Source organism: Cupressus sempervirens, chromosome 6, assembly GCF_028749045.1.
Source record: "Cupressus sempervirens isolate cs-2001-9-10 chromosome 6, ASM2874904v1, whole genome shotgun sequence".
NCBI lineage: Eukaryota > Viridiplantae > Streptophyta > Pinopsida > Cupressales > Cupressaceae > Cupressus > Cupressus sempervirens.
Window position 1 is genome coordinate 161,283,483 of NC_143123.1, and position 144,179 is coordinate 161,427,661.

The following is a 144,179-nucleotide window of genomic DNA, read 5'->3' on the forward strand; positions in this document are numbered from 1 at the left end:
ATTGTTTGCCGGCTGGATCTTTTGCAATCCGACTATCACCATGACTGTATGGCCGATAGTTACTAAATTTCCTCTCCAAGAATAACGGGACATCCACCTTTCATAACACCTGCGATGGGAAACTGGATGCTAAAATTGGAGACGCCTTAGGGTATTATACAGCTCGTCCAAGCAGAGAATTTCGAGTCCTGCTCTGTGAAGAGTCATGAACAAATATGCATTTGGTCTTGATCCAAACCTTGTTCGAAAAGCACAATTTCTTCTCCTAAGCTCGGCCAGTATATACTGTAAAAAGTAGATTACCTCCAAACCCTTGCGAGGAACTAAAATCTGCAATCCTATCTCTCAGAAAATGATCCTTCATGAAAATAATACAAGTATCATAAAGTCGCCACCCTTCAAACAATCTGAATATGCAATAAGCCCATATGAAATGGTTGAAGACCACTTCCAATGTGCAACCCTTCGGAGGATATCTCACCACCTCAGTTATGCAGATCCCAGGGAGTTTTCGTTCCCAAAGACCTAATGGAAATTTGCAGACCGAAGACCACAAATTGCTCCAATATGATAAATAGTAAAATCCACAAAATCGCTTGTCTTCCAAAGGGAGCCCTATGTCCTCTATTTATTTCCTTGCCGAGAAGTTTCTGGAAATTATCCAGAATCATCTTGCACTACAAATATTAACTTTATAAAATTAAATAATTAACTTTATAAAGTTAGAATACAACCTTTATTTAATATTGGAATGAGTAGGCCCCGCTTACTTAATTGGAAGACAAAATTGACCCTCTTCCCATAATTATTTGCCTACGAGAGTCAATGATAGGCAAATCCCTTGTTATAATTACGTTGCTAAGAGAGGGACATGACAGTCCGCCCTTCCAGATATTGCTTGCCCTCAAGCAATCTCATAGCTGGATGCTGCAAAATGGTCTCATTTTCCCAAGTAGCATCTTCGATTGGTAGATCCTTCCATTTAACCAAATATTCTTTGATTACTCTTCGGCGGAGCTATTTTTCTCTGCTTCCTAAAATGAATTCCGGTACCATGATCAATTTCCCTTCATCATCCAGAGGCGGCAAGACTGCAGAAGGTATTACATTCTGTCCCAATGCCTTTTTGAGACGTGATACATGAAACACATTGTATACTTTGCTGTCTGCTGGAAGCTCAAGTTCATTAGCCAATTCCCCTATTCGCCTACTGATCCTGAAAGGTCCATAATACCTGGGTTTAAGCTTCTCTGACCCACTCTTTTTGAGAGTAGATTGTCGAAATGGTTGAAGCATTAAGTAAACCATGTCGCCCACCTCAAAGCTTCTCTCCGTCCTCTTTTGATCTGCGTATTGCTTATACTGATTCTATGCTTGAGCGATGTTATCACGTAGAGAGCTAATGATATCTTTACTTTCTTGCAGTAAATCCCCAGCACGTGGAACCCGAACATCACCCATCAATAAGTCAATGAAACTGGGTGTATCATAGCCGTACAATGCTCGGAAAGGTGTCATTTGGATAGACATGTGGAAAGTGGTGTTATAGCAATACTCACACAAATAAATCCATCTTACCCAAGCCTTCTGCTGATCAGCTACGTAATTCCTCAAGTAGCCTTCCACCCATTTGTTTACTATTTCCGTCTGACCATCGGTTTGCGGGTGATAACTAGTACTGGGTGTGAGCTCAGTGCCGCATAATCGAAACACCTCTTGCCAGAAATGACTCAAGAATCTACTATCCCTGTCACTGACAATACTGCGGGGTATCCCATGTAACCTGAAAACCTCCTTGAAGAATACTTCAGCTACCTGTACTGCAGTATAAGTAGTGGTGATGGGAAAGAAATGAGCATATTTTGTTAGCCTATCCACCACCACATAAATGCAATCACGTCCTTGAGCCTTGGGCAACCCAGTAATGAAATCCATGGATATGCATTCCCACTTCTGACACGGAATGGGAAGTGGCTGTAGAAGCCCCGCTGGAAAGGTGTGCTCCTGTTTATTCTGTTGGCAAACGAAACACTCACGAATATACTGCAAAAAATCCTTCTCAAGTCCTTTCCATGTAAACTGTTCTCGCACCTGTCTATATGTTTTAAAGTATCCGGGGTGACCAGCTATAGATGAATCATGAAGAGCTCGCATAATGAACTGCTTCACCTTCGATCCTGGGACTAAAAATATCCTGCTCTTGTAAATAATCAATTCATCCACAAGTGTATACCTGGTATCAACAAGTGTCCCATCAACTATCCTAGATGCCCATGAATCTCTAGCATATTCTGCAATAATCAGATGCTTCCAATCCTCAGAGATCTCAATCATTGAACTAAGATGTGGTCTGCGTGACAAGGCATTTGCTACCACATTCTGTGTGCCCTTAACATAAGATATATCGAAGTCATATGCCTGTAACTTACTGACCCATTTCTGCTGCCTATCATTGAGATCCCTTTGCCCGAGGAAATGTCTTAAACTGTTGTGGTCAGTTTTTATGCAGAATTTGCCACCTACTAAGTACTGCCTGAACTTAGCTAGTGCATGCATGATAGCTAACATTTCCTTATCGTAAATGCTGAATGATCTCTCTGGCCCACGGAGTTTCCTGCTTTCATATGCAATTGGGTGTTTATCCTGCATTAAAACAGCCCCAATACCATCTCCTGAGGCATCACACTGGAGTTCAAATGGTTTCGAGAAATCAGGCAAGGCTAGTACCGGACATGAAGTCATGATCTCCTTGAATCTGTCAAAACAAGCCTGTGCCTTTGCTGTCCAAACGAAAGCTCCCCTTTTAAGAAAATCTGTTATAGGGGCCGCGTGTCGTGAATACCCGCAAACAAATCTGTGGTAGAAGCCACATAACCCAAGGAATCCTCTTAACTGATTTAGGTTCTCAGGAGTAGGCCATTCCACAATAGCACGAATCTTGTCAGGATCCATCCGCACTCCTTCTCGGCTGATAATATGACCTAAGTATAACAACTCAATCATTCCCAAATCGCATTTGGACTCTTTGGCATACAAGGATTCTTCTTGCAAGGTCTTCAATACTGTTTCTAGATGCGCCATGTGCTCCTGCCATGTTCGACTGTATACCAAGATATCATCAAAAAATACCAACACGAATTTTCTCAGCTGATGATGGAAGACCTTATTCATGGTGGACTGGAAAGTAGCTGGTGCATTGGTCAATCCAAATGGCATCACTACAAACTCAAAATGCCCACAATGGCACCTGAATGTCGTCTTCTCAATGTCCTGTTCTCTGACTCTAATCTGGTGGTAACCTGATCTCAAATCAATCTTACTAAAGTAGCATGCCCCATGCAGTTCATCTATTAGCTCATCAATCTGTGGAATAGGATATCTATTCTTAATGGTTTTCTTATTCAGCATCCTGTAATCTATACACATTCGTAATGAACCATCTTTCTTCTTAACCAAAACTACTGAAGAAGCAAAAGGAGACTTACTAGGTCTGATGTGTCCCATCGCGAGAAGCTCCTTGATGGTTTTTTCTATCTCATCTTTAAGCCTTTTGGGATGCCTGTATGGAGTGATCATAACTGGTTTAGCGCCTTCTTCTAATTCGATGATGTGCTCGATCCCTCTATCAGGTGGTGTACCAGGTGGGATATCGCTGAATACCTTACTATACTTTTTCCTCAATATCTGTATGTCGGGATGATATTCTGTCTTTGGTTGTTCCTTCTGTGTAGGCATGAGAGTACACATGGCTGCCCATTCAAGATCCTCATGTCTCACCAATCTTTCCAATCATCTAAGAGAGATCGTTCGGATATCACTATTCCGAATAGCTCTCAATACATGCTGCCTCCCATCTACTTCGAACTTAATCTCCATGTCCCTGAGTCGAAAGGTAACCTCACCCAATAAATGTAACCATGTCATGCCTAAAACGATATCCAAATCACCCATATTGACCACTTGGTAATCCGCTTTGAACTCATAATTATTCAGGCGTAAAGGCATGTCTCTGACTATCTTGTTACACTTAAGAGTGTATCCGTCAGCAACCTGAACTCGAAGACCTTCGAATTCTTCTGTCTCAATACCACGACGCTCAACTAATCTTGCATCAATGAAGTTATGTGTAGCTCCGGTATCAACTAATGTAATCACCTTCTGTCCTACTAGGACGCCACGTAATCTGAAAGATCCTTCCTGTTGAATGCTAGACAAACGCCCTTGCTGTAGATGCAATTCAGGTTCTTCTTTTAGTTCTGACTTTCCCGTCTCTTCCTCAGATTCTGAACCAGTGTGTTCATCCTCTTTTGCCGCACTGTCGGAATCTGATCCTTCGTAATATGCCCACATAACTCTATTGGCTTTTCCTTTTGGTCGCAAGGGACAATCATGATCTCTGTCATATGGACCTTTGCAATAGAAGCATAATTTCTTCCTTCGCAAGTCATTTAATGCCTCTGTATCTAGGGGCGTGGTAGATTTCCCTTTTGTTTCAATGCTCTTCCCTTTATTTTTATCAAACTTCCTATTGTCTTTGAAAGAGGTAGTACTCCTGGGAGTGAACCAGCTAGAAGGGGCTGAAAGTTCCATACTTCGTGCTTTCCTCATGGCTTCCTGCAGTGTTGGTGGGTCAAATGCCTTAATCCATCCCTTGAGGGGTTCAAACAATCCTTCTGTAAATAAGATAACTAACCTCCTTTCCGATACATCTGGTACCATGACTGACAACCTCTGAAATTCACTAATATAAACCTCGACATTGCCAGTCTGTCTTAATTGTGCAAGGTCGCGAAAATAAATTTCTGGATCCTTCTTATCAAAACGTTCAACTAATCTGTCTACAAAGTCTTGATACGTTGTTACCTGGTTGTGTTGCAAAGTAACCATTCCATGTGACCACCAGTCATGAGCTGCGCCTTCTAGATGAAAGGTAGCATATCTGATGGCATCTATTTCAGACATAGGCCTTAATGCTAGAAAGGTGTCCAACTTATGAATCCAAGCTTGTGCCGTCATCTGACCACTTCCATCGAAAAAGGGTAAAGTAAGTTTACTGACAGCTCGCTGTAACTCACTATCATAACCTCCTCTAGGTCTCCTATTTTGGCGGTTGTTCCTCATATGTTCCCTTCTTTGGTTTAGATAGCGATCGAAGTTTAATAATTCACGCACATGCGGGGGTAATGCCTGCCATTCTGCTGTAGCAGCCCTAAGATCATCCTGGAAATCTTCTGGTGCATCGTCTTCTCCTATCTCCTGAGCCTCTTCCCTTAGGAAGGTGGGACGAGTAGGCCTATTTGCTGTCCATGATCTGCGCCTAGGAGCACCTTGTGATCCGGCCACACTCCTATCATCATGATCAGATGTGCCTCTTCCTTGATCCTGAATCCTGGGCTGAATAACTCTTTCCATTATGGTAGTCAAAGCCTGTAGTGTCTGAGTTATTTCTTGTTGTCCGGTAGTCATGGTTCTGTAAAATTCTCTGGTTTCATCCTCGTTGACTCTGGGAAATCTTGGCGGACTCTGTCTTTCACCCATATCCCTGTTCTTGAATATGGTTCTCGAGTACAACTCCGGAAATTAAAGTACTTTTACCCAATCAGGATGGCAGGACTACTGCTCTGATACCACTAAAATGATCCTTATTTTTAAGATCATGCGATCATTAAGTATATGTAATATTCAACAAATGGGTTCAACAATAATCAAATTCAAGAGGTCTGGTTGTTACACTTTTCCAATTGAATCTAGATACTAAGTCCAATTTTAATCATAATCTGAACTGGAAAAAAAAAACAAATCATCTATAATCATTGAACATATATAAAAAACCTGAATTTTGAGCCATCTATGAAATACTGTTGGCAATTCTCAGGCTGAGTTGGAATGGGTTTCAGTTTCACCTCAATCTGAAGGAGAAAATCGCACATTACTGGCAGCGCTTCTGACTGAATCTAGACCCGTGCCCTTCTGCGATTTTAAAATCGTTTTTCCAGATCCACGCGGATGATCCAAAATTGACTGCAGTGCTGTAGGGAAAGTCGCCGAAAATGATTAATAAAATGGTTCTCCCGCTCGAATCCCTTTCTCTGACCCCTTGATTCAAGTGAGCTTTGGCGTGTAACAATTCGTATTTCATGCAAACGATTAACTGAGAAAATTCGGGCGCAGGTTATTGTTTGCCGGCTGGATCTTTTGCAATCCGACTATCACCATGACTGTATGGCCGATAGTTACTAAATTTCCTCTCCAAGAATAACGGGACATCCACCTTTCATAACACCTGCGATGGGAAACTGGATGCTAAAATTGGAGACGCCTTAGGGTATTATACAGCTCGTCCAAGTAGAGAATTCCGAGTCCTGCTCTGTGAAGAGTCATGAACAAATATGCATTTGGTCTTGATCCAAACCTTGTTCGAAAAGCACAATTTCTTCTCCTAAGCTCGGCCAGTATATACTGTAAAAAGTAGATTACCTCCAAACCCTTGCGAGGAACTAAAATTTGCAATCCTCTCTCAGAAAATGATCCTTCATGAAAATAATACAAGTATCATAAAGTCGCCACCCTTCAAACAATCTGAATATGCAATAAGCCCACATGAAATGGTTGAAGACCACTTCCAATGTGCAACCCTTCGGAGGATATCTCACCACCTCAGTTATGCAGATCCCAGGGAGTTTTCGTTCCCAAAGACCTAATGGAAATTTGCAGACCGAAGACCACAAATTGCTCCAATATGATAAATAGTAAAATCCACAAAATCGCTTGCCTTCCAAAGGGAGCCCTATGTCCTCTATTTATTTCCTTGCCGAGAAGTTTTTGGAAATTATCCGGAATCATCTTGCACTACAAATATTAACTTTATAAAATTAAATAATTAACTTTATAAAGTTAGAATACAACCTTTATTTAATATTGGAATGAGTAGGCCCCGCTTACTTAATTGGAAGACAAAATCGACCCTCTTCCCATAATTATTTGCCTACGAGAGTCAATGATAGGCAAATCCCTTGTTATAATTACGTTGCTAAGAGAGGGACATGACATTACTTGCACTAGTTACACAAGGAAGAAAAGATTAATCATAAACATGTTTGCCTTGTCAAAATTAATAGTAATAAGTATGATAAAAAAAAGATTACAAAGATAAATTAAGAAAGTGATTGTTCTTCGTCCCTTAAACTACTTGACCTCATAAACTTTATCAAAATCGTTCACTCATTCTCCTAATTTTTTTAAAACACATTAAGGAAAACAAACCTCTTTCTTTAATTTTAATTTTTTTTTTAATAACATAATCTAAATATTACAATCTACTTATCTATTACATTACCATTTTCAAAAAATTGAAAATACAATAGATTTCTCTAAAAATTTCAACATTTGTTCTTAATGATCTACATATTTTATAATGGGAAACAACAAAAAAATTGAGGAAAAATCACTTTTCAAAGATTGAAATAAAATATATTAGACTTTTAGTACATTCTAAAAGATAGCCAACCCCTTTTCATTCATAAATCATCCTCTTTATTTAGTCATTTTCAACACTTTAACAAAAATAAAATAAAAATTCTATGCATATTACAATCAATATAACTATTGGACATTTGGTAGAGTCGATGCTCCTTAGTCCTTGGCTCTTAGCCGAAGAGACTTCAGCATGTGTGAGCTTGATACCTAAAACTTGTTTGTGGATGATATTAAAAAAAATTATAACTATTAGCCGTCCCTTTGATATCCTTGGCTCTTAGCTGAAGAGATTTCAGCATGCGTGGGCCTGGTACCTAAAACTTGTTTGTGGATGACCTGAAAAAAATTATAACTATTAGCCACCCCTTTGATATGTATAGTATATTCATATTTCAATCAAATATTGCAGAACAAGGACTTCAACTATTTATTCGAAAAATATCAAGTGAAGAGAACAACGAATTTGATTATCAAACTTTAGAGAAAGAGAGACAAGTTAACCGGAACTTTGCAACTGACTAGTTCCACTCCTGACTCGGGAGGGTGACTGCATGAGTCCAATAGACTACTTTAGTGTCATAGAAGTCACTAAAATTTATCATATCATATCATATCATAATCACTTACAAAAACGTAAGGTGCGTAGGCTTCTACTCAATTATTCCTCTTCAATATTAGCCAAATTAGACGTGGCTGGCAGGGGATCCAGCGTTGTATATAATGAGTTGGTACGTACCTCTTTCTACGCGTGTGATTTGATGTGAGTGAGTGCCAACAAGAATCACTTTCCCATTAGCCTTTCGTTTTTCTTCTTCGTGGTTTTTTTGGGTCGCAATATCAGCTAAAACAGCTATAAAACCATTAACCGCCTTACGATTGACCGATCCGGTTTTACGTTCAAAGTCGCCAGTTTCACGACGTCTGCTGGAAGGCCGCTCCGTAGAAAGGAAAACCGGTGTGTTGGGAAGTGCATAAACAAAAAGGCCAAAAAACAAAATTTTCTGTACACCTCCTCCGTTATAGCGAAATTTATCATATCAAAATCTGTACATAATTTGACTAAAGCTATGGAGGTGTATTGATCAAACCTGGCAAGTAAACCTATTATTCTGCCAATGCAAATCAGATTTTCAATGCATCAGAGCCCTGCATCATAATCGAGCAATGTCGGTAACAGAGCTTCGGGAGCGGCATGTAGCTTCGACTGCAAGGGTCAATTCCCTAAGGGAGCGAATTAAAGAGAAGCGCCTTCTGCTTTTGGATACAGACGGTGAGTCTCTGTAATTTTCCAAACTTTTAGGTTCGCGTTGAGATGGATTTAGGTTTAAATTGACTGCAGGGCGAACGGATCGGGATTTTTTTTGTTTGAAATTTGTTGTTGTTGCTTGTATAGTTGCAACGTATGCTAAAAATACTGGGCGCTCGGCGGTGAACTTTAATAACGCGGATGTTGTGTGCTGTAGAACGCTTCAAGGCCACACCGGAAAGGTAGGAAGTCATTGTGTACGTTACGCTGTATACTGTGTAACGTTATGTTGTTTGCTGGTGTTTGTTGGAAACATGTCTGTTTCTCGAAAATACAACGGAAAATTGATTTTTTTTATAAGTAATACCGGGAAAATCTAGCAACCTAAAATATCGTTATTAGAATTTGGAATATTATCTTTGACATGGGTTTTAATGAAAATTTTATGGTTTCTTAACGTTGTGCTTCCCAATTTTGTGCACTAATAGATCATTGGCTTATCTTCTAAGTAAATTGTAAGTTCCGACAGATCTTTTATGCGAATGAAGTTAAACATACGAGTTTATTTACATTAGTAACACAAAGATACTTGCAATTTTACTTTACTAAAATTGTATTGTGGAAGAGTGAATGCTTCAATCTCATTCTGAATTGTGATTTATCTTTCTTTTTCTTGATAAGTAGGAGATGATTTCCACAGCTAGTCAAATTGTGATGTGAATATCAGGATTTAACTGTGTGATTTTAAGTCAAACTCGATGACCCATGTTTCTTTTTCTTACAAAATTTTATATAAAATGTATATTTTTGGCAGTCCCATATATTTAGTTTAGTTACAGGTGGACATTAATATATACATATCTGTGTTTAGTTTAATGACAAATATTAATTTTTTTTAGAAAGAGAAATATTGAAAATTTAAAATCACTGCCGTTCTGAAGCAGGGAACTACATTAGGTGCATGTTTTATCGGGATGGTCATTTTGAAATGGCATGCTGCATTTAGAAGAGCAAAGATTTTTAAATTTGACCTCTTCATATTTATTTGATAGCATGGCTGAAGTTACTTTCATGAAGCTGAGGCGTAATGGACATATATAGGGTGATGTGACGCTCTTCATGGTACTTCCAAGCATTCCCGTTGTCTTCGATCATCAATGGCCTTTCAGACAAACTACTAGAACAAAATATATAGTCTTCCAAACATATGTAATAGAAAAGGGGAATTCTTTTGTGCTTCCTACTGTATGTTTGGGAACAGAGATTACTCTAGCACCTAAAATACTGATGTCTTAAACGTGTCTTTAGGTGGACACTATTTGAGGAATTTTTTTTTCTCAGCAAATACGCTTGTGATAAATTTGTGATTGAATAGTTTGTCATATTAAAATTTCCAGTAAATTAAAACTGACAAGCCTTTTATGCAACTTGATTGAACTGTTAAAATATTCAATCCAATGTTCTAAGCAATGTTAGCCTTTGGAAGCCCAAAATTTTAACATTTAGTCTGATGTTATTTATTAGCGTTAACATTTGGAAGCCCAAAACTGTAACTGTTGGCAATTTGGCTAAGAGAAGAGTATAGAGATACTATGAGGTTGTCATTTATGGCAATATATATGCTATATTCAGTGAGCATATTTTGGAGTTATGTTTTGGAGGAGATAACTCATAAAATTGTCCAAGTGTAACAAAGAATAATAGTCAGTAGAGACACCTTTTTGATTGGCAAGCTTCACAGAGAGTGAATTGGCACGTGCACACTTAAGGGAAGATAGCACAGAGTATGAGGATTCTATATCTTAGAGTGCATGTCATAATGAGCTGTACGGATAGAGATATCAACGATTTACCAGTTACAGTCATGTATAGGGAGAACATAACAGAGGCAAGGAAATGGTAAATTGGGTTGAGGAATTATTTTGGTTCACCAAAATAATTACTTAACTATTATGGGACGACATCCTAGATGTTAACCCTAAGTGGGAAAAGATCAATTTTGTATTTTGAGACACGTGTGAAGACTTGAATGCCAACAAGACAAAAAAAATGGATATAAAGGAGAGAGTGTTGGATGTGAAGTAAGGTGATGACTATGTCATTGTATTGTGATAATTATATGATGTGAACTTTATGTTATAATAGAGAAAAGGCACTATATGTGAAGTTTTGTGTATAGAATATATCATTTTATATGCATGTTTGAGCAGTGAGCTCATCTTGCTACTTTTGTAATTGTAATACCAACTCTTAATAGGGTTGAGGCTTCTAACAAGGCCTAGTCCTCTAACAAGGAAATGTACACTAAATAGATGTAACAGAGTCCTTACAGGTTCAATGTCTTTCACAAGATACTTTTGATTAGTGGATCATTTTGTGGGTACCATCCCCACCGAGGTTTTCCCTTGGCCTTGGTTTCCCTAGTTAACAAATAATTGTGTTATGAGTTGCATTGTGTTATTGTTATGTTTACTTTTCAGTTTGTTTACATATATATGTTTAAAGATTGTTAAAAGATATCCATAGTTGGGCAAAAGTTTGTGAAATATTGATTCACCCCCCACTCTCATGATTTCCAATTTCTAACAGTAACACATGTTTGATGTCAAATACTTAAATTCTGTAATCACTATCTTTAAGACACATAAACTGCAACCAGTGCACAAATTATTATTATATTTTAGGGCAATTTTACAACATGTTCTTTGGGCTTTGTGGATCCATTTGTGGTAATATTTGTTGTACCTTTTTGAGCAGAATACATTCATGTGACTAGAGTTTTGACCTATGATGCATTTTAGTTGGATATCTTTTATTACAACCTTTTGAAAATGGAGACTAGAGGGAGATTGCAAGTTGATGAAGTTTAGAATGATTTTGAATTTTGACAAATCCATTTTAACATGTATGCAAGCATAGGAACCAAAGTGACCTAATATCCAAATCCTATAAAGTCCCATAGACTAAGTTGTATTTTTCATGAAGTCTTTTTTCCCAATATTCCTAAAGCAAATTATTTAGTTAGCACCAAGTTGAGATTTTTTGAAGGGGACAATTTAGGGGATCAAATGTTGACACCTAATCTTTCAAGTGGAAATTGATTCTTGCCATCATCTTAGGCCCGCCTTTAAGGATGAGGTTTTTGGCTTCCATGTTTGCATAGCTAAATAAGAAGGTTTTGAATATTTAAGTAGTGCCCCTCTGTCATCTTAAATTGGAAGCATTTCAATCTAATAATAATTTAGCACCTATTTAATGTGAGATCATCATCTCCTTGCATCTCTCCTCCTTTCTTCCTCTTTCTTCTCCTTTCTCCTAGGTTGAATTAGGGTAAGACCTAGTTGATCCTCTTTAAAGCTCCTATTTTCATGGCGTAAAGCTCAAGGTAGGATCTAACCACCTAGGTCCCCCCCCCTCCTTCATTCAATCACTCATAATCTACTCTTTGCACTAAAATTGACTTTTCTTGAAAACGATACATGATTGCCGACAACTGTGACTTGTTTTGGGACTCCTAAGGAATCCTGAAGGTTTTTGGGCCAGGTTGGTAGGGACATAGTGCACCCCTGCTTGACCAATTAGGGCCACAATGCGCCCCTGTGTGGGACCTATTTTGGGTCCTCTTTTCGATTCTTAAATCCAAGATTTCTCAAGGTGCAAAATCTGAAGTACAGTCGGCTTGGAGGAGAGTCATTTCAAGCCCTTTATAAACTCATCCATTTGCCTCATTTTGCATCATTCACAAGATCAAGCACTTGTGCTCAAGTGCCCAAGTCTTCAAGTGTTCAAGCATTAAATCCATCTTCAAGTGCATTCAAGGAGATTGTTTTGCAAGTTATTGGTAAGGAGATCCTTTGTAGAGGAGATTCTTTGTATTCACACTTCTTGTACATTTATACTAATTCTACATTCATGTCCTCTTGATCCATTCAATTGGTGAAGTGAGCATATTACATCTGATTTGAGAGATCCTACTATTTTAAGGTGAATTCGTACATTTACTTTACATTTCTGCAATTCAATTATTTTAATTCAAGGTTAATTCCTAGATTGGGGTTTGACCAAGGCAAACACCCCATCAACAAAATCATTTTTCTTGCAGGTTGCGGATTTCGGAAGACAAAACAAGTTGCAGATCCGGATGCCCTTTTCAGTGAACTTCAGAGATTTGAAAACTATTTCGCATTCGAACATTGTTTAGTAGGCATGCACTGCGGCCCTGTTTCTCCGTTTTGACCTTCCAGACAATCAAACAATTTATCGGTTTTGTAGATCTCTTAGTTTCCATTTCAGATTGTGGGAATAACTGGTTTACAAGTTTGTATTTTACAAGATAAGTTTCCTTTCCTTCTCTATTTCAATACACATTTCCATTTCCTTACATTTAACTCTTACATTGCACATCTACTTAATTACTCTTCATAACTCTTGCTACATTAGGGTTTTAAGGACTTTTGCTTTCTTTCTCCAACCCTATAACCAAGATCTTTGTTTGCATTAGTGCTCTTTTATCACTTGGTTGGCACTAATCTTCTTAGATCTAGTTACCTTAGAGTTGAAACTGATAGGATCAATCTCCTTAGTTTTCCTTTGAGCTACAAGGTTATCTAACCTCCGAAATGTGAAGTGGTTGAGACCTATTTTAAGTGCTTCACATTCACTTTGTACATTATGGTGAACTTGCTTTCGATAGCTCTTTCTTGCATTTTAGAGTATGATTTTATTGCTCTCTCTCCTTGGTGTATCTAGATCTACTTTATAAGCTATTGTTTGTATTTGTGGTATTTAGATCTCCTTTTGCATTTATATAGTTTGCCTTTCATATATTTGCATACTGAAAATACAAAAAAATTGCTTGCTACATTCTTAGTCATTGCCTTTGCTTTCAGTGGGGAGCTATCGTCATAATTTTCAAGATTATCCATTACATGAATACGATGATAGCCAAAGTGTTCTTTTATTGAGGCTCATCTTATTAACAATGATTATGATCCTACTCTATAACTCATGATAATGCTACTATTTGGGGTGGGACCTTTGATAGGGATGTTTCTTCCTCTTCATATGTGTGGTCTCTTCCACCCTTGAATGATGATGAACCTCTTGATGATAATCTTGATTGTTCTCTTCCTCCTCTTGATGATAGTCTCGATCGTTCTCTTCCTCATGACAACATTAACATGATGATTGCTGCCTTTCCTTTTTCATATGATAAATTTGACATTTCTTTTTCTCCTCCTAGCACATATCCTAGTGATATTTTAGAGCAAGAAGAAGACAACATAAACACTTTTATCAATGTGACCTTGCCTTCATGTGATACTCCTAATAAAGTGGAAACATGGAAATCCACAATCCCTATTCTACGAGTTCCTTAGGAAAAGAGGATACTGGTCATCCCCTTGATGTTCTCCTTTCTAGTGAAGTGTCCATGGAGAAGCAAGAACTTAATCAAGTTAATGTTGCTCAACCTAATCCTAAGTATTAAAGGTTACCCTCTTCTCACTGTTAAAGGTTGTCCTCCTATAGTTGTTAAGGGAAAATCTAGTGATCCTTTAGATTATCATGCGGTGTCTTACACCATCATACAAGGAATAATCCTCAACGTACTACTTCTCTTCCACCTGCTCAACCCGTTCTTCCTCCACCTCGTCTTTCTCAAAATCTCGGGTTGGATTATGATTTGGTGTCACAATTACATAATAGTCTTGCTAAGATTTCTCTTTGGGAACTTCTTCAAACATCTCTTACGTATCATGAAGCCTTGGTAAAAGCTTTATTCAATCTCTCAATTCCACTTCCTAATCAAGATAACGCCAGTGCCTTTTTACAATCAATGCATACTCCCCTTCTTCCACCTCTAATTGTGTTTACTGTTTACTCATGTTGATTTGCCTTCCAAAGAGATTCGAGATTGACATGACCCTCTTATGGTTGCAGTGTCTATTAATAAAGCTACCATACATTGCACTTTGATTGATAATGAATCTGGTTTGAATATTTGTAGTATGGATATGTAAGGCTATGACCGCTGATCGTTCTACTATTCAACAAGATAACATTCCTATTCGTGGATTTGATAACATTGCTAATAGGGTATTATAACATGTAACAACAGGTTTTTCTACTAACTAATTTCATCAGAAAACTAACTGATTTTTACTTCATATTCTCATGACATGGAAATCAAGAAAACTGTTTGAAATCTGAAAATTAAATCTACATTGTTCTTTTATTCTAACAAGCTTAACAATATCGATTAATTGATATATTTAGCTGAAAATAAATCCAAATTAATTAGAGATAACTGAAAATGAAAATTACAAATTATATGCTCATAAACATCTAAATAGATTTTTAGATAATATCTATCCTTTCAGTAAAATAAACTTACAACTTGAAATGAAAATTACTATACTTTCAGGCAAGAAAGAACATACTGCTATTAGATGAGAATCTTTCTAATTGGCTGTCCAAGCTCTGACTTTGGTGAGAGGAGAAGCATTATTATAGGCTTAACCTCCCAATCATAGACCTTTTTACTTATCCCCACAAGTTCTAAGTTAATAGAACGGCCCTTCCTACCTCAAGGTCGGGCACGAGACGTTCATTGATCCAAACATCGGAGTATTCAGGTGGGTTGAGGTCCCAACAGCTATTCAGAAGAATAACTGAAGCATTAGGGACAACAACACAATCAATTGCTGTGGCAAGTATGCCTTTTTATCACCTTGGCCAAGGATTTCAAGATGTGCGTTTATAACCCGATCTCCATCACTCAAGCTTGACAACTAATTTCGAAAGTGGATTTTGCATGAGCTAAATGTATTAGATTTATTTGAAATTGTATGGTTACTGATTTATTTATTCTTGTTTTCTTTTAACAGGTTCATCTACACCTGCTCACCATTAACAGGCCATTAGGCCGGTGTATCTTTGGTGCCTGAACCATTAATTACAACATGTACATACAAGATTTTGGCTCTATAGCCTATGGGTTTCCTTTGTATTTGGATTTGTACTTATCTTAGAATTGAACATAATTCCATATTGTTAAACATGTAAATCAAAAGAAAACTTTTCAGGAAAATCCACGGAGTTTTTAACATGTATGGAATGGGGTTGGAATAATCTTATATCCAAGAGATTCTAAGTTATGACAATCAATTATCTTTGAGAAATTTATATTAAACCAATACATCATTCACAGTCGGCTGTTTCTTTTGACTCTTACAGTTTATGAATTGATCATAAATACAGATACAAATATATATATATATATCAACTAGTTTTGTTACTGACTGGAGAACATGTTGATTAACTTCCGACTCAGCTTAAATATTTGAGAATAGAATAAGGAAAATGTTATAAATGTCTCCTTATGTGACTCAATGCTTACATAATTATGTGGATGTAGACAAGATTACTTGCGTTCCATTTCATAAAGAAGACAACTAGAAAATCATGGATAAAACTTAAGGAAATTCGACTTAGTCTTAACAAGTTTATGAGATAGCAAGGAAATAAATAAATTAAAAAAAAAAAACAACATTTCCTTACGTGACTTTCTGCCCTGCGGATGAGTTACTACTACTGGGCTCAACGCTTGTTCTTGATTCCATGGAAACAATGGTTTATGAGATAGGGAAGTATTGCTCTGGTTGCAAGGCGAGTAAACTCTCTGATTACATAGACATTTGAATTCGGGTTGCAGAGTCGATGAGTTTTGAGACTATGGCAGAGTAAAGAATAGACGGATATCTCTTTGTGTGTCCTGAATACGACAAAGCAATCATATTTAAAGATATTGAAATGGCTTTACGGCTTCCTGCCGTTACAAGACTCATATACGTTTTGCATTCCATCGGTTGGAAAAAAAAATGTGAAAGAAAGAAACATTGGAACAAAGGTGAAGATGAAAAGTTTTATTAATATTATTTAATGTTATATTATTGTCTTGGTTAAATTATAATTAATAATTTGCAAGGTGGCACTATTGGATTATTAATCCTAATGTAATAGCGCCACTTTGCATATATTTATTTATGATTTTAATCAAGAGAGTAATATAATATTAAATGATATTATTATTTAATAAAATCAATAAAGGTAAGAATTTTGTTCTATTTTAATAATTATATTGTATTTAATTTTTAATTTTTAGCTCATGCTATTTTCCACTTAGAAATTTATTGTCAAGCCCTAACAATCTTGCCATGGCGACTTTTTAGATCAAACCTGTCATTCTTGATAACTGGATCATATGATTATCCCATTCCAGATGACCTCGTTTCGTAATGCTTCCCCTCTTTCTCCGGTCTTCATCCTGTAAACATTTTCAAACAACATTCTTGCCAAAATATCAATTTAAGATTCATAATTTGTTAAGCAAAATCATCAAGTGATCGTTAGGAAATCTCATTAAACAATGGCTAAAATTAACTAATTCCATTTCACATGAACACAACGTATAGATTTAACTGACTAGTTTCATTTGATAATCAAATTTATGCAATGGCTATAATTAACTATTTCAATTTCACATAAACATGATCAAATTGATGCAATGGCTAAAACTAACTGATTCAATTTCACATGAACATGAAAAACTAAATAACGACTGAAACTAACATGATATAACAATGGCTATAAACAGCTTAAAATTTTAGGGCAAAAATTTGGGATGTAACATAACGCTACCTGTTAAAGTTGGCATCATTATATTAGATACTCATATAACTATTATGCTTGGACCTCTCACTTATAACCTTCTTTTAGGAAGACCATGGTTGCATTCTATGCATGCTGTTCCCTCTACTCTTCATTGCAAGGTTAGATTTGTTCATAACAATCTTATGTATACTCTTTCATGCTGGTGATGCACCTAATCCTTGCCTAAATGTGGAATATGCTCGGGTTTCCCCTCCTATGCAGGAAGTGAAGGAATTTGAAACTAATAGTGACCCTTCCTCTTTCGCTCTATCCGAAGACGATTGGGGTACATTAGAATTTAATCCAACTTTTATTAGAGAGTATCGAGTTAATGACCTTTCATTCATGAAAAATTGATCTACTCCTCTCTTTACTAACATTGTTTCTACTTCCAGTCATGATGAATTTATCAAACCTAATGATGAAAATTGTATGCCCTTAGGCGATGGGGGGCATAAGCATTCCTCCAACACCATTGCCGATCATACATTAGAATGTATGGAACAAATTGCTTCTTTGTCCACATCCTCTCCTTTTTTCATCTTCTACTAATCAAGAACTTGTTTTGCCTAAACTTCTTCGTGCTAAGGTGATTACTAGACCTAAATGCAGAAAGAAACATAGTAAAAAACTTATGAATTTTCCATTTTGCATGTATCATCATTACCATGATCACCCTACTAATGATTGTCAACCTTTACATTCCAAGATTCAACAATTTATTGACAATAAGGTTATTTGCTTATCTCCTTATGATGAGATCCATGTTAATCCTCATTTCTTTAAATAACATATAGGTCTCTATTATGTCGCTCCACACCATGTAACATTGTTAGCCTCTCTCTTGGGGGCTCATATTCCTACATGATCCGCTTTGTGAGTAGCATAATAGGTCCTCTCTTCCCTTTGTTCCTACACTTGGGAGGCAAGGGAACCCTATTCGTCTTCCTCCTCTCATGGATCCACTATTTCCTTTGGTTGTGTGTTATTTGTTTATCGTATCACATCCAATCTTATATTATTAGAAAGTGGGTTGTTATGGTAAATATATCACTTACCTTGGAGCCTCATAAAGTGTGTTATCCTTTTCTGGGATTTACTTTTTCACTTCAATCTTATATTATTAGAAAGTGGGTTTTCATGGTAAATAGATCACTTACCTTGGAGCCTCATAATAGTGTGTTATCCTTTTTTGGGATTTGCTTTTTCACTTCCTGCATGGTATCTTGTCGCATTCTACCCTTCTATGACCTCATAGGAGCTGTGACCTCTTTGGTTTGTACTAGGTGTTGCTTGTGGATACTATCTTGATGTTGGAATTGCTTTATCCTTCTTCATCACTTAAGATGCTACAATAAGCAATTATTTTCCCATCTTAAGGGGGGGCATACATGGTCCCCTTATTTTCATGTCTTGGATTTGGGTTGACTAGCATGATACACACACTTGCTAGACCATTTTCCCTATCCTTGCACATTCCAAAATCTTTCTCATGGAGTAGCAAATATGGATTTTGAGTTTAGCTTAGAGTACTTTAGCCATGTGGGGCTTGGTATGCTTTCTAAGTTATCTTCAAATTTATGCATTGTTGCCTAATTACCTTCTACACACATGTCTGGTGAATCCCTTTATGGATTATACAAAATTCTAAAGAATGGATACCGCATCCACACCTTCAATTTAGGAAGTGAGCATTCTTGACATTGGGTCTCTCTTTCCTTTGCACACACATATGCTAAATCGTAAATAGGTAACATGTACAAGCTCGCTAAGTCCCATATATGAGTAATGCATGCATACATATATGCTAAATCTTAGATATGGGTAACACATAAGAATTTGCTATATCTCATATATAGGCAGTGCATTCAAGCACAAAAAGAGATGTACGGGTAACACATACATGGTAGGCCGTGCTAAGTCTCATACACGGGTAACACATTATTTGTTTTTGTTTTTTCGTGATTCACAATGAGATGTACGCTTCTCATTGGAGAATTAATCACACCCCTTTTCTCTTTGATTCTTTCAATTAGTGATTTCTCTCTTATTATGATCTTGGAGTTAGCAAAGAATCAATCACTTAGGGGCTTGATGGTTTCTTTGTCTCCCTTATTGTTTTAGATTATCTTATGTCTTTTGCTCTACTTATCGAGAGTTTGGATTGAGTCCACCCTCTCACTAAAGTGGGGGCTAAATGTACCGTCCTAAATTGGAAGCACTTCAATTTAATGATGATTTAGCACCTATTTAATGCGAGATCATCATCTTCTTGCATCTCTCCTCCTTTCTTCCCCTTTCTTCTCCTTTCTCCTAGGTGGAATCGTGGCAAGACCTAATTGATCCTCTTTAAAGGTCCTATTTTCATGGCATAAAGCTCGAGGTAGGATCTAACCACCTAGGTCCTCTTGTTCATTCAATCATTTAGAATATACTCTTTGCACTAAAATTGACTTTTCTTGAAAAGTGCACTTGATTTTTGACAATCAGGACTTGTTTTCGGACCCCAAAGATTTCAAGGCTAGGTTGGCAAGGACGCAGTATGCCCCTGCTTGACCAATTAGGGACACAATGTCTTGCTTGGGACCTATTTTGGGTCCTCTTTTCGGGTCCCAAGACTGAGACTATCCAAAGTGCAAAGTTGATGCAGGACCATCCTAGGGTTTTTCGCAATCCTGCATGTTGGAGGTATTTTGGCTAGGAGTTGTGGACTTGGTCACCAAATAGTGGTGCTTAGTCGCTGAAGGGTCTAGTTTTGGCTGAGGAGCTTAGTCATTGGGGGGGCTCGGTCTGTTGGAGCTCGACACCTTCTGTGTGCTCGACATTATTGGGTGTTGGGCAGATACTATGCTCGGCATGCACTGGGAGCTCGACAATGCTTGTGGTTTGGCTGATGCTCGGCTTAGTTTTCCTGACACTTGGTCTGGTGTTGGTTCTTGTTGGTGTTGAGTTGTCAATAAGCCAACTTTTGGTATTTAATTCATGTTGCAGCAGACTTCGGGTATTTAGTTTGTGTTGTAGCTGACTTGTGGCTCAACATATATTTAATGTATGGGTTTTAATTTAATTTGTAATGAATTGGGCCAACTTGTGGCTTAGTTGGGTATAAGTAAGGGGGTCTTGTGGAGTCTTTAGGCATTTATGGATTCGTCTTGAAGAAGAGGATGCGAACTTTGAAGGGCTAGTAGCTATGGCTTGGTGGTGGGCTTGCGAGCACAAGTTAAGATTTCCTTGGGGTTAACTTGTAGAGTGCAGATCTAGACTAGCTGGGATTAGTGTTTGTGAGTTGGATCTTTTGGGATCTTGCAGAACTGTTATTGTAATTGCTGTTGTATTTGGCCCTAACCTGAAAGGCCTTACAACCGGGCATGTTGCATGCAAACAGTTATTTTATGAATAAAGAGTTGCATTTGGTATCAAATTTTGTTCTTGTATTGTGTTTTCGCTGTGTGGTTATTTGCTAGGGGCTAGGACATCTCCTTTAGGGATTCTCTTGCCTTGCACTGCATCAAAAGTCTAAAGTACAGTCGGCCTGTGAGAGAGTTATTCCAAGCCTTTTATAAATCCATCCATTTGTCTAATTTTGCATCATGCACTCACAAGATCAAGCACTCGCACTCAAGCATTCAAGCCATCTTCAATGCATTCAAGGAGAACCTTTTGCAAGCCATTGGAGAGGAGATCCCTTGCATTCATACTTGTTCTACATTCATGTCCTCTAGATCCAATCAATTGGTGAAATGAGCATATTACATTTGATTCAAGAGATCCTATTGTTGTAAGTTGATTTCGTACATTTATTTTACATTTATGCAATTCAATTATTTCAATTCAAGGTTAATTCCTAATTTAGGGTTTAACCAAGGCAAACCCCCCATCAACAAAACAAAACCATTTTTCTTGCAGGTTGCAGATTTCGGAAGACAAAACAGGTTGCAGATCTGGATACCCTTTTTGCTGAACTTTAGAGATCTAAAAATAGTTTTGCATTCGGACATTGTTCAGCAAGGATGCACTCTAGCCTTGCCAGTTCAACCTTGCTTCTCCATTTCAACCTTGACAAATAGTCGAATGCTTTTTGGGTTTTGTAGATCTCTCACTTTTTAGTCTAGATTAGGGGAATCAATAGTTTTAGAGATCGTTCGACAACCCATTGACAGATTTGCATTTTACAAGGTAATTTTCCTTTCCCTCTCTATTTCAATACACAATTTCATTTCCTTACCTTCTAACTCTTATGTTGTACATCTACTTATTTACTCTTCATAGCTCTTGCTACATTATGGTTTTAAGGGCTTTTGAATTCTTTCTCCAACCCTATAACTGTTGGATTTTTTTTGCATTAGTGCTCATTTATCGCTTCGTTGGCACTAATGTTCTTAGATCTAGATCTTAGAGTTGGAATTGAAAGGATCAATCTCCTTAGTTTCCCTTTGAGGTACAAGGTTATCCAACCCTCGAAATGTGAAGTGGTTGAGACCTATTCCAAGTGCTTCACATTTCACCTTGTACACCTCCCGTTCCATCTTATCACTAAGCCTCGACGTAGCCAACCTGGGAACCATGGGACTACTTCGAGGTTGTGGGCACCCTATAATGAATGTAGACCTCCAGATTTTGGTCTGGTTCCCTTTAATGGTCTTCTACACTACTAACTTCTTGATGGAAAGATAAATAGATGCTTGTAGATGTAAACCTACAACTAACAAGAGGTGTTTCACCAATGTTTTGTATGAAAATGACGGATTTCTGATTACAATTGATTCAACAAACAGGCTAGCTGCATTCGTAATTCATTCACATCTAAGTTAATCATAAACATTTCATATGGAGGCCTTACCATTAAGTCTACATGAAAGATGAAATGACTCATACAATAACACTAAGTGAAATGAAATTTTGACACAACATACAACCTGATCTAATAAGAAAGGTTTCTGCCAAAATATTGTATAGATGTGTGGAAAACAAAGGACTTGAAGAAAACCTAAATGAATTCTATATATGAACATACAAACACAATATATGACTAGGGAATGAGTAGTAAGAACAAGATTTTCTATTGATTTTCAGAAGAAAAGCTTCCTACTAACATATTACAACTGTGATTTTCATACATAAAAAATGAGTTACAATATGTAACTCTGTTGAATACATGGAAAAATCAGAGAACCTCCTTAATGCTGTGCATAGCTTCTCCTTTAAAGATAGTTAGACATGCGTGCTTGCTGTCCCCACTGACTCATTGTTCCTGATCCTCAAAGTCAGGTGCTTGAGGATCGACTTTGCTGCCATGACTGTCTTCTAACTGTTGGCCTGGCCCTCAAAAGATGGATCTTTTTTTAGGGATTGATCAAATTTGAAATCTCCTTGAGATAGTGCTCATAATTGATACAACTGAGTTGTTTGTAGGCTTAAAACTCCCCTTTACTGATAGTGCACCCATGTGGGGTTTCAATCTAGGGGTAAAACTACCAATTAGGCCTTTAAAACCTCCCCAAGATGTTTATCGTTTCTTTTGGTCGACCCCTTTTGAATCTGAAATTTGCAATGCTGGAACTTCTAAAATTTTAGTTTCAAAATTTGAAATTTAAATGTCTTCTCCCCCTTTTAATCAGTTATGTCCCATGAAGCATTCCTTCTTCAAGCTCTTATTGCTGTCACCCCTCCCTGTTTCAGATATTGCACATTAAATCAGTCACTTCACTCCTATACACCACCAACTAATTTTTTAGGACTTTGAGGGTTGGCCAGATGCCTGCAAACTTGCCTATTAGCCCAGCATCTTGTAAGGCCAAAATCTTCGCAAGGATGTTAATTTCCATAAGATCAACTTTAATAGGATTTTTTATCATGAGTCCACTTAGGCTGGCCCAAACTATTTCTTGAAAAAATAAATTCCTAGTGCAATGGCATTGGCATTGGCATGATCCCACTTTTAGGCTGGCCCAAGCTATTGCCTCAATGGTCACCAATGAAAATCCATTTGAATTTGAAAAATCTTTTCGGCTAGAATCTAGAATCTTCACTCCAGCTTTTGCATCCAGCACGAGAAGAACTGAAGTAAAACCTGCCTAAATGCAGGATTCATTTTTTTCTATCCTTCTCCAAATTCACCCTTTTTTGTTTGACAAATAATCCTAAACTGTAAATATTATTTTTTCATTCTATTTCAAAATTTTATATGCCAAATTCCTTTTATTTGTGATTGGTACTTTTAAATAGTTTTTGTAGTAAGAACAAGATGAGATTCTTTATGCTATCTTTGTGATATTTATCAATTAGTTATATTGTGTGGCTGACTTTACTGACATTATGAAGAAGTAATTGTAAACCTGTTAATGGGTGCTTTAATCGGCGATGTGGCTTTCTAAATGGACATGATTGTTGACTCATTTATTTCCCCTTCACAAAACATCAGCTATAATAATGTCAATTTTTTTTTGTTCAAAGTGGTCTCGATGAAAAATATATTATCTGTCAAATATATAATTGCTCTCTTAAATTTTTGTTTCATGTATGTTAAGGGACAGATAAAAAATTAGTCAAATGGAATATTTTTTATTGCATGTGCATGTGCATACACCCAGATACTTGTATTGGAGTAGGCGGATTGTTCAAATAATTTTTAATTTTTTTCTCATCAAGCATTTCTATGATAAATTTGTACTGCATTGTGTTCTAACAATAGCAACTTACAGTTCTGCCAAACCTTTTGTGTTGTCATCCCATATCTATATCCATTTATTAGTATTTAGAATGATTTACATTCCCTGGCTTAAAAGGATATCCCACAGCAACATGTAGCAGTTGATGCCCTTCCTCTACAGTGAATATCTCTTGAGTGCCATGATAATAGAGATGAGAGAGAGAACCTGTGATCACTGGATAAAGACAATTTATTGGATGGTGAAGGTTGCACTAGTTAAGCATTGATTTTGAAACTGACCTTAATGTAAAGAATGCCAAGGTATTTTTGGACAGTGTTACTTAATTCTTATCCATAAACAAAGAGTTGTATAGAAAGTATAGTTACAAGACTTGGACTCAACATCCGTTGATCTTTTGTGGGAGCATTCTATGGTTTCTTGATATCGTATTCACTTTAACAGGTTTATTCATTGGATTGGAATGGGGATAGAAATCGAATTGTTAGTGCATCTCAAGATGGGCGGCTGATTGTTTGGAATGCTTTAACCAGCCAAAAAACACATGCCATTAAACTCCCTTGTGCCTGGGTCATGACATGTGCATTTTCTACCAGTGGACAGTATGTTGCATGTGGAGGTCTTGATAGTGTCTGTTCCATTTTTCATCTTAACTCTCAGTTTGACAAAGATGGGCATCTACCTGTTTCAAGAGCTCTCAGTGGTCATAAGGGCTATGTCTCTTGTTGCCAATATGTACCAGACGGAGATACACATCTGATAACCAGTTCTGGTGACCGGACATGTATTTTATGGGACGCTATGACAGGCCAGCGAATTTCAGTCTTTGGTGGTGAATTTCCATCAGGTCACACTGCTGATGTCATGAGGTAGGCCATCATTCAGTTACATGCCGATTCCATTGGCACTTGAATATGATTTTTGGTTTTGCATTGTCTGCAATATTAATGTTTTATTTGATAATAATCACCTGCAATTATCATTTGGGTGCGTTCCTTGCATATATTACTAGTATGTGCATCAAGATTTTTCAAGGATCATATTTTTAAAGATATAATCATACAATTCTTGAAGTCCATTAGATTTGATAAAGAGAATGGTTTCAATTTTAGTTCTAGCCCATGTAAAGTCTTTATATTTTGTCTAAAATGACAATGACTATAGTTGAGTCATCAAGTGGAAGAGATAAATTCTTTGAATGGTTGCATTTTGGACTTCTATTGGTATTCCTGCCATTTAAAGCATGTTATAACTTTTGAATGTGCAGTGTATCTGTCAGTGCGACAAATTCCAAGTTATTTGTTTCAGGTTCTTGTGATATGACAAGCAGATTGTGGGACACTCGAATTGCTAGTAGGGCCACTCGAACATTCCATGGACATGAGGGAGATGTAAATAGTGTAAAATTTTTTCCAGACGGGCTAAGATTTGGCACTGGCTCAGATGATGGCACTTGTCGTCTATTTGATATACGAACAGGACACGAATTACAAGTATATAGACAGCAGCACAATGAAAATGAGATTCCAACTGTAACATCAGTGGCGTTCTCATTTTCTGGTAGGCTCCTCTTTGCCGCATATTCTAATGGAGACTGCTTTGCATGGGATACGATAGTGGCAAAGGTATGTGCAATCTCTCGTCAAAAGCAAAGTATTTGGAGAGGCGATATTATATTAATTTTCGTAATGATAGAATAAATCTTGTTTCAACAAAAAATTTCATCTCAGATATTTAGAGATATTGAATCAGGTGAATATCTATATCCTGAAATTATTACCAACATATGTTTTAGTGTGAATGAAATACATTTCTACCGATAATTGGATCAATTAACATGCAAAAGAATATGCTTGGCTCCCTGATAGTTTGATATTAAATAAAAATTTTCCTGGCCTTCATGGTCAACTTGGTCCCTCCTGCTTTACTTCCTAAATTTTCCTGACCTAGCTTCTGAAATCCCCCTTTGATTAGATTCTGAAATCTTGGTCCATCTCCAAGTGCTCTGCCACTTGAGCAACTGGCGTGCGGATTGCCGATTCAGCAATGCTTGATTGTACTATTTATTTGTTTAAGTACAATTAACAGAACTCTGATTGTAAACTCTTATCCTTTGCAACTTGTCAAGTACTTTGTTCAAGTATATAATAGTTTACTTATTCAGTTATTTGGCAGATCGTATTGTAACACCGTGGTCTCCCTTGTGTCCTGTTTGAAGTCACAAGTCCAAAAGTCAGTTATTGCCAAGAAAAATAAAGAATGTTTGTATCATTAGTTAATACGGAATCACAAAAGAGTCTGAAGCTATTGACAAATTCCCTTGTTAGAACTGTACAAGACATCTACGCAATATCATTACATAAGTTTTCTGTACAATTCTTTTATTTGGTGCAATAAATGCCTTAATAATTTCTACAATTTATCATTCTAACTGGTAAGACACTAAGTCTGTTCTTGAATTGACTGACAGTTATAAGATGTTGTTCATTTTGTGATTTGTGAATATTGGCTTAGTACTTAAAATTGACACTCTTTTTTAATGATAAGATCTGGCACATGTTCTTTAGTATAATTTTAATTTGTAATAAGTAAACTCCAATGATAAAAAAATAAACGTACTAAATGATCTTAAGACTTGTATATTTTTATTCCACTTTTGTTTTGTGAAACATTCTTACATTGGTTGCCTGAGGTTTTCCAGCGTACAGAAGTTGACTGGTTTTTGTTTGTAGTAATTGTATTTTATATGTTGCTTTTCCTGGCTTGCTTTCTTGGAAGTATCCACTCAATTCATTTTTCTTATTCAGGGTTCTATGTTTCCTTTTTAAGCTCACTAATCTTTAGATCCTATTTCAATGTATTTGCATAAGGTCTTCCTTTTTAGCAATTTATTTAGTTGGACAACTTTTTTGATGTGGTGCTTGGAGTTGCCTGGGGGACAAAACACTCAATCTGGTTCAACTGTGCCATGAACAATAATGAAATACGGAAATGACAGTGGAGAGCTAGCACTGCGTTACAACTGTAAATTGCAACTTATTACCATAGAAAAGTTCTGTAATGAGTCTGAAAGGCCTGATATGTCAGAAGAGGCCCATCTGCTGCTACCTTGTCATCTAATTCTCAATATTTTGAAAGAATATAATAATACATTAATACAGAAGTACAGAAGACAGGATTTTCTTAGAAGTATCAAGAAACATATGTACTTGCATTCACTTGATCAGTTTACTTTATTTTGCTGTTTTTTGGTAACACTACAAAACTATGGCATTGAACGAGGTTGGCATTATTGGCATTCTATGGCATGATCAAAGAAAAGTTAGGCATTGCTGTATGGCCATGTTATCTAAGAGAGTAACTGAAGTTGATTGTGAAAATGATACATGATCTGAAGTAACGACATTGCATCTAGTGTTATCAGATTTCCACAATCCATTTGATTTTATTTAGTAATTTTGGCCTTTGATTGTGTGTGAATATTTAGCATCAACTTTTCAAATCACACTCTGTAATTGATTAGTGTGATGTGAGTGTGGATGAGATAAAAAATTGCAAGATCATCTTGCAGTATTTTTCTTTTGCACTCTCTCATATTCCGGTGATAGATCATGGAGTGTGATCCACAACGGTGATGCTAAAAACTTGCATACAATTAAAGCCAGAAACTATTAACTGAATTATTTCCAACTTTCTTAGTGAAAATGAATTTGGTCATTACAAAGAGGTCGCATATTGTTATGAGGTCTTGTGAGCTCTTAGTTTTAGATATAAGGCCACCTTTGGGTCTGATGTTGATTATGGTGTTGCTTATATTCGACATTAGACTCTTGCAAAATGATTTGCACTTGCTTTTAGCTGAATTAGTTGCTTTCATAGTAGGGTATGTCACATTGACGAGTGTCAAGGGTTACCCTCGAGACCATAAAAGGGCTGTGCTAAGTAAGTAGTGTTGTGAATAGCTTTTTTGTAGTTATGTTGAATAAAAGAGAGACTTTTGTCATACATGGAAGGCTTCGTTCAATTATACATTCTAAGAAGATGCACAATCTATTACAATACTTGATAGCTTCTATTATTGTCTATTATTATTTAATGGTTATCTATTTGTAATCTATTGTAAATATTAGAATGTTTCTAAGATTTAGTTAGCTTTTAGTTAGCTGTTAGCTAGAATAGAATGTTTCTATTCTTTACGGTTGTTTCCTAAGGAAACATTGTTCATTCTTTTGTATATAATGATCAGTTGATCACTGTTAATAACAAGCAAGCATTTTTACCAATTATCTTGTAATATGGTATTAGAGCCATAGATCTTTAAAAAAAATTCAAATAAAAATTCGAAATAAATTTTTGTGTGTTGTTTTGAAAATTTTCCAGAATTTTGAAATTTGTTTGAGAAGGGGTTTGCGTTTAAGGAAAAATCGTAGAAAGGAAGGATTGTGTCTTTTGGGTTGTTGTTTTTGTTTTAGTAGAGTTTTTCTCTATAAACAACGTCCATTTTCCCGCAACCTGCATTGCTTGCTCTGCAATAGTTGTTTTTCAGGGTCGCTCTTTTGCTGCCAACATATTTCCTGGTTCATCTTAGCTTAAACAACCTTTCTCATGGTTGTTTTTCTCTATCTTTTGGACGTCTGTTGTCTAAACTCCTACAAATCATGTTATTACCAAAATGATTTGCATTTTTCCTGCTAATTCATGACTAGTTTTTAGGGCATTTCAACCCTTCTCTGTTGGTTTTAGAATCGTCTAGGGTTTTTACAAACCTCTGGTGTTGATCTGTACCCAAATTTTCTTGGTCAAACCTACAAATTTCTGCCATAATTGAAGCCTTCCTGTAGCCTTGTACGGTTTTTTCGAAATCCTAAATTTCTGCATAGGATCCATTTTTTTTAATAGATTCTTGGTGGGTTTTCAAGAGCTCAATTGGGTTGTCATTCGTTTTTTAAGTGCCTCGATTTTTGTGCCTCAATTTTCGAGCCAACAAATCTAGAATCCAACAACATATTCCTTCTAGGTTTTTCTAGCTCTCTTTTGGGCACATCATTTTTTTGGGTCTTCTGATTTTTTGCCTTGAAGTATGTGCCTTAACAGATTTTCACGGTTTTTATTGTAAAACGTGCCATGGCATTTGTGACAATTATTTTGCTCGAGGGAAATCATAAATTCAATGGTTGAAATTATGGCACATGGAAGCAGCGGATGCTAACAATCTTGAATATCAAAATACTGATCAGATTGTTCTGGGTGTTACACAATTTCTGATTGCAGCTGGTACTGATCAGAATACATGGGATCAAAATAAGCGGGAGGCGGTGATGCTTTTCAAATTATTTGTAGATGATGATCAACTCTCTTTGATTCCATCCGGCAAGACAATTGTTGAGATATGGGAGCATCTCAAGCAACTACATGAGACTTTGGACAGAAGCAGGGCCTTCTTTCTGAAGACTTGTTTGTTTTCTATTGTCATGGATGAGCAGAAATCGCTCTAGGAACACTTGAATAAAATTCAGGATATTCCTGATTAGTTGCTTGCCACTGGATGCAAGATGGAGGAAGAGGACGTTGGTAATAACCCTCAAAAGTTTACCCCAAGTCATACGAGCATTTTATCAAGACTCAACTTTACTTCTACTGGTGTTGATATGAAGTTCACAGGCCTCTGCACACTTGTGCTTCATCAAGATCAGTGAAAATAATAGTTCGGTAGTAGTTCCAACTCCACCTCCACAGAGCAAGCCTTTGTTGCTAAATCCTTTCAAAAGGATAAAGGCAAGTCTTATTCACGACAGTCTCTTCTGCAAAAGTCCTCTGCTCTAGCATTAGAAGACTCCAAGATAAAGAACATTCAATGCAACTACTGCCACAAGTATGATCACATGAAGGTTGAATGTTAGAAATGTTTAGTTGCCCAAGCTAAGCAATTTGGTTTGCAACCCAAAGAGAACAATGCAGAGTACACTGAGCAGACAAAATTTGCCTTTTATGCCTTCGTGACTAAAAGATTTGCAGATCATGTGAAGTCGTCTGCCTAGTACATTAATTTAGGTGTCTCTGGTCATTTCACCCATTGTAGAGACTGGTTTATTGACTACCAACCTTTCTCAGATTCAGTTTGGAGGGGAAGAGTACAGTGTTGTCTGCAAAGGCAACATTTAGATTCAGTTTATTGGGAGGAATCTCATTTTCTTCTGTCATGATGTAGTCTTTGATGAACGAGGACCATTCATGCCTGTTTCTCCTCTTCTTGATCTAGTAGCTTAGCCTATAAAGGCTCATGATTTGGGAGTTGAGCTTCCATTAGGCCCACCTAATGGGAGGGCTTTAGCAACACCTGCAGCTCCAGTTATACCAGTAATTCCCTTACAGACACCTCCACCTTCTCTTGTAGGATCACTCAGATTTGTAGATGCTTCACCTCAGTTTGATCTAGATTCTTATGATGAGGAACCTGATCATAGAGCATCTCCTAATGCTAATGTTGGTCCTTCTCTCTGACCTCAATGGTGGTTGAAATCACTTGTTGATCTTCGAGATGGTGAGCTCATTGGTGGGAAAATTGCTTGGAAAAAGAGCAAACCTGTTGAGTTAGTCAGTTTTTCTCTTATGGCCAACATTCACAGTGTGTTTGAACCTCAGACATACTCCGAGGCTAAAGGAATTCTAGAGTGGGAATAGGCCATAAAATGAGAACACCAAAGCCTACTAAAGAATCACATCGAGTCCTTTTTGATCTTCCACCAGGGAAGAAACACATTGGCTGCAAATGGGTTTACAAAATAAAATACAAGTCTAATGGTACTTTGTATAAGTACAAAGTTCACTTAATTGCAAAGGGTTTTTCTCAGTGTTAGGGCATTGCTTATGAGGAAAACGTTTCTCTCACAACAAAGATGAGCACTATCAGATTAGTCCTAGCCATGGCAACATAGTTTGGCTAGAATTGGAAGATCCATCAAATGGATGTCAAGAGTGCTTTCCTGAATGGTGACCTAAAGAAGAGGTCTACATGAAGTAGCCTCCTGGTTTCACGGTTGTTGGTAAAGAACATTAGGTTCTTAGGTTAGTGAAGGTCTCTATTGTTTGAAACAGGTCCCTAGGGCAAGGTACATAAAAATTGATAAGTACCTCAGTGATCAAGGCTTCTAAAGGAGTTGTTCAGACTCAAATTTGTACATCAAGATTACTCACTGTGACATCATCCTTCTAGTCATTTATGTGGATGATTTGATCATCACTGGCAGTTCGACATCTTTGATTCAGGGGATCAAACAAAGTTTATGCCAGTCTTTTGATATGATTGATCTCAAGCTCATTCATTATTGCCTAGCTTTTGAGGTTTAGCAATAGTCTTTTGGTATATTCATTTCTTAGTCCAAATATGTTAGGGCTTTGTTAAACAAATTCCGTATGCAAAATTTAAGCTTGCATCTACACCCATGGAAAAAGGCCTAAAGTTATGAGCCAAGTCTAATTCTCCTCTAGTTGATGATACTACATACAAGCAACTAGTAGGCAACCAAATCTACCTCTCTACTATTCGACCTGATATCAGCTTTGCAGTTAGGTTCATCTTATGCTTTATGACAACTCCTAAGGCTGATCAGTGGATGGCTGCAAAGTGTGTGCTTTGTTATGTGAAGGGCACTATAGATTATGGACTTCTTTACTCACAAGTTCTAATCCTAGACTCATTGGGTTCACAAATTTAGATTGGGTAGGTTGTGTTGATGATTAAAAGTCAACTTCTGGATACGTGTTCAGTTTGGAATCCGGTGTCGTCACAGGGACCAGTAAGAAGTAGCAGGCTGTTTCTCTCTCCTCTATCGAGGGTGAATACAAAGGGACTGTAAAGGCAGGTTGTGAAGTTGTTTGGCTTCGTCGGATGCTTGGGGATATGTAGATGTCACCAGCAAGACCGACCACTTTCTTTGTTGATAAAAAAGGCATTATCAAGTTAGCACAAAATCCAGTCTACCGTGTATGAACCAAGCACGTGGATGTTCACTTTCACTACATCCACTAGCTGGTTGAAGATGGGAGAATAGACTTGCAGTATGTTCCTACAACGGATCAAACTGTAGACATTCTCACCAAGCCTCTTGGTCCTGATAAGTTTGTCAAATTCAAAGGACAACTTGGCATTGTGGATAGAGTAACCATTAAGGGAGCGTATTACGACAATGGATAGTTTTTATTATTGTCAATTATTATTTAATGGTTATCTATTTGTAATCTATTGTAAATATTAGAATGTTTCTAATATTTAGTTAGCTTATAGTTAGTTGTTAGCCAGAATAGAATGTTTCTATTCTTTATGATCGTTTTCTAAGAAAACATCGTTTATTCTTTCGTATATAATGATCTATTGATCACTCTTAATAACAAGCAAGCATTTTTTTCCATTATGTTGTAATATAATCATCCTATCTGTTGATCTGGATCATCAATCTGAGATGGAAAATGGTAGATTGATAGCTTTGATTAATCAATGAGCAAAGTTACTTGCAAAAATCTGAAAGTAACTAAAGAGAGGGTAATCCAAAATGTACCCATACATAATGAAAGAACAATTGAGCTGTTTCTGGTGCTGGGATTGATTTCTTGCTAGGTACATGGATCACCATCTTTGAAAATCTATCAATTAGAGACAACCATCATCATTCTTAGTAGTAGGGATACACGAGAAGAAAACCGTGGAAACTGATTTACAAGGATCAGTTGATACTGGCAAAGGATTTTACAATCCATGTTTCTTGCATGTCAGTTTAGCTGTGGCACTGGTGGTATATTGTTTGATATATTTTGCAACATCAGTTCTGAGACATGACCAGTAGAAATATTTCCTCAATTTGGCAAGTCTTCACAACTCCAAAATGATCTATAACCTTGTTAACCTTGTTGAAGTGAACTTTCCATATAAATTTGTGTTACTCAGGCTCATCTGGTACATGATTATGTCTCAAATGATACAAGAGTTAATATTGCAAACACTAGTCATCAATAGTTTCACTGGCATGCAAAGCGTAATGCATTTCTTCAAACTCTTTGTAAAGTTCTTACCAGATTTTAATTTGTTTGCAGACTGATGCACAATTGTGTTGCAGGTATGATCACTAATGCCAGTGGACTGATTCGCTTAGAAGTTAGTGCAGTAATAACAGAGATAAAACAATATTATTGAACTCAGAATTTCCTTTGATCCTTTGAAGTGCTTGCATTAATAGATTTCAATGCCTCGTTTACTTCGGGCAGATTGGATACATTGATTCTCACACCCATTCGGAGGTAACTAATCCTCACGATTTGTTACTGACTTAAACCAAAGTAATCAAATGTATTACCAATCATTAAATCTGCGGCCCGATATAAAGAATAGATCGATCATGATCTAAATATCAAAGGAATCAAAAGTAGTTTCAATCATGCCTTAATGATCTCTGAAACTATATATATATATATATATATATATATATATATATATATATATATATATATATATATATATATATATATGCCATTGGTTTCAAACTGTGAATGGTAATATACAGCACGTACGTATGCATATATGTATAACAGTTTGTGCATCATACTGTTGTACATATATACATGCGTATATGCTGATCACTGTAATGTCAGACTGAAGCTACATGCATTAACACTCTTCATGCCAAGTTGATTGTTTCGTGTCCACATGTATTGAGCACCGTGAGGAGTTCTTTGGCTAGAAGTCTGATCAAACATTCTGTTGCTGGATTGATAATCTGTTTCTGTGGCTGATGATGAAACAGAACTATTTATGATATGAAGATCATGTCCAATGTCATTCATTATACACTAGCAGTAACTACAATTATTTGTAATTCTTACATGCTTGGACAGCAACATAGAACTCTCAATCATATGTAGGATACTTTCTCACCATGGATATAAATTTCTAATGATTCATTGTGAGAAGCTACAACTGATCAAACTGAGTGTGGAGTTATCCAAGGACATGATGGGATGCATTAATCTCACTCTCAAATGATTTCTGAGATAAAGCAAGCACTGCTGTAAAATACCGTCTGAATTTCTATTCTTTAATGGTTTTTTTGTGTGGTTAACCAGGCAAAATATGCTTTGGAACCATGTAAAACTTGAGTCCAGGTCCAGAATTATGTGAGAAAACGTAAGAATTGTTTTTGTTAAACTATGACTACTGTAAAGTCGTGTAAGGGTTTTTTGTACAAGTCATATCTGTGACAAACTTTTGTTAGATCCATATGCATTCCATGTGCATCAATGATATACCTAAGGTAATGCTGTTCCTTTGTGGTATGAAAACTTTTTTCCATATCTAAATGTGTTTTTTGCTACTACAAACCATCTAGCACTTCATGAATATAAGACAAGCATGCCTCACAGGAAACTAAAAAGGATGATATCATCAAGATAAACAAAAAAAATGAAGTAGTAGATGGATGAAAAATTCATTCATCATCATCATGAATGTTGAAGGAACGTGGCTTAGTGATATCCAAAAGGTGCTAACCCAGTTAAACAAGCCTTGCCTGTTAAGCCCATCTTACCTATGTTTGAGGGTTAAAGATGAATCTTGTTGTTCCCTGACTTGAGATCAATATTTATAAATTATCAGCATTATGCACCATGGAGCTGGTCTAAGAGATTCTCAATGATAGAAAAACAATAAGAGTTCTTTCTTGTGATATTGTTGTAAGCTTTGTTGTTGATGCAAAACCTTTACATGGCATCCTGCTTTTTAAGGAACACAATTGGGCCACTACAAGGTGAAGAGCTAGGTCTGATTTGTACTTCTCTCACTACTTAATGAATTTGGCATTGGACTTATCAACCTCTTGGAATGAACAGCCGTGTAGAGAGGCATTAAGAAAAGGTAGTTTCTAAAGCAGAAAAAGACCCATAGGTGATTAGACTGACATCCTTATATCTATCATATTGTCATATAGGTGCCCACTTTAGTTTGTGCTGAAGGATGCGTATTTCAATTTCTTACTGAAGCTAATAAGCTTTTTGTATTTCATAGTGAAGATGGGTGAGGACACAGCGATTAGTCTTGGTATGCAGCTTCTACTTTGGCTAACATCTATGATAACATTTGTAGGATTTGCTTCATTGATTTAATTGTGCTGTAAGAGATACGGTTGTCCAAAACTCCAATCAAAACATTATGCACGTCTAGTAGCAGTGTCACAAATGGCTATACATGAAAGGGCTTGATTGTTTAGATTAGGTGGCACTGATGAGTGATGTCGTTCTCCAAGCCAGAGGTAAGCCTGCCCAATTTTTTATGCTTGTATGTCAGATAGTGAGCAGGTATAGTTTTCAAACTCTTTTGAGGAAATAAAGTTTTTCTTGTTACCATTATAAACAATGAAGTGAATAGGTTGTCGACTGACCCGCAATTGATACTGCAATAATTTTTCGATGTGAATTGGAAGATGAGGCAACATTGTCTTAAGTTCATGGCTTGTTCTGTTACTATGGTAGAATCAAATGTTTCACTCTGATCAAGTAAATATCTTGAGCATGACATTCCTCAAAGGAGCGCCCTCTGCTTTGTGCACCACATGCCCATCTTTGATTACCCACTGTTCTGTTCATATGATGTTTTTTGTGTCTGATTGACATAAAGGTTCTTTTCCTTTCAGAGAATTTTTTTTGTTTCTGGATTCAGGATTCTTATTCTTAGATTTATCTTGGAACTTGGAATCTTCATTCTTCTCGCAGGCTTATCTTTCAGTTCAAATTGGCAAATAATATGTGTAGGTTTCTCCTAAAGGAGACACGTGGAGGATGTCATATCAGTTTGAATAAAGGGTGTCAAGGCCAACCTACACTTAAAAAATGAGGGTTTGTTTGGAATCTTAAACATCCAACTTGCTGTTGAATATATTACTATATTCTTGAGTTGATTGATCATAACCTTTTAAAAGTTGGCAATTGTTGATATTTTGATAATCATAATTTCCAACAGTAGGGTTTCTTTCATGGCTTCCGAAAAACCATAAAACCATAGCAGGCATCTTCAAGTTTTATGTCATCCTCATGACTTGTTGTTCCACCTATTTTAACAGATATGGAAATTATTAGAAGTGCATAGGTAATTGGAATCCTTGATTGATCAGAAAGAGATATACTGCATAATACAAACAAGGTTAAGTGAGTTGCCTAGATCATTCTGATCTTTTTTGGCTTTCAAAGTCAAGGATAATTAGGTTGACTTGTACCTAACATGGTGTTTGGTCTCTACACAATTTGTTTGGTGTTGGAGATGATGGGTTTAAAGAGATTGATGGCACTGCAAAATTTAGGTGAAGTGATCAATGGTGTTAGCTCTTTCCTGTAGTTGCTGCTGATTTACTTTTTCTCTTCGTTGCCACACAATGCAATCTATCATCTTTGGAAACTTTTTTTGAAGTTGGCATTTGCGTTCCTGGTGTAGATTTGTTCATATGATGAAGGATCATGAGCATTGGAAATACGCTTCTTGTATCCAAGCCTTGTATGAATGGGCATACAAACTGCAGAGTAGGATTCAATTGTTGTGGATTGATACTACTGATTTGGGCTCCAAGGATTCTCAAGAGACAACTGCTCAGTTTGCCTGAAAATTTATTATGAACAAAAGAAAACTATGGAAATGATAGAAGTGTAGAATATTATGAACAAGAGAGTTTCAAGACAGAAAAGACACCTTGTTAGAAGTTAGAACTGTAAATTGCAATATTGAATTATGCAATTTCTTTATACATCATCCTAGAGACTGGGTGGGTTACAAGATTTGTATCTGTTCTCATCTCAATATCAACCTATACATCTTCTAAAAGATTCTCTATGATACATAAATAAACAAGTGCTGAAGAAAAAGTTTTTCCATTTAGTTGATTGGATTCTTCTATTTTGTCATTTAAACAATTAGGAGGACAGAATATATCCATTTGTTCTTGGAGAGTTTCTTGAGCTAACGGTGACATATGATGTGAAGTAATGCCATTGCACTATGGGTCAAAGTCAAAGTCATAGATCCTGCTGAATCAATATCTTTGGACTATTTGAAATTTGAAAGTTTGATCCCAGTGCATGGCATTTAGAAGTAACACCTAAAATTAGCTTGAAATGATATTGATCAGAAGGGTGTTCTTTTCAACTGTGATGCCATATTCGCATCCTCCCTCCAGCTCCGCATCAGATGTAGTGCCAAATGCTCTCTAGATGCGCATACACGACTATGAATGCGATTGGATGCACAATAGCGCATCCACAGGCATGGATGCGCATTCGGTAGCATCTGCACTATGTGACTTTTTTTGCACTTACAAAACATATCATAAAGTTTTTCTTTTTAAAATTTTCCCCTAAATGTGCCAATTTCGATGCAACCATTTTTGTGCACTTACAAAAACATATCATAAAGTTTTTTTCTAAAAATTTTCCCTGGAGTGTGCCAACTTGGATGCAAACATTGAGGATCTGACTAAACTAACTATGGCTCATAATGATGATGACATCACTAGACATGGTGCTTCTAGTGCGGGTAGAACTGCTTGAGTTCAAATGATCTTGAATTTGCAAGAGAGAGAGCTCTTCACATAGACCAGCTGCTTAAATATTGCTGTGCTGAAAATGAAAATCCAATAGACAATTTATTTTTGATGATTGATGAATCATGAACTACATTTTGTAATTGTAATGATTTTCATTGGGACCGTGAATGCAGACATATATGATATGGCTTATTTGAATATTTTTGAACTATCAATTTGCATTTAATATTTATCTTTGGCCTTTGGCATTGATTAGTGATGAAGTGTCGTGCTATCATATGATTTAATTCAATATATATATTTTAGATTTTTTTTATATATATATGTGTGTATGTATGTATGTATATACTAATGTGCCTGAATGTATGTACCCAAACTCTGAACTTTTTTACCCTTATTCACGTACTGGATGCTTGTACCTGTATCTGTACCGGTAAAGTAGCTTTTTAACATTGGTTTGGTTTCCCGATTAGCATGTGGTGTAGTAGTTGTTGGATTGTCAGATGGATTAATGTTGTTTCTTATATTAGAGGCTAGAGAGTGTGGTCATTAAGGGTCTGAATTTTGTAAGCTAGCACCAGGAAATAGTATCGTTCCTACTATTAAAGTTATACTGTAATGTTTGGTTTATAATTGTCAATAAAGTTGAGATAAACTTTAGGAATATTCTTTATTGTTTTAGATAAGTTCTTATCCTTTCCTTTCTAGTTGTCAATCTTGACCTTTGTGGCTCTTATTTAAGGAGTCTTTCACTCCTTTGTTAATATCAAATATCTTGGTATTCATTTTTTGTTATCACTTTTTGTAATACCTACCACACGCTCATAAGAACGTTATGTGCTGAAATCAAAGAAGTTACATTCAGTTGTTGAGTATGCTTCACAATATGAAAACTATAAGATATAGGAAAGTAAACCAAAAACTTCTAATCTGAAGTTTAGCTTATGAAAAATGACCATTCTTTGAAAATGTGGAAGTTTCTTCGCTTGTAAAATCAAGATTAGATTGGTAGAGATCATCCTTGACAATGCCAATGAGAAGAGCTGGATCTCATAGAATTTTATAGACAATCTTTAGTTTCTAACTACAATACAATCCACACTCATGGCTTGCAAAGGTTGTCTTATTTGTAATTGAGGCATTTCAATATTAAGTTCATTGTGATGTCATTGCCCTTGATGCTTGTTTGATGTTTGGAGCATTCTATCAATAGTTTGCAAGATCATATTGGATGGCTTCTACGAGATAAATGAATTGCAGTATGGTTAAGTGCATAAACTCACCCCTATCGGTCCTTTGCACTCTACTAGGTCAACAATTATATAGGTTAACCCAAGTTTTGCTTAAAGCAATCAAATCTCATTCAATACATATTATGATGTTTTTGACTCGCTTAAAGGACTTTCCTATTGGTGCCCATTGAACATTTCTTGAATTTGCACCAAATTCTTTCTTGCCTTATCAACCCACCTAGTGCACCTTGCTTAGTGAGAGTATTTAGACACATTGGAAAATCAAGCGAATGCTTGAAGAGTGAAAGATTCAACCCAACACTTTCCATTGTAAATCTCTTGCTCTTATTATGCCAAAGAACGAACGTAGGGAATGACATCTAGTCATAGATTGTTGCTCTCCTTAGCAAATTTTAATTAAAGAAAATTAGCCAAATAACATATTTTATCTATAAATGGTGTGGAAAGTCTACAAAATTGATGGGATATGAGATCCATGGCATCAAAAATTCGGAAAAAATATAAAATTTAAAGTTAGAAGTCTATTGCTCAAATGACCCTATAACCCTCAATACCTTGGCACTCCCATGTGTGCACCTAAGATAAGTTCTGTATGATGTTGCAGCCATGATATTTGACAGTGTCAAAGGCTTGGGCTTCATGACATCCATATCATCCTCAAGATCCTCGAAAGGGTCTCCTCATGCTATAACCTCCTCTTCCATCGCTATCATCCCTGCCTCTTGATTGACTTGATCAACCCATGCCGAGTCATCATTGTTGAAGACATGATAATCAATCTTAGTGATCTACTTGACTGTGGATCAAGCTTCTCTAAAGTGATAGGAGATGTGTTAATGCCCAAGATCTGTTTATGACGAAGGCGAAACTTTTAATGAATATATACAAAGGTCATTCAACTTTCGCAGTGGCAACCTATTGCAATTTTTGGAGTGTATGAGCTCAAACATACTCCAGTTGTAGTTGCATCCTAAAGCACTTTATAGTTGGCTCAAGATATGAACTACAATCCTTTGTAGATTTGACACCTTTGTACCAAACCTCTCCCACCATGCATCCGAAATGAGAAAATAAAAATCAATCCTATTCCGTAACTTTGAGTTTATTAATGTAAACTGGTAAAAGATAGAAAAGTTAGATCTTTAAATTTTAAGTATGCCTTTAGTAGTCTTACCTAGCTGTGTTTCTGTTCAATTTTTCTTGCACGTCTTGTGCAAAGAGGTCTCCTTGTGCAATCTTAAACAACTTTATCTCATGAATTATGTGACTCCAATTGATAAATCATCAGACATCCAGTCTACAACTGTATAGAGTCTACTCAACACCATTAGCCTTTAAATTAGGGCAAAATTGGAATGCAGGATTAAGATACTCACATATGGGACCACACTTAAATAGATCTAATGCCCCCCTACACCTTATCCATGCCCTCATATATGTAGCCCAATGTGGGGTTTCCTTTATTGGCAACTTGTAGGAGAACAACTAGAGGTTCTGTGAACTGTAGTCATTTTGAAACATTAAGTTTTAATAATGAACATATTAAGTGTGAAAAAAACAAATAAAATGGAAATCAGAACAAAACTATAATGAGAAGTTACTTGCACAATCTCCTTGGCCGGCTGCCAAAAACTATGCTCATCAAAACTCTGATCAACTGTGTCAATCCTTGCGATGGTCTTTGCATATGATGATGTAAACCACTCTTTATGAACACACGTCTCAAAGAAGTCCTGGGCTGAAGGATAGATTGGAACTTGATAAAACTAGTTGCATAGGGGCTAAATCCTGGATGAGCCAACTCTTCCTTATTTTTGGAATTCCTCTTTAAGGTTGAAGACCCACATATGGTTATATTTGTATTTAAAAATATCTCTTGTGTGCTCTATACATGTTATGATCTAGTGTAGCTTGCTAAGATCATCTAAAATGAGGTCAGGTAATGGGCAACACAAGGGGTTCAAAACAAGGTGTGATGCCTCTCCATAAAAAAGTCTACCTACGACAACATAATTTGCTGCATCAACTATAATTGTCTGTACCATGTTCTCCTCACCCACCTCAACCATTTTGCCATCCAAGGCCTCACAGAGAACCCGAGTAGTTTTTGTTTTACTTTTAATTGAAGCATCAATCGACTTCAAGAGCATTGTGCCACTTGAGAAAGAATAACAAATTGCAATTTAGTAAAATCTGAAGGTATTCGATTATGATGATTATCCAAAGTTTGATACAATTTTGTACAGGGGACTTGTGAGGAACCTCCTATAGTTGGCTTTTAAGTGACCAGATATTGCCTTTTCTTTTAGGCTATGGTTGTTTTTCCTTGCCTCATGTAGGATCCTAATCAAAGTTATTTGTATGTAGTGAAGCAGATTGTGAAATACATTGAAAAAAACTGCAATATTATTATCTTGGCATAGGATACTCTTATAACGCTAGAGGCTAGGCTGGCTTCAGAGCAGATTTTTAGACATTGTCACCCTCAAGGCCATTATTGAGGGGGCTAGGCACCGCTCGACGAAAGTCTATTGTTACTTTGTGGACTTTCGCAAAGCCTTTGACTCTGTCCCTTGCTCGGCGTTATTTCAGTAGCTTAGAGATATTGGGTTTCCAAGGTTTTGCTCTTGGCTATCCTGAGACTTACGAGAGTGTTGTTGGTCGGCTCAGGACTCCTTTGGGCTTCTCTGATTTCATTTAGAGTTCTATTAGGGTCAAGCAGGGCCACACACTTTCTCCTACATTGTTTGGTATTTACGTTGATGAGCTTGAGACTTATCTAAGGAGATTCTCGTTTCCCAAGGATGATTGTTATCTTCATCAAGTTTGATATCCATCCTTCTCTTTGCTGACATCATAGTGTTGCTGTCCTCCCTTGATGGGTTACAATGTCTTTTGGACAGTTTGGCCTCCTTCTGTGATTCTCGACAGTTGGTGGTTAACTTGGGTTATGGTTTTCAGTTGCTTGAAAACCTGACATCTTCACTTCTTCAGAGGGAACGAGATCAAGATGTCTTCTAGCTACACCTATTTGGGCACCAAGTTTTTTGGGCCGTGTTTCAGTTTGAGACTGGCCATGATGCCGTAGTTCAACAAGAGGCTTGGCTCGCTTGCTTTGCTTAAGAGATAGTGCTTCAAACACCATTTTTCGGGTACCACATCTAAGATGTCTATCTTAGACTCCTTGGTTAGATCTACTGTCCTTTATGGTTGGACTGTTTGGGGGCCCTCCTCATTGGCCATTGATTGGGCTTCGATGTAGAGGGTGCAAACTCTTCATCTTTGTTGCTTCATCCGCTGTCAGCCAACCACTCCTACCAGTATTATCTTGACCGTGTTCGGCGCTCATCTCTTTAGAATTTGCACGATCTTTGATTTAGTTTGGCTACTTCAAAGACTCAAGGGATTTGCAGACTTTGTTGATGGCAGATACTATTATTCTTACTTGGCCTACTATTCCTTAGCTTCGATTGTGGCCTCTGACTCCATTCTGCATGCTAGATGCTGGTATGCTCAAGTCTCTAGTCTCCTCAGCTCCGTGGGTATTGATATTGACCACCTTCCTCCCTTTCAATACTCTTTGGATGCTCCCACTCATCTCCTTCCTCCATAGCAGAAGCTAAATGAGATTACCAGGATGGACATCTACAAGAGGTTTATTCAGGTGACTTGGGTTGACTTGTTAGGGGGCCTTTGCCCTTGTATTTATGCGGAGCACTATATTGACATTTAGGATGCCATCATTGTTCGACCTTACTGCTCTTCCTGGCGGTGGTCCCATGCCTTACGTACCCAGTTAGGCTCTTTCAAAGTTGACTCTCACCGGCTTTGAAGCCAAACAAATCACCAGGCCAGTAGAGATGAGCGGATTTTCTAGTGTTGTGACATGGGTATGGTTGAGTCTGAGATCCGTTTTCTATTCTATTGTCCGATCTACTATGAGATTCGTGGGAGGTTTCATTGCTTATTCAGAGAGTGCAGGTCCCTCTCCTCTTTCTTCAGGTAAGATGATGAACAATGCCTTGCACTCTATCTCTAGGAGGTCATTTGTCTTCAAGATCTCACTCTTCCAGAGCTATCCCCCTCTGGGTCTGTGTCCCTTCACCAGCTTATCACTTCCTTCTTCACTCCAGTTACCTCACTCAAAGGAACCAAGCAGGCTGGGGGCCCATCCACTGTTACTCATACCAGATCATATGGACATAAGCCATCAGTGACAGCAGTCCCCCTCACTCCAAGGACGGGCTCGGACTTCTCCGCACATGGATAGTTATCCTTCAGTTCTGGGCTACTATTTGACAACTATGAATTGCTAGTTGTTTCGCTGTCTCGTAGCCTCACTTGTGCAGTGTTGTTTCTCTTTGTTTGCTTCTTGGTCTGTTTGTTTCCTTTTTATTGGACACTGTTTGGTGGTCCTGCTTCCTTCTGGCCTCTGTTTGTATCGTCAGTCCCTAAGGTCTGTTTGTGGTCTTTTGTTGAACATTAATAGTTAATCTTATCTTATCTTATGAAGTGATGTTAGCTTGGTTGGACACATTGCGCGAGTGATCAAGATGAATGGGTGTCATGCTGGACTTCCAACTGCGGTAATTGATTTTCCTTACTGTGATAGCCAAGGTGCTATCCAATATTGTCAATAATCCAGTTTTTCATGCATTGACCAAGCCAATGTCTATCAAGATTGTATTAATAACTGATCATAAATTGCATTGTGTGCTTTTACTTGATTCACACCAAGGACTGTATTACTGTCATGATAGAAGCAAAGTATACCAGTTAAGAATTAAGATCTTTGCTGTGGCCAATGAAGCTCTCATTAATGAGGATGATATATGATGTCATCTTGCCTCCCTGTGTTGATCTCATGCGGAGATGCAAGTATTAGTAAGAAAATTCCTTGATGACCCTGAGTTACCAATGTGGAGCATCCTTGGAAGTGAAATGAAGTTTTGGTTTTCTCCTATAATCAGTTTGTGATTATTGAGGATGCAGATCTGTTAGATGTTAGCAGAAGGGGCTCACTCAATTTTGTAAATTATATGTACTCATTTGATGAAGTGAGTGATCCAGGACAGGTAAGTATTGAATATTGGCATATCAGTGTTTTCTTAGTTGTTAGTCTAGGGATCATCTGGTCACAGCCAGTGAAGCCACAAATTTGGGGTCTCATCCTTGTAAACCAAAGCACTACATCCACCAAGGACCAACTCAACCAATGCAACATTGCTCATTATCAACCAATCAACAGATATATCATTGCAACAAGTGCACAAATATTTGAGCATAAGCTGTCACCCACCAATATGTTGTGTTTCTCTTTTATGCTTGTTGGAGTGATTCTAGTGGTCTGTATATAAATTGAAATCTTTGTTACTTCATACATAAAATGGACTAATAAATTTTATCCATAGAGTCTCAAAGGTAAGATCATTGTGATCCAAATTTTTGGTGTGCAACAATTGTTTTTGCGAATGCAGCCGAAAGGTATTATTCCACACCTGCTATACATAGATGGATAAGTGGACAGTTTTTTTTCTTAAAGACTGGGTGGTGGGTGGAAGTTTCAAGGGCTGTAAATTACTTGGAAAGTTGTAGAATTTTATGCATATTTTAAAAAAATGTTTGTAAATCATGTGAAATTATTCTCTAGATGCTTTATCCTATAGGCTATAGCTGGTTACTCTATAAACTCCTTGCATGCTCATCCTACATATGTAGGCTATGGTAGGACTAGGATCTATTCTACAGTGGGTCAACTGATTTCAGTTTTTCTAAATGCCTCTTCCCAGTCCCGTTTTTTAAAATAATAGTAGATTGCAGATGATTTTTTTGTACAAATTGACTGTTAAAAGACTGATGACCAATACTGGATTTTAGGATAGTAAAGAGGGAATTTGCTTAACACCATTTGAAGTCATTGCAAACTTGAGGTAGAAGCCGGTAGAAATTCTAACATTCATCAGTCATAACATATAATTTAACAGTGTGAAAGAGTGATATATTCATTATTGGTCTATCACATGCGATAGGAGAAGAAAGCACAGGCATTGCGGATGATAGTTTTAACAATATGGGGGTTGAGGCGGTTTTCTGATGCACTGCAACGTCACTGGACAAAGCTTTTAAAGTGCTTAAGCTGTTGGAGAAAAGCGAGTAGGGATTCTAATGATCGGGTATGTTGGGGAATCCTTGGGATCAAGTAGAGACAGAAATACTAACAATGGAGAATCCATTATGTAGGATTGATGCAAATTACTTTAATATCAATAGACATTCCTGTAGATCCTAAATATCAGCAGTCGGTAGATGGATTCAGTGGTGAGGATTTTCTATACATCAATAAATTTGAGTTATAATCCTATTACAAATAGATCCCTTTGTGGTTGTTAGATGTGAATGTAACTAAAGTTGATTATGGTTATTGTGTCTATGGTTAAGGGAGAAATTGATTCCATTTTGTACAAGTAATGATTTTCAAATTGGCCTGTCTTACATTCTCCACAAAAACCAATGTGCTGATTTATAACCAAATGGATAAGAGAGCATGTCTCCTGCAATATGTATTTTTGCTAATTTGGTTCCTGATAAATATTTTTGGGTAAATGAAAAACAATTTTTTTTTGTCTGATCTCATATTTACTTTGATTGAGATTGCTTTTTGAATTACAATGGAATGCCGAAGTTTGTCATTCAAGTTCAAGTTTCCAAAAGTCATGTGCCGTTTAAAGCACCATCTGTCCTATGGTGGATTTGGTGTAATGCTATCGCTAGATGATTGCTTATCAATTAAAATTTATGCTTTCCAGGTAGTTCTGAATTTGGGAGACTTACAAGACACACACAATGGTCGTATAAGCTGTCTTGGATTAGCAGGTGATGGGAGTGCTTTGTGTACAGGAAGCTGGGACAAGAATTTAAAGGTATATGATTAATCTATATCTAATTTAGCACCAAATATTGTAGTTTAGTATGGCATTGCTTTTGGGGACTTAAATGCAGAGTGTGTTTGCCTTATGGTAGAATATTTTAGTATTACTATCTTATATAAGTTTTGAGTTAATAATATGATATACACGACATTTGTACTATGCAATTGCAGGTTTGGGCATTTAGTGGTCACCGTAAAATAATTTGAGAAGTTGCTGAATAAATCAAAATTTGCTGAGAGTGTTAAGCAAGGTGAGTTTGTGAAGTGACCCTGTGATACGCAACTTGTATCAATCCAGCTGAATTTCTCTTACAGCGTCAATTATTTTCTCCCGTTTGGAGACATCCATATTCCCATGGGCACTCCATGATATTAATTGCCCATGGAAGAAGCCAGATGGTTGTATCATGTATTGATATTTTATTTTTCTTTGTCATTGCATTTAGATTGTTGTATTAAAGACTGGACTAAAGTGGTCCTTGGCTCTGTGCTTTCCCATCCCATCAATTCAAGTACAAATTTAATATTTGAAGCCAATGATAGCATACAAAGATTTCCAGAGCCGATTGAAAACTGATAGTCCACCTTTCCAGCTAAGGCATTCAGTATTATTGTGTTATTCATTTTCAACGTGTAGTTTATACAGACTGGTCTGCTCATGAGGCAAAACAGAACTTGATCTTGAGTTAAAGGTTCCCTTGTATTGTACGTTCTACTGATTTGTATCATTTTCTGGTTTTTATAAAGTGGAGTCGAGTGTTCTTTTGCAGATTTCTGAATGTGTATTGAAAGTCTTTATTTTTTGGTTCGGTAGAAAGGTTTCCAAGTATTAGTTGAATGTTCCATTATCACTTCCAAGTACTAATTACCATGTTAGAATTGTTAGGGTTAGTAATTCCTTGTTTACTAAAAATCTCATCTAAATTCATACCCATTAGTAGATTATTGTAGTATGCTATATTATTTTTGTTATTATTCAATATTATTAATTTCCTTAACTGCTTCCTTGCTGTATACTAAAATTAGCTAAATTTTTAATTATATTAATCCATACACTGGTAGATTATGGTAGGACTTTTATTTTTGTTATTCAATATTCTTAATTTCCTTGGGGATTAACATAACTACACTACGATTTGAAATGTCTTCCTTCTAGGCTAGCATTTTATCCCCGACTGCTACTACAACATTCAATGATGGCAGCCTTCCTGCTGGTAAAAAATCCCCATCCATGACTTCCCAGTCCAATTCTTCTGTTCTGGCAGGTGTAGTGGTAAAGGGCAATGTTTATGGCCCTTCTGCGGCTCCGGATAAGAGATCTTTTCTTTTCTTTGCTGCTCAGAATGGTGGACTGTCGCTGTCTGCTTCTGATGCTGCTTTGCCTGCTACCAATGCGATTCCTGCTTTGGGTGTTTCACATTCTGTGTCGCTGTTGCTTGCAGGTGCTTTACAGCTTCGGCATCGGTTTCTCCTATTTCTGCTTCTAGCATTCTTGTTGGTGTTGGGTCTGTAGTTAAGGGAATGTCAGGCGGCAACTCAGGAAAAGGCACCTTTGGAGTTGCCTGCTAGGACTGCTTCTGTTGCTCGGGGTGTTGTTTGTCTTGCAGCTGGTGCTGCCAATAATGACATTGTGGCTGGGAGGTTGAGGAGAGTTGATGTTGGGGTTATCCCTGTTTCCAAGGGGATTGCCCTCGATAGGGAGGTTTAGATATAGGATTAGATAGAACACAATGTTTCTGTCCTCTCCTCTCATGCTTTTCTATGCCGGGGAGGAGATAGAACACAATGTTTTTGTCTTCTCCTCTCATGCTTTTCTATGCCAGGGAGGAGATGGAACACAATGTTTTTGTCCTCTTCTCTCATGCTTTTCTATGCTAGGGCATTTGGCCAAGCCTCCCCCAATTTCATGACTGAATTTCTCATCAATAGGAATCACTTCTCTTTGGTGCAGTGCATATTTTTTCTATGGCTAGTGGTTTTTTTATTGCAAAATTTGACATTGCTGATGACAGAAATAAGATTGTGTCATCATTTCTTTAGTTGGGAGGAATATATATTTTTTGCTTATTATTAAGCCACGACACTCAGATTTCTACCTGTTTTCTGAAAAGTTTAACAAGACTCCTGTTTGGGTCCGTCTTTCCTATCTTCCCTTTCATCTTTGGGTGGATTCTCTTCTTGAGGAAGTGGGTGAAGCTCCGGGGGATTTTCTTATGGTTGATAATGATTCTTCTGACATTATCACTCCACCTTTGCTCATACATTGGTTGATATGGATGTTTCAAAGGGTTTGCCTCTTGAAATCGTTACCAAGTCTTCGATGGGCAGTTGGGTTCAAACTTTGGACTCTGAAAGGATTCCCTTCAGGTATAGAAGATGTTTTAAAACAGGACATTTGGCTGCTCAATGTGAACTAGAGAAAAATAAATTGTTTGCTTTGTGGTGGGAAGGTGCTTCTGTCCAGCATTATACGGTATTCAAAAATCTGGTTCTCAGAGAAGCTTCTCACAGTTGGTTGCTACGGTTCCTTCGGCTCCTTGTCAGTCTGCTTTGGTCTCTGATGAGGGGGTGATCGGGGAAAAACTTCCGGTCTGTGCTATGGTCTCCCCAGATGGTTGTGGGAATTTGATTCAGGCAACTGTTGTTTGTGACATGCTGTTGCTAAGGGTTGCGCTTTCTCTCGGGTGCTGCTATCACTTTAGCTGTTGCTGGGACTTGTGCCATCTCTCTGACCACTGCTGGCCCTGTCACCCAAGTTGTTGTTGGCCTTTTTTCTGGTTCTGATGTGAGTGCTGCTGGTCTTTCCTCTCAGGGTGTTGGGGCTCCAGCGCTGGAGTCGTTGGCTTGGCAGGATGTGACTGCTAAGGTGGAAGAGGGCTGGATTACTGTGAAAGGGAAAAAATCCAAGACATCTACGCCCTCTTTTAATTTGACCCTCCGGACCCAAAAGGGCAGGGATAATGATAAATCTCAATGTTTTCTCTGTGTAGGTGTTGGGGCTGGAGTTTTCTTCGGCCCTTCCATGTAGTGCCTGCTCCTAGTTCACATTTTTTGTTTTAATTGCCAAACTCTTTTAGGCCAGTTTTATACTTGATGTTTAGTAGCATTACTTTCAAATTATCAGATGTTGTTTTACACTCAATTTATTATATGATGAGATTACTTGGTACTCAATATTTCATGCATGTATGATGATTATTCAATGTTTTCAATTATCGATGATGATTAGTTAGATGGTTTATTATCACATGTGCTTTCTTATGGATACTTACTCCATACTGCATGTGTATGGTGTGCGTGTTTGTTTTCTTTATGTATGGTGTTTCTGATGTGGTTAAGGAAGGGAGTCGTAGTCACCTGCTAGTCGGGATCTACACGATGCACCACTTCCTGCCATTGTCTGTTTAGCTTAGAATATTGTGTCTGTACATGCGTGGATTTTATGTAGGTTGCAGGTATCGGGTATCGACTTTCCTGAATTGCTAGGATGAGCGTACCCTATCGCATTATCTCAATGGTAAGAAAGGGGAGATAAACTCTTAAGTCCAATTTCTAAACCCTTTAGCCAATTGTCCTAATTGATAATTAGGACAAATATTTGAGTTAAGTAACCCTCCGAATGCATCAAATGATGTTATTTCGTGATTATAACCCTTTTGTTTGATTTAGTATGTGTTCTTCTATGATGGGTTTTCATATGTTGTCTTTATGAGTCTTTGGCGTATTTTTTTTTTATTAATTAAGTTTAATTAAAAGGATTAATTAATGATTTAATTTAATGAAAAATTATTATGACATTTTCATATTTAATTATATTTAATTAATTGAGAAATTAATTAAATAAAATAATTAAATTTGGAGATAAAAGTTTAAAGATAAATTTAGAACATGATAATATTTATTTAATTTAATAATAATATATTTAGAGTTCATTTTTAAATAAATGCTAAATATTATTATTATTTAAGTTAATTAAATATTCTATCAATTAAGTTTCTAAAATAAATTAAAAAGTGAAAATATATTAATTATTAAAAAGTTGTAAGATTGCATGATGCAAGCATGAGTTGAAAATATAAAAGAAATTAATCAAAAAGATAAAATAAGAAAAAATTATAATGTTGTTTTAATTTCATAAAGTGCGCATGGGTTTAAAAGTAATAAAGATTAAAAATAGAAGTGAAGTGGAAAAATTAAATAAAGTTATTTAATGATTCATTTAATATGCACTAAAAAGATAAAACAAAGATTAATAAAAGTTAATTTTGAGTTAACTCAGTTGAGCAAAGAGTCATTTCGGGTGAACGCACAATTAGTGCTCCGATTTGAGGAGAAAACTCCTTATCACAACTTGGGGGTTCATTTTTGAAGGGAGGTGAATTTTGAAGAGAAAAATTTTGGACCGTGAATTTGAGAGACAGGAATTTTGGGGAAGAACTTTGGAAGCAAATTTCAGAAGGAGAATTCTAGGAAAGATTTTCAGAAGAAAGTTATTGAAGAGGAGCGAGTTCTCTTATAGTTTTTTGGGGTTTGCGTATTAGCATCAGGTTCAGGTAGGGTCTGGTATCTTGACCCTTAATTGATTTAAGAAATTTAATATGTTTTGTCTACTTCGTGATTGTAAGAACTTGTCTTCTCAAATGTGTGAATTATTCGTTCTAAATCTATTGCTATTCGATCTCATCTGTAAATTTAGATTGGAAAGCTATTTAGAAAACCTCATTCGTAAGTAAAAAAGAGAAATTGGATTAAATCGAGTTTTGGGTTGAATTAAAATTGAATTGAGAAATTTAACTTGAAAAAATATTTGATCTTGGAAATGAAAATCCGATTGGTTCGATTTATTTTCCTATCAAATTAAATGATAATCTTTTAAAATTTTAAAAAAAAAAAAAAAAATGTTTATCAAACTTAGTGAAATTTTAGGTTAATTCTTTTGGATCCCTTGGCGGGGCGTTACATATGGTATCAGAGCGTAGTTTCTACATTGGGAGCTCTGGGTATATTGGAACGCCACTAGTGTGAACTAGTTGAACAAAATGAAAACTTTAAAACTATCATGTATATCTTTCTCAAAACTAAAACTTGAAACTAGTTGAACTAAAAACATAACTTAAATTGTTAGTTGCATATTTTGCATACTTCAACACTTAGACTTCAAAATTGAAATTATACTTAAACCAAAATTATAGGCAAACTGAAAATTGAAACTAGCTTGTTTGTAAAACATGTATCTGTTGTCTATGTTTTAAAGTAGTGTGCTTTTGATTATCCTTGGGAGTATTATGTTGATTTTGTTTAGTGAGTTTAGGTGATCGATTTCAATATTTGTTAGGAAGGATGCATGTTGGATCAATATGGTTTTCAGTTTATTATTAAACCAGAATTATATTGCTCTAAGTGATTTAAAGTAATATATGTATGTTTATGATACCATCTTGTATCTGGATATTATTGTAGGATGATATCTGGGGCGAGATCTTCTGTTATAAGCCATAGCCCAGACCATGGTGAAGGCCATGGACGAGATAGAGCTATCAGTTTCCATGAGTCTATCCATGAAGAACCTATCCAAGATGGGAATAGGGAAGAGCATGTCAGTGAGCATCATGAAGAGTACTATAGAGAGCAACAAGTTGTCTCTGAGGAGGATGATCTGAGGCAAATGTTGCAGACCATCATTGATCGCCTACCTCCTGTTCATGACCATGATAGAGCACCTCAGGCAGGACTTGAGCATAGACCTAAGAGCATGAACTCTCGTCAAGCTCGTAATGCATGGCATAATAAGCGCCACCAGCGTTACCAGCCATATCTGGGTAATCAAGGTGTAGGTGGCAATAGGAAACCTCCTTTTGGGGGTAATCAGCGGCAGGAAGAAACTTATCCTCCAGCACAGTGTGGTGGCGATGGTTCCAATGCTAGGAACTATCACAAGGTTCATTGCAACAAGCCCAACCAGTATGATCGACCGTCTCAGAGTGTTCAACCTTATCCTAGTGGGGGTAGTTTCTTGCAGTCTAGTGCACCTAAAGTTCAGAGGAGCTTCGAGGGAGAGTGTTTCATATGTGGACAACGTGGACACAAGGTGTCTCATTGTCCTTAAAGGAAACCTCAACCCTTGGATCAGAGACCCGCAGCTTCAGAACCTACGGTTGGCGATATGGATAGATCCCAAAGAGTGTTATGAGTGGAGACATATCCTCCTGCAGGGGAAAGGTTCCCATGGGACCCACACAGTGAGACCCTTAGTTTTATTGTTCATGTACGCTTCCAGGAGTAAGCTTAAGTCTAGGAGGGGTGGATGTAGTGCCTGCCCCTAGTTCACATTTTTTGTTTTAATTGCCAAACTCTTTTAGGCCAGTTTTATACTTGATGTTTAGTAGCATTACTTTCAGATTATCAGATGTTGTTTTACACTCAATTTATTATATGATGAGATTACTTGGTACTCAATATTTCATGCATGTATGATAATTATTCAGTGTTTTCAATTATCGATGATGATTAGTTAGATGATTTATTATCACATGTGCTTTCTTATGGATACTTACCCCATACTGCATGTGTATGGTGTGCGTGTTTGTTTTCTTTATGTATGGTGTTTCTGATGTGGTTAAGGAAGGGAGTCGTAGTCACCTGCTAGTCGGGATCTACACGATGCAACACTTCCTGCCATTGTCTGTTTAGCTTAGAATATTGTGTCTGTACATGCGTGGATTTTATGCAGGTTGCAAGTACCGGGTATCGATTTCCCTGAATTGCTAGGATGAGCATACCCTATCGCATTATCTCAATGGTAAGAGAGGGGAGATAAACTCTTAAGTCCAATTCCTAAACCCTTTAGCCAATTGTACTAATTGATAATTAGGACAAATATCTGAGTTAAGTACCCTCCGAATGCATCAAATGATGTTATTTCGTGATTATAACCCTTTTGTTTGATTTAGTATGTGTTCTTCTATGATGAGTTTTCATATGTTGTCTTTATGAGTCTTTGGCGTAATTTTTTTCTATTAATTAAGTTTAATTAAAAGGATTAATTAATGATTTAATTTAATGAAAAATTATTATGACATTTTCATATTTAATTATATTTAACTAATTGAGAAATTAATTAAATAAAATAATTAAATTTGGAGATAAAAGTTTAAAGATAAATTTAGAACGTGATAATATTTATTTAATTTAATAATAATATATTTAGAGTTCATTTTTAAATAAATGCTAAATATTATTATTATTTAAGTTAATTAAATATTCTATCAATTAAGTTTCTAAAATAAATTAAAAAGTGAAAATATATTAATTATTAAAAAGTTGTAAGATTGTATGATGCGAGCATGAGTTGAAAATATAAAAGAAATTAATCAAAAAGATAAAATAAGAGAAAATTATAATGTTGTTTTAATTTCATAAAGTGCGCATGGGTTTAAAAGTAATAAAGATTATTTTAATTTCATAAAGTGCGCATGGGTTTAAAAGTAATAAAGATTAAAAATAGAAGTGAAGTGGAAAAATTAAATAAAGTTATTTAATGATTCATTTAATATGCATTAAAAAGATAAAGCAAAGATTAATAAAAGTTAATTTTGAGTTAACTCAGTTGAGCAAAGAGTCATCTTGGGTGAACGCACAATTAGTGCCCCGATTTGAGAAGAAAACTCCTTATCACAACTTGGGGGTTCATTTTTTAAGGGAGGTGAATTTTGAAGAGAAAAATTTTGGATCGTGAATTTGAGAGACAGGAATTTTGGGGAAGAACTTTGGAAGCAAATTTCAGAAGGAGAATTCTAGGAAAGATTTTCAGAAGAAAGTTATTGAAAAGGAGCGAGTTCTCTTATAGTTTTTTGGGGTTTGCGTATTAGCATCAGGTTCAGGTAGGGTCTGGTATCTTGACCCCTAATTGATTTAAGAAATTTAATATGTTCTGTCTACTTCGTGATTGTAAGAACTTGTCTTCTCAAATGTGTGAATTATTCGTTCTAGATCTGTTGCTATTCGATTTCATCTGTAAATTTAGATTGGAAAGCTATTTAGAAAACCTCATTCGTAGGTAAAAAAGGGAAATTGGATTAAATTGAGTTTTGAGTTGAATTAAAATTGAATTGAGAAATTTAACTTGGAAAAATATTTGATCTTGGAAATGAAAATCCGATTGGTTCGATTTATTTTCCTATCAAATTAAATATTAATCTTTAAAACAAAAAAAAAAAAAAAAAAATATATATATATATATATATATATATATATATATAATAGAATAAACATAATAATAATAAAAAATTATTATTATTATGGAGGGACTTTGTATTGTTATAGATATCGTTTTAAATTAAAAAAAAATTTTATAAAAAAAAATAAAAATATATATTTATTTATGGGGGGGGGGGGGAGGGAATTACCCCGTACCCCACCCCCCACTGCCGCAGCTCTGCGTGACAATACCTGTGTCGCAAGTACTGCGACGTCAGGTACCAGGTACCTGCCGCTGCAGGCCCTGCGACCACAGGACTGCGGCAGGCCGCAAGCCTTTCATATAAGCCGACGGCTTAAAACGCCGTTTAAATGTGTTCTGTTTTTTTTTGTTTATAAAAAAATTAAAATGTTAATATCATTTTTATATTATGTTTTAATAAAATTATTAAATTTTAATATAATTTTATATAATGTTTTAATTAATAGTTAATTATTAATTATTAATATTGTTTTATCAATAATATTTATTAATAAATTTTAATAATTAATTAATTGTTAATAATATAGTTATTTGAAATTAATAATTTATTAATAGTTTTGTTAAACATTAATAAATTGATAGTTAATGAGATATTAAAGAGAGTGTTTAGTGAGATAATTATTAATCAATTTAATTAAAATTAGTTTAACTAAATTTAATTAATAATGAAAATTGTTAATAGAATTGAAGATTTATATAGGATTGACTTAAGTTAAATTAAAATTTCTTATTTAAAAATATAGGTTATTATTTTAATAATTAAATAAATAATTATCCTTTAATTATATTGATTAATTAACTTAGAATCAAAAGTAAAGTAATTGTACAATTTTATTTGAATATATATATGGGATATATTTTTATGTTAATTATGAGAGAATGGGTTAACGTGTAGGTTAAACTGTCAACTTATTTTTCTTGAAGACAGACATTAAACTAGAAACAAAAATATTACACTTAACTTGATTGCGTGTTTTTAAATCAAACTAGCAGTGATAATATGAACTATACTGTTTTGTTATACTATCTATGCTTTTGGGGGTTTTGGGGATTGTTCTAGTATTGACCAGTTTAGGTTGTTACCAGAGGCTCGGGGTTGTGAATGTGATGTTATGATGTTTTGGTCTCGATCTTTCTTAACTCAACCATGGTAATGTGATGGAGTGCTCTATGATGGATGTTTTTACTATTTGTTATTGCTTTCTAGTTTCCTTGTGTGAAGCTGATGGTGTATGTATTTGAAGTTACCTGACTTGACCATTTTGGAGTCTTCGATCAGTTTTGTGTTCTATTATTGAGATTCTTTCTGGTTACTCGTTGGAGAACCATTGGATATTGTGATTTATCATTGATGCCTTCATGTGCTGATAGAGATTTGTTGTGATCATTATGATTATTATTTGATGCTATTTAGTTGCTCATGGAGAACTGATGTGATGATTGTGGATTATATTTATGATGTTTTCAATCGCTTGTATAGGACTGAGGCGATTTTATTATGATTCTTTGATTTGTGATTTCATGAGCCTAGGGTAGGTTATCTATGTGTAGTGTCGGGAAGTGGCTTGCAATGGGGATCGGGGCCCTAAGAGGCCGCCTGGAGTAACCCATTGTAAGTTGTTTTAACAAGTGAAAACATCTCACCTAAATACTGACTTAAATGAACCTAATAAGATAACTGTATGTTCTCTCCCATACCTTGAGTGCTAGTACAGGCTAGGATGGGGTAGAGAGAACGCTTGGTTATGACCTTGCATTCTGTAGTATGCCTCGTCAATATGAGAGGATACTAGTGGCCGCAGGGATCACTAGGGACTCGGGATTCCTAAGGGATTGCTCGGGTAACTTCTACGTGACTTTTGCGATGACACTTTCCCGCTTGCGTAGCAAGTTTCCTACGTGTCTTTAGGGTGCCTCTGGGTCTAGATGTCTATCTATGTTGGAACCCTTGAGTTAGTATACTTTTAGGATTTCCAGACTTAGAGAGTACTTGTGTTTTGTGTTTTGATACCTTGTTTGGGACTTGAGACTATCTCCTCAACGCGGTGGGAGTGGACCATTTAGGTTCCATGCGGTCGGGTGGTAGTGCTTTTTACTCTTACCATTGAGATCCGTCCGTGGTCACCGTGGCTAGAGCCTTCTTGGTTGGCATTTACCTTCACTATGTTCTTGGATTATTATGATGGATGGTTAGCTTTTATGATAGATGTTTTATCATTATGGATGTATGGATGTATCATGTATGGTGAATGATTTCATTTATTTTACTGTACTTTGTATCATGGATTTGAGGATGATGTATCTTTATCTTTACATATGTATATTCTTTTAAGCCTTTCATACCTTGTGACATGTATAGTGGATGATTGAGCATTTCAAATTAATTTGCCAAGAGGCATTCGGAACAAATGTATATTGTGGACATTGGACTTTAGTATTATTCTTTCATGAGGATGTGGTAGTTGTTAGACTTAGAATTAATTAAATTTAAATGTGACTCAACGTCTTGGGATCCTTAAAGAATGTAACTTGTGATGTATGTTTGTTAATGATTACATGTTATTGCTTCCGCTACTATGTGTTTGATGTGTATGTTATACTTTCTTACTTAAAAAAATAAATAAAAATATTTAGCAAACTTAGTGAAACTTTAGGTTAATTCTTTTGGATCCCTTGGCGGGGCGTTACATTCCATTGATTTTTCGCTGCATTTTGGTTTTTTGTGCAGTGTTTGTTTCAGGTTGTGGGAGTGTGTTGATAAAACTCTTGTTGTGGTCTTGATTTGTTCCTTTTTGAGAGCTTTCATGGACTATCTTATGTGACTATTTTGTTGAAGGGTTTGGGTCCCTTCAAAATGATTAAATGTATCCTTATTCGCGTACTTTACTATAATGTCCCCCTTTTGGACATTAGAAATATTGAAGTCTCATTATATATAATGTTAAAATTGACTAGGAGAGCATAGACTCAAATTATAAAAAAGGTCAATTTAATGTTATAAAGAGAGCAAAAGGTCAAGGAGGAATAAGACAAAAAGCTAGAGGGAAGTTGAAGAGTCACAAGGGAATAGGACGAAAGCTAGAGAGGAGTCGAAGAGTCTTAGTTTGTTTATTAAAAGGTAAAGAGGTTCATTTCTGGATATGCTTGATTTATTATTTCAGATTTCAGTTCTCTCTTGTGAGAGTATTTGGAAAGCTTCAGCTTTCAGCTAGTATGAGGACATAGCCCCTCGAGCCGCCAGACAGTGGACGCAAACCCATTGTTCGGGGAGACATCTATTCAGGTGTTTCATATGCGCTTACAGGTTCTTATTCTAGTATTCCAATCTAACTGTTAAACTGTATTTAAGATTGGATTCATTAGTGCTGGTTAATGTATTGCTGTTGTATAATGCAATAACATATTTTAAGGAGTTAAAGAGTTTGCTGGTTTTTATATTATTGGTTTGTAACACATGGTTATATGCTCGAATCTTGAATGTTATTTTGGAAAGAATTGGTTATTATCTTGTGGAGAATCTTCTAGTTTTATTGTCATATCATTCTACATTTGCCTACGTTTGAGTTTGAATATTATAATCAAGAAGAAGTTGGTTAAACATATGTTGGATTTTCTACCAGTTTTGATTGTGTTTGTAATACATTTGCATGTGTTTAGTTCTGAATATATTCAAAAAGGGAAAAATGAGTAAATATTCGGTTAGGGATATTTTAGTGGTATTAGAGCTGCGTATCTTGCTAGCCTGCAGGGTTTACATTTGACCACTCATGAGGATTTGAATTTCAGTTCTGAGAGTATTGAAGTTTGATCTATAATAAGAATCAGTAAGTAATTTTCACAGAGGAAATAACTATTTGCTTTCATTGTGCTTTAAGTTCTCAGTATATTTTTGGAAGAATATAAGGCTTTTGGAACAAGGAAGATAGAGTTGAAAGTAGATTTGCTGACTACTGAAGAGAGTAAATTTTTATAGAAGACTGATGTATCTAATTATTTGAACTTATTCTGTAAACTTTACCGAATGGGTTGATCGATAAAGTATATTGCCTTGACAATACTGGTTGAATTCTGGAAACAGATTTATTAAGTTAGAGATTTCTAATATTGTCATAAAAAAATTATTGGTTTGGGCAAATATTCGATGGTCAATGTATTTTTCCTGTGGACCCATGTTTATTGTTTTTGATACTATATGCAAAAGAAACTATATCAGGCGGCCTTTGGTATTGGTTAATATTTTGGCCAGCATGTGATTTGATTTGAGTTTGGTGTGCGTGTGATTTTCTAAGAGGAACGGGAGGAAATCTGAAGGTTGTGGGCAGAATTAATGATCACAGAAACAATGTTTAATGCTTTCGTCAGCAGTAGATGGCTTTCCATGTGAGACGTGATAGTCTAGATGCTGGATTGACATCCTTACGTTGAACTCCTGCGTGAGTGGACTTCCATAGCAGCTTGCTCCTCAAGACAGCAACATAGTTGAACTTGTTGGTTCCCAAAACTGCAGATTGGAATCCTACGAGTCTTGCCTGCTCAGTGCTGGGATAACCAACTGGTTAAGGTCAACTTGACAGTATTGATCGATGTGATCCAAATCCCCTGCGCTTCTGGCTCTGCAAAACCGAGGTGGTTGTACCTGATCCTGGACAACAACCTTAAATCCAAGATGCTCAAAGTAGATTGGTTAGAACGCGAATATAATGAAAGTTTTCCTAACGGCAAGAATAATAGAAAAAACCTCAACCTTGCAATTTGTGAGAATAGAACAAAAGTAAATGATTGTATAAATGTGATAATGTTTTAAACAAAGAATAATTTTAGATTAATGCAATAGATGAATATATTAATTCCTCAAAGGAAAGAAATGAAACAATTGTTGGCATATGGATTATGAATAAAGAGTAAAAGACTAGTGCTTGATTAAATGGGCAATCAGAGTCAATATTATTAGTTGAAATGTACAACTTTATAAAATTTGAATATTTTAACTATAAACAATTTTAACAGTGCAGATGCGACGAATCAATTATAGGAATGCAATTTTAAACCAGTCTAAGATGCACTTTAACTCCTGCAGAGACAAACTAGACATAAATACGAAAACAATAAAATATTTCACAATATCTATGTTTATCAAGTTTAAAATGCAATAATGACCCAGTCCACTTATCGGAACATTAAAACATTTATAGAAAATAAATAAAATATTTATAAAGGACACAACTTAATAATAATTTAAAACTCTAATGCAAATAAATTAAAATAAATATTTCTTACTGATCTGGAAATAAAATTGTACTGGAGACACTCCTTACGGATGATCCATCCAATATAGTGTTGGTGTTTAAAACTACTGAATCAACAAAATATTTAATACCAAAAAGATAACACTCACATAACCTAAAGATTAGCCAATTCCCATTAACAATTACATAAGTAAACCATTTGGACCCAACATCAACAAAACCAAGGATGGTTTCCTACTCTTTAGGCTCTGCAAAACTAAGGTGGGTATACCTAGGGGATAATTCACCAGGATACTGTTGCATGAGACTTAATTTAGTTTCATTCTGATTCTCATCCTCTATCCCTATCACATGTGCAATTTATCCATTTGTTGATATTCTTTGGTTCATGTATGTCCCTCTTAAGCAGATTTGGTCCTAATTCTCCTTAAGTTTACAATTACTTCTGGGAATAGCAGCTACCTAATATCCAGAAGTAAAATATAAACGAGTGCTGACCAACATTATAACTCTAAACAAAATTGAACAAGAATAACTTTAAATTTAAAATACTTGGATATGTAGCAGCAAAATTTACTCTCTAACACCTTTGATTTATATGATCAGTGCTTTATCCATAGGGGCAAAGAGTCAACTATTAGCAGGAGATCTTGTTCAATTAACTTGTAATTGAATTTATAAACTGTAATCACCTATTTCCATTCTTATGAAATATCCTTTTCATAAACTCATGAATTCTACTGATCTACTGAAGCATTTACATAATCCCTTGAATTAAAAACAACAATAAACCAATATACAACCCATCCAGACTGCATTCAACCAAATGAACCTTATTCAAATGATCTCAAAATTAATAAACTCATGAAATGGAGACAGAAAATAGTGACACAAATCTAGTGTAAATACCTTTTTGTATTATCCTTTTGCTGATTAATACAAGAACCAATAGAGACTCAATGAAGAACCCATGAATTCATGCTGATACTGTCATTTCTATAACATCAAAAAAGCACACAACTGGAAGTAACTCAAAAACAGCTACACATGTTGGACCGACTGTACTATTTCTTGACATTCCCAAAAAATACATTAGAATTCGGACCCTCTTTCCAGCCTTGGGATCTCACTTAAATATGTGAGATGCAACAAGGTTCAGGCTTGGAAAACTTGACAAGTGTCTAGAAAAACAAAACTTAATGTAACAAAAAATTAACACATCAATGTAAACTTTGGTAGGCCCATTTCTATTACATCATAACAAGTTATTGGCTCTTTTGATTCGCCGCCACTATTCTGATTCTTCTGAATGTGCTGCCACCAGGTCAATGATGAGTCCTGTGGTGTTTCTAAATCAACTTTTACCCTTGGATTTTCGTTGTTTTCACCTTGGACGAACAACATTACTTTTACCCTCGATTGCTTCTCTGTCACGTCCACATCCTGGGCTTCTGTACCTGCAGCTGGAGCTAACTGTTGACCTTCACCTTTTTCATTTTTCATATTTGGTGCTGATGTGTCAATAATCTGCACCTCGTCATCATGTATCTCATCTTCATCTGTTCCAACTTCCTCAAATTGCTCATTAGAAGCAATATTCGCCATCCATGTGTCAAACACTGTATCATCTGGCCAATCAAACTCCAGAATATCTTGTTGCTTTTTGATAACATATTTTGCCTCCCTATCAATATCAACAAATTCTTGTTTTAAAGAATCAAAGAATATTTGGGCTTTCACTATTTCTTCAATGGTGGTAGCCCACCATGCATGCCCTGTTTCATTGATAATTCTATTCATCCTTAAACAAAATAAATCATCAAGCTCCTTGGCCCATTCATCTTTGTTCTTCAAATTATTTCTCTTGTCTAGGGCATGAGGAAACAAACTAAACTTTTGGCTTTGGTACTTGTTCAAGTAGCCAACTATTATTCTTTGCAAATGAAATCTCTTATTGTCAAAATTAGAAAGATCAGAAACAATATAAAAAGTTTTCTTAGTTTGATCATAGGAGGTTTTTTTGACAGAATAACATAAAAATGTCATTTCTTTTCTCCTTCTTACCCACTTATTCACAATAGGCTTTAAAGCCTCATCACTTGCTTTCAGTTCCTCCCAAATATTTATCACCCTAGCCAACTGATCATAGACTAGTGGCCATTCAATTTTGTCCCCCAAATATGTGAGAGCCTTTTTTAATTTATCTTCATATTTCACCTCCAACTCCACATGTAATGCCCACAACTTGTTTTTTTCTTCTTCAAAATCTTCTGCTGTGTAGTATTCCGGCCTTTGGGGTGTATCTAGTATTTCTATGAGGGGGGTGGATTTGAAGGGTGCAATTGGGGGGCGAGGGTATATTATTCTAGGCCTTGTGGACCTCTCCATCAGCTTGTTCTCAAGCTCAATCCTCTTTTTAACCTCTTTATTGTAGGCCTCTAGAATTGTTTCATATTTGGTCTGTAATTCAAACATGGCCTATTCTTCCTTCTTAGCAGTGGCCAAAAGAAATTGGGATGAATCCACATTCCAATGTGCTACCTGTACATGAGAGGTATTAGCAACTCTCCTTAGAATTATGTTTCCCATCAATCCAAATTCATCTGGTTGTGATAGTGTGGCTCTAGATCCTCTTCTTAATGACCAGCTGACCAATGCAGCTTGATCTTCAATAAATGCAGTACCTTGGAAGTCTTTTTTATTTTGATCTTGCAAATTCAATTTATTTGAAACAGAATTGAAAACTAAGGCATCAACAATGTCCCAATTTGGTAACAATAAAATGTTAGATGCCCTCACCGTTTGTCTTCCCTCTTCAAGGCTTATATTCTGAAATTCTTTTATCATTTCTTCTTTTGTTTGGTTCGCGATGGAGGCCTCATCCATTTCTGGATGCTCTGTTTTTGACCTTTTACATCTTTCTTCAAAATTATTCATGTTCGCCCTCCATGCAAATTGCTGGAAAGCCCTAGACTTTACAAAATTGTCATCAACCAAAAATTGATGACTTGCCTGTTCTAACACAGGGTCCAATTCCTTGCCTCTATAGTCAGCTATTGTTAGATCCAAACTTGGTGGAGGAGGTTCTTGAGAGTCGCCCTCATATAACTCTGCTTGAGTAATAAAAATACCTCCCTGTAATCCAATCTGCTCAATTTTCTCACCAGTGAGCTGTTCTTCTCTAATCCTCAATGGGGATTCAGTGGGTGAATATTCCTCAACTTGAGGACTCTTTTCCTTCATTACCTTCTGCCTCTTGGGAGAAGGTTCATCAGGTCTGTCCTCTTGGACTGCACTAGTGGATCCCATTATTTGCTTGCCCTTATCTATAGGAGCCCTTTTATTTTGGATTACAGCATGACCTGATTTCTTTTGAACAACTATTTGACCAGCTCCTATATTAGGAGTGAAAGCCAACCTCCTCATGACCTCTCTGGCCTTATTTGGGTATGAATCAATAAAAAATTGCTTCTTCTCATTCATAGCTTCCATTATTTTAGGGAAGGTATTCATGAGTTTATTTACTTTATTAGCCTCTGTATTAGCATTATCTAGAGGACCATATTTTTGATCAAAACAATGAATGAGTTCTAAAACCCGGGAATAGACTTTCCACTTTTCTTTTTTGGTTTCCTGTTCCTACAAAGAGAACTCATTCCTTCTAATATCGTTTGGATAATATGAGTCATGTTTGACTCGTCCCAATTTAATCCTATGTCTCAAAGTCCGATTATAAAATCCCTTAGTATCACAAAAACGGGGATGGGAGATAGCCATTTTATACTGATCCAAAATTTTATGCAAAAAGAGCCAACCCCCTTCGGTAATCATAAACTGGTGTGCCACAGTGCAAGTAGGAAAAATTGACCCCAGTGAGCTGTTCAATAGAAACATCTCCTCCACTCCTATTGCCACAAAACTTCAGCCATTCCTACCTTTAAGGGTACTTGGTAGGGCAATACATGAGGGTTCCCCCTAAAACCATAAATTTTGAAAATAGTAGAAACAGAGTAAGGAATAATATCTCCCCAATTATGTGAAACTTTCAAATTATGGGGGTTATCCATAGGCCTAATGAGATTCATTAGTGCCTTAGGGATCTTGGGATTGTCACTTAATATGAGGCATCTCAACCTGGAGGCAAAATACCTGTCAAATCTGACAAAACTAGCATTATCAGCATCCCATGTCATATCTGCACTCCATAATTGGACTAATAGTGCTTCCCCATTCTCCTCTCTGTTCAATTCCATCTCTTTACCAAAATATGCCACTCCTTTGAACAAGAACATGTGCATCAACAGAGAATAGTGCCCAAAGGTCTTCTCCACTTTCCCTTTGGCAATTCCAACCAAACCAACATGGATTTCTTCAGCTAAAAAGGAAGCAAAATAAAAAATAACATCTACACCAAAAGAGGCAATTTGAACCATCATATACATAAGGCCAATGGGCATGAAATCTTGCTCGTCTTCACCAGAAACACAACACAGGGTTCTGTATATCTCTACAGCTCGGGAAGTGAAAAGACTCTTCTTAAAAGGTTCCCTAGGGGCTGCAGTGATTACTGACAAAGTTCCTATTGTGCCAATATGTGCCCTCAGTGAACCTCCCCTAATCACATCCTTCTTTGCCTTGTATTCACTTTCTAGTTTTGGCAGATTAATTGGCACATGATAATCTGATAATGGCTCTAGGTGAAAAAACTCTCTAATTTCCTTAGGACTAATTGAGATCAGAGGCACACCATTAGTTCTTCTCACCACCCTAATAGCTTGGTCATAATTCTTGGCAATGGCTTCAAGCAAATCATAATCCATGAAAACACTTGGAACTACTAGTTTTTCCAAATCAAAATTCCAGGCGTTAGCATGCGGGGCAAACAAATTCCTCTTAGAAAACCATTTTTTGAACAGAACAATACCAATTTGCATAGTTGTTGCATCCCTAACCCAGTTCCCTTTGTCATACAGGCCATCAACAATATTAAGCCTAGGGTTTAAAGCAATTAACTTCTTAACTTGTGCAGGGTCGGTGGTGGACTCTAGGAGTAATTCTAGAAAATCGTCATGAACATTCCTATCCATATAATTTACTTGCCCAGAAAATGCTTTCTTAGGAGGCATCTTGACTGTAATTCATAGGAACTAGAATGCTACAAAGGTTATAATATGAGTACTTACTTGATTTGCCAAACTTGTTCTTCTCTAAACCTCTTCAATAGCTCATGAACAGATGGAGGATTGCTTCATGTCTTCGCTAGGCTTAACACAATATCATTAGTTGTTTACCGCATAGGTTAATTAAGAAATGCATAGAGGTAATGGAAACACGAACACGGACAACAGAACTCTTTAGATTATTCGCATATGCCAAAACATTACATTATGCTTGATAAGATGAATCCTCCTTTACAATGATCCCATACGGGATATAAATACTATCTGCCGAACCTTCTTGAAGGAGTCCGTCGGCCACAAACATTATGTTCGCTACAAACTATTTACCCGTCGGCTACAAAATACAGAAACATCGACGACAATCACTCTGTCGGCTACAGAAACACCAGCGACAATCACTCCGTCGCCTACACAATGTTTACTGACATCATCCCCCCCAAAGAAAAAGTCATCTTCGGACGACAATTACAAAATATTTGAGACAAAATACATTAGCGGGCTAATACAACAAGATAAATCTGCTTCTGACACATCACTTTCACCTTCGTCCCGTGCCTGTAGCCTCTGCTAACACAATACTACCTCCTTAATGAAGCTGACCTTGATAGTCACCTGTGTTGCTTTTTCTGTTTTCAACTCCTTGGTACCCTGAGCCAAGTGTTGTTGCACTGCCTCCAACTGGATGATCAGCTCCTCTCGAGCTCTCTACGCATCCACCAAGACATCCTCTCGACCAACACCTAGTCCCAGTGCCTCTGGTACACAGACACTCCATGCCTGCAACAGCTTCAAGTCTTCTCAACTGGTCACACTTCGCGACTGATATCCACAACGACTGGGGGTCCAGGGGTAGTGCCCCTCATTGCCAAGACCAAAACCGCACTCCGAACTTCATACAAAAATGCACGGAACACACTATTTCTGTCATTTTCTGCCGATTCTACACTCTTTTTGGCAATCATTGAGACTTCCCCTTCCCTTTGGCATTATCCGCTACTCATTCTAAACAATTTGAATTTGTTGTCGATTTTTTTTTTTTTTTTTTGGGTTAGAAAGCTTCCTGCCACCTTCCCCTGCCGAACTCAACACACCTCCCAAGCATAGTGTAACCCTGTAAGAGGTTCATGGAATAAAACACCCGCGGAAAGACTGTGACGGGAATGATCTGCAAGGACAACTGATGCCTGTGGAAGGAAGACGCTCACAGAAGGAAAGACGCCTGTGGAAAGGTGAAGAGAACTGCTGGAATGAAGAACTCCGCTGAAGACAACAAAAACAAATGGGGGTCCGCGGGATAACATAACGCCTGCAGGAACCGTGGCCTTCTCCAAACACGCCCATGGAAGACTTCCCACGGAATGCAAGACCAATGTACAACAACAGTCCTATTCACGGACGGTCAAAAGAAACCACGAAAAATAAAGAAAAAACCCTCTGCGAAAGATGAAAAACATCAGCGGGAACATGGCTACTCTGCGGGGAAAACTCTGGACTCATCTGCGGGAAGAAGGAAAGACTCCATGGAAAATTGAAATGGCTCCACAGAAGACCTCCCGTGGACAGCTGCCTGTCGGACATGTGTCTGCGGACAGGCTGCTCGTCGGACACAGTCCAGGAAGACCTCTCGTGGATAGCTGCCTGCCAGACATGCGCACGCGGACAGGCTGCCTGCGGGACTCAGTCCGCGAGCTCTTTTTTTTTTTTTTTTTTCTAAATTCCAAAAATAAAATAAATAAACAACACCTCAATTTTTCCTCCAGGTGTCGCTATAATGCAATGATGAGGGATTCAGCTTGTCATTCTACGACAGAGTCTTCTTGGCACCATATATTTGCAATTTAGATCCGTTGATTACCAGAGGCACCTCTTGCTCGTCCAATGTTTCCAATTTTATCGATCCATTGTCGCCGACCTTCTGATTCTGATATGGTCCAACCCATCTTGCCTTAAACCTTTCCTATTTGATTTCATTCCGACCGTTGTACTTGAGTACCAACTGCCCCGGCTGAAACCTGCTGAGTTTGTCATGCCACGCCTTATGTCTGTTCTGTGTCACCTTCGTTGCCCACTGTACCTGCGGTCATCGCACATCTAGCTTATTTCTTTGGTGTCGACACTCTTCAACCAATTTTATGGTGCAATGCATTCTTTTCTTCTTGTGCGGTCTGTTCACCGTGTACCGGACAGTGGAATTTTTTTAATCTGGGTTTGTATTGTATGTCCTTCCCTTCTTCAGCCGTAACCTTCGTTGCTTCATCTGCTTCTCTGTATTCCTTTAGACATTTATTTTCCTCTATTTTCTCACCTTCATCGACCCTTAACATATAACAACTCGGAAAGAGTTCATAGTCTTCTATTTGCCAGTGGTAAAGGCCATTCACCGAGTCTAGGTTGTCGTCATTCGATCCTCCTAGTGTCAATACTCCTTCGTCCGGTTCCATTCTCCTCTTTCCTTCTTCATCACTTTCGCCTTCACCTGAATCTGACGATGCTACCTCCTCACCTACCATTTGTGTGTGCAGGTCAATTATGAATCTTTTGCCTCCATGCTCCATTGATAGAGTCTTTTCCAATCATGTTTTTCTTTTGCTTGCACCAACCAAGTCCGTCCCAGAATAGCATCATATCCTTTTCTTTTCAATGGAATGACCACGAAGTCCAATAAAAATGGCTGTGTTTTAATAATTACCGGTTGTGCCCTTAAGGTTCCCAACGGTTTGATCCCGTGCTGGTCTGCCGTGAGCAATTGGAATGTAGGTGGCCACAGCGTCGGCTTTTCCAACTTCTTCCAAGTATCCTTCGACAACACATTCATGCCGGACCCTCCGTCGACAATTGTGTCTGTTAGAACATTTCCCAAAATCCCCATCTCGACGACTGCCGGATGTCTTCTCGTCGTGAGTGCTAGAAGCATTGGGTTTGTTGCCGTCGTTGGACTACTGTCCCTTCCTGTGTCCTCTGTTGCTTTCAGAAATAGTGTATGATTTAGAATGGCCGTCCGTAATTGGGGCATTGTGAGAAGAAGGTCACTTATCTTGACCGGTATTTTCGTTTGTAAGATTTGCTGTACAATATTTTGTTCTGCAAAGTTCTTTGCTAAGGTGTCGGTGATGTCCTTCAACTGAGATGTCCCTGCTGACGATGCCTTTCCAATTTCCACCTGTGCTTCCCCCAATTTTCTTTTTTCCTTCACCAATAGTTTTGCTTGCCTCTGCGTAATTGCTAGAACCTCCTCTTCATCCCTGCCGACAGTGATCAAGTTTACTCCAAACTTTGGGCACTTGGCATCTTCATGGTCGCCGAGTCCGCATCATCTGCATAATAATTTCGATGTGTTTGCCTCTGTACAATCCTGCGCTTCCCCCAATTTTCTTTTTTCCTCCGCCGACAGTTTTGCTTGCCTCTGCGTAATTGCCAGAACCTCCTCTTCATCCCTGCCAATAGTGATCAAGTTTACTCCAAACTTTGGGCACTTGGCATCTTCATGGTCACCGGGTCCACACCATCTGCATAATAATTTTGATGTGTTTGCCGCTATACAATCCCGCGCAAAATGACCCCACAAATTACATGCTTGGTATTGAACGATCGGCTATCCGTTTGCATCATACTGGGTTCAACTTCGGCTCCCATTATTATTGTTATTGTTCGCATTGTTGTTATTTTGCCCTTTGCTATTATTCCTGTACCCACCCGACGTGGCACCATCAATGTTTGCATTTCCGTTCCCTCCTGACGTGGAAGCTGCCTGTGTAAGAAGCACCTGTGGAGATCCTCTTGTCTTCATGTTAAAGGGGCACTCCGTTGTCGAATGGCCTATGATCTGACAAACGTCACAAAATTGGTTCTTTGGACACGATCCTTTAGTATGACTGTCGATCTTACACTCCATGCACCACAGCTCAGTGCCTTTTGACTCTTTCTGCATGTTTTTAAACTCCATCATGCGGATCATGTCCTTGTGTAGGGCACGAACCTTCTTACTGTTGCCTTCATCGTCGTTGCTATCACCTCCGGTAGGCTCGTCGTCATCCGAATCAGATGAGCTAGTTTTCGTCTTCTTCTTTGTCTTCTGCTCACTTTCAAGGTCCAATGCTCTGTTATAAGCTTCTGTATATGACGACGGTGGCACAATTTTCATTTTCCTCAACTTCGAGCGTAGGCCTTCCATGAACCATCTTTTCTGAAGTCCGTCCGCCGGCTTACTTTCCATTTTGTTTATCAAGTCTTTTAATTTCCTGGCGTAAATGCAGACGGATTCGTTCTTCCCCTGCTTAGTATTGAAAATCTCTGGTACAATTTCATTATCATCTCGCAATAGTTTAAATTTTGCCAGAAACTCTTTTTTAATGTTACCCCAACTGTTTAGCTTTTGTGGATCTGTATTAGTGAACCAATCAATTGCTACGCCTTGTAGGGTGGCCGAAAATTATTTCATCCAGTCGTCTTCATCAGTTATCCCATTTGCCTTCCAGATCGTTTCACGTGTTTTGCAATGTCGAATGGGGTCAGCCGTACCATCGCCATTGAACTTTGACAGTTTCTTTTTCGGTCCCGCCATCACGATCGATTTCTGTAAATAGGCATTGCTCGGTCCTGCAATACTAGTGCTGTTCAATCCCACACTGGCGGTCTGCACTCCCACACCGGCGGACTGGTCTCCCACACCGGCAGACTGCACTCTCACACTGGCGAACTGCACTCCCACACTGATGGACTGTTCTCCCACACCAGTGAATTGCACTCCCACACCGGCATACTGTTTTCCCACACCGTCAGACTCAATAGCTGTGAACCTTGGTGAAGAAGGGTGTTCTGAAGTTGTCTCCTGCGGAAGTATATCTCGGACGAAGAGTTCACTCCACGCTCTTGCTCCATCGACACTTCGAGCCGTGTGAGTCGATGCTCTTCCATCTGGATTCTCTTCCCTCGGTGAACACAAATTTAAAAAATCCTCCCGTGCTTCTTCCACCTATTCCACTTGCTGCCAAGTTTCCTCCAACAATTCTTTTGTGCTCCGATTTCCGTCGGCAATCTTCTGGAATCTCCTTCGGCGTTCGGCTTGTTGTGTCAGAATTAAATTTTCCTGCGTAGTACGGATTCCATCTTTTCCCTTGACCTTATTTCTATCCTTGTTAAGCTGATTTGGCATTAATCTTCATTCCTCCCACCTTCTAGGTTCATAGGGAAACAACGCCAAATGTTTACCGCATAGGTTAATTAAAAAATGCACACAGGTAATGGAAACACGAACACAAACAACAGAACTCTTTTGATTATTCGCATATGCCAGAACATTACATTATGCTTGATAAGATGAATCCTCCTTTACAATGATCCCAGACGGGATATAAATACTATTTGCTGAACCTTCCCGAAGGATTCCGTTGGCCACAAACATTATGTCCACTACAAACTATTTACCCGTCAGCTACAAAATACAGAAATACCGACGACAATCACTCCGTCAGCTACACAATGTTTACCGATGATGTTAATAGGCTCTTGTGCTTAGAAAATGTGAAATCTTTGTTTGCGTGAGATTGGAAATGGCAAAATCTCCTGTATTATACTCTATTTTTCTCACATGCGAAGCTTTCATTCATCATAAATGCACAGGATTGGCAAACAGAGTGGCATCACATTTCCTTTTAAATTTGCGCCATTGATCCTCGAAAAATCCTACAATCTAGGAATGAAAATTGGGCCGACTCACCTTTCTTCTTAATACGCTGGCAGTCAAGCCAATATAATGCTTCCATCTGTACCTTTCCTTCAATGCTAGTGTTTTAGTTTGGGCCCACTGATGATTGGGGACACGTGTCATCAAGTCGCTACCTCGCTATACATAACTTTCAAGCATCTTGCTATAGCGAGATAGAAATTTCCATTGATTCTGCTTTGATTGTGTGGCATACATTTGATACAACTCTTAAGAGAAATATGGTGGGTCCCTCATTCGCTATCTCGCTATACATAATCTTCATGCAACTCTTCATAGCAAGATAGCGACGATCGTAGATTTGAAGTTAATCTGAGGGCGTGGAAATTGCATGAATCTTTGAAAATGTGGTGGGTTCCTTACTCGCTACCTCGCTATACATAACTTTTGCACATCTTTCCATAGCGAGATAGTGAGTATCGTTGATCCATGCTTGATTTGATGATCAGAATCCCTTACATGTTTTATGCATGGGGCGTGGGTCTAGGTTATTGCTGACGCTGAGCTGGCTTAACATATTGGCATACATATGTTATTTTAATCCCTAGTGACATCACACCTCCTTGACTTTGTCATGTTTGTTATTTCTTAGGCAGGTCGCTACATCGCTACCGACGAAAGTCATTTACTTTCTAGCATATAAATGCTTAGTAGGATGCCACCGTGTCATTTGATCTACACAGCTCATTTTTGATGAACCACTCGTTTGGGGCCCACCTTTTGAAATTTGTCATTACATCACAACTTTTCGACTAGTCGCGACCTCGCTATTGGCAAAAGTCACCAACTTTTCGATAGTGACATAGCAACTTCCGATAACCCATCAAAAGTTGACGTCGGGAAAATTAAAACAGAATAACCATGAATGACACGACAGTCACAGAAATAAAGGCACAGTTTGCAAGATATCTTCCTCGGGATCCTCAAAATCATTGCCCGTTTTAAGAGAACACTGCCTTTTGCAATATCTGGGCACTCGCTATTTTGCTATCGAAAAATTGACGACTTCCCCGGTAGCGATGTAGCGACCTCTGGCGGATTCAGAATTCTAGTGACGGAGAACATATGACACATTGATTGAAATTTCACCAATCAATACTACTGTCAAAGAAGGTGGTCGTGCACATTTATGAAACTGCATGGGAATTCCACGGTCACATCAACTTTAAAAAAGGTTGCCGCTTTCTTTATATTCTAGGCACTCGCTATGTCGCTACCGGTAGGGCGCATAGATTTTTCGGTTGCAACATAGTGACTCGTTGAGAAAACCTGGGTCCTGGTGACACCACTTGCGAATTGCTCCTCGTGCATCCTTTCTAATACTGAAAACCCTAGGACAGAGCATGTGACCATAATACTTTCAAATTGATACACTTCTCCGGTGTCGGACCTCATTTTTCAGTACCATAACATAGTTTTCCGATGGTCGCTACATTGCTATAATAAACGGCCTCTCAACTTTTTATAACGAGCATGCGACATCCGTGGATCCAAACAAGATCTAATGGTGGGACAAGACCTTTCCAAAAAGGACTCAACAATGACTTCAAAGCAGGTGGGAAAAGAATATTCGACTCCTTTTAAAAGACTTTGTGCCAAGATAAATTTAAAAGGGCAAGACCTAGGGTTTTACACAAATTTTAAAAGATATCGAAAATACAAGACCCAAAACTTGAAACCCTAGGATCAAACAAAAGACTCAAATCTGATTTTTATACCATAATTTTAAGAAAAGTTACTATGTAAAAAATCAGACCAACATATAGTTCGACTCCAGAATCGCACAAGAGTTCATTTGATAATCCACCATCACAGGCTTAGTTCAAAAAATCATTTCTTTACGGATGAAAAAATATATTATATCACAGTGCATATATATAACTTGGGTATAAATTTTTTTAGGAAAATATGAATTATCTTTTTTACATCTCCTATTTATAAAAGATGAAAAGGCATTATTAATCATCGCACCTCTTCCTAACACATGATCGGCGAATTACATAATATATAACCTAGACTAAATATGACCGGCATTTTATTGTATTTTAATCGGTGGCACATTTAGTTTGAATAATTCACTCGATACATAAATCTTCTCAGTTCAAATCTTTGGCGTAGCCCTTTACTCCTTGCGTTTTGACATCTTCGGGATGCAACCAACGGCATGTGCAAAGCTAGTGATGAAGTATCTTGTACCTTTAATCTGTACGGGCTCCTCTCCCTACGTTTGCTTTTCGTTCGATTTCATTCCAAACAAAATCAAGGTGCAGGTGTTTTGATGTTGTGAATGACACTGAATCATGATGGTGGAAGCTTTCTTCACGCGGATCTTTCTCTATCACGTGAAGCTTCTAGGCGACTCCTGACGCATATTCCACGAACCTGCAACTAATACAAAACGCAATAAGATTTTAACTATCAAGTAAAAATAAACGAGTGATATTGAATGATTTGAATTCCTCCCATAGCGATAACTACCAATAGTCGTATGATGCTTGATGCTTCTCTCATATCTCTTAGTGCATGAAGTCTGTGAGATCCAAATCGCAGGAATGACCAGTCTACACATCAAGCCTCATTCTCCAGTTCTTGGTCATGTGTTCACGGGACTTGTATATGAAACTGTTGCCAATATTCAAGGGTCCATACATGTTACGGTTTGTCATTTCCAGTACGTACAGGTGATGAGTATTTTCGATGAATCACAAGTGACTGACCCCATTTCTTCAGATTTGATGCTTCCTCCATCTTTGACTATATTTACAGTGAGACTTGCTTCCTGGATCCTTTACTCGTGTGGCATAGCACAGTGCTTTCATATACTACGAATTTATGGCAATGCCACATCTCTCCAATACGCTAAAAGGCTCACGGTGATTTCAATTTGTGGTCAACATGTCACCAACTCTTTATTTACTGCTTTGGTCTGTGCATTTGTAAATTTCCATCGATCCTATTACCAAGAGGTTGGAAATTCAGTACCATTTGATAATGATATATATTAGATTGTAACTGTATGCAGACTCCAGAGTGATCTCTTGTCATTTGTTATTGCTGTGAATCTTGTGTGTACAGTAGGGAATTGATGGTTTAGAAACCCCCAATAAACTCCAGCATATTGTCTCATTCAATCTGCCGCACATACTCTGCCATAATCTGTTGTTACTGAATATTTATGATGCCTGTGTGTTTTACCTCTGCATAGAATAAATAGTTAATATGCTAAGGATGTCTACCCATCATTGTTAACATAATGTCAGGACTTCATGTATTGATCGCTGACCATTTTGCATACAATAATCTACGATAAAACTCCATTTCAGAACAGTCTTTAGCAGGAATGGGTTAATTCCAGCATATCTAACTATATCTCAACCAGTTCTTTGGGAAAAACTCTTCAGCTAAACATATATCAAACACAGTCCTTATAGAAAAAAGTACTGTCCTGTTACAGCATCATCCCCAGATTGATTGAAAACAAATGAAATCTTCATTAATTTGGGAGACATTGAGTGATTTTCTGGACCAGATTCTCTTATGCATATAACATCCTTCATGTTTCACAATTAATGAGGTTGGGCATTGATCTGAAAGTTCACCATAATGAGTCTGATATCAAGCTATTCCGGATAGTGATGAAATGCATGCCTATATGAAACAATTTCCCTTTCCATATTCTCTTGATCATGACCTCAAGCTACTTTGCATGATTTTATTACTGAAAGAGCACTGAACAGAGACAGCAAACCCAGGTATGTTGAATGGACAATAGTGTGATTATCTCTGATATCAGTAATATTTTGTCACGACTACATCCTCTGTCCAGCAAGTTCTGTATGTGAACTTAAATTTCTGAATCCCTTCTTGCTCCAGACTTCATATTTACTCAATCTTCAATAAAAAATGGAGACTAGAATTTTGGGCTCCATCAGAACCTACGGCATATCAGAAATGACTCCAGTTGGAAGCAAATGTTCATAAACTTCAATAGAGTTGCAATGAAGTGTATACAGGTATTAACGTGAAGGTCCTCAATCTAATTGAGGGTAGCGGGAGGCATAGCATCAGTTACTGGTCACGTCAATTTCCTTCTTCGATTGTAGGTGTCGGGTCCATTTTGAAACGCAATGGCAACTTCAGAGGGCGTCCTTCATTGATGGAAATCGGGTCATTACAAGGATACAAGAAGCGACAGTTACATGTAGCATTTTTTGCTAACTCCATATTTCTTCATCCACGTTGGAGCAGTAGAAACTCATCACCATAGTATTCTTAATTGGGGCCATCTGTCATAGTGACAAGTTAAAAACAAGGTAATAATGGTAGTGCAGAGAGCACTGTCAGGAGTCCTCCTTTAGCAAGGAGTGTGACGTGTATGAAAGAATGGTTACCAAGGAATATATTTTTGCATGTCAAGCCTTACATTTAAAATCGGGAATAGCCTAATGAATTGATGGTGTAGTGCATCGGGTCTTCTTCCATCCATTGAAAGATCGAAAAATCTCAATCTCCGCCGTCCTGTGTGAAGTTTGATAATCTTGGTGAACGACTCCAAAATACAGCCGTGATAGGAGATTAGTCAAGGGTCGGAATGATAGCGAAAATCATCTCGGAAAGTATCACCGCGATTTGTCTGCTGTAAATATCCTCCCTTGAAGGAAGCCTCAGAGACGAGAATTGTAATGCCATCGCAAATATTAACGATATTAATCAGGAAATTGTTGTACCTCAGTCTAGTTGTGCCAGGAATGGACGGCAAGGACTAATTGAGGCAGGGTTCTATGTGGATGTCTCACAGAGCATATTCTCCTACGGGAGTAGAAAACGCTTATTGAGCATTCTATTTTTGCAAGCACGGGGGACAGACCCATCAGAGATTATTATGATGGAAGTATTTGGTGTCATCAGTAAAGCTGTTAGATTCTGGTTAGTGTTAGCAATAACTGAAGCTACACATCGATAGAGATAATCAGGAGGATTGAAGGAGTTTGGAATAGGTCTTTGGAAGGTGGGATGACTAAGGCAATGTCGACCCCAGCTTATCACCTTGCGGTCACTCAGTAATCACGTTAGTTGGGTTAATCAAACGCAGACATAATAGAGATACCAAGGAACAAGTCCAATACGTTAGGGTGGTCGGGTAGCTGGTGTGGCATACAAGGAGAGCTAGGTGCGACAGCTGCAGAATGGAGACCAGTAAAGAGCAACGCCGTGAGCAGACTGTTAAAACTGCTAACTGGGGCAGTTATACAGGCTCCACTAAATCACCTTGTTTATATAATCTTGTGTAGTGATTTAAAGAACAGTTGCATGAATGTTTCCAGAATTTGTTCAGTCATCTTTTCAAGGTTGATGAAACATTGTATGGGTTGCCTTAATAGTATAAATTCTGTACTGTGTGCCTGTGTTCTTACTCTGTCTGCAAATTCCCTAGTCACGCCCCTACAAATTCTGGAAAGCAGAGTTATAGCAGTATCACCGCTTATCACCAGGGTTTCATGCCATCTGTTTGACAAATACCTTAAGTTTAAAGTGGAATCCTTCTATTAGAACTAGCAGAGATCATTACAACGACCATAGGATTTGGTTATTAATTGGGTGACACAATATGTAATCAAATGACGTTGTGATTGGAAATTACAACAACATAGGGGTCATCGATTCTTAGGAATGATTTGTAAATTTGGGAGAGAATCGACACTTCAGAGAGTCTACTTGAGGAAACACCAAATTCTATTAATATTATCAATCGTTAAAGAAATCAAGATAGTTTGACTATTTGAAAGCTGTTTGTCACACTTATAGTAACACGATAACAAAATTCAACAAGGGGAAAAGATTTGGATAAAAATAGGAAGGGTAATATGAAGCCACATGAGCAATTAACTGAAATGAAGCCAATGTTAGTATCAAGAATGGATGCATCCCCATCTCCACTGTCTCTGACAATCTCGGCCATGGACATCCTCGGATCACCAAACACCACAGCTTGTGACTGTATAGAATCAGTTAAAGACTATAGTCGCTCTAACTCCATGGTCACCTTAGCCAAATGAAACTGTGACTCCTTGAAAGCCAACTATGTACTCTCAAGAATCTCAAAAGTCACCTCAAGCTGCTCAGTTAGCTCACTCACCTCATCTTCCTTGGCCAACAATGCATCATATGCTGTACTGCCCCACTTCATAAGATAATCTCTGTCGGCTACCAACTGCATATAATCCTGTCTCAGAATCTGGATAGCCTCCCATAAAGAGTGGAACTCTGTCAAGGAAAGATAACTGCCTCCCTGCTCATCACTAGTAGGAGAACCCCATCCATAAACTGCTAACAACTGACGAGCAGCATCGAAATGATGGCAAGTGATAGCAATGTCTCGGTCACTAACTCTCAACTGATTAGACACATGATGGCACTGGCTTGACTGTCTCCTACAAACCTCCTCTGATGCACTGTCTAAAGGAGTATCCTCAAAGTTACTAGTCTCTAGAGTATTACCATCCATATCCTGTGAATCAAATATAAAACTCATATCAACATACAGAGTATCAAAAACATTAGCATTGCTGTCCAACTCCTCTATACCCAAGGAAACTAAGTCTTCAAAACTGCCCACTGCATCCTCCTAGATGTCATCAATGCCAATATGATCCTGGGACTCATCTATACACATTGCCAAATATGAAATATCATCAACACATTCCAGCAAATATGGTCGACTGGATATATGAACAAAGCCCAACATTGGTGTATAAAAACTAATACCAACATCAGACAAGATACTGGCACAAGAAAAGACAACAGCGTGTAATATGCTAATCAAATCCATGATAGCACCCAAACAAACGTTGCTACCAAAAAGTGTTAAAGATCTCCAGTCAACTGAATCCCAAATGCCAATATAATAATCTCGAGTCCATATCCGTAAACTAGAATCAACTGGTAACTCAAGCAAACTCCTCACCTGAGTAATATGACCAATACCAACTAACTCCACATACTTGTCATGATGAGATAATGAAGTCACAATGCTATCTTTGTTCACCTTCAGCTGGCTGGACAAATCATGTGAAGTACTACCAGCCTCAACCTCATGTGATGAAGCATCTAACTGTGCCTGGTACTCTTTCTCAACAAAGTCATGAATGCTCAATGTCTGCTCATCGCTACCAGGTATCTCACCATCTTGCACAACAAAATCCTCATAATCATCATCTGAACCCACTACACTGTAGTCACTGCCTGTTGTAACTATACCATCTTGAATACCTGTGGCATCACCCTTTGACGACCTGTAAACAATTGTCTCAATTTGAGTATCAAGTTGACCGTTACTATCAATCTATGTAATATCCTTTTCCACCACCTCATGTGGCAGAGTAGAATTTGAGACCTCTACCTGGCTATCAGTTAGTTTCTCAAACTCCTCATGCAAGTTCTTGGGAATTGTGTCATCTGTCCTGTGAGAAAATTTGCCAAATAGAAATCCAGTCAACTTATCCACTTTAGCTGGGTTAGACAATATGTCATTCATTATACGGTGGTGCTCAACCAATTGTTCAGACATGTCATGGCTTATTTTCATAAGTTTATCTCGAATGTCTAAATAACCATCCTTTCTACTGTTTTGACTCTGGATATCAATTGTCCAAGATCGTGTCCTCTGAGACTCTGTACTATACCTGTCCATTCTGGATAAAGTAGAGTGTAACCCCAATAGGATATAACTTCTTCAAACACCAAGAACTAACATGCAAATGATTAGAAGTAGCATGCAACCATAGATTTTGACATGCAACTGATTAGAAGCAACATGCAACCACCAAATTCACCAAGAACTAACATGCAAATGATTAGAAGTAGCATGCAACCATAAATTTTGACATGCAGCTGATTAGAAGCAACATGCAATCATAAATTATGACATGCAAGATCTCGGTAGTTGTCAAAACTGACATGCAAGATCTGGGTAGTTGTCAAAATTGACATGCAAACTTCTACAACCACCAAATTCACCAAGAACTAGCATGCAAATGATTAGAAGTAGCATGCAACCATAAATTTTTACATGCAGTTGATTAGAAGCAACATGCAACCATAAATTATGGCATGCAAGATTTGGGTAGTTCTCAAACTGAAATGCAAGATCTGGGTAGTTGTCAAAACTGACATGCAAACTTCTACAAACCCTCAGGCTGGCAAGATCATGGCTTTGATACCACTGAAATGTCCCTTTTCTGATTTTGTATGATATTTCCAACCTCTAATCAGATTTTCAAGATCAAACAACTAATATCACAAAGATCCACCAAATTTCTCAAGAAACCCCAAATCGGGTATGCCAGAAATTCTGCCAAAAGCTTCACAGCTTCACCTATTATTAATAAATCTGAAAGTGAAAATTTTTACAGAAATTTCAGCAGCATAATAGCCTACAAAATGACATTTCCAGATCTGTATATCCTTTGCACAACAGTTCTCAAATGTAGGACAAAAACTATGCTCATCGGGCTCCCGAAATTAACACAAAAATGCCCGGAAACACCACAAAAACACTAATAATCTATCTCATAAGTTTAATCACGTCCCAATACATATATTCAGCTCTATTTTAACACCTTAAAGTATGAAATACAGCAGCAACCCAAACTGATATGAAATACTCAACTAAAAACACCAAACTCATACAAAAAACACACCCGAAAACCCACAAATCTGCACTGTTCAGCACAAAGGCAAACTCTGTATGAGCATGCACATGAAATGGCTTCAAACTCCCGTCCTTAGCCTTCTTGGAAACCTGCAAACTCCCGTTCTTGGGTCTCCCTGGAAACCTGCAAACTCCCGTTCTTGGGTCTCCTTCTCCACAGGTTTGGCAGCCTCTGAAGAATAACAAAGAATGAGCAAAAATCAAGTTCTGGAATCTGCCCAAAATGCCTCCAAACCCCTTAAAAGAGGGCATAACTGTAACTCACGTCCAAGAGAGGTTAATGAAACATATTTTAATAATAATTTTCATTTATTAGTCCAACGGTTTCCAAAGATTAACCCCCTTTTTCCGAAACTTCACTTTCTTGGGCCTGCCTGCCTTAGTAAAGATTATTATTTTTTAATTATTTGAAAAGGGGACATGACATTAACCCATAATTTCGAATACGATATAAGAGCAGAAATTCTCGACATTTATGGGGAGTACAGAGAACTTTCTACCCAAATCCAGAATGACTTATCGTTTAGTGATTACATGGATTTGCATCTAGAGCAACAAAATAAGACTGAGATGGCAAAGAGGAAGTATTCGGAATTGGTTCAAGACCACCTTGCAAGGGTCTATGAAATATCCCCGACATGATTATTGCTCCTTTGAACACCAAGACCTTATTCACTTCAAGAGTTTGACATTTCGTCAAACAGTTAGCCAACAACTCTAACACTGCTGGAATGAATTTGTCTCTGAAACTACTTGCAATAAAGATGGTTATACAAGGGATGTAATGTCCCCATTTTAGCAGTTGACCAAGTGTGTGCACGTTAGCCTTGTTCTACATGGTCCCGAGGGCTAACGAAGGGTTTAATGGGATCTTGGAGTGTTTTGGCCTAGTCATTTCCAGTTTGGGCCAAAACGAAGTTGATTTACTCAGTTTCAGGCATACTTACTATTTTTAGTAAGTCGGCAGGACACAGTGCAGGTCAATTTTGGTGATTGGATTCGATACTCTTCGGTGAGAGCTTTCCGATGAGCTATCACTCGAATTATTCGGAGTCCGATTGCTAATACATTTTAATGCCTGAAGTTTTATTAAAGTAACGTCTAATTTAATTGTAAAATATTAAAGTGTTACTTTAATATTTATTTTATGGTGATGTGTACCCAAGGGAGACATAAGGGGTATTTTAATATATGTTTTATATTACACATCTTTTATCCCACATTGCCCATATGAGTTGAGGGGACCCGTGGGAATAGAATAAAAGGAAGCATTTGTGGCTTCATTAGACAGGTTGAATATGAGAAGAAATTGGTGTGTGAGTTGCAGCTTTGTTCTTGGCATTTGAGGACGTCTATCCTCTCTTGTAACATTCTAGACGTCATTCCCTTGGGGTTTGGCCTTTGGAATTCTTTCTTATTGGCTTCATTATCAGGCAGTTTAGTTGCATTTCCGGCTACAGGCAGATTTGATATTTTGCTCATATCTTTTTCACTACTTGTCCGACGCTTATGCCGCTTGGAGGGAATGGTATTATGAAGGTAGTGGACTGATTGGAGGACAAAGTATTGTAGCAGCAAGTTCATAAGCATGGCTGGAGTATTATGACAATATTGCTGAAATAATTAGTGAGTTGATAAATCTGCCATGTATTTGGTTTTATGAATTCTGAAAATAACATTTTATTAGCAGCAGTTCATTTCCACTTTGCATATTATTGTTGTTCTTTCTTGTTTATGTTGTATGATACCAATTCCATGCACGAAACACAACAAACAAACGTTTGATTTTCGGAGTTATAAGGGGTTTTAAGAAGTTGAATGCAAACTGTTTGACATAATTCCTTTCAGCAATTTGGTTTAGTTTTGTGGGACATTCAGGGGTGCCCATTACAAGGGATGCCATGATAACTGGAACACCAATAATATTAAACTCTTCGTAATAGTGCAATGATTACAGACCCAAGTATCAATAACAAGTTACCCTACGGGTAATACAGGAAAAGTAACAATGCCTGATAATTTTTATTGATTCTAATGATCTATTGAGAACCTGATTTTGTTTGTGTCTTTAGGCACGGTTCCCTTAAGTTGGTGATCCCTCCTTGGTTGAATGTGAGCCGCCCAAACAGTATTTTATACAAGAAATCAATAGCACGAACCTGAGGTTTTTATGGGTACACTTCCTTGTGACTGTACAAACTATGCATAATCAAGTCTAAAAGTCGGCTAACCTCTGCTTGATATTTATATTTTTCAACTGGCCCTTCGGTTTGTTCCCACCTCAGCAACAGTAGGCGAAAGTGGATAAAAATCGTGCAGAATAAAAGTTGGGGGTTGCAGTGTTTGCTCGGATAGCAATGCTGAATCCAGAGGAGAAACAGTCTGGGAAAGCAACTGGGCATGCCGCAGGGAGCTATCCTTTAGTCCTTGTCTCGTTCCACTTTCAATCATACTTCTCATTATCGTACTCTGAAGGAAATTGACTCTCCATGAAATGGAAAGATGGGAAGTCTCTTCCCCTGAAGGTAACTCAGGACCTGGGTGTAATGCAGAAAATAATTCTACTCTGAATGAATTCCCATAAGGAACATTTGGTGTGCTTACACTTTCTAGAACAACAAAAACCTTGCCATCAATAATGAAACCCGCACTTGGCAATTATCTCCTATAACATGCTCGTTGTTGGTATTATCTAAACTGTAGATTATAATGCTCTCCTGTTTCGATCTCCTCTGCGTGTTCCTCTTCAATCTTAGGCGGAAGTCAGTTCTGGCACTTGCAAACGCTCCACCTTTCGATACTCACCGGCCATGTTTCCTTGAAGTCAATCATCTTGATTGGTAGACAGCTCACGGTAATAGGCATCACCGACTGTCCAAGGTGAATGAAATATGGCTTGATCAATATACAGAGGTGCTGGATGGTGACCCACGAACTCATTAACTAATCTTCCATGCTCCTTGAAATGACCTCAATGGTATTCGACAGCGTTGTTAGAGGGGATAATTCTAGCAATTCGCTCTTCTGCCCTGAGTCGATTCACTGCTGGTGTCTATATAAAATGCAGAAGATGTCCCTTACTCTTCGAACTCTTTATGAAACTTATCACAATACCAACTCCTCCATTCAGCCCTCAATCCTGATAATGAATATTTTATAATTTATGACCACAAATGTGCTTCCAGCTTCCCTTCGACTCTCTCCAGTTAATTCCTGATAAGGAATAAGTTAATTCCTTCCTAACTAAACCTCCAATGATCAATGAATCGCAAGATTTGGCCTTAGGCCACAGATTTGTCCCTGATGAAATGACTGAATGTCACCTCCAATCTGCAATAATTCAGATGATATTTCACACCCTCAAAATTGCGTACCTATTGAGAGTTATCGTTCTCAATGGCCAATTGTGACAATTGCGAAAACCCTAGGTTCCACAATGCACCTGTGATTGAATCACAATCTGAAATCGAAAGAGAGATAGACAACTGCCTGATTCGAATGGAGCCCCGGGGTGCCTATTTATTCTTTTCTCTCCATCCTCTCCAGAGACTTCTAGAACATTTTTGATCTTATCCCTCAAGTGACTTTATTAAATATTTTTATAATCCAAGTCACTTTATTAAATATAAAATTATCTTTTAATATTTATTTATTTAATTAAAATAATTAATTAGTCGTCCTTGGACAACCAGATTAATTAAATTAATTAAATCGAACTGTCACCAAAAATTGGGGACATGACAGTCCGCCCTTCTTGAAATTGCTTGTCCCCAAGCAATGGCTGAACCATAAACCAATCAGTATGCCTGGGTCCCAAATGTAAATCTGTATGTCATCCCAATCCTCATCATACTCCCGTGGAGAAATCATCAATACCAGTATCTGAGAAACTATACTCAACACCAAACAACTTGACAACTCTGATGAAATTATCTGAAAACCAACTGTAAATGTCGGTAGAAAAAAGCATTCTGCGAAACTCAAGCCAACTGAAACATCAACTCTATCAAAACTCAAGCTCCTGTCAAAAAGACACCTGCACCCAACTGCATTGTAGATATGACAACAGCCATAGGTACCTGACACACTGCCATCAAATCCAATCTCTGACAAACTGCTCCGGGCGTGTCGATGCTGCAGGCTGGGTAACTTGCTACTACCAATTTTATTTACAAAAGATGGTGCCAATCTATCCCCTAATGGATGGTAAGAAACTAGAGCCAATCTACATCTGCGTGAAATAAAATCTTCTATCTCTATGTCAAAAGAAAAATGATGAGTGTACCCTACCGTATAATGCCGGTAAGAACCTCCAAACTCTGCTGCTGGCTCATCATCACTGAATTGCGGATCAACAGATGGCTCCATTTTCTGACTCCGAGTGACTGTAGGTCGGATAGGACCCTGTGCACTCTGCTCAACAAACTCCTCCTCGAGATCCTTGTGAGGTAGCATAGTAGAAAGGACCCCTATAATCTTCTCAACCAATCTACAAATAATACTAGTATCTTGGATGAGAACACCTTCCGTCACTTTATGCGAGTCCAAATGAACACATGCACTATCCAACAAATATTCCATGAACGGTTCAGTGCAGTAAAAATTATATGAGGAAACATTAACATACTCCCCTTTACACCACAACTGGTCCTCCTGTAAGGGTGGCATACTCAACTGTACCACACTATCAACTATCTGAGAAGAATCAATCTGGAAACTTGACTCTACCGGTATCCTGAACTCATTAGAACCAGCTACTACTGAATCCTGAATATGTGTGTCAGCCTCAACAATATGCTCCCTAGTAGCAACTGTGGAAGTGTACTTACCATCATCCACCTCAATAGTCAAATGAACTGGGTCTGGGGCTGGTTTTGACCGCAAATGCTCCAACTCCACGGTCACCTCCTTCAACTGAAACTGCGACTTCTGTAGATCTCGCTATGTGTCCTCTAAAACCTCAGTAGTCACTGTGAGCTCCTGGGAAAGCTCGCTCACCTCTTCTTCACGATCCAAGAGTGCCTCATAAGCTGTACTTCCCCACTCAACCAAGTGATCACGGTCGGCTACCAATCGTAAATAATCCTGCTTCAAAATTCGAACAGCTTCACGCAAGGCATGAATCTCTGCCAATGAAAAGTAACCACCGCTGGACTCATCTGTCATAGAAGAACCCCAACCAGTAATAGCCAACAACTGACGAGCAGTATCAAAATGCTCAGAAGCGATAGCAATGTCTCGCTCACTAACTTTCAACTGGCTAATCACATGATGGTTCTGGCTAGACTGTCTTCTATAAACTCCCTCTGACACATTGTCGAGAGGAGTGTCTTCAAAGATATTGGTCTCTGGATTATTACCATCCATATTTTGCGAATCAACTCCAAAACTCATATCAACATCCAGAGTGTCAAAATCTGTAATACTGCTGTCTAACACCTTTGTACCCAAAGAAATTGTCAAGGAAGTTAAATCTTCAAAACTGTCCACTTCATCCTCCTGGGTGTCATCAAGGCCAAAAGGATCCTGGGACTCATCTGTACACACTGTCAAATATGAAAAATCTTCAACACCTTCCAGCAAGAACGGTCGTCTGCATATATGAACCAAACCTAACACCGGTGTATAAAAACTAATACCAACATCGGATGTTCTGCTGGCACAAGGGAAGACAACACCGTATACTCTGCTGATCGAATCCATGATAGCATCCAAATAATCACGGCTACCATAAAGTGCTCTCCAGTCAACTAAATCCCAAATGCCCCTGAAACATTCTCGAGTCCATATCCGTAAACAAGGAACAACTAGTAACTCAAGCAAACTCCTTACCTGAGTAATGTGACCAACTGGCTCTACGAACCTGTCTGACCTTGTCCTTGTATCCTGGATGTGAATGCTAGATGAATGCGTAACATTATCAGCAACCACATATGACCCATCAAATGTAGAAAGAAGAGTGTCATCCTCCTGGGTGTCATCAAGGCCAAAAGGATCCTGGGACTCATCTGTACACACTGTCAAATATGAAAAATCTTCAACACCTTCCAGCAAGAACGGTCGTCTGCATATATGAACCAAACCTAACACCGGTGTATAAAAACTAATACCAACATCGGATGTTCTGCTGGCACAAGGGAAGACAACACCGTATACTCTGCTGATCGAATCCATGATAGCATCCAAATAATCACGGCTACCATAAAGTGCTCTCCAGTCAACTAAATCCCAAATGCCCCTGAAACATTCTCGAGTCCATATCCGTAAACAAGGAACAGCTGGTAACTCAAGCAAACTCCTTACCTGAGTAATGTGACCAACTGGCTCTACGAACCTGTCTGACCTTGTCCTTGTATCCTGGATGTGAATGCTAGATGAATGCGTAACATTATCAGCAACCACATATGACCCATCAAATGTAGAAAGCTGAGTGTCAGACGTGCCAGATGAAACTAAGCTTAGCTCCATGCCATGCTCATTCCCATGTCTCTCCCAAACCTGTAAAGCCAAAGGAGTATTTACCAAGGTTGCTTGATTGTCCTCAAGCTCACGAGAAAGCTTGGAAACCTTTTCCTCCTTCCTCCTCAAGGCATCTGAATAGTCTTTGGTAAGGCTAAGAAGATGGTCACGGTCTGATAGAAGATGTAAATAGCTTGACTTCATGGTTCCCATTCCTTCACTAATTGCCTGTAAGTCAAACCAAGAAGATTTTGCCTGAACTCCCTTATGTCTTCCTTGTAACTGAATCATTCGGATGTGCTCTTCTATCATCTCCCGCATCCTGTCATGATGAGATAAAGAAACCACAATACTATCTTTGCTTACCTTCAGCTGGTTGGACAAATCATGTGAAGTACTGCCATTCTCATCCTCATGTGACGAAGCATCTAACTGAGCCTGGTACTCTCTCTCAGAAAAATCATGAATACTCAGTGTTTGCTCATCTCTACCTGGTATTTCACCATCAACATCCCTATCATCATCTGAACTCACTTCATTGTAATCATTGATTGTCGGAACCAAACCACCTTGAGTATCTGAGACATCACCCTTGGGAAACCTGTATACAACTGTCTCAATTGAAGTATCAAGTTGACAGTTACTATCCATCAGCGTAATATCCTTCACCACTTCTTCCTGTGACCGAACTGAAGCCTCTGACCGGTTGCACACTTGTTTCTCGAACTCCTCATTAAGGTTCCTAGTAACATCGCCCACTATATCAGCTAGTGCTTTGCGAGAAGATTTTCCGAATCGAAATCCAGTTGACTTATTCACCTTAGTTGGGTCGGACAGCCTGTCAATCATACGGTGGTGCTTAACCAACAGTTCAGACATGTTATGTCTGATTTTTCTGAGCTCATCCTGAATGCCTGAATAGTCCTCCTTTCCACAATTCCGACTCTGAATACTATGTCTATTACTTGACCAAGATTGTGTCCTCAGAGATTTTGTGCTGTGCCTGTCCATCTTGGTTGAAGTAGAGTGCTGATCACTCATGTAAGTCGGTTCTCACCCCACAGGATGGCAAGAAAACCGCTCTGATACCACTGAAATATCCCCGACAGGATTATTGCTCCTTTGAACACCAAGACCTTATTCACTTCAAGAGTTTGACATTTCGTCAAACAGTTAGCCAACAACTCTAACACTGCTGGAATGAATTTGTCTCTGAAACTACTTGCAATAAAGATGGTTATACAAGGGATGCCATGATAACTGGAACACCAATAATATTAAACTCTTCGTAATAGTGCAATGATTACAGACCCAAGTATCAATAACAAGTTACCCTACGGGTAATACAGGAAAAGTAACAATGCCTGATAATTTTTATTGATTCTAATGATCTATTGAGAACCTGATTTTGTTTGTGTCTTTAGCCACGGTTCCCTTAAGTTGGTGATCCCTCCTTGGTTGAATGTGAGCCGCCCAAACAGTATTTTATACAAGAAATCAATAGCACAAACCTGAGGTTTTTATGGGTACACTTCCTTGTGACTGTACAAACTATGCATAATCAAGTCTAAAAGTCGGCTAACCTCTGCTTGATATTTATATTTTTCAACTGGCCCTTCGGTTTGTTCCCACCTCAGCAACAGTAGGCAAAAGTGGATAAAAATCGTGCAGAAGAAAAGCTGGGGGTTGCAGTGTTTCCTTGGATAGCAATGCTGAATCCAGAGGAGAAACAGTCTGGGAAAGCAACTGGGCATGCCGCAGGGAGCTATCCTTTAGTCCTTGTCTCGTTCCACTTTCAATCATACTTCTCATTATCGTACTCTGAAGGAAATTGACTCTCCATGAAATGGAAAGATGGGAAGTCTCTTCCCCTGAAGGTAACTCAGGACCTGGGTGTAATGCAGAAAACAATTCTACTCTGAATGAATTCCCATAAGGAACATCTGGTGTGCTTACACTTTCTAGAACAACAAAAACCTTGCCATCAATAATGAAACCCGCACTTGGCAATTATCTCCTATAACATGCTCGTTGTTGGTATTATCTAAACCGCAGATTATAATGCTCTCCTGTTTCGATCTCCTCTGCGTGTTCCTCTTCAATCTTAGGCGGAAGTCAGTTCTGGCACTTGCAAACGCTCCACCTTTCGATACTCACCGGCCATGTTTCCTTGAAGTCAATCATCTTGATTGGTAGACAGCTCACGGTAATAGGCATCACCGACTGTCCAAGGTGAATGAAATCTGCTTGATCAATATACAGAGGTGCTGGATGGTGACCCACGAACTCATTAACTAATCTTCCATGCTCCTTGAAATGACCTCAATGGTATTCGGCAGCGCTGTTAGAGGGGATAATTCTAGCAATTCGCTCTTCTGCCCTGAGTCGATTCACTGCTAGTGTCTATATAAAATGCAGAAGATGTCCCTTACTCTTCGAACTCTTTATGAAACTTATCACAATACCAACTCCTCCATTCGGCCCTCAATCCTGATAATGAATATTTTATAATTTATGACCACAAATGTGCTTCCAGCTTCCCTTCGACTCTCTCCAGTTAATTCCTGATAAGGAATAAGTTAATTCCTTCCTAACTAAACCTCCAATGATCAATGAATCGCAAGATTTGGCCTTAGGCCACAGATTTGTCCCTGATGAAATGACTGAATGTCACCTCCAATCTGCAATAATTCAGATGATATTTCACACCCTCAAAATTGCGTACCTATTGAGAGTTATCGTTCTCAATGGCCAATTGTGACAATTGCGAAAGCCCTAGGTTCCACAATGCACCTGTGATTGAATCACAATCTGAAATCGAAAGAGAGATAAACAACTGCCTGATTCAAATGGAGCCCCGGGGTGCCTATTTATTCTTTTCTCTCCATCCTCTCCAGAGACTTCTAGAACATTTTTGATCTTATCCCTCAAGTGACTTTATTAAATATTTTTATAATCCAAGTCACTTTATTAAATATAAAATTATCTTTTAATATTTATTTATTTAATTAAAATTATTAATTAGTCGTCCTTGGACAACCAGATTAATTAAATTAATTAAATCGAACTGTCACCAAAAATTGGGGACATGACAGTCTAGGGCAAAAATGTGTACAAGGAATTTCCAAAAAATCATGATTAGCGAATAGAGGTACTTGAAAAAGAAGAGCAGTCAACAATTATTGTTCTACAACCTTCCAGCAACCATGTAGAAGATGATATACAGGGTGCAAGTTTTTATGTTGGTGAATTGGAGTTTAATGTTGACAATCAGGCTGATGAGGACGGTTGCACACAAGGTAGTAGCAGATTGAAATTTTTGTGTAATGAACCATATAATCCTTACGCCCATGGCAGGAATTCAGAGGAACAATCCAAGATGACACTACAAGATGTTGAGCTGTATCAACGTAATAATGAAATGCGTGCATTTAGAAACCAGCTGAGGGTTAACGAAGAAATGGCTGTGGCATCTTTAGTACGTTATGACAACACTCACAAGATGGTTGAGGATCTCTACAGGAAGGTTCAAAAGGGAGTGGAAGAAGAATGACTTGTTTCTAATTTGCAAGTGATCAAAATAACTCTTGAAACTATGAAATCGGAATATTTGTATTTGCTTTCCGATAGGAATAACATTCTTAAGGTTGCTGAAACACATGCTGATCAGCTGAATAAAGAAAGGAATGAGATTAAGTGCTCAATAGAGAGCTTAAAGAAACCCAGGAGGCATTAAATGATGCTCGGATTTCCCTTCAGGAAGCAAAAAATCAGATTAGGATTACAAATCACTCTCAAGAACAGGGGGATAAAGAGAGGCATGATTTTTTTATAGAGATAATTGATGAACTTGATAACATTCAGCGAACGTATGCTTTGGATAGTTGCCCCAAGCGATCAAGTTCCAAAACTTCAGAACACATTCAGCTTATAGACAACCCTTTGTTTGAGGTAGATGCTGTTTGGATTTTCGATAACCCACTTTTTAAGGTAGAGGAGAGAGTTCCTCTTGGATTCTAGGAAGAGGATTATCTTGACTTAAGAGATTCTGACCAAGCTATAGTTCTTAATAGTGAAACCTAGTCACATGATGGGAGTGGTGATTTGACTACGGTTGTGCATCATTGTATCAGTCCACATAGAGTTCCTGATTTCACACCATAGAGGAGTTGGTTGGATTATTTATATCAGCCTTTGGATAGTTTTCGGTGTAACATTGAGGAGAGTTATGTGTTGATCATAGGGAATGCTCTTTTAGCTTCATTCTTATTCATAGTACCTATGTACTCGGAGGTTCTCCAAATTGAAGCTGCCAGTATGATATTTGTTGTGCCCAGGATGTTACCTTCAAATTTTGAGTGGCTTGTTTATTTTATGTCATCTATTTAGGTCGGGTTGTCACCATCTATTGGGTTATGCATAGTTCTTTGATACATTTCTACCTTATCATATCCGCTGGTTATGACAATAGGGTTTGGGATCTAGGTGTTGATCATATATATTTATGGCTTTTTGAGGACCTTGTAATTCTATTCAGTTTGAGGTTGGATACAATGATGATCAGAGTTGTACAACTTACAGGTGCAACATTATTTCATGGCATTATATTGGGATCCAGGGATTCGGTTGCTGGATGGATTGCAGAGTGACACGTCTTTGCAGGATGGCCGGATTTGGTTTCAGATTGGGCTGTAGGGCTACATGCAGACTCATATGGGATCTTGGTATTGATTACTTGAGGACAAGCGATTTTAAAGAGGGGAGATTTATAATGTGCCCTTTTTGGACATTAGAAATATTGAAGTCTCATTTTATATAATGTTAAAATTGACTAGGAGAGTGTAGACTCAAATTATAAAAAGGTCAATTTAATGTTATAAAGAGGGCAAAAGGTCAAGGAGGAATAAGACAAAAAGTCAGAGGGAAGTTGAAGAGTCACAAGGGAATAGGATGAAAGCGAGAGGGGAGTTGAAGAGTCTTAGTTTGTGTATTAAAAGGGAAAGAGGTTCATTCTTGAATATGCTTGATTTATTATTTCAGATTTCAGTTCTCTCTTGTGAGAGTATTTGGAAAGCTTCAACTTTCAGCTAGTATGAGGATGTAGCCCCTCGAGCCGGCAGACAGTGGATGCAAACCCATTGTCCGGGCAGACATCAGTTTAGGTGTTTCATATGCACTTACAAGTTCTTATTCTAGTATTCCAATCTGACTGTTAAACTGTATTTAAGATTGAATTCATTAGTGCTGGTTATTGTATTGCTGTTGTATAATGCAATAACATATTTTAAGGAGTTAAAGAGTTTGCTGGTTTCTATATTACTGGTTTGTAACACATGGTTATATGCTCGAATCTTGAATGTTACTTTGGAAAGAACTGGTTATTATCTTGTGGAGAATCTTCTGGTTTTATTGTTGTGTATCATTCTACATTTGCTTACATTTGAGTTTGAATATTATAATCAAGAAGAAGCTGGTTAAACATTTGTTGGATTTTCTACCGGTTTCGATTATGTTCGTAATCTGCATGTTTTTAGTTCTGAATATATTCGAAAAGGGTAAAACGAGTAAATATCCGGTTAGGGATATTTCATTTACTCTTGTTCCATTAAAGTCTGGATTCTTAGCTTTCACTTTCGAACTTAAATGTTTAGGATCCGGCATTTGATTGATAGATGAGTTGAATAATATTTGAATATTTGAAGATATAATCCATATGAACATCAACAGTTGGGAATGCAGCTGTGAATGACTGCTGGTTGCTGCCATTGTACCATTGGGACGTGTCCAGATAATTTCAAGTCACCTTCAAAGTATTGGGGAGAAGGATGTGGATGTAATGCTCCTCTTCCATCCCTACTGTCTTTTGAATTTTGGGACACACTTGGGAAAAGGAACATTTCCCCGTTGATGAGGTACTTTTGAGGAAGTTAAGATGTTTGGTAATGTCCTCAGCGTGCAAGAAACTTTTTGATGTCCCTACTTAAATGCACCAAGGTGATTCCTAAATACAGGGAAAATACGTTTGACTGTTTGAACATTGCCAAGTAATTCTGCTAAGCAGACACACCAGCGGGGACTGTTCTTGTTAAATGTATTAGAAGAACAATTTATAAAAGGCCGAAAAAGTTGGTTTCACTTTACTAGATAGCATAAAATTTGACCGTTTGCTTGCGGCAGATACATATTTTGACATCTGAGAAAGTAAGCTGATCTTTTTACTAGCCACAATACTAGGGTTTAAAAGACAATGAGATCTTTTTATTGCTATTTAAAGCTGATGAGGGATAAGTACTGGGAATTCAAATGCTGTTCTTCTTTTGGGGATAACGGATAACAAATTGTTCTCAAATTTGTATATGATCTGATGAAGGGGTTAGATCAGTTGGGCTGTCGGTAATTGATATTGGGCTGCAATTGATTGTGAAATCCTTGTAGACCAGGTTATCACTGCGGCCATATTTGCCAATTTACTATAGCAGGAGTTTTCTGGAAAGACCCATGCCATGGAGAAGCAAAGTGCATCAGGTACAAAAAAGATTTCAGTTCTGAAGATGAGACAGGAGGTTAGTTCGATCGTACTCTTTTCATCCCTCTTTCCAGGGAATGTTAATTTTCTGTAATGTCTCTAATCTTGTTCTTTAATGTCCATGTAGTGGATGGTGTTTCAATTTCGTTTCAGCTCCTTGTAAAAAAATATTATAGTTTAATTTCTTATGTTTTAATAACAATGCGCACATATGTTATTCATAGCTTCCTGAGTGGTTTCACATGTAAGTTGATCCCAACTAATTATTGCTTTCTGCTTTAATTCCATATCTATGTAGTTCTTTTGCATATGGTTCTATGTGTGATTAAAATGTTATATGTAATATTCCTTTTTCCTCTCAGGTTGTCCTGTCTACATATTTATAATTTTTTTTGAATTTTCTTGTAATAAACACAGCCCTGTCTACATATTTATAATTTTTTTTGAATTTTCTTTGAATAAACACAGGTTTTGTGTTGTCTGGGTACAGGTTATGTATTGTAACAAATTAAACCTCGCAAGTTTTAATTCAGGTTCAATATTAATATTTACTAAAATGATTTATTTTGTTGAATTATTAATGCACGAATAGGAGCTGCATGTAAAGGTTATTTTGTTGAATTATTTTGGTTTTGCTTAATATTTGTTTGAATAAGAATATAATTAATTTTGGATGTAATTTAGGGTATCTAAAGAAGTGGAACCCGTTGCAGCTCAAAAAGTTTATGCAGTGTCGTGTAAAGCGTGTACGGCGTAACATGCCGATGAAATTAAATTGATTGGTGCAATAAATATTAATTTATCTCACTGAAAATTGTAATGTTATGTTCCCTTGGAATGTGCTTCTGCCCATCAAGAAATTTTTTAGGGAGCACTTCACAAATAAATTGATTGCCATTAAAAATGAAAATACGAACTGTTAATTTTCAATTGAGAATTAATAATGTTAACTACGATGCCTAGAATACTAGGGTGATGAAATTATTTAGACTCACTCATCGCATTCTCATAATTATAATTGTATATACGGCTAGAATTATGCCTATTTGTGATTGATTGTCTATATAATACATTGGGCTATTCATACGATTAAATTTAATGCACAATGTCATCTTCAATGTATCGGAATGTTGTTGAGGTAATTTACTTATTTGAACTTGGCCACACAAACCATAGGGAATTATGGTAGACATGGAATATTAGAGAAGCTTTTATAGTACACACAATCAAAGAAACATTTGTAGTTCACATGATGGATGCAATATGGAAAGAAGTATTAACACATGTTTGGAATGTTACTATTTGTCTAAATATTTTCTTTATTTTTGTGATATGAATGTAGGATGAGTTCGGATATCTATCATGCGAAATGAAAATTTGTATTTGTTCATCATTTGTTTAATTAGATATGACGATTTAACCAAATGTAATTTGATTATTTGTTGATAAATAAATTATTGAATATAATTCCGAATTTTGTCAGTAAGAAAATGATTTAACAATAATATTAATGATATTGATGTAGGCAAGATGTGATTTGTTTACAAGAATATGTTTTGAGGTGAGTTATGTTTGTTGTGATGATCTAAAGTGGAAGAAAGTTGTTTGAAAATTTTAATTAATTATTATTTTTAATTAATAGTGTTATTAAGATTTGAGTTTAATATATATTTAAATTACAATATTTTATATGCTATTCCAAGTTTCAAGTATAGAATTCATAAATGAGATTAAATTATTTATTTTTTAATTTGATTTAAGTGAAACTTGTGTTACAATTGATTTTGAGAAAATCTTAGTTTTCTTTTTTCTGATCAATTAAAGGCTATTGCCCGTATTTGATATTAGAATTATTTACAAAATCTTCATACTAGCGTAGGCACCAGGGGAAAAAGCCCAGAGTTAGAAAACCTTCAATGTAGCCTGAGACCGAAGTCTTGTATAGATGCATTTTTTCTAAAGAGGGACTTAAAGAAGGCATACTTTCTTTTACATAGTTTTAAAAAGTTAAATTGAAGGTTGCAATATTGACTTAAAACATTGAGCCCTGTCATATTTGGGCATTACAATTTGAAAATGACAGAAAAGCTTAAATTTAGCCTCTTGATAAAGATAATTGTGCCATTTGATTCTCTGCTTAAATACTGAGCAATTGAAACATTGAAAATTCACCTTGTAGTGCTAACATCTTGCGAATGGCAACCAATGTAACAACAAACTGACCGATATCCACAGCTTTCCAATATAGTTAAGAGCTAAAATCTAGTACAAAGTAATCATACACAATTTCCTCCAAAAAATATTCCTGAGATTAGCATATAAAATTGCTATAGAAACTAGAATACTATATCCTATTGCAAGTTGAGTTGACAGTTATCAACTGAGTTAGCTGAAACAATATATTAGACAGAGGAACTTATAATTATTTAAAATAAACTTGATAGAGACTAGAAAATGTTTAATCATCACTGTTATTAATAGGCTCCTGAAAGATGCTCTTCTGCCAATGGGCTTTTCAGTGCCAGTCGAAGGTATGAGAAGCCATGTGAAGGAGATTTGAGAACTTACCCATAAGAGAGACTTATCTTGTTTAATCACAAAGCCAGACGATTTGAGGCCAGCAAAGGAAAGATTGCTGACATAAGACCTGACGAGGAAGAAGTATATCAAATAATCCTTCTTTTAGAATAGGGCCTAGTTGTCCAAAAACAAAGTTTAAGATATTAAGAATTATATTCACAAAGATTTGGTAAGCATTAGAAACACAAAGAAAAGCCAGATCCCAAGAGATAAAAATTCGACTGTAAGGAAAATTCAACCCATCCTTGCTAAGAGGCCTGCCTACTTACAATTGACCTCAAGCTAAAATCACAAACAAAAGGCTCATTAAATAATATATAAATAATCTCCCCGTGAAGAGCAAACCCATGACCTACCTGTATAGGTTCATTTACAAACCAATAAACGCTAAAGCAAAGATGAGATCCCCGTTAGCTTTAAATATTAAAGCATTTATTTACCGAACAACTATCCATTATGAGAAGATTAAAATTTATAAAAACAATTCTTAGATATGAGTGGAAAGAGCTAAAACCCAAAAGAATAGTTGCAGTTGAGCGATATCCAATTACCACTAGAGACCATATTACTATTTACCATTTTATCCTTGAACTCTTTTAAAACAAAGTATCTTAATATAGTGTCATTTTACTACTTAAACTGATAAAACATAAGTAAAACTATAAACAACGAAGCCATGGTTGTTTAAAAGGGATTTTCAAAACTAGGAAAATGGACAAAACCAAAAAACTAGTGAACATCAAAACAAAGCCTTCCTATTCCCGAAAGGCATCCTTGAGGTCCTCTATGGTTGTGGTGGAGGGGCACTTAGTAATAAGCAAGCACATGGGAACAAGAAGCAAACTATGAAGACTATGAAGGAATGGAAGACACTTAATGACAATTAGAGGTCCAAAGAGGTCAAAGTGACAATTAGAGGTCCAAGGAGGTCAAAGGAATCCTAGATGATGCAAATCATATCAACTATGATTGGCTCCTATAATGGTTTAAATACCATGAAATGACATTGAATGAATTAATATCCTTGAAAGGATAAAATAAATGTAATTTGGACCATTAGTGTTTTAATGTGGTCTAGAAGGTTTTAGGAGGTTAGTTGATTTTAAATAAATTTAAATAAGTCTCCTAAGTGTTGGAAACACCTTAGTGAGAAGATTTAATGAGTTTTAATTCATTTTCATAGTTAAAAGTTTAAATTTTCAATGCATAACAATTAGTAGTCATTTAGGAGGGAAATGGAGTTTTGGTAGTTTAAACACTTAACTACTCCCTCAAACTGACTGGAAGAGGTTGAGGAAGTTAATATTGACTATTTTCTGTATTTGAAACTCCATTGTATGGCAAGGAAGCCTGGAGTGTACGGACAACACAAAGAGTTAATGAAATTCATGTTTTGGATCAGCATTTCTGTTGTTTTTCATTGTTACTTCTTGTTTTGATAGGAGAACTTATGTAAAACAGTTTTGGAAGGTTTTAATAGGTTATTTTCAGGCTTTGTTACATGTTTTAGAAGGTTTGAGAGTCATTTTACATGACTGTACTTTCATGATAAGCATAGTAGTTTGAATTTCTGAGTTTTCTTTTCATTGTTTTGAAGCTTTCTTGGTAACTAACAGCCATCCCATGGACTCAAGGGCCTAGAATCCATGGAATGATGTATACTAACTTTGTATCATATGAATCTAACATGATACATGCAACAAATTGATTGGAAAGTGTTATCACAGGATGGAACTAGGAGTGTTCCCTTTGAAAATGCTAGTACAAGTACAACATCGAGAGTTTGGCCTTAAGGGCAAGGTGTTTTAATGATTTGGATAATCATATATTGACATATTAATGGTGAATCAATCACCAAATAAGTTCGGAAGAGTTTGGAGAAGTAAGATTTGAGAAACTCTCAAATCAAGAGTTTGAAGCCATTAAATTGGGATTTTTGATGTTACAAGTGTGCTGGGTTGATTTCCTCTTGGATTTAAAGGTTTTGAGTCATTTAATGATACTGTTCAAGATTTGAAAACTTGGAAATATTTCTATGTGAAAGTTTTCTTGTTAAATCACCCTATTTTGGTGCATTTTAGGGTCACATAGTGAGGAAAGTCATACATGGTCCAAAGGAGTCCATAATAATCTTGTAATATGTTTTGGGAGGGCCAAAAGGGTATCCAAATATACCATTTATTTGTTTCATTATTTGGAAAAGTTTTGTGTTAGGGCGTAAAAAGGGCAAAATGCTGATTTTTAGGCCTCTATAGGCTAGTTTAAAGTCTTTTTGCTATCGGGAGTGGGAAATAAGTCTAGGAACTTTAAAACCATCTTAATGCATCATCATTTTGCATTGTGAAGAGTCTTGGTTGGGTGGAGTCTGGGAAATAAGTCTAGGAACTTTAAAACCATCTTAATGCATCATCATTTTGCATTGTGAAGAGTCTTGGTTGGGTGGAGTCTTATAAAGCCATTGTGCACCTTTTGGAAAAGTGTGGGTTTCTAAGCCAAATTTGAATAACCTATCTTGTGTAAAAGGTTCATCACCCTTTCCTTTGCATCAAGTGGTATCGGAGAAAGAGAAAGGTCTTGTGGAAGGTTTTTTGTGGTCTATAGAAAGTTGGTTGTTGGATCCTTAGTTAAGACCTGGAAGTAGAAATATCCTTTGAGGTGTAGCCCTAAGTTGATTCAGTTACCAAGTTGATCAAATAACCATGGCTGAAGGAGAGGAAGGAGATTTACCTACAAGGATGACCAACATGGAGTTGGCAAAGATTGTTAAAGAACAATTGGCAGATAACAAGAAACTAAAGGCAACCCTTGAACAAGAAAAGAAGGAAAAAGCTAAAAAAGATAAAGAGATGAGGATCATGATGGAAAGAATATTGGCCTTAGAGAAAAGAGACAAGAGCATCAAACATGATGAAGAAGTTGTTGAAGAAGAAGAAGAAGATGAATTGCAAGAGGAAGGAGAATTAGATCCTAATGAACTAAAGATCGTTAAGTTTGCTAAAGTCATCAAGAGAGGTGATATAAGGGCAAGAGTTGATTTGCCTACGTATGGAGGGAAGATGGATGATGAGGAACTAATAGATTGGTTCAGTGCCATTGTAATAAACTTTCCAGTTCTATTCTTCTTTCAACACACTTTAAGAAAACTAATTACTTGTGAACATGCATTACATCAATTGATTAACCCACTTTACTTTCCAAATTTCTTATGCTAGCCTCCTTCAAAAATGAGTTTCAGTCAACAAACATTCTATCAAACAATTTGTAAGCACAATAGGGACTCCAACCAATACAAACTCCGAATAACAAATGGGGTTTATTTGAGCTAGCCGTAAACACTTAATCCAATCACTGATAAAAATTCTTCAAAGCAACTGATTACTTGGTAATTGCGTGACTTGCAAATTGAAAAAGAAACAATCTATTAAATAACAACAGACATGGAATACATAATGGTGATGAGCTTAATACCTACGTGCCTTATATTGTCCCCCTGGCGTGAGTATGATGTGCTTGCTGTCACTGTATGAGTAAAATCGCGTCCGGACTCTGCACTTTGATATTCCTTGTAGTCGTCCACAATTTCATTGCCTACTTGCGATTGGACTGGAGTTCATTGCTATACTCGTATGCAGTTAGTGACCCGACATGTTTCAGGAAAGAGGCTTCCTCACGTGAATACCAAGTCATCTTACAGTAGTTAATCTCAGAATCCCTCCCACTATAGGAACCTCAACCTCTGCTAGGAACTGGCCGCTTGCTGTATACATTTCAAACAAATCCCTCCTATTGTGAAGGCCTTGACTCTGTTACTGGGTGATGGTAGCCAAAAGGAATGCTGGTCGACTTCTATGATAAAGAACAGTGCCCTTACTATACAACTGTTAAGACATACTTTAAACAAAGCTTCAGGATTTCATCACCATGGATTTAATCTCAGAAACTTAGTATCCTGCCATTATTGATAATCTCTTGCTATGCTGAAACAACTTATGGAGCTGGTACTATGTCCATACTCCTTGTACCACTCCAAGGGTTTTCGTCCTTGGAATTTCCAGTCACATTTAAGCAACCAATGAGAGCCACTATTTTGAGTTCATAAAATTCTCTTTTCTATGTGAGTAAATCCCAATGCAAGCTCCTAATTTTATAACCTCGAAGTGAGGGAAAAATAATGACATAAGGGATGTGGGATAAAACAACAATTTCGTGCTGTAGTCACTTAAGTCACCTTATAAAGTAAATGACTTAATAACATAAAGTAACTTTATTCCACACACTAAATAATTGAAGTGCATAAGATAAAGTCTCCAATGTGACTGGTAGGCATCCTGATGGCTAGTGTCGTTAATCTATCCGAATGTGGAGATAGATTAACCTGGCGCCAAAATGCTAGTGTGGAGAAGGGGACATGACAATCCTCCCTTCCTAGGATTGCTTTCCCTCAAGAAATCTCAATGTTGGGTGCTGCAGAATAGACTCACCTTCCCAAGTGGTGTTCTCATATGGTAAGTCTTTCCAACGAACTAGATATTCCCTGACAGTCCTATTACGCAGCTTCCTTTCCCTGGTCTCAATCACCTCTTCTGGCACCAAAATAAGTTTACTCACCTCATCAAGCGGGGGCAAACTCACTAAAGGCACAATTTGCTGGCCAACGACCTTCTTGAGGTATGAAAAATGAAAAATGTGGATTTGGCTGTCACTTGGCAAATACAAATCATAAGCAACCTCACCTACCCTCCTGGTGATATAGTTAGGTTCGTAAAATCTGAGCTTAAGCTTCTTTGATCCACTTTTCTTTAAGGAGCTCTATCTATACGGCTGTAGACGAAGAAAAACCCTGTCATCCAGCTCAAAACTTCAGTCAGTATAATGCCGATCAACATATAACTTCAGCTGGTTCTGTGCCTGCTGAATATTATCTCGAAGAGCTCTCAGGATGTCTTGTTGATCCAAAATCCAATCTTTGGCCAATGGCACCTTGCTGTCCTGTAAGGCTAAATCAATAAAAGAGAGGGGCTTGTAACCATAAAGGGCGCAGAAAGGAGTCATTCGAATAGACATATGATAAGTGGAGTTATAACAATACTCCCCCAAATACAACCACTTAGCCCATGCTCTTTGTTGACCTGCAATGTAATTTCTCAAGTACCCTTCCACCCATTTATTGACTATTTTGGTTTAACCATCTGTCTGCGGGTGATAGCTAGCGCTAGGAGTCAACTCTGTACCTGTCAATCTAAAAATCTCCTGCCAAAAGGTGTTGAGAAACCTATTATCCCTGTCGCTCACAATAGTCCTGGGTAACCCATGGAGACAGAAAACTTCTCAAAAGAACAACTTAGCCACCTTAGAGGCTGACCAATCTGCGGCAATTGTGAAGAAGTGTGCAAATTTAGTCAGTCTGTCCACCACCACAAAGATGCAATCTCTGCCCTTAACCCTAGGTAGCCTGGTGATAAAATCCATGGAAATACTCTCCCACCTCTGAGTTGGAATAGGGAGAGGCTGAAGTAAATCTGCAAGAAATCCCTATTCAGACTTGTTTTGCTGACAAGTCTGACACTCTCTAACATGCTACAATACATCATCCTTTAGCCCCTTCCAAGAGAATCTCTCCCTAATCTGCCTAAAGGTTTTGAAAAAAACTTGGGTGCCCTGCTGATGGTGCATCGTGTATGGTGTACATAATATCCCTCTTTAGTTTAGATTTGGTAATAGGTAGATTCTATTTTTGTAATATATAACATCATCCATTAGCTTGTACCGCTCATCCTAAAGTATACCATCCATAGTCTGACATGCATGAGCATTTTTAGAATGCTCCACTAACAACTGAGACCTCCAATTTGTTGAAATCATGGAAATGGCATAGCACTCTAGCACCGGGGGTCTTCGGAAAAGAGCATCAACAACTATATTATTTTTCCCCTTGACATACTCAATGTCAAAATCATAAGCTTGGATCTTGTTGACCCATTTCTACTGTCTTTCATTCAATTCTTTCTGTTCCAGGAAGTAGCATAAGTTGTTATGATAGGTCTTCACTGTAAATTTACCTCTCACCAAGTATTGCCTAAATTTGGCTAAGGCATGCATTATGGCTGGCATCTCCTTACCATAAGTAGAATAGAGTAATTCACTGCCCCTAAGTTTCTTGCTCTCAAAAGCTATGGGGTGACATCATGCATCAATATTGCCCCTATTCTGCTTCTTGAAGCATCACACTCCAAAACAAAGGGTCTAAAAAAATCAGGAAGTGCTAGCACTGGACATGTACTGATCACCTGTTTCAGTTTATCAAAGGATGTCTCTGAATCCTTTGTCCACCTAAATGCCCCCTTTCATGTCAGATCGGTAAGGGGTGCTACTACCTAGGAAAAACCTTTGGTGAATCGCTGGTAATAGGAACAAAGACCAAGGAAACCTTGCAACTCAAATACATCTCTCGGTGGTGGGCAATCCAAAATTGCTTGTGTCTTTTCCTGATGTACCTTAACCCCCTTAGTACCAATCACATGACCCAAATAGAGAATCTCAGTTAACCCAAATTCACAATTAGACTCTTTTGCAAATAAAAAATGTTCTTCCATGAGGCCAAGGATCTCATCCAAGTGCTGCAAATGTTCTTCCCAAGTTCGGCTAAAGATTAATATGTCATCAAAGAAGACCAAAACACTCTTAACTATTTTTTGAAGATATGATTCATGCATGACTGGAAGTGGTTGGTGCATTAGTGAGCCCAAATGGCATCACTAAGAACTCGTTATGTCTGTAGTGGCATCTGAAAGTTGTCTTATGCACATCCTCTTCGCAGACTCATATTTGGTGATACCCTAATCGAAGATCTATCTTCGAAAAATAAACAGCCCCATGAAGCTCATCCAGTAACTCATCAATCTGGGGGATTGGGTACCTGTTTTTAATAATTTTCTTGTTCAGGGCACGATAATCTATACACATCTAAAGGGTGTCGTGCTTCTTCTTAACCAACACCATTGAAGAGGCAAAGGGGCTAGAATTGGGTCTGATATGTCCCATATCTAGAAGTTCCTTGATCGCCTTCTCTATCTCTTCCTTGTAGTGCCCAGGGTGATGATAAGGAGTGGTAATGACGGGTTTGGCATCCTTCTCTAGCTCAATGATATGCCCAAACCCTCTGTCTGGTGGGATTCCCAAAGGCACATCCTGAAACACCCTCTTGTGCTTGCCTAGGACCATCTAAATGTCACAATGGTATTGCTGTCCTGTATCCCGAGTCTCCTTGGAAGAGATGAAACACTGTGTTGCCCATTCTATATCATCATGCCTCAAAATAGGTTCCATCCTGTGAGTTGTTATTAACCTGGGTCCACTATTTGGTATAGCTTTTAGGACTACTAATCAATCACCTCGTAAGAATTCCAACTGCATGGTCTCATGATCAAAAGTGTACCTGCGGAGAGTCCTTAACCACTATCTATCTAGAATGGCATCCAAATCAACAATATAGAAATCAGTTTCCAAAAGATAATTGTCAAACTATATTTGAAGACTGGCTACTTTCTTTATACATCTCAAAACCTCACCGCCTTCTACCTTCACCTCAAACTCTAGTATGTCAATTGTCTGCAATCCTCTCCTAGATACCATCCGTGTACTAATGAAATTATGGGAGGCTCTTGTATCCAAAAGGAAAACAATGTGTTGACCCTTAACCACACCCTTCACTCTAAAAGGATGACATGCTGGATCACTAGAAAGAGTGGCTATAACCGAAGGCTGTTCCGTAGCGACCTTCTTCTTTTTATCTTTAAGGGGTTGCTGCTCAACTTATTCTTCCTCCATGTCCTCAACATCTTCACCTCCTTGTTGCTCCCCTTCATCCTCAGAAAGGACTTCAACATAGTGAATCTTGCCTTTACCAAGGCATCTATAATCAGGGGTCCAAGGTTCCTTGCAAGTGAAGCACAATTTCTTCCTCCTGAGTTCATTACAAGTTTCAAAATCCAATCTAGAAGGATTTGGTTTTTGTTTCCTTGGATCGATGTAGATCCTCTGTAAGGTTTCTTTGGAAGCTATAATATCGATGAAGGCGAATCCAAATCATGGGCGATTTTAATCCCGTCATCTAGGGTGTTCGGTTTAAGTACCTTAACCAAACCCCTAAATCTATCTTGTAACCCCTCTCTGAATAACATCACCTCGTGCTACTCTCACATGTCTAGCACCATAACTGATATGCACTAAAACTCATCAATGAACTTATCCAAAGACCAACTTTGACACAACTGAGCCAAATACCTATAATAGACTTCAATATCTTTCCTGTCAAAGCAAGTAATTAGCTTGGCGCTGAAAATTTTGTATGAAGTTATCAGGCCATGATTCTGGGTGACTAATCCATGATGCCACCAATCGTACTTAGCTCCCTCAAGGTGCATTATGGCAAATCTGATGGCTTCTGCTTCAGCCATGGGTTTAATTGTCAAATAGGTGTCCAACTTGTGAATCCAAGCTCTAGCAGATGTCTGACCACTACCATCAAAAGTGGGGAGAGTTAATTTGTTCATAGCATGTTTTAGGTCCCTGTTAGGTGCTGTTGGTCTCCTATCCTGTCGCTGTCTATCAGCCTTCCTTTTCTGATTTAAATACTGGACAAAGGTCAGATTTTGTTTAATTGGATCTGGAAACAAATCCCATTCATTAAACATGGCCATAACATTGTCCGATAATAAATTTGGAGTTGCTGGTGGTACTGCTTCTTCTTCTACATTAAAAATTAGCATTAAGGGCTTGTCAATGTTATGTGTGGGAGCTCTAGCTGCCCAGGGAGATCCAACTATACTACCTCCTCCACTGTGATGGTTTGTAGCTCTTCTATGGATTGGAGCCAATTGCTGCATAGTACTTGCTAGTTGTTGAAGAGCATTGACAATGTTGTTTTGTCCATCTTTGACAACCCACAATGTTTCCCTTAATTCATGTTCTTATTTGGTCTTGTTATGTGCCATTTGAAAGTTGTTATTCAATTCAACCTATCCCAAATGATCAACCTATTGAGTAATATTAGCTTGCTCACCTGTTCCAAATGTTATTTCATCATCCACTGTAAAACTATCCTCAATTTCGACATGCTTTGGAGAATCTGCTAGTTCCGACTATAGGTGACTGAATTTATGTTGTCTTTTACTCATCCCTGGCCGTGATTTTGGATAAAAATTTGGTCTAAAAGAATTATGTTATTTCCCACAAGATGGTAGGTCTTGTGGCTATGATACCATTGTAATAAACTTTACAGTTCCATTCTTCTTTCAGTACACTTTAAGAAAACTAATTACTTGTGAACAAGCATTACATCAATTGATTAACCCACTTTACTTTCAAAATTTATAATGCTAGACTCCTTTAGAAATGAGTTTCAGTCAAAAGACATTCTAACAAACAGTTTGTAAGTCCCGTAGGGACTCCTACCAATACAAACTCTGAATAACAAATGGGGTTTATTTGAGCTAGCTGTAAACACTTAATCCAATCACTGATAAAAATTCTTCAAAACAACAGATTACTTGGTACTTGGTAATTGCATAACTTGCAGATTGAAAAAGAAACAATCTATTAAATAACAACAGACACATAATACATAATGGTGATGAGCTTAATACCTATGTGCCTTATACTATCCCCATGGCATGAGTATGATGAGCTTGCTGTCACTGTGTAACTAAAATCGCGTCCAGACTCTACGCTTTGATATTCCTTGCAGCTGTCCACGATTTCATTGCCTACTTGCGATTGGACTAGAGTTCATTGCTACGTTCGTATGCGGTTAGTGACCTGACATGTTTCAAGAAAGAGGCTTCCTCACGTGAATACCAAATCGTTTGATAGTAGTTAATCTCAAAATCAATCCCATTGTAGGAACCTCACTATAACCTTCACTGGGAACTAGCCACCTACTATATACATTTCAAACAAATCCCTCCCGTTGTGAAGGCCCTGACTCTGTTACTGGTCGATGGTAACCAGAAGGAATGCTAGTCGACTTCTATGATAAAGAACACTGCCCTTACTATACAACTGTTAAGACATGCTGTAAACAAAGCTTCAGGATTTCATCACCATGGATTTAATCTCAGAAACTTAGAATCCTGCCATTACTGATAATCTCCTACAATGCTGAAACAACTTATGGAGTTGGGACTACGTCCATACTTCTTGTACCACTCTAAGGGTTTTCATCCTTGGAATTTCCAATCAGATTTAAGCAACCAGTGAGAGCCACTATTTTGAGTTCATAAAATTCTCTTTTCTGTGTGTGTAAATCCCAATGCAAGCTCCTTATTTTATAACCTCGAAGTGAGGGAAAAACAATGACATATGAGATGTGGGATAAAATAACAATTTCGTCTTGTAGTCCCTTAAGTCACCTTATAAAATAAATGACTTAATAACATAAAGTAACTTTATTCCACACACTATAACTCTTATTGAATTTTTTTCCCACTTGGCTCCCTACGCCTGGCTTCGGCTTCGGCTTCGGCCCGGCCTTTGCACTTGGATTCGACTTCGGCTTCGGCTTCAGCGCCTAGCTTTGGCTTCGACTCCTACGTGGGTCCTGCTCTAAATCTTTGATCAAAGATGGTTTGCTGACACTAGTTGTTGGTCGTTCGGGTTCATTTCTCTCTGTTGGCTGTTGGTAGCTGTCTTTGGTTGCAGGGTCTAGGTGTGGGAATGCTTTCTACCACTGTTGTTGGTTTTGGGTCGACTTCTTCTAAGCTTTCTAGGGGTAGATATGCCTCTTATGCCGATGTGGCTACATTTGAGGCAGGTCTTCATGGTGCTCGTGCTATTCCATCCGGGCCTTCTCGTCCTCGTGAAGTTTCCCTTGTATGTGTTTCAAACCCTATAAGGGTTCTCTTGGATTCTGAAATAGTCGATAATATTTTAGGTACGACAGATGAGCTTTCTTCTTTTGCTGCTATCTTTAGATTTCAGGGTTTTTGGCCCTCTCTTTCTAATCTTCATGCTCAGATTTCCAAGCATTGGGAGCCCATTTTAGATAGTGAGGTCCATATCTTTCCGGTGGCTAAAGGTTTTTTCATAGTTAAGTTCAAATCTATTAAAGATAGGAAGACTATTTTGTGCAATCATAGTTTCTCATGGGAGGACAGATTTCCTCTTATGGCCAAATAGTGGCATATGGATTTTGATCCACTTATTGAATCATTTAACAAGGTTCCTATCTGGGTCCAGTTACTGAATTTCTCAATGCATCTCTGGCTAGATTTAGTTTATGAAGCTATTGGGGCTGCCATGGGTGATTTTCTATATGTGGACCCAGACACTTTAGATCTCCTTCATTCTACATATGCTAGATTTCTTGTAGAGATGGATATTTCTAAGGGCCTTCCTGATATGGTCTGTTTGGATTCTTCGAGGGCCTCTTGGAACCAACCATTGGATTATGAAGGTATCCCTTTTCACTGTAGAAAATGTCATAAGACTGGTCACATTGATGCTCACTATTCTGCGGTGAAGACTAAATCTAGGCGACCACCTTCCTGGTGGTCAGGGGCCTCTTCTGAACACTATACAATGGCTAAGTCTAGTGATGCGCCTCTAGATTCAATAGTTGTATCTTTAGTTGATGTTCTTTCGGTGTTGTTGTTTCAGGAGGTTCCTGTTCCTTCTCCTGCCACAATACTGGACGTTCCTCCTAGTCCTGTTGCGAGCCAGGACCCTTTTCCCTCTCTTGCCCCTGCCCCTGTTCTTCCTCTTGGTTCTGTAGGGGGCCAGTCGGCTTTGGTGCCTACTCCTAACCTCTTGCAGATGGACCCACTTTTGGCTCCTTCTGTTGTGGTTGATGGTCTTTCTTCTGGTGTTTCCAAGGAAGTTCCTTCTATGGTACCTTTGCGGGGTGCCACTGTTCCATCTCCGATCTCTGCTGTCACATCCTCTTCCTTGGCTTCTGGAGTTTCAAGTTTTGGTTGTGATGGTGCAGATTTACATTGGCAGAAGGTTGCTAGTTTGGTGGAGGATGGATGGACTACAGTAAAACGAAAAAAGGTAACGTCATCCACTCCCTCTTTTGATATAGCACTGAGGTCTCACAAGAAGGGTTCAAAAGGGAAAGTCTGACTCTCTTGGCTTTTGGCCAGCTATCCCCTGGCTCTTTTGGCCTTTTGTTATTGGCAGTGTGTTTCTTTAAGGGGTTTCAGGAGCTTGGTAAAACCTATTTTTGTGGTTGTTTTTGTCTTGTTTAATATGTTGCCACTTTGGTCACCTTTTGTTTGGTGACTTGTTTCGCCATTGTTGACTCTTATTGGGTTTCAGACTCCCTTCAAAACTTGTTTGTGTGGCTGATTAGTACTGTGTTCTTTGCGATGCCACTCTGGTCACTATGTTCTGTTTGGTGACTCGTTCTTCCTTACATTTGTAGTTTTGTTTAGTTGAGCTTCATTGAAAATTCTTGAATTGTAAAGGGTTTCAGGTTCCCTTCAAATCCTGTTTATCTTATCAAAAACTTTATTCCACAAACTTAATAACTAAAGTGCATAAGATAAAATCTCCAATGTTATTGGTAGGCATCTTGATAGCTAGTGCCATTAATCTATCCAAATGTGGAGATAGATTAACCTGGTGCCAAAACACTAGTGTGGAGAAGGGGACATGACAACTATGGAGAATTTATTTTAGTGTGAGGATATTGAAGAGAATAAGAAGTTGAAGATAGCAAAGTCCAAACTGAAAGGACATGCATTGCTATGGTGGTATTGTGTGCAAGCGGAAAGATGGAAGAATGGTAAACCCAAGATTACTTCTTTTCTTGGTATACAATGATAGATAGGATGAAGGGAGATTTTTTGTCAAATGATTATAGAGTTTAGTTGTATAAGAAGATGCAAAGTCTGAAACAAAAAGACATGAATGTTCAAAGGTATACAGAAGAGTTTCACAAACTTGACATAAGGGTGAGTCATGATGAAGGAAGAGAAAATTGCTAGGTACATGGGGAACTTAAGTTTAACATACAAGATGAACTTAGTCTTGCCACCCCTAGATCAGTGGAAGAATGCTATAAGCTGGCCATTAAAGTTGAAGAAAAGATTAGGAGACAAGAGAGGCAAAATAGCACAAGAGGGGGATCTTCTATGAGAGGAAGAGGAAGTACTGATTTTCATAACAACAATGAGAAAGACAAGTACAAGCCCTACTCATCTGATACAAGAGGTGGGTATAGAGGTGGAAGAAGTGGAGGAAGAGGCAATGAAGTGTTCACAAGCAAATTTTTTACTTGTAATGGGCCATTAGTCCTATAGGTGTCCTAAGTGGATTGAAGACAAAGGAAAAGATAGAAGAGTTACCTTAACCCAAGAAGAATCAAAGGTTGAAGAAGGATCTAGAAACATCGAAGTCTTACTTGAAGAAGGAGAATGTTTGCTGATGGAAAGAGGACAAACATACAATCCAAGCATTTTTAGATCCAATTGTTTAATTCAAGGTAAAGTATGTAGACTTATTATAGACTCAGGTGCAAGTCATAATGTTGTTTCTTATGAGATTGTTAGGAAGTTAAATTTGCAAACATCCGTACATCCTAAGCCATATTATGCTACTTGGGTGACTGAAAACCAATTTTTTTGGTTAGTACTCAAGTTGTGATTGAATTTTCAGTTGGTAAATATAGAGATAAAGTGTTATGTGATGTTATGGATATGAGTTGTAGACATTTGATCTTAGGTAGGTCTTCGAAATGGTCAAGAAGGGTAATTCATGATGGTTTCACCAATAAGTGTTAGGTTTACCATGAAGGCAAGAAGCATGAGTTGCAACTCTTAGTAAGGAACCAAGAAGATTCACATCTTATGTGTTTTGGGTAGGAGATACCAAAGACACATCAATATGATACTAGATGGAAGAAAGATGCACAAATTCAGTCAAGAGGCTACTATGATAGTCCTAAGGATGAAGAACTTTGGGACCTAGCCTTTGTACGAGTTGGAAACATTAAATTTCCTTTGCTGCAATCAAAGAACAATAAGGGGTCACAGATGTCGAAGCAAGGATTTTATCCAAGTAAAAGATCAAAAATGAAGGACTTACAACCTTTTCACTGTCTTTCACAAGGGCAATCAACAATTTCAAGTTTTTCTTTTGACAAGTTGTGTGAATGCAAGTTGGTATGGCGTGAGAAAGAAGTTTACATTGGGGGATTACTTCATCCCTACATTGCAAAGATCCTTTCAGCCACACAACTCTTGGGAAAAGAGTTTCTTTGGTGGTGGGGAGTATGGTGTAGGGGCACTTAGGAATAACAAGCAAGCACATGGGAACAACAAGAAAACTATGAAGACTATGAAGGAATGGAAAACACTTAATGATAAGAAGAGGTTCATGTTAGTTTATAGAGACTGATCAAGAAAGTACTGTACATACTTCATAAATTCTTTAGGGTTTGAGAATTTTTTTAAGGTCGTGGCCGACATATGGCTGACATATGGCCGACATGTTGTAACCCTAAAGCGATATAAATTACTTGTATAAAAGGGCTTAGGGTTAGGGATTGTTTTAGTGTGGTGATGCAAAAATTGGTTCTTGGGGCAGTATTGAGTTGTAAGGGATTACAGATTGTAATAAGGTTGTTATCGCTAGATTGTAATAATATCAGACTTGCTATTTGGTGGACGTAGCCTAGGGATTGGGTGAACCACGTTAAATCTTGGTGTTGTGTGTGTTTCTCTATGTGATCTATTATTTTTTTTTATTGATTATATTTGCATGTAATTGTTATTCTATCCGTGGTTTAATCCTAACAAGTGCTATCAGAGTGAGGTTTTTTTTTTTTTTTTTCCAGTTATCCTCTGCAGGAAAGTCTCACGGTTAAGTGGGAGCGATGGCAGATGAGGGTACGTTGAGGGTTGATAGGTTTAATGAGCAGAACTTTGAGTTATGGAAGATGCAAATGGAAGACTATCTTTATTAGAAGGATTTATGAAAGCCGTTAGAAGGCAAAGCCAAGAATCAGGGATCTATGTCAAATGATGAATGAGATCTTTTGGACAGAAAGGCACTTGGAAGCATTTGATTATGCCTGGCACCATCAGTGGCATTTAATATTACAAAATCAAAGGCAACATAAGAGTTGATGAAAATCCTAGCGACACTGTATGAAAAGCCCTCCGCTTCAAACAAGGTATTTCTTATGAAGATTTTATTTAATATGAAAATGGCAAAAGGTAGATTTGTTGCAAATCATTTAAATGAGTTTAATACTATTACTAGTTAGTTATCTTCTTGGGTATCAATTTTGAAGAAGAAATTAGGGCTCTCTTGATTTTGTGTTCTTTGTCTGAAAGTTGGAATGGCTTGGTAATGGCTATGAGTAATTCTATTCCTAGATCAAGTAACCTAAAATATGATGATGTGATCAATATTATTTTGAGTGAGAAAACTCATAGGAAATCCTCAGGTGTATCTACATTAGGAAGTGCTTTGAAAGCAAAAAGTAGGTGTAGAACGACTGAGAGAGGAAGTAATTATGAAAACCGTGGGAAATCAAGAGGAAAGTCAAAGGGGAGGAGGTCTTAGTTGAGAGGACCGAACGACTGTTGGTACTGTGGGACACCAGATCATAAAAAGAAAGATGGCTGGAATCAAAAGGAAAATAAAGGAGATAAACTAGATGGAGACAAGGAGGCAAATGTGGTAAGTAATAGATCCGAAGAGGATGCTTTGCTTTTGTCTTTAGAAAGTGTTGATGATTCATGGGTTTTAGATTCTGGTGCTTCATTTCATGCTACACCTCATAGAGGTTATTTCATTGATTATGTCCAAGGGGATTTTGGGCTTGTTTATTTGGGGGATAATGAACCCTGACAGATTGTTGGAAAGGGAAAAATTAAGATTAAGTTGCAGAATGGGAATCATTGGCTACTACATAAGGTAAGATATGTTCCAAGGCTAAGTAGGAATTTAATTTCAGCAGGGCAACTCGATGATGAGAGTTGTGTAGCTACTTTTAATGATAAAATTTGGAAGGTTTCAAAAGGTTCCCTTGTAGTAGCAAAATGTGTGAAAGTAGACACCTTATATCTTTGTACAAGTCATATTGTTCCTTCTACTTTAATTGTTTAAGAGAAAAATGAATGTTCAAAAACAATTGATGCAGTTGAGTAGGGAGAATAAATAGCTGCTATAGATTCTAATACAACACTATGGCACAACAAACTTGGAGACATGAGTGTGAAAGGTATGAAAGTACTTCATTCAAAGAAAGTTTTACTAAGTCTAAAATGTGTTAATATGGATTTCTGTGAAAGTTGTGTATATGGAAAACAAAAGAGAGTGAGTTTTGTGAAGACTAGGAAGGAAAACAAAAAGGAGAAATTAGAGCTTGTGCATATAAATGTATGGGGATTGGCTCAGGTATCTTCCCTTGGTGGCTCTCATTATTATGTTACATTTATTGATGACGCAACTAGAAAAGTATGAGTTTATTTCCTTAGAAAGAAATTTGATGTATTTCAAACTTTTAAGAAATTAAAATGCTTGGTTGAAAATGAGACTGGTAAGAAATGAAAATGTCTCAGATCTGATAATGGTGGTGAGTATTGCAGTCGTGAATTTGAAGATTATTACTCCACTAATAGTATTCGTAGATAGAAAAATGTTCCAAGGACTCCACAGGAAAATAGAGTGGTTGAAAGCATGAATAAGACTATAATGGAACGCGCAAGGAGCATCAAGTTGCATGCTGGGTTACCATTACACATGTGGGTAGAGGCTATCAATACTGCTGCATATTTGATTAATAGAGGTCCCTCTACTCCTTTGGGCTATAGTATTCCAGAGAAAGCATGGATTGGCAAGAAGGTGAGTTATTCTTTTTCTAAAACCTTTGGTTGTGAAGCATTTTCTTACATAGATTCTGAAAATAGAACCAAGCTGGAAGCTAAGTCAAAGAAATGTGTATTTGTTGGATATGACATTAATGAATTTGGTTATAGGCTTTGGAATTTTGAAAATCATAAAATTTTAAGAAGTAGGGATGTCATATTCAATGAGAAAGTGTTGTGCAAAGATCTGTTACAACAACATGAAAAGAAAGAAGATGATTATGTAGTGTTAGATGATACTCCAGAAGTTGATGTTCTAGCCATTCCTCATGATGTCTAACAATCGCAACAAAAAATACCACACACATCGGTGGATGTTAGACGATCAACAAGGCAAATTAGACCTCCAAAAAGATTTTCTCCCTCTTTGTATTCAATTTTAATTATTGATGTTGGTGAACCTGAATGTTATGATGAAGCTATGCAGGTGGATACTAAGATTCAGTGGGAGTCTACAATGAAAGACAAAATGGACTCTTTGTTGAAAAATAAGACATGGGATTTTTGCAAGTTGCTTGTATGTAAAAGAGCTTTACAGAATAAGTGGGTTTATAGGTTGAAAGAAAAGGAAGAAGGTAAGAAAATATTTAAAGCTAGGTTAGTTGTGAAAAGATTTGCACAGAAAAAGGGCATTGATTTTGATGGGATATTTTCTCCTGTTGTTAAGATGACTTCTATTAGTACTGTTTTAAGTCTTGTGGCTACTGAAGATTTTCATTTAGAATAGCTTGATGTTAAAACAACCTTCCTTCATGGTGATTTAGATGAAGAGATATATATGGCTCAACCACAGGGATTTACGGTCAAAGGTAAGGAGAACTTAGTGTGCAAATTGAAGAAAAATTTATATAGCTTAAAGCAAGCACCTCGACAATGGTATCTGAAATTTGATAGTTTTATGAATGAGCATGGATACAATAGGTGTCGTTCAGATCATTGTGTTTATTTTAAGAGGTTGGATGATGACAACTACATTATTTTATGTTTATATGTTGATGATATGCTTGTAGTTGGGTCTAACATGGATTACATTAAGGGGCTAAAATGTCAATTAGCACATGCATTTTCTATGAAGGATTTGGAGGCAACAAAACAAATCCTTGGTATGAAGATTTGTAGAGATAGGAAAAATAGAAAATTGACCCTATCTCAGGCTGATTATTTTGAGAAGGTGTTGCAATGTTTCTCTATGAAGAATGCTAAAGCTGTCAGCACACCTTTACCTGGTCATTTGAATTTGACTATGTAGATGTGTTCCAAGACACAAGAAGAGGAGGATAAGATAGCCAAGGTACCCTATGCTTCAGTTGTAGGAGGCTTGATGTATATTGTGGTATGTACTAGGCCAAATATTGCACATGCAGTGGGAGTCGTTAGCAGGTATATGAGTCATCCATGAATTGAGCATTGGAATGCAGTCAAATGAATTCTCAAATATTTGAGAGGAACATATAATAAGTGTTTACACTTTGGGGGCTTTACTACTAATTTACAAGGCTATATTGACTTAGATTTGGTGGGGGATATTGATATCAAGCAGAGTACTATAGGTTATGTCTTTACTGTTGGTGGGGCAACCGTGAGCTGGGTTTCTAGGTTACAGAAGGTTAATGCTTTATCCACTATAAAGGTAGAGTATGTAGCTGCTACAGAGGCAACCAAGGAGATGATATAGCTTTAGTTCTTCTTGGAAGAATTGGGACACCCTCAGAGGGATAATTATTTGTTTATAGATAGTCAAAAGTGCCATTCATCTTGCAAAGAATTCAACTCTGCATTCAAAGATCAAACACATACAGTTGTAGTACCATTTCATTCGGTTAGTTTTGGAGGATGGATAGTTAAAGCTGGATAAGATACATACAGATGACAATCCAACGGATATGTTTACCAAGGTAGTGACAATGGAGAAGTTGAACTCCTCTTCAGCTTCGGTTGGTCTTCTAGACTGAACATGAATAAAAGAATAACATATTCTAGGGTGGTTTGATCCAGTGGGAGCTCCATGTGGCAGTGGTATAGCTATAGGATTAGTCTCCAAGTGGGAGATTGTTGTTTAGTGTGGAGCCTAATCAGTCCCCAAGTGGGAGATTGTTAGTTTGTGGTGACTAATCAGAAAAGTACTGTACATACTTCATAAATTATTTGGGGTTCAAAATTTTTTTTGGGCCGTGGCCAACATTGTGATTGATGTATGGCCAACATATGGCCAACATGTTGTAAACCTAAAGCAGCATAAAATGCTTGTATAACAGGGCTTAGGGTTGGGGATTGTTTCAGTGTGGTGATGCAAAAATTGGTTCTTGTGGCAGTATTGAGTTGTAAGGGATTACAGATTGTAATAAGGTATTTATCACTGTATTGTAATAATATCAAACTTATTGTTTGGTGGAATTAGCCCAGGGATTGGGTGAACCATGTTAAATCTTGGTGTCTTGTGTGTTTTTCTATGTGATCTATTATTTTTTGTTATTGGTTATATTTGCATGTAATTGTTATTTTTGTCCGTGGTTTAATCCTAACAGTTCAAGGAGGTCAAAGGAATCCTAAATGATGCAAATCATATCAACTATGATGTATTGGCTCCTATAATGGTTTAAATACCATGAAATGACTTTGAATGAATTAATATCCTTGAAAGGATTAAATAAATGTAATTTGGACCATTAGTGTCCCAATGTGTCTAGGAAGTTTTAGGAGGTTAGTTGATTTTAAATAAGTTTAAATAAGTCTCCTAAGTGTTGGAAACACCTTAGTGAGAAGATTTATTGTGTTTTAATTCATTTTCATAGTTAAAAGTTTAAATTTTCAATGCATAACGGTTAGTAGTCATTTAGGAGGGAAATGGAGTTTTGGTAGTTTAAACACTTAACTACTCCCTCAAACTGATTGGAAGAGGTCGAGGAAGTTAATATTTATTATTTTTTGTATTTGAAACTCCATTGTATGGCAAGGAAGCCTGTAGTATACATACAACACAAAGAGTTAATGAAATTCATGTTTTGGATCAGCAATTCTGTTGTTTTGCATTGTTGCTTCTTGTTTTGATAGGAGATCTTATGTAAAACATTCTTGGAAGGTTTCAATAGGTTATTCTCAAGATTTTTTACACATTTTAGAGGGTTTGAGAGTCATTTTACATGATTGTACTTTCATGATCAACAAAGTAGTTTGAATTTTAGAGTTTTCTTTTCATTATTTTGAAGCTTTCTTGGTAGCTAATAGCCATCCCATGGACTCAAAGGCCTAGAATCCATGGAATAATTTATACTAACCTTGTATCATATGAATCTAACCTAATACATGCAGCAAATTGATTGGAAAGTGTGATCATAGGCTGGAACCAAGAGTGTTCCCTTTGAAAATGCTAGTACAAGTACAACAATGAGAGTTTGGCCTTAAGGGAAAGGTGTTTTTATGATTTGGATAATCATACATTGACATATTAATGGCTAATAAATCACCAAATAAGTCCAAAAGAGTTTGGAGAAGTAAGATTTGAGAAACCCTTAAATCAAGAGTTCAAAGACATTAAATTGGGGTTTTTGATGTTACAAGTGTGTTGGGTTAATTTCCTCTTGGATTTAGAGGTTTTGAGTTATTTATTAATATTTTTAAAGATTTTAGAACTTGGAGATATTTCTATGTGGTAGTTGCTTTGTTAAATCATTCTATTTTAGTGCATTTTAGGGCCACATAGTGAGGAAAGTCATACATGGTACAGAGGAGTCCATAATAATCTTGTAATATGTTTTGGTAGGTCCAAAAGGGTATCCAAATATATCATTTATTTGTTCCATCCTTTGGAAAAGTTTTGTGTTAGGGGGCAAAAAGGGCAAAAAGCTGACTTTTAAGCCTCTTTCGGCTAGTTTAGAATCTTTTTGCTATTGGGAGTGGAAAATAAGTCTAGTAACTTTAAAACCATTTTAATCCATCATTATATACATGAAAAAATTCAAATCTATCATTATTTTGCCTTGTGAAGAGTCTTGGTTGGGTGGAGTCTTATAAAGCCATTGTGCACCTTTTGGAAAAGTGTGGGTTTCTAACCCAAATTTGAATAACCTATCTTGTGTAAAAGGTCCATCACCCTTTCCTATACATTAGGTTGAATCTAGGGACCTTTCATGCAACACACCTTCGTAGTAGACCTATAGCCAATCCTCCTCCTAATAGAGGTTCCTTTCATAAATAAGGCTATTCTCCTAAAAGCCAACTGGGTCCTCTTCAAAAATAAATTGGGTATGTAGGAACTGACTCCCCACAAATGTAGAGAAGATCATAATTGGTGGTTAAGGGAATGGTAAAATCATTCTTAATATTCAACATGATTGTGTCTAGACCTCATAGGAGTTCTTCCTCAAAATGATTCCTTCATAGAGTGGCTATCAAATTCCCATCCACATAAATATGCCTACCTATGGCTGTGAACATGGCCACAATACCAACATTGGACCAAAATCTATTGCGCAATTGATGTATTGAACACCAATTACATGCAACACAACTTGCCATACATTTTTATTCATAACTAGGACAAATTGCCTAATCCTATCCATGGTGATAGGAGCATCAGAGGCCCTAAGCTCGTTGGGACAAATAAGCTTGATAAGAGTGTTTATGATTATAATGGAGCAAAACAAAACCAAGTAGGGCTATAAATAAGAAATTGGAGATGCTGACAGTGATAACTTTGAGAAACCCCTCCAAAAAAAGAGAGCCTAAAATGCTAGCAAATCCAACATTTTGTGGACAAAATTTTTTTAATGTCAAGGGCAATTTTTTGTTTCATATAGGGAAATAAAATATTATATGTTGGCAATTTTTTTCTTGCCCTAGTAAAATTCATTTTAAATGTGGCGAATTAATTTTTTTTCTCGTTGATAGATAAATAAATGATGGCTATTTTTTTCCCTTGCCAAAAAAGAATTAATAATGTTAGCGAATTACTTATTTTCTAGAAAAATGAATAATAATGGTCTTGGCTAATCTTTAGTGGTAAACTGAAAATTTATTTAATCTAAAAGTGAATTAGTAGTCACTTCAAGTTTCAACTTGTGTACTATCTTAGGTCTATTATTAATAATGTTGTAACATCGTTACATTAGTGTCACTAATACTATCACCAAGTTGGCTACTATCACTTTCAAGTTTTGTATTGTTAATACTATAGTTTTATTGACTGTTGATTAATTAGAGATCAATGACAAAAGATGCATTTTGGGGCCACTCGCTTGAAAAGACCTGGAATCACATGAAATTCTTTGGAATGGAGACACGTGGAAAGTTTTGCATGAAAACCATTAATTGGAATGTACTCAATGTCAGGCACTTTCGACTGTTTGACATTAATGCTAGTACATTTCACACACTTGAAAATGAATAGGAATACGAAAAAATAAGATATGAAAGATCATGAATGCCAAACAATTTAATGCAACTGCCATTAAATAGCCTCTTCAATATCTCTTTCATTATTATTTCTTAAATTCCTCAGTCTAAATTCAGTTTGCAGAGTTTCTTGAATCTTAGTCATGTATACGCAATTCACCTAAAATGCACTACAATGGTTTTGCAAAAGCCCTTTTTGGGCAAGATTCCTGACGATGTCCTTGCCATGGTTTGCAATCCAAATGCCCAAAGTCCTTTTATCTGCCATGCTATATTCACGGTCCTCGGCCATGAATTCTTAAGAAATGATAAGAGGTATCGTGTGTCCACAGATATTACCTCCTGCTTCCTCGCATCTCTTCTCGACCTTGGAGGTAGTCAAATAGACATTCTGATGCTTTTGCGTAACATTTTTAAAGAAATTTTTTTAGAAGATGATGTCAAAATTCTTGTATTGGTTGAGCATGTACTAGGACCGAGCATTAGCATCCCTTTTGTAGACGTAGTAGACAAGTGCTGGGAGCAAGGCATAGGGAGCATTCTACAGAAGTATCCCTTCCTGCTTGGCATGAATGAATGGCAATTGACTCGCCATTAAAAGTGGGTGTGGTTTGGAAGGGATTTTCTACGGAAGTGGTTGTTATTGGACAACACCAACAAGAATGGCTTTATATGGTTGGACGAGTTCAATGACATCATCTTCTCCAATAGATTCCTTGCGGAGGGACTTGAAGACCTTTCTGATTGAAGGTTTCAAGCCATCGGCCCCTCAGCCCGTTGATGCTTCTAGCCTCTCTGTTCCCTAGTTCCTTGTTCCCTATTTCCTGAATCTTGTTTCCTTAACCCTTGCCCTTTGGGCGAAAAATTGTTTTTAAGATACACATTTTTCCTTTGGATTAGGCCTCGCCCTTTAATGTAAATTAAGAAATAGTAAAACCATACTGATTAAATCAGCTATTTTGAATATCTATGCTATGAATCAGTATTATGTACATTATACACTCTAAAATATTATTAATGAAAATAATAGATTTTGGCTTCTCAAATAGTTGTTCCTGTTAGTCTACAACTTTGTTTTTGGCATCTCAATGCACTGTTGAAATGTTAGTTTGCGACTTTGTTATAAAAAAATAATTGTTAATAGTTATAAAGTTAGAATTTAGAAACAAAAAAGGGTTTTAACAATTCCTTTATGGTTTCATATTTGATTAACGATTTATAGTAAAAATTATTTAATTAAAAGTTTTGTAATTTCTAAAACTATTTTTCTTTAATTTGATTGGTTAAAACAAATGGAGCGATAAGAGCAGATGTCAAGGAAAACTAAAGATTATAACCTTAACAAAGTTAAATAAAATTTTGATAATTTATGTGTCAATTTTTTATTTCATACCTATCTTGTCACCTAACTTTTTTTCATTATTAAATATTTTAAATGATGAAGAATAGTTTATAAACAATTATCACAATTTTCAATATATGTCAATAATTTATAGATAATTAAACTATATTACATTTTAATTTTGAAACCAAATAATAAATATGAATAAAAATATAGCATTTGTAATTATATTTTTTAATTTTAATTATTTTATTTAAATTAAACTATTGTCATTATTATTTCATATCTTGTGCTAATTTTACTTTATAAAATTTAATATATCTTCATTGAATTTTTCATATCATCTTTATAATAAAAAATTTATGATAGAAAAGAAAATCATTTCTATAATAGAAAAGAAAATCCTTTATTTATATTATATTATAACTATTATAATTATTATTATAAATTATATTATATATATAATATTTTATATGAATAATTAAATTAACATCATGATTTTGAGATGCTCAAACTTAAAAATAAAATAATAATCATTAATAACAATTTATTTAACAATATTCATTTAAATATTTTTCTCTATATTAATATGCTATTTAAATTTTTTTCATGCTAATATTTTTTTAAAATCATTTTTTAACTAATTCCATCAATTTTTTTGCCATGCACTTAGTTGCTATGGAACCTTGTTTAAATAATTAATATTAGTTATTTGAAAGGTTTTAGTTTTAACAATTCACAATTTGATCTGGACCATTCAATGAACAATAGATCAACGATTGCAGCTCTATTTCTGGCCAAATTTTAAAAGATTGAAGTTAAATTCTATTTCTATCCAAAATTGAGACACGTGTAATCAAAGATTCTACCCTAAATCTTGACCGTTGACTAAAAGAAAGATCGACAATCCGAGATGAATTTCGAGCAGATTTGGGCAATGTTTTCTCATGTGCTTAGATTCATCCAGAATCGTGACACGTGTCCGATCATTGCAAAGCTCAATAAAGTGTCACGGCTCGGTTAATATTAATAATAATTATGTTTAGGCTTTTAAAAAAATTATTACTTAATCCCGATTCGACGATGCTATGATTATTAAGTAAAAGACAAATCAACACCAACGGCAATGACTCAAATGAATTTTGGGTAGATTTTGGGTCCAGTATCACTATTGTCAAGAAACATTTAGAATTGTGACACATGTCCTTGACAAGTGTCACGATTTTAGATGACTCCTGACAACATCAATAACATTCCACAAACTGACCCAAAAATCATATTGATAATTGAGTTCAATTTTTATTAATTAATTTATTTAAAATGAAGAAATTTCAAAATTCAAATGTAATAAATTTTTACTTTTTATTATTATAGTTATGTACATTACTACATTATTGAGTCTTTATGTTGTTTACATGTACATTGTATATACTATTAGTAAAGTACCTAAAATCATTAATTACTTAATACTTTTATTTTAACTCTTAGCTATTTATCTTTTATATTTTTATAAAGTATGAAGTTGAAAGTTCTCCAAGTCGAGAGTCCAATACGATAAGGTTTTCAAATTTCAACTTTTCAAAGACTGACTAAATTCCATTTTGTGTTCTAAAGACTGAAAGTGTGAAACTTGAGTATCACAAGACAACACCAATTATCAAATCTTGATTCTGGGTATTTATTTATTTAAAAAAAAAAATCATTGCAATTTGTAGCAATAGAAATCTTGATTTTTATTGTCTTAGGTTTATACTTTACAATTTTTTTAAATAGGGCTTGAGGAAGAATTTTGTGTAATAACCAGTAGTAAGCGTGGGCAAAACAAAGTCAAAAGCCTCTAGTACGAGTGCAATCATAAAGGAAAAGAAAAACATTATAGAACTCAGGTAAGTGCTACAAACCCCAAGTTTCACCGATGAATGTCATGATATTTTTGATCTTATTATCCATGGAGATTTTTAAATCATGGGAATTAGACATTCATTGTTTAATAAGTGGAAAGATCCACAAAAGGGGAGAAATTATTACAAATATAACAACAATATTCATACACATACAAATAAACTAGCTGCTTTGGTTATTGGATTAGCAAATTTTGCTGTACTCAAAGTATTCCCTTGCCCTAAAATTGTAATGCTATGCGCTCATAAATATGATGAAAATAGAAAGAAAATTGTAAACCAAAACACTTATGAGAAAATTTTATCCATAATTGAGAGTGAATTTTTCACTTTGTTAGACCTAGGGCTAGGGTTTAAACTAAAAAGCTTTAATGAGCACATTGACTTGGATAAACTAGAACATGCTTATGACAAACTGGAAAGAGTTTTTTAAGATTCATATATTAAGGGTTTAATAAACTCAGAGTCATCCACTAGTGTTACATTCGACATAGACCATAAACCTCCTTATCAGTATGATATTTTTGTGCCATGGGTTTAGAATATTATTTCTTTGTTATCATTTTGTTTGGCATTGGACAATAACAAGGAAGTGGGGGCAAGTGTTCTTGAAATGATTTATAATATCCATTGTCGAGGTCAGTCAATTGAGAAGGTAGATGTAAGATATAATTTTGTTTAGCACATTGTTGAATCTATGCAACAACAATTACTAATTATTAAACAAAGTAAAACTATAGGCAAGACAAAGATATTTAGGTTCACAAGTTACTTGTGCTACCTTTTTTTAGCAAAGTATCACCCAATATTTGAGACAAAGAACAACAAGCTTGATATTGAGTTCTATAAATTTGATGAGAAAACCTAGAAGAAATTAGAGACTCCAAGTCCAGTATATGAGTGGACACATAAGATGAGGATGATTGCTAACAATAATAACTACAACCATTTGTAGATACTTTTTGGCACCTATTTACTAAAAAATCATAGGCACTACGATGCCTAGATTGCCTGTGTCTTGTAAAGATTGCATTCAACTCAGAAGTCAAATTCAATTGGTTGACTAGTTCTTCATGGAAGAGTACACTGTCTTAAAGTTTTATGGTTCAGCGGTTGAACCATGCAAACTTCCAATGCATGTTAGAAAAAGGGTTTTTGCACTGGAATATGTATAGAAAATGGAGAGCGCAGATGAACTTTTCACTGGACAACAAAAGAAAATGATATTTCCTTCCTTGCCTTTCACAATTGGAGGCCTCACATTTGAGAGAAAGGCTTTCAAAGTGGCAAATGAATTGGTAACTTTTTTTGGCTTTGATTTTGTCAATCACTAGAATTATGATCCACTAAACATAATAAAAACAAGACTTATTGCCAATGGAAACTTTGCGAGAAAATATCAACATTAGGAGATGCCATTGATAAAAAAGTTAAAAAACAAGGATTCGTGGGATGAGGTTAAGAAAGAAATGGAGAAACATGCAATAGAGAATAATATTTCAATGCAAAAATTGTCATCTCAAAATACAACATTGCACATATCAAAGTCACACAAATCAAAGCCTTTGACATACTTAAATTTCTATAAGAAAGCATCTCAACCTTCTAAGAGGTCTATGTTGAAAGCAATTAAAGAGGCATGCACGTCTGAATTGTGATGTCAAACCAAGATGATTGATTTTTGGAAAATGAGGCAAATTTTGGGTGAACCAAAGACATCAACAGGTTTTGAGAAAATTGAGGAGGATGAACTTTTCAATGATTATTGGAATAAAGAGCATCCAACTATACTATATGATTTTGGCAGTTGTACTGATAGTGATATTCAAAGATAGAAGGACCTCGAGTCTGATGCCGACATTCAAGGTATTATTGGTAAATAGATTTGTCACTGTAGAAATTTTCCCAACGGAGTGTATGTGGCAAATCATTCACAATAGTTGGATATGCCTTTGATATCTAGCCTTCCTCTGCGTTTAGAGGGGCAGCTCCCTCGTGAGATGAAATTTTTGATTTTTCAATATAGATGGATCGAACTTAGAAAATAAAAAGTAAATCACTATGAGTGTATGAACCACACGACTCTAATGTTTCCATAAAACAATGTAAACTGCTAATGAAAGCAATCAAGACCTACGCTTGAGAACTATCACTGACATAATGCTAATTCAACGATTCATGAATATTCACACCATATCATGAGAATACTAATATGATGAATCAACATTTCAACAATTTGGATTCATTAGAAAGAGAACGGCAAATGTACTTCCTTTATTTCTTTGTACCAAGAAAGTAAGAAATAACTTATTACAAGAACAACAATTGTACACACTTTCCAAAAATTGCTTTTTTATTAGAGTATAAGTGTTCCCTGTCTCCAAGTCCAAAAAGTCCTTTATTACATTGAGTTTCAAGAATTTATAGCTATTCTAGCTTAACTAACTTTTCAGGTTCGTAACTACTCAAAAAGTAGAGTTTGGAATTTAGCACGCATTTGAAAATTGATTCTAACTCTAACTTATATCAATAAAAACTCTAGATCCTAACTCCAGTTACAATAAGTGACGTGTTATTTTTCAATGTAGGGTACTTAAGAATCTATAGGGAATGACTAGATTATTTCATTTTTCAAGATTGTCTTCCATTGTACTCCACCAAGTATGCATATCATTGTCCATGAATTAATACTGATAGATAGCTATTTCAAATTATCATCCTTTAGAAAGAGGAGACCAAGTCCAAAGATGGAGCATCGAGCACATTCTATACTTCATTGACAAGAATTGATGCAACATTAGTCCAATGATGAACATATCTGTCATTCATGAGTCCAACAAAGTCTTTCCCATAGGATCTGAAATCAATAACTTTACATCCAAAACTGTGTGTACAATAGCTGATATATACCAAAGTTGAACTGTCATAAAAACTATGACCCAAAATTCAAGTGTCAATAGCATGAAATTCATATAAATGTCCAAAATCCCTTGATTACTAAACTCTACACATTTCAAATTTCTAAATGCAGCCAGTGCCTCATCTTGACCCTCATCAATGTTTCCACTTATATTCTGAGCATCTTTTCCCTGAATAGGACCACTCCTATTAGTTCTTTACCCCAAGTCTATCGCATATTGTCTTAAAATACCTTATATCAACATCATAAGGTAGTGGTGTTGGTGGAGCTCAATATGTATTAGGAATTGATGTATCCAAAGATGTCCCAAATAAATCCCTGCAAAGATTGAAGATGATGCACCTAGCAGATATGATGACGAATCCTTCTCTTCATTATTAGAAGCACACATGTCATAATAACACCCAAGACATGGAGGGCAATAGCAAGATGTGTTGCCGCCTCCCAAACCTTTATCATTATAATCATCTATCCTCGAGCAGCAATAACAATATTCTCCCATTTCTTGACTTGACTCTTTTCTTTTCAACTTGCTCCAGAAGCTTCTAGTCATTCTTTGCACTACTCAATTGTGACCTCCATGTATGATTATGTGACTATGCAGAACTATGGATGTCATTTGACAACACTCAAAATAATTTCCACGAACCTTTGCGTTGGAAGTCAAATGCAGCTTGACGCCACCTAAGCAACCCAAAATCACTTCTCACTATCAACTATGATCAAGTACTTCACTTGCTATAGGTTATAGCTTGTATCAAGTGTACCCATGCCAACTTCATGCCTGTGGATTTCATTTTTCATACATGCATATATGCTCACTTATTATGAATATGAATTTAGTGAATTGTTAGCATCAATTGATTGGATCGTTCACCTGAACATGTTGCACGTTACTTGCAGTCGGTGATGCTTTAACTCAGGTTGTGCTTGGGAAATGAACAACCTTTGCAAAGATTCAATGTTTCTACATATGCCCGACCAACTCCTTCCTGGTACCTATCAAACTACTTATTTCTAGGCTTCCATCTATCAAACTTTCCATCAAGACAATGACCTCCTCAAACTTCGTTGCTCCAAATGGCCAAGATACAAGACATCAACTTCTGTATTTTATGTTAGGCTGGAAACTAATCATACTCTCTACATTGGTTGTGCTTGTCTACTTGAATGAACATCATATGATTAAAAGATTCTTGTGACAATATTTTTGATCAACAAAGACAATTGAATGTATACATGCCATTCCATTGGTCGGCTAAACAAGATCATTTTGGAGAGATGCCATTCAATTGCTCTTTATTTGAAAAGCACATCTCCTTTCTATTTAACCAACACTCTTTCCAAGTACTTGAGAACTACTTCTAATAGGTTGTTATACGGTTTAAACAAGAAGGAAAGTAATCTTGACACATTTCATCAGACCTCACCAACTGAGATACTCTGCCTCTCATTTCTCCTCTTCTCCACGGCTTGGAATCTAAGTCTTCAAACATTATCATCGAGAAATGCGTCCATACTCCATTAATGTTCAGCGATAAACTGATCCCATTATGTCATTTTTCATGATAATGTCGTGAGTCTTCTATGACTATCTTGGCTAGATACTGGAGTTGTAGTGTGAAGATCAATCCAGGCACTATTCTAATGTTTTGTATGAACAATATCACTTATGCCTCCAAACTCTCACATCCCTATAGGCAAAGAAGAAACCCAATACAAAGATTATTGTAATTTGATGATTTCAATTTAATCTTAGTAGAATCTGTTGTATAACACCCCAATTGGATATTTTGTTGATCAAATGTGGCACACTTTACATTGAAATTTCTTCAAACACTTGATACGCATACATGTTTGAACACCTCTAATGATCATGAGCTATGAGTTTTTGTAGGTGCAGTATCAAACAAAGCATGCTTGATTGTTCTTTTGTCATAGCAACTGCAACATCTCTTCTTACGCCGAGTAACCCAATCATTGGAACTCAATATTTGAACACTACTGAACGTTTCATGGGGTGTAGATTTGGAGTATCATCAAATATGGGCATGTAATTGAAGCATGCTTCATCATCACAAGAACTTAATATTTTTTTTGAACATTTCATTTGCATCAATCATGGAAGATCGACCCACTAACACTACTCAATGCACCACAACCTGGAGGTGAAGTATTTTGTCAAATAGTTCGCATGCTTTGTCTATGCTTCCATTAAATTTCATGGGTTGGAGAAATGAGGGATGATTTTTCCAAACAGGTCACACACCTTGCCTATGCATGTTTACATTGAGTTTTGTGGAATTTGTCTTTTCCCCAGCCACCCATATTTGCATTGAAAATTGCAGTCAAACAGATCACGTGCCTTGTACGTGCTTCCATCTGCCTATATTGACTTGGAAATAGCTTACTTAACAACTTATGTGCCTAGCTTATGATGGACGAGTAACATGCTTGGTCTGGGGAGAACATGCTTTTTGTTTAGCTTCATATCTGTTGCCTGCAACTTGGTAATTATCTTATATGGAAAATTTGGGTTTTTACATTGGCAATAATTTATTGTTTGAAATGATCGCCTTCTACATCTGTAGTTTGCATATTCCCAAACATGTTATGCATCTTTTCAAACAAATCCTTGACTTAGGCAATGTGTGGGATGGAAGAGATTGGCTTGTTTTAATGCCACTAATACATTAGGGGTCAATTTGCGACGGTAGGAAAATGTAATGTTTTTTTCGCCTTTTTTTTTTTTTTTTTTTCCAATTATAGCCCGACGACGTCGCAATTGCGACATAGGTGTCGCAATTGCAACGTCGTCGAGCTATAATTGAAAAAAAAACAAGTGTTGGTCATTTTGCGAGTTTTGTTCTGCGGGTATACAATATATGCTACGCAACATATTCATCCGCCATTTCAAACATTTCCCGTCATGACATATTCATCTGCCATTTCAAACATTTGCCGTCGTGACATATTCATCTGCCATTTCTAGAGAAGGGTGCACTGTTTTTCTTTGAGGCTGCATTTTTTCAAGGTAGGGGCACATCCACCGTTTGCAACCTATGTCATTTTATCAAATGGGAGCTACATTTTGCACATGTCTGCATTCCATTTGATATTGGACACTACGTTCCAAGCTAGGAAAGCCTACGTTTTGAATATTACCTGCACTTTCATTTGATGAGGGCAATGTTTCAAATGTGTGCATGCGTTCAAGCATTGGGTGCACTGTTCTTCAATGGCATGCCATCGTTTTGATGCTTGGCGAGCATGCGCAATGGAGACTAGTGCATAGGTCATGGCGCTGCAATTTAAAGGAGGGGGATTTGGCTTGTGTTTACAAGGCAACATTCCAAGGTAATGACCAACGATCTTTTGTGATTTGTGATTATTTTGTACATTTTAATTTCTATACCAAAACCCTATATTTGGTTGCTAGAGTTATGGTTTTATTAGACATTATTAGGGTTACAACTTATTGATATAGTTGTAATGAAAATTTGTCAATACATATGAGGTGTTCATATGGTCACTTGAGCCCTGCAACAAGGAAATGCTTATGAGCTATTTTAAACTATCATGATATTTTAGCATTAATGTTTGTAAAGGATATATATGCTTCAGATTCAGTTTACTGAGTGTGAGTTTTACAGTCCCGGGAGAGGATGTGGAGAAATGTTGAGGGTGTCTTTCCATTCCTGTGCATATGATTTGGAGAATCTTTAGATAGAGAGAGACTATGATGGTAAAGTATTGCTATCAAATGAGAACACATAAATCTAAATTATTTTGAAATGGCAACAATTTTCAGTAAATTTTTGAAATCATTGACAATTTTTGTTTGGATAAAATTGCAAAGAATTTTTTCCTATTAACGTGATAAATAAATAGCATTAACAACGTAAAATTACAAGTAACAGAGTTAATGTTGCATACATATCTAACAAAGCAACTAATTGTTGTTAGTTTATTTCAAAACATGTCTACTATTTTTTCAACTGAGATAATATGAAAATATTAAGAAAGTTTAGTACATTACATCATATAACAATGAATTCCTATAAACATTGAAAAATTAGGATATAACAATGGACAAAAATGCTGCTAAAATGATATCAGATATTTCAATTCATTGAAAATTTCAAGAAAGTGAAATTGCACTCTAAGTCTAGAATCCAAACAACAATCATTTATGTAATCCATTTTAATTTACATGAGGAACATAATCAACATAAACAACATCAATTCCTCATAAACAACTTTTGACATACCAATGAAAAGTAATATAAAATTAAATAACCAAAAAAGAATAGCCAAAGGCCATATTTTTTCAACATATTGTTTGGATAGGGTTGGAGTATGCATACAACCTAGTACATGGATAGGCTGGGAGCTCATGTTCACTACATGGATAGGTAGGGATGGTCTCTTCAAAAGCCTAATATCTTCCAAGAGCTTCAAAAATTGATTTTCGTTATCGTTATAGTCTTCATCTTCATCATCAAGATTAATTTCCAATGCTTCAAGAGAGGGCGTACTCTAAAGTAAGCAACTTATTATTTCAACTTCTTTTTTACCATACTCAAAAATTCTAATGGTCATTTTCTTGAGATTAGGATGTGGAGGGGTGATGTGTAAATAGGTATAACCATCTCTTGCATTTCAATGAATAATTTAAGAATTTAAGACAAACTATGATAACTTACTTTAAAAAGAACCACATTTATCTATTATTTACCTCAATTCAAGACATACTACCTAAAACAAGAAACTTATACAATTGATATGTAATTTTTTATGTTTGAACATACCTGAATATTTAAGCCAAACATAGAGAACATTTGAAGATTTGGAAGTCTATGTAATAGTTTGAACAATGGAAAAGCCATTTCTTCCCATTGCAAGAGTATGTGAAGTTTCTTCAGGGACTAAAAATTACCTATAATGTCAAGAAACCTTGCTGGAAATTCCCTATATCTAAGATAGCCATCATTAGGTGTGGATTCCAGTCACAGTTCCCTTAAAGTGTATCCACAATACATTTCAAGATGAGAAACTGCATAAGAAAGCTCATAGAACAAAGTACCATTTACTCTCAGATCCTCAATCATAAACGCATCCATACCTTTGAGTTTGGAACAATCAACTAATACAAACTCAAGTTCACAGATATTAAGATCTTCTATAAATGATGAAGAGATTATTGCATGAATTAGCCCCAAACAATATGTCATGACAAGTTTTCGAAGAAGGGGACTAAAAGATACCAAGGAGGCTAAAGAATCATCTGTCATTTGAACATGAGAGAGGTAACAACTAATGAGGTTGGGGAACCCAAGAAAACTAGTTGGAAAGCTGGTGAGAATGTAGTCACCCAGATTAAGCATGACAAGACATAAACATGAAAAGAGATAAGGGATATCTTCTTCTACATATCTTGGATTAGTAGGGCAATTAGTAAAGCAATTATTTGTAAGGCAATTTGAGAGATAGAGATGTTGGATATTTTGTTGAGATGCATATTCTATCTGTTTATGCACATTTTTAGGAGAGAAGTATATTTTTTAATCTAATGTATATTTTAACTAGAATTTTAGCTTATATGTTTTGAAATTTCTTTTAGTGGCTTAATGTTGTAAAGTCTCTTGAAATAAGACCTTTAGGTGGTTTGTCAAAGTTTTACAAATAATCTTATCCACAAATTTTCCTAGAGCAATTGATTGAATGTTATAAAAGGTGATTGGGTTAAATGTCTTAGGAATAAAGTCAAAAAAAGTATTTTTAAAATATTAAATTATTTAGCTAGGTCTAAGAAGATTTGTGTACTTTTGACAGTTTTGCTTAGTTTGTGAAAGTTGTAGACCAAAGTTTTCATAGCTCGATTTTTGTTTCCTGCAAAGAACGATCATGTCAGATAATATAATTGAAGAACAAAATAGGGAGACAATCGCTAGATTGTGGTCTAACTTGAAAAGAAAAGGTGATGGAAAATGTTATTGTCCTTGCAAAATTTGTAAGGGCTTAAACCGTAGAAGACTGCTAATCAAAACAGTTAAGAGACATTGTAGGGAGAATGGTCACATTGAAGGGGGGCATGACTATCATCCACTGGTAAGTTGTTCATTATATCATTTTAAAAATTTATATACATATGAAATCACTTGATGATGAGTTGATGATCATGGTTTATTTATGTTAATCAATTTTATATAGGTTGATCTCCCTAGGGAAGTACATGATATGAAATACAAAAATTTGAAGAATATGGTTTTCGAAGTGGAGGAACATGGAGGTGCGAATATCCAAGGTGAAGATAATGATCCCATGGAAGATGACGATCATGCGCTGGAAAAAAAAATTGAAGATGATGGTATAAATACATTGATCCATGACACATTTAGTCCAAGTGTATCTGATCATGATGATGATGATAGCCTCGATGTACCTCTACTTGAGAAGGCATATGAGCCCCTATACAAAGACTCCCAAAAAACTCTTCTCTCTGTTGTATTGTTGTTGTTGAATTTGAAGGTTATGAATGGTTTATCCAACATAACAATGCCACATATGTTAAGGTATGTCATATATGTCTTATAGTTAACAAAGGGTGAATAATGTACCACTAATATTGTTTATATTAACAACTTATATTTTTTTTTGTAGATTGATAGGCGAGTTTCTGTTACCACCATCAAATATTCTACCTCGCTCATCGAGAATTATCTGTTGTTATGAAAGATATTGGAATGGAGTATGAAGCAATACATGCTTGTCCCAATGATCATATTATATATTATAAAGAACATGAATTTGCAACACAATGCCCTGTATGTCATACGAGTAGATATTGAACAGATCGACTAACAAAAAAGGTGCCTCAAAAGGTTCTTTGTTACATCCCCATTATTCCATGGATGCGACAATTATTCAGGTGTAGTAGTCTGGCTCAATTTATGGATTATCATGCACGCAATAGAAGTTGAGATGACATTATTCGAATCCCTATGGATGGTTTGACATTTATGCACATAGAGAAAAAGTGGCAACAGTTCAGAGAAGAACCTCGTAATCTCAGGCTTTCATTGGCAGTGGACGGTGTCAATCCATTTGGAGAGATGAGATCTGTTTACTTGGTGTGGCCTATTTTTGTTATCAACAGTAACATTCCTCCATGGATGTCAATAAAGAGGGAGCACATTATGTTGGAAATGATTGTTCCAGGTATCTTATCATTTGATAGTTATTAATTTACATGTACTTACAAATCTTGCAGTAAAATGGTCACAATAATTATGTAATGTTATTGTTCATTCAAGAAGGTAAATATCAAGTAAAAGATATGAATGTATATATTGAGTCTCTTATCGATGAGTTGGTGGAGTTATGGAACAGTGTCACTATGTATGACGTGTCTAGACCAATAGGACAAAGACAATTTCAATTCCATGCAATACTTGCATGGACAATACATGATGCCCCAGGGCTAACACATTTTTGTGGTATGTTATAGTGAATTCAAGTTGAGCACGATAATTCTAATTATAAAAATCAACATATTTAATAATCCAATTATATCATTATCTTGTAGGTCTTCAAACAAAGGGAAAATTTGCATGTCTAGTTTGTGGTCCAAAGATGAAATCTCATCATTCAAAAATTTTAGGAAAGGAGGTGTTTGATGAATGTAGACACTTCCTTCACAGGAATCATAAGTATTGAAGTACGAAAAAACATCTTTTCAATGGGAAAGAAGAGACTACATCAAAGCCACGAAGAATGACACCTCGCCTATGGAAGTTGGAATATAATAGAATTAATCGTCGAGGTAATGTCGTTCCACCTAATGGTTTATGTTTGTAATTTATATATTTCTATTGTGATTTTTGTTTACTAATTATGTAATTGATGATCGTGAAGGTCGTCAAGGCAGTACTAACAACCTTCCAAAGGGACTAAAAAGCTATCCCAGACAATTTAGTAGGTTGCCCTACTACAAGCACTTACAAATTGTGCATTTTTTTGATACTATGCATATTGGAAAGAATATAACAGAGACATTGTGGAAAATATTGGATGGAAGGCGTGACAAAGAAAAAATTGTCAAAAATTGTAATGACATTCATGAATCCAATCATGCATTGAAGAATTTCATTCGCTCAAATAGCAACAGAGATTAGATTAATATAAGTGCCCTTCCTTGGTTATTAACGGAGCAGCAAAGTGATGCTGTAAAAGAAGTCATACAAAAAATTTGATTTCCCACAGGATTTGCTGCGAACATAACAAATCTCATATAAAAAAAAAGTGAATTTGGGCTAGGGCTCAAAATACATGATTGGCATACTTTCATCAAGGTAAGTTATGTTCTTTTGTATTTACAATATATTCATAAACTACGTTTATTTTTCGTTATGTTATGTTAGAAAACAATGAAATGATTGATTTATAATTACTACAGTACGTGCTTCCTCTATCTCTCCCAGAGCACTTCAACAATAACATCAAACAAGTGATATACGATCTTGAAAAATACATGAGGTAAGCGGTAATATCTATTCAATTTGTTGTATATATTTATTATATTCACGAATTTTTTTTCTTGCTATGTAATTTATTGTATATTATTTCGTAAAGTCTCGTATCTATATATTTGTTGTGACTTGAATCTCTTAATGTAGGTGGTTGTCATCTAAAGAAATTCATAAAGAAGATATAAACTATTGGAAGAGAAGAATTCCTCATTTATTGTGTGAAATGCAAAAGTGTCTACCTCCAACTTTTTTCAATGCACAGGAACACTACCTCATACACCTAGTTGAGGAGATTGAATTGTGTGAACCTGCACACACTAGGTCAATGTGGATGGTTGAGAGGCACTTGAAATCTTTGAAGGCTTTGGTTCGACAAAGAGCACATCCTGAGGATTCTATGGTAGAGGGATATATGGTATACTAGACTATGGTGTATATTACTGAATATCTTCCTAAGTTTGCATCAAATATGCATGTAGATCGCATTTGGGATCTCGAGCCTTTTAAAAAATTAGAAGGGGAGTACTTGATGGGGAAAGGTACATTGAGGAAAGTGAGAGGTAATAAATTATAGGATGTTATTGTAATAAATTATTTCTTAATCTTCAAAATAAATCGGTTGTAAGTTGTCTATTTTTTTTTGTACAAGTGCTTGAGAGTGGGATGCACTACATTTGTATATTGTAAACAATCTTGATTGGATGACAGTATGGATTGAACGATGTCAACATTCTGGTCGCACATTAATATGGGAAGGTGTATCTTCATTGGTTAAAGAAGCTCATCGTAATGGAGATTCCAATGTTATGCAAAGGGAAATAGATTTAGCACATGGTTTAAGAGATTTCTAGGTACGTACAAATTTATTAATCACCAAATTGGAGAAAATTCCAATGGTGGGAATTCAAACTAGGGCCATTTCTTTGGCCACAACCCTTGTTTTGAGGGTTTCACAGGCATCAAGAAATAAAAATGGATTACTTGCAAATGCAAATAGATCTTTCCTTGAAACCAACACCAAAACTTCTTAAAATGCAAACTTCAACTTTTCAATGCAAAACAGCCACCGTACAACCTTCAGGAGTTCGTAGAGTATGGAAAAAAAGGTTAAAATTTCCCAAAAATAGCAGATTTTATTGATTTTAAAGCAAGTACATAGATTTTTATTCATCCATGGATGTTTAGAGCCTTTATAGGCTTGTACAAAGTGGGTAGAACCACCCCATGGCAGTTGCAGCAATTGGAGTGGTTTCTATTAAGAGTTGTAACATTTTGCAAAAAGTTGCTAATGCAACTTTGCAACTTTTGTATTTCTTTTTGATATTTTAACTACCCTCTATTGGTTGATGAAACAATGCAAGTAAAATTCACCATACCACGCAAAAATGCAGGGCTCAAAGTTCAAGAAATGCCTCACAAAAGAGGATAAGAGAATTGGCTTCCAACAAGGCTATAGAGCCGTGGCTGAACAGCTACGAGCTGAAATTAGTGTGGAAGGTTCTAATAATGATGCATCTGAGCCACAGGTAAATAAGCTAAATGAAATTTATTTCAAATTGAATACTTTACCAATTAGTCTATTTGATGTTAAGTTCCAATATAAAGTGAGTATATCTGTTTTAAGCAAGCAATGATAACAATGCGTAGGATGTTGGAATGCAACCTGACAATCCTTCTACACAATCTGTGGATGCCAAAAGTTCGCATGATGTGCATCCCAGTGGTGGAGGTATACATTTTCTATTAAATTAATTGCAATTGGTGTTTGGATTAATGTAACATTTTGTATAGCAGCTGTAAAGGATCGAGGGGTCAATGTTCATGAGCGTGTTGACGTTGAGTCCAAACAAAATGATGCGATCAGATCAGGTAAAGAGCGCCACAACTATGTTATTTAAAATAATTAAATAATTGTAACAATTATAATAAATTATTTTTAATTTAACTCTTTTATTTGTTATTGCAGAGGACCCCGCTTTGCAACAGCATAGGAATTTGAGATCATCAAGAACAGAGAACAGAACAACTGATGAGGGGGAAATTGATGATGACACTGATGCTCCTCTTAGAGCTTACATAGAAAAAAGAAATAGAAAGAAAAAAAAGAAATGATTGTCATCTACATACCTTAATTGATAATGACTGAATTTTATGTCTCAATGAATTTAATTATGTGCTAATGAATGTTCATGAATTATGTGTTAATGCAGAATATTGATGAATGTTGCATGTTAACGAATCTAATGTGTTAATGAATGTTATCATGTGATATTGATTGAATGTTACATTTTATTAATGGTTGAAAGAATGAATGAATGTTAGATGTTAACGAGGAATGCAGAGTGATGTTAGGGGGAGGGGGGTGGGGCCAAATGAGCTTCCACCTTCACGTGGTCGGCCCTGTTTAGTAGAGAATATTAAACTATTCTCGAAACAAAGTGAAGCTCAATAAGATACTAAATATTTCTCTATTTTGTCCTATGTTTAGGCTGTTGTCCTATGCATCTAAGGCTTCATGCTTTGAAGTGTCATGAAGTTCTAAACTTGTAGCTTTTTTATTGCATCCTTGGATCTCAGCACTATCTTGGGACTGTGTTATCACCAATGATACGATTATCATAATTAACTAGGGAAACCCTTGATCAACACTGTCTTGGGACTGTGTTATCTGAATATGTCGCTGCTTGGAAGAGGTTATTTTAAGCAAAGGGAATTAGGATTTGACCATATTAGATAGCTTTCCTGAAAAATATATCTAACTCTTGGGCTTCAAATCAATTGTATCCATGAGTTCATGGTCAGATACAAAGCTTACCTCCAAGTTCCAAATCTTCCCACCCATACTCTCTAAATTTTATATCGAATGGGCCCTCTATCAGTTCACTAAGCATAGTTGCTGCTTGTGCCAAGAGAGTCCGAGATATTGCAATATGGATCTGTTTCCCATAATCTTTGCTAAGTTAAAACATTGTAAACTCCAGCTAGGTTCATGGAGAACATCATAATGTTACTGCACACCTATTTTCTTAAATATGTACCCTACTTGTGGAATGCCTTGAAATAGGACAAACCCCATTTTCTAAGCTGAAAGGCCCATGTATGCTTATACACAGCTAAACAAATAGACATATATTATGAGAATGGGATTGGCGCATGAGAGTTCAGATAATAAACATCTTGTGTTTATTTTTATGTGGTAGAATTATGAATTACCATCAGACAAAGAATCTACAAATTGTTCAACTTTTATAAGTACAAATATTATATTCATATTCATTGTTAAGATTTAATAAATAACAATTTTTTGGTCATGAGACAACCAACTTCTTTGTTGGATACTTGCATTTCAACAGATTACATGCTTCAGCGAGAATAAAACAAATATAGAAGTATAATGAACTGTGGTGGATGTTTGAACAAAGTCCAATTTCTTGGAGAGTTTAGAGTGACAGATTAAAAGTCAAATTATAATAACAAAATGTTGAAGTTTAGATTCTGCTGCACTAGGTCCCATACCTAGACCAGGTCCAATTCGTACAGTTTGTAGGCCTTCCCCGGGTCTATAATAGATGTATCTGGAATAATTTGGTCAGGACACCCGTGCCCTTGCCATATCAAGGTTGAAGCTAGATCCCCACAACCGATCTTGGAAATAAAACAGTATGAAAAATTACAAAAAAAGAATAAAATACTGATATGTATATATCTTTAGATGTTTTATATAATTATTGAGTGTTGGAAGTAGTTTGACCACTAATGATTTCTTTGTTTTATACATATGCCATAAGTATTAAATCTTTATAACTTTTGATTTAATATTTGGCATTGAATGATTGATTGTGTTTTATGGTTAATTTAGCTTGTTTTGTGCAAAATGTGGCTGTTTCTAATTTTTATTTATGTATAATGTACTTTTAGCATGACTGCTGAAATGTTACATAGCTAGCTGTTAATGACAAGTGTATTTTGATTCACTTTTTTTCAGCGGAATGCTAGAATGAAAACTTGGACTCAATGACAGGGTGCTACTAGAAGCTCAAGGCAAAGCATCAAAGGGTAAAGCAATTGATTTGGATGACATCAAGTTTCATCAGTATGCAATCAAGATCATTTTCTTATTCAATTCCTTAAACTATCAATTTTATCTTATATTAAAGTGCTTGCAAATTCCTTTGATGTTGTACTTGGTCTTTTTTTTCCCTTGAAAAGGCATATGTTAATTTCTATTTCTTCTGTTAGGTGCATTCGTCTTGCTCGTTTTGAAAATGATAGAACTATATCCTTCATACCTCCTGATGGGACTTTTGATCTTATGAACTATAGACTTAGCACACAGGTTTGTTCATATATTCAAGAGAATGCAGTTGTTGTCAAATCTTTGAAGTTCTGTTATGAAGGATATCCTTCTAAAGTAGGTTTCATATCATATGTTTTTAGTACTTTGCAGGTAAAGCCATTGATATGGGTTGAAGCTCAAGTAGAAAAGCATTCAAGAAGCCGGGTTGAACAGTAGGAAAGTTGGATTGAAGAGATTGAAGATCGATCTTAACTATTAGATTATGATAGGGTTTGATTAAAACTTTCTTTAATGAAAAGATGCAAATCTATCCTTATTCAATTTATATACTCCACATTTTAAAAAAATTATGGATTCAATGTTTAATCTTTTCGATCCAACTATCTTCCTATTCAAGCCTATCCTAATTGGATTTGTATCCTCAGCATTCAACAAAGTTATGAATTGTATCTTCATTTTTTTTTTCTAAATTTCCCCACAGCTTCCTAGTAGGGTGTTTTATATAAGTTGTTTCTTGCAACTTTTACTTAAAAGAGCTATTACTGTTCATGGCTTTCCTAAACATTGTTTCTTGTTTATTTACTGAAGTTAGCTTGGGTTGTATCTCGATATGTTTTGTGTATTTATTTTAGTGAAAGTTGCAAAGGGCTAATATGAAATTACATTTTTAAAAAAGCACATGTAAGCCAACTTTCATGGAGCTCCCTAATCATTTGTTGTTATGAAATTTTTCTATTTCAAACTGTGATAATAAATTATAATATATGAATTTTGTGTTATTTTGTCATTCTGTCTGTTTATGGTCTCAATGTTTCTATTGAACACAAACTAGTTTCTTATTTCAGTTCTAAGGTGATAGGGAACAAATTACTTCCGAAGCATGCCCCTCTAGATTCAGGGGTGTTCATGAAATTCACAAAACGGATCTTTGTTTTTTTGTTGTTGTAATTTAACTTCTGAAATGTGAAGTCAAAAGCTAAATAGTGAATTTTTAAAGTATGATCATGATAGTTTGATGGTTGGGCTTTGTTTTTGATAGGAAGAATGTAGAAAGGTCTCAACAAAAGGGCAGCATAAATGGTTGGAACTTTCAAATGAATTTTATGATGCAATTAAGGTTTGTTCTATATCTGAATTTGATTTTCTGATATACAGATAAGACATCTACGCATTCTGATTCTTAGCATGATATTTATGTTTTATTTGCCCTAGGTTGATTGTGAAGTATAGGCCTACTATGCCAGTAATTTCTGTTGTCATCCCAAGATTGACAACAAATCAACTGAGATGGGGCTTTACGGGTGCATTTCAAGTATGCTATACATATTAAAAAAGAAAGTTGTTATGTTTTTCTTCTACCTGAGTGACATGGATTAAAAATCAAAGTAGCTTTATTATTATGTGTAAGTTTTTGTTCAAATCATTCAAGTAACATTTATTAAATAAAAAATGATGAGATCAATACACACATCTCAGAAAATTATGATGCTGCTTTACTGGCATTAATATCCAGAGATATTTTTGATCCAATTACATATATCGATGTATTCAATCTAATGCCACATCATTGCAATCTTTCTTCATAATATTTGTTTTCATTGAACCTTCCCAATTTTACTAGCTTTTGCTTCCATGGTTTCACTACTTCCATATTTGTATAATCAGTTTCACTAAATGATATTGTAGTGCACAAAATATATAAGGCACATTCCTAGTCCACCATAGCTGGAAAAGTGTGTGTATGTTCAAGAGATTGTTTCTATCATAGTTTATCTTTATAAGAAAGCTTCTGAAAAGAGAAATGTAATGAATCATTTTTAGCAAAATTGTCAATACTCAATGATTTAAGCAAAATAAGTATGACATATTAAGGCTTGAGAAGAAGTGAGGCAAAGGGACGAGACAAGGGAGGTGAAGCTTCCAGCTATGTCATTTTCAACTACCTCCAACATCAAACCAAATCAAACCTCCTAAACCCTACGCAACTTCATTTGGTCACATCTTATATTTGAGCAGGATGGTGTCTTATTGGTGCTCCTTCCATTATTTCATGATATATTATTATCAAGCCATCCAATCAGCTATAGGAAAAAGATGATTCCTGAACAATCAAATTAGCAATATGGTCGATCTGCATTGCATTTGGACACTTGGTTTGAGGTTCATCTCATCGATTCCCATTCATCATAGGATCTTTATCTAATTAGACCTCGATAGAAAATATTGAGATTTCCCAAGCCACAAGCCAAAATTGTGCAGGCTTCAATCTCCACATATCATAAAGCTTGTATATAGAGCTAAGCATTCACACACCATCCGAGAGCTGATGTAGGTGAAGCTTCCAGCTACGAGATGCTCAACTCTATATATAGGTTTTATGATATGTGGAGATTGAAGCCTGCACAATTTGGACTTGGGGCTTCGAAAATCTCAATATTTTCTATCGAGGTCTAATCAGATAAAGATCCTGTGATGAATTGGAATTGATGAGATGAACCTCAAACCAAGTGTCCAAATACAATGCAGATCAACCGTATTGCTAATTCAATTGTTTAGGAATCATCTTTGTCCTATAGCCGATTGGATGGCCTGATAATAATATATCATGAAATAATGGAAGGAGCACCAATAAGGCACCATCCTGCTCAAATATAATATGTGACCAAATGAAGTTATGTAGGGTTTAGGAGGTTTGATTTGGTTTGATGTAGCTAGAAGCCAGCAATTTTTTTTTTGTTTGTTTTACTTTATATCTGTCGCTATTGCGACATCAACCACACAAATTGCGACAGGGTTGCTGTAGCGGTGATGCCCAACTACCGTCGCAATTGCAAGGGTGTTCGTCGCAATTGCGACGTCAACCACAAGCATTGCGATGGGGTTGCTGTAGCGGCGATGCCCAACTGCCATCACAATTATCAGGGTGTCTATCGCAATTGTGATGTCAACCATAAAAATTTTGATGGGGTCTCTGTAGCGGCAATGCCCCAACTGTTGTTGCAATTACCTGATGTCCGTCGCTATTGTGACATCAGCCCCGAGAATTGCGATGGGGTTGATGTCACAATAAAGTGGTTGCATAGTGATGGATATGCGTTTTAATTGTGATGATATAGGATAGATGTCGTAATTTGTGACTAAAAAATAGTAACGTCTATGACTGTCGTAGTGGCGACACATTTCTATCATAATTGTGACACATAGCTATCGCAAAATGATGCCAAATGTATTAGTGTGCCTTATAGAGGCTTTTAGGTTGAAGACTTCTGCAGACGATAGTGCTGATTTCCCTCCAGGTTGCATGCCACACAAAAGAAATAGTACACGTGTCTTGCCTATGGTCCTAAGGAATGTTGTGAGTGCTATTTATTTTTATCAAAGAACTTCGAGTATTGTTTCACACACGTGCAGGATGAATTCTCTCCAACATTTGGAAGCTGCCTCTAACTTTCTTTCTCTGTAGACTACAAGATATTTGACCAATCACCCAAGTGAAAACCTCTATGCTTTTGATTTTTCATGGAATAAATAACATTGGGGAAGTTTGGGTTAGGATTAGGTTAAAAAGTTGGAGTATGTAGTAAGAGAGTATTTTAGTGCATGGAGAGAGAGGGATTGTGTGGAAGAAGGAAAACCCAAACTCGTACTTCTCTCTAAAAGTTTGAGTACATAGAGAGAGGTAGTACAAGGAGAGAGAAAATTATTGAAGAGAGAAAGGAAACTCAAACTCAAACCCTGAACTTCTATCTAGAAGTTAGAGTACAGGGAGAGAGAAAATATTGAAATAGTGGAAAATAACTATTTTATTTTATTTTTTCTCTTCGTCTCTCCATTAATTAACTCAATCAACTCTCTCTCATAAAATTATCCAGACAACAGGTATTTAGGATTCTAGGTCAACCAAGGGTAGACATATTGTTAATCTTCAAATGAGTGATTTTATTAAACAAATGCATAGTAAAGGGGCAACTATGATACAAAAAATGGGTTATGCAAGTATAGGGCCCATTGGTGCAAGTGGTGAAGGGATTTGGAATCCAATTCTAGTACTAGACCCACCCAAAAGAGGAAGTAAACCAATCATTAGACTCTCCAATGAGATTGAAGATGATTCATCTAGAAAGGGAAAAAAATATTATACTTCAAATCAAGTTGTAGTTGATCCCACTAGCACTAGCATGGATGAACCTTGTGCAAAAAAGCAAAAAGTTATGACAGTTACACCTCAAACAATGTTAGTGGTTACTTCACCAATGTATGCACTAGTAATTTATGTACAAAACCCTAAAAATAGTCCTAAAACACCAAGACTTGGAATGGGCCATCTTTAGTATGTTGGAAATCCTCAAAATATAATTGTAGGTGGAGTAAGTTTAACTAGAGTTGGAGGAGCATACAACAATACAACTGATAATTCACCTTTCAAACACTCAATTGTATCAATAAACTTAGATTTTAGTTTGAATGGGTTTACATCAAAGTTTTATCAAACAAGTGAAAGAAATAGGCAAATATAAAGACTTTGAAAAGTGATATAGTTGTTGAATGTTAGGGATCTACTAACATAATATTTCCCACATATGATCCAAACAATGAAATGATGAACTTCATAGCTATTTTGCCCCTGGCTAGAGATAATAATCTACCAAAAAATGTAATAAATTGTAATAATATACAAGTTACCAGTCTTCAAATGGATTTGTCAAAAGTGAAAAATATTGACAAAATCAATATATCAAAAGAGAACAACAAAATGTTCTACTCTATACTTCTAAAAATGGAGAGGGAAAACAAAAGGCTTACAAAGAAAATAAATAAGTTACAAGAAGATCTTGATAATATGAAGGACAAGGAGAAAGCAACGGACAATAGGTTCAAAGAATTTTAAGATAGGATAAAGAATTCTTCTCCTACAAAGGCAATTGTCCAAAAAGAAAAGTTGAATGAACAAGTGCAAAATTTGACTAAAGAATTGGATGAGTGCAAAAAAATAATTCAACATGAAAAGACCTCTACCACACAGTTGTTCAAGTTTATAGAGAGTAGTGCATAGGTCAACAATAAATTGAAAATCGACCTGGACTCTACTATCAAGGAAAGTAATAATTTAAAGATTGGATTGGAGAATGAAAAGAAAAAAGAGGAGTCTAAGGCAAGGATAATTGATAATTTGCAGAAGGAATTGGGGAATGAGAAGAAAAAAGAGGAGTCTAAGGCAAGGATTATTGATAATTTGTAGAAGGAATTGGGGAATGAGAAGAAAAAAGAGGAGTCTAGTGCAAACACAATCCACAATTTGAAGAAGCAATTAGAGAATATGAAGAAAAAATAGGAGTCAACTACAAAAATAATCCTTGATTTGAAGAAGGAATTGGAGAATGTGAAGAAAATGGAGTCTGGTGCTACTGCAAATAGTAACACAATCCATCATGTGAAGAAGGAATTGGAGAATGTAAAGAAAAAAGAGGAGTCAAGTGCAAAGAAAATATTGGATTTGAAGAAGGAATTGGAGAATGCGAAGAAAGAGGAGTCTACTCAAACACTCCATGATTTGAAGAAGGAATTGGATAATGCGAAGAAAAAGGAGGGGTTCCCTGCAAAGACAATCCATGATTTGAAAAGGGAACTCAAGGATGAGAAGAAAAAGAGGTAACTACTACAAAGACAATCCAAGATTTGAAGAAGAAATTGGAGGATCAGAGGAAGAGAGCAACTAATTGGCAAGGGCAACTAGAGAAAATACAAAAAAAGAGTGAAATTGAGATGTCTGAAATGAAGAAAAAGATGGAGAATGTAATTGCACAAAATTGAACGACATCTTCTGAAGACCATCATGTCAAGGATACTATAATAAACACAGTTAAACTTATTGAACAAGAAAATTGAGACAAAATAATGAAAAAAAATGATATTTTGTTTGAATGGCTTGATTTAAATAGCAATCTCAAACTTGTCCTTGAAAATGTAAAAAAATATGTTGAGGGTAAAAGAGGAATCTTCACCAATTCCTTAAAAAATCTTGCTAAACAAATTTTGAATAAAGTATAGAGATCTAGTGATAAGGATTTGACAAACCATGGAATAAACAACCACTTGGATGCCTCTATAATGACCTTTGTTGTCTATCAAAATTGTGAACAAGTAATAGAAATAGATGCAACTCTCAAATATACTTCCAAAGACTTGATGAAGATGAATCACAATATATTGAACTTGATAAATGTTGGATTACCAAATCTAGCTTACTTAGATGGAAAATTCATTGGAAAAGAAGATTACATGAAAAATTTGCAAAACACTATGAATTTTGATTTAGACAACTTGCCCAAGGAAACCAATCCAGAAAGAATTGCAAGTTGCATCAAACCACCATCAACAATGAATGCAATTATAGATAAATTTCTTGATTCATGTAATACTATCTCTATGAAATATTTATTGTTGATGAGGTTACAACTATTTAGCTACAACCTCAAACAAATAGAGCTTCCAAATGATGCAAAATGGAGCGCCTTAAAGAACTTGATTGGAACTAGATCATCTTCTCAAACTGTTATTGTTGCTATCAATGGCAGTCATAGCTAATAGCACTAAGAAGTAACAACTTAGTAAGTGATATTACTGTAATCATTTTGTTACTTGTTGCTCTTTAATTTCAAATTTTGGATTTAATTTCAACTTTGTTTAATGTTAATTATTACAAGAATCAAGAGCTAGCATATCAGTATAGTTGGATGGCTAGGCACTGGCATACTATTACTACACAAAGTAGATGGAAAAAAAATTTCTACTCCTACTTGCTATAATTGTACAATAGGCAATGTGATTGTACACACATAGTGTATTATGTAGTAATAATTTGATTATATATACAATTACAAACTAACCTACAACTATTGTTGCTCCCTTGTAACTGCAAAAGGGAATTCAAGGTCATTTCAATTTGACATTGAGTCATTTGCAAAGGGTTGTAATTGTTAAATGTATTATATTATAGACTGATTTATAATTATAAATTATAATACAATATTTTTAAAATAGAGTCTATTATGTTAAATGCATTATGTTATGTTGTAATATCTTATTGGAAAGAATGCTTCTGAGAGGGGGGGGTGTGAATTAGAAGTACTAGCTTCTGACCTATTTTAAATCCTTAATAAGATATCTTTGAAATGAACATGCATGCATATAAACATTAAGCAATCATGAGAAACAAATATGCATCACCACATAACACTTGAGATTTTGGTAACCCAGAAACCCTCCAGGAATAAGAAGGTAAAACTAGGGTGGGGATGATACCCACAAAAATTACTGCAGCAATAATGTTTAACCACTTTTGATGGTCTGCCCTATTAAAGGCTTTACACTGTATCAATAGTGACCTGGTTAGAGGATTCACAAACACTTTACATAAAGTGTTACCCTATCAAAGGATTTAATCACATGTTTAAAGGATCTACAAAATAGCTATTAAGCTAACCTATCATCATAGGATTTCCTTTCTAATACAATGGCTAAAGAGTATTAGGTATAATAAACCTGATAGCTTATAATCCTTGATTGCTCAATATAGGCACTTGATTTGCTTTCTTCTGATCTTGATCCTCTGAGATCTGATATTTGTTTATATCCATTGCTTTTGTTCTGATTAACTAAATATTTTTTTGCTGATCTCTTCCTCTAAGTCTTTTTATACTTCACTTTGAAAATAGTTTACCTTCCACACCTTCGTCCCTCTTCATACAATGAGACTTAGTCTTCCTTATAAAGACATTCGAAGACTTAGGGTTAGATGTGGATCTACGATCCATATTGAATCTCTATTTCCACTCATTCCTTATACTTCTATCATTGGTTGCATGCCTTCTCCATTTTTCTTATTGGCTGCATGTAGATTGCATAGGAAATTTAAATGATTTGATCTTATCACTTAAATCCTTCAAGATTTGTCATATGTCGGCCATGAAAATGGTTTACATATGAGTTTGTGAAGTTACAAACTCATATGCTGATTTTGAGTTACTCAACACTTACTGCTTCCTGATGCTCGACACCTTCTGTAACTTGGCTTTTGTATCATTCCTATCTTGCTCGGCATTGTTTATGACTCGGCACCTGAATATTGCTTGGCACTTGTATCATACTTGGCACCTATAGTCACTCGGTGCTTGATCTTCACTCAGCACCTAAAGGCTGCTCGACACCTGAAGATCACTTGGCACTTGATGGCTTTCTTGACTCGGCACAACCTGTGGCTCGACATACATAGTGTACTCGTCTTTAATGTAGAAAGTGGTTAAGTGTGTTGGCTCTCAAGTGTCAAAACCATTCTTAGTCTAACAATCTCCCCCTTTGACATGAGTGTCAAAAACACTTAACTAAGCATTATTTATTTGAAAAA

The 144,179-nt window shown here is 36.7% G+C and overlaps 1 protein-coding gene and 2 long non-coding RNA genes across 6 annotated transcripts; 1 reads left to right on the forward strand and 2 right to left on the reverse strand.

Annotated features, from left to right (window-relative positions):
• Positions 1-7,479: 7,479 nt before the first annotated feature.
• On the reverse strand, positions 7,480-8,345 carry LOC149551748 (uncharacterized). The gene is made up of 2 exons (XR_016352806.1): positions 8,213-8,345; positions 7,480-7,812 (listed from the first exon to the last, which is right to left on the reverse strand). It is a non-coding gene; the product is annotated as an uncharacterized LOC149551748 (long non-coding RNA).
• Positions 8,346-8,481: 136 nt separating this feature from the next.
• Positions 8,482-49,028, forward strand: AGB1 (GTP binding protein beta 1). Of its 3 annotated transcripts, none has more exons than XM_089787253.1 (7): positions 8,482-8,746; positions 8,870-8,964; positions 24,547-24,971; positions 25,370-25,727; positions 45,733-45,846; positions 46,026-46,105; positions 47,297-49,028. In XM_089787253.1, exons 1-6 carry the CDS (start codon positions 8,641-8,643, stop codon positions 46,059-46,061), a joined length of 1,134 nt encoding a protein of 377 aa, XP_089643379.1. In that variant the 5' UTR covers positions 8,482-8,640; the 3' UTR covers positions 46,062-46,105; positions 47,297-49,028. The 3 variants fall into 3 exon arrangements, with proteins under 3 accessions (XP_089643379.1, XP_089643378.1, XP_089643377.1); XM_089787252.1 differs by lacking the exon at positions 47,297-49,028 and adding an exon at positions 46,367-46,623; XM_089787251.1 differs by lacking the exon at positions 47,297-49,028 and having other exon boundaries at positions 46,026-46,623.
• Positions 49,029-94,144: 45,116 nt separating this feature from the next.
• On the reverse strand, positions 94,145-104,798 carry LOC149551750 (uncharacterized). 2 transcript variants are annotated; one of them, XR_016353333.1, is made up of 2 exons: positions 104,161-104,798; positions 94,145-94,583 (listed from the first exon to the last, which is right to left on the reverse strand). It is a non-coding gene; the product is annotated as an uncharacterized LOC149551750 (long non-coding RNA). The 2 variants fall into 2 exon arrangements; XR_016353332.1 differs by lacking the exon at positions 104,161-104,798 and adding an exon at positions 97,985-98,616.
• Between the last annotated feature and the right edge of the window lie 39,381 nt (positions 104,799-144,179).

Coding starts and splice junctions, on each gene's coding strand:
- AGB1 (XM_089787253.1), top strand. CDS start 8,641: ATGTCGGTAACAGAGCTTCGGGAGCGGCATGTAGCTTCGACTGCAAGG. Junction 8,747..8,869: donor TCTGCTTTTGGATACAGACG/GTGAGTCTCTGT, acceptor TTGCTTGTATAG/TTGCAACGTATGCTAAAAAT. Junction 25,728..45,732: donor GGGATACGATAGTGGCAAAG/GTATGTGCAATC, acceptor TATGCTTTCCAG/GTAGTTCTGAATTTGGGAGA.